Genomic DNA, 137549 nt, shown 5'->3' on the forward strand with positions numbered 1-137549 from the left:
AGTCAGGTGACATTTTCTGGGGGTTTTGCATACAAAAGGTTGTGAGCGAGGGCGTGAGCTCGCGGCCTTTGAGGTCCGGCGAAAAACGGGAGATCCGAGCTTGTCGCGTGAACGCGGCAAGCTCCGCGCGCACGTATTTGCCGCAACGTGGCTCGTGGCGCACTCGTTTTGGCGCATGACAACCTCACAGATGGTGCGACCGCGAGCGATGAATATGCTGACATGAATATACAACAGGAGGAAAAAGGAGGGGCGGCCGCCGGGAAATGTCGGACAGCTGCTCAAACAACCAGACAAACCCGACGAACGTGGAACATGATTAGTAGAGCTCGACACCGCTACAATAGCTTCTTGCGGTCACCGTCGACTGGTGAGCTGCCATCCGCTTGACGCGGCGGACTAATGATGACCATCTCAAACGGCAGCTAGCATGCTGAAACCGACGCTACGCTAAACCCAGTTGAGAATCTGCGGAGCATTCTCAAACGGCGCAAGAGCGCCACCTGTCAACTCTTTGACAGATCCGAGTTCACGTTCATATCGGATTTAAGCGCCGTCTTGAAGCGATTTTCTGCAACCCGCCTAGAAAGTTAGCGCGTCTACAATGGGTGAAATCGATTCGACAGCTAACAGAGCACGACAGCTAGCTTAATTAGTTGGCTAATGTCAGTTCATTACCTCTTTAAAAAAAATGGAGAAGAGCAGCCAAGTGCCTACTTATTTTCTCAGAAATAAACAAATTTACTGGGACTATATTTTATTTTCATCGAGAATAAAGATCGTGTTCAATTGGGGGGGGGGGGGGGGACATCAGAAAAAGATTTCAAAATAATCCGACCAAAATAGCAATGACTTTATGAGCCCTGCCAATAAAGGTTTTAATGAGGCGCCGTAACGCCAACCGTTTCTCCGCGGGATGACGACATCACGATGAAAGAGGCGGCAGACGTTTCCTCCCCTTTAACGACGGCACGCTCGGAATGATTTAAAGGGCCGCTCCACTTCCTGACTGCTTTGCTGCCAAGTCCGAGGCATTAGACAGCTTTTTCCTTTTAAAAGCCATTTTTAGCCGCCGTGACACACATTCAACACGGTTAAAAAAAAAAAAAAACATTAAAAAAATAAATAAATAAAAAAAGGGTTGAGAAAGGCTGCTGACCCAATGGTTCGGAAAAACAAATAAACAGTCATGCGGTGAGGAGGAGGCATAAAAATGAATGAATTCCTGGCAGGGGTCACTTTATGTCTGTTGGCGCCTCGCTTATGCGTGTGTGAGCGTGTCAGTTAATGAACACTCCAGAGTTGAGGCAGAAGGCCCAAATGGTTTTTTTTTTTGTTGTTGTTTTTTTTTTGTTGTTTTTTTTAACGCCATGAATCTCCAAGAAAGCCATCAGTGTGTATAAAAGCATATGTGCACCCGTGGGATGGTGTGCGCACCATTTAGAAGTGTCTGTGTGTGCCTTTTCGTACGAGTGTGTGACAGTTTTTATTGTGCGTGCCCATGCTTCCCAAACAATCTGGGGTGGGGGGGGGGGGGGGTTGAAAGAAATAAAACAACTCCCATCAGCCCTGCTTCCCACTCCCCAAAAAAAAAAAGGGCGTGCTGGCGACAAGCTGAGCTGAAATACGATTAGCGGCGACCGCCGTAACAATGGCGGGAAAGCTGTCGGGGGGTATTTCAAGCTAATTTGCCCAAGCGGAAATGGTGGGCAAAAAAAAAAAATCGTAATTGAAATCGCTGCTTATACCGGCTGAAAGGTGCTTTCCCGTACGTGAGACGCGTAAAACCTAAAAGCCGAGGTTTTCTCGTCCTAACATTAGACAGGGTCGTGTCCGGACAAAATACGGCTCCTCCCTTCACTTCAACTTTGTTCCTTGGCACTAAGCTGCCACAAGATGGCGTCAAAGCGATTACATGATGTCGAGACAACTCAAAACATTTTGGCCAACTATTCGTAGACAAGCTTTTAAAAAGTCATTTGGAACTAATACGTGCCCTTGAAGTTTTGCCTTTATTTCGTTTTGTTTACACACAGAGCAGCTAGGAAAAGTCCTGTTTGCTGTCATTGTTATTTGTGTAATGAAAGTGCTCTTTAGCACAGCACAAAATGACCTTTTTTATTCGTCCGCCATTTCTCCACTAATATCATTTGCGGTCACACATTGCATTAAATCGCACTAGCAAATGAAATCGTAATCACCGCACGAACGCTGTTTGTTGCGCGGCTTTTATGCCGCTGAGCGGCCCACGCAAAGGACTCGAGAAGGTCTTTCACCCGTGAGGGTCTTTGAGCAGGTGGGAAGGAGGGGCTCGCGGAGGCCGGCAAGCGCAAAAGGAGCGCCTCTTAATGATGAAATTTACCCAAGCGTGTCCAAACGAGTGGTCACCGCCTTCGCCAAAATGACTTTGACGTCACCTTTCGAGCACCCGACCGTAATGAGACTCGCCGGCTAACGCGCGCGTTAGCGTGTCTAATTAGCTCGAGTTCCACTCACCGAGGCGCCGTTCAAAATCTGGAATTTATGCTCCACGCCGTCTTTTGACTCGCCGCGGCCACACCGCTCGAACATCCTAAATGCCTGTCGGACGCATTTAAACAAATGTTACGTTTGCGTAGCGATTATTCAGTCGCTAATCGCGCGCTGACCGACGAGAATCAGGAACACAACAAACAGAAGTGAGCCAATTTGATTGACGCCACATGAATTCTTACGCAACAACTAACAAGGGAGGGACACTTTGAAGTTCAACAAAATTATAAAACGTCAAAAAAAATTAATTACGACGATAACCATAGAAGCACAAACTGAACTCACGTGTGAGTCGCAATGAAAGAGCTCAAAGCATTCCAGTTTCCAAACGCACCACTTCCCCTTTGGTGTTGTATAAATCTACTTCTCGCCGCTTTCGATAAACAACTTTATTAAATCTGCGCAATGAGACAGTTAATAAGCGTGACTTTTAATTGTAGCCTCGGCGACGGCGGGCGGGCCCCCGTTTCATCTTACAGCCAGAGATCCCATTGTAATTGCTCGATTAAAATTCCGTCGCCGCGCTACCTTCGGCCCACATTTTCTTGTAAGTGCGTTACGAGCGCACGAGTGTGGCGCCGGGCAGATTTTCAATTTCGAGCGACGCCTTCCCACTGTGAACTGAAAATACCGCTGGCGGTAGCGCGGGGGGGGGGGGGGGGGGGGACGAGGGCAATTACAGAGCGAAATAAAGATGAATGTCTGGAACACGAGAAGGATATTTTACATACGGCCATCACTGGAATGGGGGCGTGGGGGCTTCTGACAACTGCGTGAAGCATGGGCGGATCACCGTCATGGCTACCGATGGCACTTTGGAACAATGTTGCCATAGTTCGCTTGAAGAAAAAAAAAAAAAAAATAAATCATGACTTGAGTGTGAAAGTAACTAAAACGACTTCATGAGTTACTTTCAGCCGAACAACAAACAAAACAAAAATGTTTTTGCCAATTTTCATCCGGCAATACAGGCGCAGGCACGCTCCTTGTGGTCACACTGCAGTTTTCAACAAATATGCTAAAAACTTTTCCAACATTCTAATTTGGATCCAATTGAACCCTTCTGATCACGTCACATAAGTGGACTTGTAATTTACGCCCCAGCCCCCCCTCCCTGAAAATCCATCAATGGCAAGCGGTGCTCCTTTGGTTATTAACCTCCTGCGCAGGGGCGCCGATTCTGGAATAAGCTCACAAACTCATGGACATGGACTTGCATTGTAAATAATCCTTTCACATCAGTCAAATTCAAAGATAAGAATCGGATTCTTATCTGAATCTGAAACACACACACACATTTTTTTTTGTGTGTGTGTGTGTGTGTGTGTCATTGCTGCTCGTTGGATTTGAATGACTCAATCGCAGTGCGCAAAATGCTCTCAGTAGAAATGTGAACTCAAGTGGGCTGGTGCGAGCCATGAAACTCCAGGGCTGAAAGTGGCGACTGGCTAAAGGACGCCGGCTTAGTCGTCGCGGTGCCGGAGGGAAATCCGGCGTCCCATGTGTACCTACGACGGATACCGCGAAACCCTCGCCGGACGCGGCGGCGCGAGATGGAAGATTGGCGTCCATCTTTACTTTTCCATTACACGCTGTCGAACAAATGGGAAATGACTCGGACACAGGAGAGATTAAAAGCTCAAGAGTGAGAAGGAGAAGAAGGAGGAGGAGGAGGAGGAGGAGGAGGACATTGTTTACACTGAGACTGGAGATGTGGCGGAGCGAAGCCGATCTTTATTTACACAGCGGGATTTACGGCGGCCTTGCGGGCGAGCCGCGTGGCGGCGGGGAGCCACATCATTTCAAGCTCGAGTGCCCGCTGTGCCATCATTGGAATGTGGCGTGGCCGAAACTGAAACGGGCAAGAGTGGAATTTGAATGGTTTCCTATGAGCAAACGTGGAGAATTTTAAACACTTTGGCAACACGGCGGGGTCATGCTTTTAGCAAGTTTGCCTCACTGCCAAGAGGGAGCGGGGGGGGGGAATAGGCTGCAGCCAACTCGCAGCCGCTCAATGACCCAGTAAAAAAAAAAAAAACAGTTAAAAGACGCTAACATTTGTGATATGTCGTCGGGGGGGGGGGGGGGGGGTCACTGCCCCGCGCGGCCCCCCCACTGCAAGCGGACTGTAACGGTCTCTATATGACGATAGCAAACTCAAAATCAAGAATTTGACCCAAACTGTGATTCAAATATACATGATAGACATTTTTCATTCATTTTTGAATTTCCTCCAGACAGCCCGGGACACTTTTTCCAGACTTGAATTTTATTTTTTTTTTTAATAGTTCAAGTCTTACAGGATTAAATCAAAATATGATCCAAATAATAAATTTAAACGTCGTATCAAGGATTAAAACCAGCGCAATGCGTTTATTTCTTTATTTTGCAGGGTCTATCAAGGTTTTCTCGCTCGCCAGTAGGCCTGGAACGAATTCCCGGCAACAATTCGGAACGTTTTTTTTTTTTTTTGCATTATCTGGCTAACAGGCTTAGAGGCCTGATCTTGGTGAAGGGCAGCCAACAGACGCTGGCGCGAAGGTTACCGGGAAATAATAGAACGGGAAGGCTGGAATAGAATCTGCGTGTCCTCACGTCCGGTCTGACTTCCTCTAAATAAAAACACGGGATAAAGCGACGGCGGCAAGGGCGCCCGCATCATCCCGTCTGAAAGTCAATTCGGGAGTGGAGAGGATGACGCTGGCGTCAAAATTAAAAGTGCACCGGCAAGACTCATCCCGCGATGGATGCGCGTCCTCAGCAACCCGCCCGGAATGTTGAGGCTGACTGACGCCGCTTGAGACCGTGACGCGGTGGAAAGAGACGGATAGAGCCAGCGCACGGCGGGAGGACGACGCCTGGCGGGACGCCACAAAAACCAAATATAGAGGAGAAAAAAAAATTATTTCCACAAAGGGGGGGAATAAAATGGCACCCGACAATAATAAAACAGCATTCTTCAAAGGAGACGACTTTGAATTATATTCTAAAATTATTCCACATTTTTTGGCACATTTTTCTACATTTTTTTTTTTGTGGGCTCACCTCTCACCTGCAACATTTTGCATCCCTGACATCATTTGGGAGAAATGTCCAAAGTCAATGAGAAGAAAGTGCAAAAAACAACAAAGGATTTGATTGGAATTCAGCAGGAAATGAGAGGAAAAAAAACCCAACTTGGAGGGTTTACTCTCAAGTCTCCAAACGGCCAGCTTTGCAAAAAGCCGCATTCATCGAAGCGGCTATTTTTTTATTTTTTTGTGGATAACGAGAAAGAAAGTCAAAATGTTTGAGGAGGAGGAGGTTGTAAAAATGTGAGTTGGGGCAGAATGAAGCATCCAAGCAGAAGAATAAATACTTGTGTTTTTCGCTCTGTTGTTAGTCTACATGTGCTGCTGGACCATTTGTGTTCAAATCACCTGGCGCAAACATGGCTGTCGGTTCCCTTCGATGGTCACATGTTGACTTTAAGATAGGTTGGCTTTTGAAAGGCAAAGCTATGGCTCAACTACTCTTTGTTTTCTCTTTAGTTTGAAACCGGATCGTGACGTTTTCCGGGTTTACGCATCACGGGCACTCGGAAGTGGAGGCATATTCAAAAAGCCTCCCCCTGACAGGCTTTTCTCAGATATGAATGCACAGGGGGTCCTTTGGGACAGCAGGCAGGTGAAATAATCCCTTATTTTCCACGTGAGCTTTTTTTTTTTTTTAAAGCGGCTAATGCGCGCTACCTGCCAGTAAGAAATAACAAGTGGAACGCCGTCGGATGTCACCGTTAAATCGGCTTAGGGGGAGCTAACACGAGTCGACGTCGGAAGACACGGACGCAGATTCGGAGCACGCCGCACGCTGGAGACTGCCTGGATCAACTCAAACAAAGGCGTCAAGGGACGTTTAAAAAGTATAAAATATAACTTTACCCGTGGCCTTGTAAGGTAAGGTCTTTTTTCTCCCTTTCAAATAAAATCAGATTTTTTTTTTTTAATAGGAAACTAGGACTTCTTTTTCCTGAGATAAAATTTTATTTTAGCGAGTAAAAACGTAGGTGACAAAATCATTGCAAAATGTTATTGAAGGATGACTTTTCTTTCTTTTTTTTTTTTACTATGATCATATTTGACCTTTCTTGTAACATTTTTGATTTAAAAAAAATGCGGGCACTATTTTTTTCCACAAAAATGATTTCCTTTCTGAAAAACTAACTTCTCATTCAATGAGCACTTTTTCCATTTCTTTTATTCTTAGCGAAATCTGTCTTCAATTAAAAAAAAGGCTCTTTGAGAAAAAAAGAAAGACTTCATCCTCCTGGCACACGTTTTTTTTTTCATTTATATCTTGCTGCTTCCCAGAACAGAGGCAACTCTGTTCTGAATATGCAAACCTTGATTTGAATAATATAGCACGGCATATGCATTTGTAATTTTCAAGGATGTTCTTTCGTTTCATTGTAACAAAAAAAAGCCTGCTTTCATTCACCTTGTGTTGTATTTTCCAAATGACAGTTCTACCCTCCCACCTGCGGCAAAAAAATTTGGAGGATTGGGATGACTTGGGTGCGTGCGCTGCACCATTTTTGGGGCATTGTAAATTGTATGGCTGCAAATCGTTTTTTTTTTTTTTGTTTTCCAGAGACGGTGTTTTTCCTTTAGTTAAATTTCGTTCAAAACACCTTCAAAGATATGAGCATTGCATGATTGATGACAAATAACATTCATTCATATTCAGACTACTTACATTCTGAGTCGAGAGTGAGTGTGGAGTCTGTGAGATGTGAAGCTTGAGTTCACGGGCGCGGCCATCTTGGAAATGGGCTTCTTCGTTGCAAAGGTGAATCAGGAAAAGGGCTGAGTGTAAATACTAGACTGCCCCCTATGTGTCAAAATTGGAACTAAACCTCATTTTGACCAGGATTCATCAGCTCCGTCTTCATTTCATCGTTAACTTCAAAATGACAAAATAGAGTTCAGCAGCTCTTGTCAATGGCTCAAATACAACACAAACGAATGTAGATTTTTTTCTTTCAAATTTAAAAGAATTGTCAGGTCTTGAGCTAAAAAAAAAAATATATATAGCCTATGAGCAAGAAGTAAATGGGTCAAAAGGTCCATTTAGGAATCCCCATGGTGTCCTTTTCTCAAATCCTTCCCAAAATTGAATGCATTCTTCTCACATGAATAAATTAATATATCCGAGGCGGCTTCAGTCATTCGGTTAAAATATGACATTTTTGAAGCGGGAGATAACAAGTGTCTGCAGTAATTTGGAGCTAAAATGCAAAACATTTCTCGGGAAGTCAGTGAATACAGTTTGACTAAGTTACGTCCCGCAACGGTCGACCGATAAGACTTATCTCGCTTCGGCGAGCTACTTATGAATGCTAAGTAAGTAGACCCCGTCCCGCCCCCCCTCCATCTTCATTCAGTCTTCATAAACAAAGAGATGATAAGCACTTTTTTTGTTTTTTTAGGGGATTCTAATCTGCTCTGATGCGGAATTCATTAACATGACTTGAACTTTTGGGGGAGGGTTCTTTGAGGGCAAAAGGTTGCAAATGGGAGGATATTAAAAAAAAAAAAAAAAAGAAGTGAGCAAGTATTAAGTATTAAACATATGGATCTGTTTGTGAGTTTGTTCATTAGCGAGAGACTTCCTGGGTAGTATCCAGTGGTGACCGTTAGCTGTTAGCTAGCTAAAATGTTTGACGCGAAGTAAAAGGAAGTTGTGTATTTAATGGCGTCCCACTTTCTTTTTGACTGACCATTAAGAAAAACAGAATTATGCGTTGGAAGTAAACAATCTCCACTTCCTGTCGATCCATCAACGCCGTCCGAAGTAAGTCTCGCCCGCAGCCGCGAACGCACGCAACGCCGCCGCCGCGCTGCTGTCACTCAGCCTGACGAGCTGTCGGCCTCTCTCGGGGTTCGTGGGATTGAAGCCGTGGTAACGAGACGCTGTCTTGTCGCTCGCTCGGGGATTTGAAAAAGCGGCTCTGACGGCTTTGCGGCCTGACACGACTCAGGTGTCAAGGTGTCACCAATGTTTATATTAAAAAAAATAAAAAATCAGATATATTGTATACATTGTGCGCCGTTAGAACAGTAACACTGCACTTGATTATCGGGGGTCAAACTGATTCGATTAAAAAGTATTACAAAACAAAGTTAAATACAACTGAACTGTAGCGATATATTTTTTTTGTCCAAGTGTCATCAGAGCAACTTTACGATTTCACTTTTACAGTTAAAAATGAATAAATGATGGTGAACTTGTGGGAGTGTGCCGCAAAGAATTTTGACATTAAAAAAAAAAAAAAAGGAATACAAATATGTTTTGCAGTAACTTTGGGGAAAATCCCCAAAAAGTTCATTTTTCATTGTTCCCTTGAGAGTAATAACCAATATATTTGACAAATACCTCAAAAATCAAGAAATATTTATACAAATGAACACAAAGAAATGTTGCAATACTACAGCCCCCCCCACCCCTGAAATAAAATAAAATACAGCATCCATTTTTCCAGAGTAAATAAAGGATTAAAGGCGAGCAGGATGTGGCATGCGATTCTCCGGCGAGAAGCCAGAGTGCTCGTAAAAAAGAGAATCAGTATTCAACGCGGACGAGAGCAATAAGAGCATACGATAATAGAAGCCGTGCAAATAAATGAGCCGCTCGCCATTCATCGCCGGCGCCGCGCGGCATGCCGATGACGGATTCCGAGCGCGGCGGCGGCGGCGGCGGCGGGCAGGTGCATGCCGGGAAGCGGCGTTGGAGGACCCTCCGGGGAGAAACAAATTACCGCTGAAGGTGCGACTTTCCCCGCCTCCGTCCCGGATCGCATTTTTTTACAACGCCGTTAAATCATCTGCCGCTGGCTCGCCGCCCGTGATGGAGGGGAAGCTCTTTGCTACAGATTTAGAGCTCGGGACGGTGCCGAGATGTATATTCACTTGATGGTCATTAGCCTCGAGCCCTAGGATAAGTCTGCCTTTAGCTTTCCGGGTCCCCACAGAATGCTAAGGGTTACCAGCTTGTTCGCGCCCTCCCCCGGAAGAAAATAAATCAATAAATAAACAGAATCAGACCCCCGACATTAGTTTCACCAAACCGACACGAAATTCGGGAGTCAGCGATCAAGCGATCAAGCATGAAAAAGTCTCAAGGAATTATGCGCGGAATCGAACGGGAAGTCCGCCATTTTGCTTTTGAGGCGGCCATTTTGGAGTGAATTCAAAGCTCGGCTCGAAAAAAAAAACGTCCCGGACGATGCTTTGGAAAATGGACCCAAAACTTGGTCGCCGTGTTTATCCTTGGGAGACACACGAAAAAAGTGACAAGGACAAGAATAGAACAGAACGGGAAGTCCGCCATTTTGGTTTTGAGGCGGCCATTTTAGAGTGAATTCAAAGCTCGGCTCGAAAAACAATCGTCCCGGATGATGCTTTCGAAAATGGACCCAAAACTTGGTCGCCGTGTTTATCCTTGGGAGACACACGAAAAAAGTGACAAGGAAAAGAATAGAACAGAACGGGAAGTCCGCCATTTTGGTTTCGAGGCGGCCATTTTGGAGTGAATTCAAAGCTCGGATCGAAAAACAATCGTCCCGGACGATGCTTTGGAAAATGGACCCAAAACTTGGTCGCCGTGTTTATCCTCCACACGAAAAAGTGACAAGGACAAGAATAGAACAGAACCTTGGCAATTTGGGCAAAGTTGAGCGCTCGTAACTTTACCGCTACGAGTGAATGGGACCAAGTTGCGAGCAGGCATCCTTGATGCCGCCACGATTTTCGCAATTCGTTTTGCAGAGGCTGTCAAATGTGTGCGGGTGGAGCGCGGTTGTCAACGTTTGATGATCGCTTCAAGGATGCGGCACCGGAAAATGAAATTCGAGGGCCCCGTTGTCAGCGCTTGCGGCTTTAATTATGATTGCTCTCTTTATTTATTTTTATTCAAGCTCCTCATTAGTCACTAATGCGAGTGGCGACAATTTCGCACAAATGAGCAGCGGTTGCATAATTTCAGGCCGGCCTTGCGGCAGAAAATGAGCGCTGAAAAGATGGATTACTGTCGTTTGTTTTATACTGATGAAAACAACACGAGAATGAACAGATGAATTGATTATCGCAGTCGACGGTCCAAAATCCGGTTAAAAATTTCCGTGTTACTCTTCGAGAGCATCTACAACGCTCACCGGCGTAACTCTCGGGGCAATATTTGAAGGCCCGCCCATGACTCGACGGCTCAGCTGGGTGATTCTGTGCTCTTTTCAAGCTATAAGATGGCAAAGTCAAAGCCAAAAGGTAAGCAGAGCTGCATCGTTTTCATACTGTAGCTATGGTATCAAAGCTGCGCAGTGGAGGGGGCACGGTGAGCAGTGATTCATCTGATTTGCCCCGGTTAACGTTAGCTAGCTTGCGAATCAGCTCACGGTTAAAAAGCTTCACAGACTTTTTTTTTTTTTTTTCCTGAGCCGCCGTATGATAATTGGAAGGCGGCGGCCCGAGGAGCCGCCGGGAGACAGAAAGCAGATTTTTCCAAGACTTGACAGCTGAGACCAAAAAAAAAAAAAAAAACAGAAGTCGCAGATGGTTCCAGCAGAACAAGTGAGGGCAACCTATGGGCCCTTGGAATTAATCAGTCTGAATCAAATGATAATCATCACAATAATAAACGGACAAGTAAATTGTTTCATCCACGTAATAGCGCCAATGAATAGTAGCAGCAGGTTTGAGCGATGGAGCGATTCAAGCGGCCATTTTGGGCAAATTCAGAGGCTCATACTAGGAATGTATCCAATTGAGACCCAAAGGAATATTTTTTTTTTGTTTGGGGTGCGGGGGCAGTTTTTGTATCATCATCATCATCATCATCATCGAGGAGTACAAAAAAATGAGCCGAGCTTTGCGGCAAGTGGAGCCCCAGCTAAAGAGAAAACATTGATCTGCTGTAGATATTTGGCTCCATCCGCACGGCACTCCGCCTCGGGTCGTGCGGATTGATATATTCAGCCAGTATCGACAGGCCGGCTCGTCTTGGGAAAGAATACAAATGGAAAGCCAGCGCTGAGCTGCGGACACGGATGCCAGGGTGGGTGGTTTGGAGAAACCCTAACAGGCTACTCCAGAATAGCGTAAAGCAGGATTTTTTTTTTTTTTGGTGGTGGTGGTGTCGCAAATTACCTGAGAAAATCGCCGCCGAAACACAACATGGAATGCTGCTTCATTAGGGACAGCCCATTTTTCGCATTTACAACACGAGAGCATGGCGAGATGCGACGTGAGCTAGCATGCGCGGGTAACGACCAGACGTAGCATATGTTCATAAATTCTGAAATGAAAATATGGGAGCATGAACGTATTGTAAACAAGCCCGAGTTAAATCTTTGTCGGGCTTTACGTGCGAATAGCGAGGCTTAAGTCATCCAAATCGTGGCTCGCGGCTTTTTGCTAAAAGCTCGGAGAGCATCTGAGCGGTGGGCGCCACGAGCGAAATGCGCCGCACTGCTTTCTCTGATGTCAGGGTGAAGAATGGAAAGATTTTTTTAGCCCGACTCACAAAAGGGAAAAGCAACAAAGGTGCCGTTTTGGCTAATGCTACATTTTGTCTAATGGCCAAAAGGATTAGGTAACCTAACCGTAGAAGCACACGATTGTCATTGAAGCCATTTCCTGGCCAAATTACCATTTATAATTTATTTAATGACTAGATGGCTTCAATAGACTGTGAATGTTCGAAATAGTCATTCTTGGCTAATATTATGTTTTGCACGAAAGCCAAAACGATTATGCCACGTAACCGCAAAAGCACATTGGGGCCGTCTGATTGGTCATTAAAGCTATTTCCTGGCCAAATAATGACTTGTAATTTGTTTAATGGGTAGAAAGCAACTCTTAAAATCTGATAAAAGTTTCCGTGATTTTTTTAAATTTTTTTTAAATTTGCGCAACCCAACAAAAGGTTTCCTGATACTTTTTGAAATTCATCATCAAATTGTAATGCTTCCATTATTTTGGGTGACGTTGCCAGTTAGCAAATACTCGTTTAAAAATTTAGAATTTGATGATTAAAATTGGATGAATGAACTCTATGCTAAGTAACGAGTGTAATAGATAAAGAAAATAGCAAATTTCTTTTTCCTACCTACATTCTTGTTGCTGGAGGCTGTAAATTTCCCCAGTGTGGGACAAATAAAGGATATCTTATCTTATATTATCTTAATTAGTCCAAATTGGACATTTTCCCCAAGGGGTGGACTCACTTTTAAGTCGTATGTGCGTGGTGTTACCTGAAGAGGAAATGTACACTTTTATTACGAACTGAACAACTTCATATTGTAGCAAAGTTTCCTTTCTTCAGGGCTGTCCCATTAGAAGATAAAATATTTACCCCCAAAAAATGTGAGGACTGCACTCACAAGATATTCCCGAAGAGCAGTTATTCCGTCGCGACCGTTCAATCATTTCCCTGGAAGCGGCTTCCTCCAGACGGGGGAGTTGAATGAGTGCGTATGCTTGTTAAAAGCTTTTATTCGCCATCCTCTCCCCTTCCTCGGACGCACTAAACTCCCTTAATTGGAGTCCGAGACTTTATATCCGGCCCCGTCGCCCTCCCGTCCCTCCCTCGCTCGTTTAATTCCACGTCCTAAAAATCCAATCAGGGGGCCTTCGGTTCCAAATCAGGTTTTTGTGTTTTCATCGGGATTCTTTTTTTGCTTCTTGCCACCTGGTGCAGGTTACAGGTGCCGGCCGGAGTGACCGCAGGCTGCGGCAGCGGGAAGCGAAGGCTCGGGTGGTTTTAATGAGCTCCGGCCGAGTGCTTCCGCTTGTTGTTTTTGGAGAGGCCAGCTTGAGGCACTTTGGCTTGGAGGAGCGGCGGAGCGAATACTCGCAAATAATCAAATCCTGCTCGCGTTCAGTTTTTTTTTTTTTTTTTTGCTTGAGAGTGTCACACTTTTGGTTCCAGGCCTTGGATTGACCTTGTCATGTGAGCATAAAAGCCAGCCTCCACTCAATTTCACTAGTTTGAATCCACTGAGGGAATGCTAAGTGCTAAGCTAACTCGCTCCGTAGCCGCTCCGGTGCGGGAAGTCAAATGAAGAAGCAGGCGTTTCGTTCAAAGGAAATCCACTTCTGAATGTCGTTCACGAATGTGTTTGCAAATGTGACGGGAAGTCTATCATCTTAGGCTGTCGGGGCCATTTCAGGCTCATTTTGGGGTCATTGCTCATGTTGCTCTAAAATGTCAACCACGCAAAGTCGACGGAGCGTTGCTGCGAGATGGCGAGGGATTTGCATTTTCGGCAGAAGTTGGCGTCGCAGTCGGGACGACTCGCCATTGAACGCCAAATTGGGGTGGGGGGGTCGGGCGGTGATGGAATTTTTGAGAGCGGGGGTGGGAGGGGGGGGGGGTGATGTCGAAAAGGAGAGAGGCTCGCTCACAGCCGCCACCGCGACACATGCTGACAAGCGCAAAAGTCATTTCGCATCTGCTTGTCAAACCCGCGGCTATATCGAGACGAATTCGAGGAGCTCCGAGGTGGCGCGTCCGCATATTGGCTCACTCGCCATTGCTAGCGTGGGGGACATCATGTCCTAATACAGATTGTACATCCATATGCCGTGACTCATCCCGTCCAAAAGTCGACGGATGCATAATTTAAACCGCTTGGCAGGCTCACCCGTGTGCCTCCTGTCGTGTCAAAATGGGACATTAGCAAAAAAAAAAAACAGAAAAAAAACCCTCCCCAAAACAAAACATGACCTTTGCATCCCATTTAATCTCTCCATTTGTTCTCAATCCCCCCCCCCCTCGTGTGTTTTCCAAACATTGATCCGAGACATCCCTCCGTCACAGCTTATTCCCGTCAGGCTGCTTGTTGCTCAGATTAATTGCCTCCCGATGACTAAACGCCACGCGCTCAAACTCTCGGCGCGCGCTTTGCGGTTTGTCAAATTAACCGACTGTGGTGGAGGAAGACGGACGCAGGCCCCAAGAGACTTTGAGAGGGAATCCCATCGATTTTTAATGATGCACGGACAAGGTGGCGGCAGATATAAGACCCCCGAGCCAGCCGCAGGTTACATTCGGATGCGCCTTCACGGGGTGTCAAGATGTCTGGTACAAATGTTCAAAAAAAAAAAATATTTTTTAAACTCAATAAATTGGCATCAATGGGCTCGGAGCAATTTTCCCACAAACAGTACGATTGATTTCGAATGATTTTTGACACGGTGTCTCCATCCTCGGTGCCAAAAGCCAAAAACCAACGGTACAAGGTATATTTGACACAAAATGGCCGACAAAGTGGCTGTGGTTGAACGTGATCCACATTTTAACCAAACCACTTTTGAGTTTCGAGCTGAACATTAAGCCCAGCGGGTCCTACGAGGCTCAAAACCCAACGCATGCTAACATGAGCAGACCCTGTTGCTGCTCGGTGGTATTTTGCGTCACTACTTTCCCCGTTACTCCGCTGAATACGTTTTTGATTCACTGATGCAAGGTTACAGTAGCCCAAATTTTTTCACTTTGTCTTGCGGCGTTTGTAGTTACGACGAGCAGCTGTCGCTAAGCGCTTACGTCGAGATGTTTATTGCAACACGCAGTTAAAATGTACTGTCAAACTAAACATCAAACAAAAGAATGACATGCTGTGTATATAAGCCAGCCGCATTTAAACGGATGAAAACTTGCAAGCTTTATTGGTTGATGATAGAGAGAAACTTTAGCATTATGTAAAGGGCTGAAAAAAAAAAAATGAGACGTGGATTATTTTGTAGACCGCCCCATAACTCTATCCCGAAAAGATACTCACACCAAACCTAGGCGACTTCAGAAAATCAAAAATCCTGCGGTCGTTTGTCAAATCGGCCATCCATCCAGCAGGTCAGTCGTGACCATCCGTCATACGGTCACCTCGCCCGCGCCCGCCGGTCTCTTCGATTCATCGCTGGGTGGGGGGGGGGGGGGGGGGGGGGGGGGGCGAGTCGACACTCTTTTGCGAAGCCGGCAGATAGATCAGCGGCGAGCGATCCGTTCGCTAAACGCACTAAATGACACCGCTTGAGGGAGAGAGCACGTCATCCTAAACAAGTCTCTCGAATGACGTTTGACTCGCGTATCAGGCACGGCAATGATACGCCGGCGTTATTGTGCACACGCGGAGATGGGGAAAATCAAATCATGAATGAATTTTACAATCCCGGCTCGTTTCATTTTCGCCACAGCTCGAGGGAGGTAGTCGACATCTCCGGGACGACGGCGATATAAATACACACGCGCAAAGACACAATAACAGCTCGTAATGTAGTCGCGCGCCGAGCATCTCCCACGTCTGAAGTGGATGTGCTCCGCGCAAGATGGCGTTATTACGGGGATTTATGTGCACGCCAGCGCAAAATCCACAGGAGAGAAAGTGGATGTGTGAGTTTGGCGGCGGTCTCGCAAATGGGATCGAGGACTGAGACCATGTGGTCCTAGTGAGGGCTTAGCGGTTCAGATTCGGGTTCCATGAAAGGGGTTAAGGGCGTTGGGGGTCAAAGCAAGGCTTGGATCCGGCGATTAGCCTGTGGGGTTAGCTTTCGAGGAATTGGTGGCGAGTTTCAGGGTTAAGCGCTTGAAATTTGGCTTTGGGTAGTCACAATTTGGATTATGAAGGTTGACATTGAAGGCTCACCAGGGTTGCCGCGGTGGAGTTCTTAGTTCTTTGTTTTTCCGTGTCACTTTAGGAATTAGCGGTTAAGGTGTTGGGTCAGAGTGCTCAGTTCAAAGGTTAGCGCTAGGGTTGATCTGGACTTAAATTGAAGACCAAGGGTTGACGATGGAAAGTTAAAGGATTTGTTGTTTTGGACCAATCTTAGCGGCCATTTTCATTGAAAGATCCTCTTCAGTCGACTGCCTGAACTGCGTGAAGATAAAAGATTTCCGACTGATTTGCCAGCGCCGAAAACACAAAAAAATGCTGTTGTGATCGTTACGATTGGCCTTGTGCCAGCCAAGAATCTCCAGACAAAACACGACGGCTTCTTCAACGACAACAACAACAAAAACATCCTTTCTGGCAGCTATTAGCCAAAGTGGTCATTTTTCAACGCCTCGTTCCAATAATTACTCATTGCGCAAATTGCTCCGCTACCGCGGGGCTACCCTTAAAGCACCGCCTCCTTGATTTACTTCAAATCGATAGCTCATCAAATCATATTCCCCTTTCGACAAACTCATCGGCGCATGTGAGTTGGGAGCGGCAATCGAACAGCGGCTCGTGCATCAACCCCATCGACCACGGAATGGAATTGCGGGGGTCCTCCGACCAAATTAAATCCTGGCCGTCCTCAATTCCCGCTGAAATCTTATCCAACAATTTGTCTTCTTTTTAAGAAATGTATTTCATGTGTTTTAGTGTGTAAGAGTGAACACATTTGTGGTGAAAAAAAAACAAACAAACAAACTGGCCAGGTGACTTGATTTTCGGAGCTGCAGGAATTGCTAGCACGTAGTGGCTGTACATTCATTCATTCATCTTCCAAGCCGCTTGATCCTCACTAGGGTCGCGGGGGGTGCTGGAGCCTATTCCAGCCGCCTTCGGGCAGTAGGCGGGGGACACCCTGAATCGGTTGCCAGCCAATCGCAGGGCACACAGAAACGAACAACCATTCGCACTCACACTCACACCTAGGGACAAGTTAGAGTGTTCAATCAGCCTGCCATGCATGTTTTTGGAATGTGGGAGGAAACCGGAGCAGGCCCGGGGAGAACATGCAAACTCCACACAGGGAGGCCGGAGCTGGAATCGAACCCGGTACCTCTGCACTGTGAAGCCGACATGCTAACCACGGCTGCCCCGGCTGTACATTTAATGAGCATATTTCACCTGGCGTGTGAGTGTGCTCATGCGGCCACACCCGCCTCTGAAGGGAAGGTACATTTTCGGGTCGCGGGCGTGGCTTGCTAGCCAACTTACACATCGGCAATTATCTCCACACCTTGTATCACGTATTTAGGAACGCATTTCTGAATATAATGAAGGACTAACACGGCCGCTTTGAGTCACTGCTACCAGAATTCTATTTTTTTGTAACTGTAACCCGGCACATAAAAGCGCTTTGGTTTTTAGGCCTTATCAGTCAAAATGAAGTGCAGACATGTTGGACATACCTTCGGCTTCCTGCTTCGATGTAGCTGATCGCATTAGCAAAATAAAGGCTTAGGCGGGAGAAAACACGTTTGTTGGCAGGCAACGCAAGCGCCGACGACAGATCCACTGTTTGGACTCGCCCGCCTGGCTGTTTTTGTTTTCGCCGCCGTGCGTTAAATATTCATGCCAAGCCATTTTTCATTGTTAACGTCCTGGCGGCGGGTTTTACATTCATGCGCTTGTTTTGCTCATCGCGTACGAGCCGCGTAAGAAGCATCTATAGTGGCACCCTATTATCTTGACTCTAATTCTATGACAAACACTTTATCCGTATATCATGTATAATTCATACGATTCTGTACGTGCGCGGCGCTCTCATACACGCTAATGAAACGCTCTCACGTGTTATTGAAACAACCATTGGATGTATTTCAGAGGACTCAAGAACAAGCCCTTGAAGCTTATTCATTAGCTTCCCCAACTAAAGTTAAAAGAAAAAAAAATGCTTCACGACTGACACAAAACCAAAAAAATGGGTGGACTTGACAAGACGCATGAAAAAGTTCCAAGGACGCACGCCAGTTTGGGTGAATTCACAAAACTCCAATTCCAATCCTGATCTTTTGAAAATGTTCAACATTCCAAAAAGTGTAACGCGACTCTACAAGAACATAAAAATAAAAAATTGATTCTATGAATCATGTCACTTTTGGGAGGCATCTTGAAAGCCAGTCGAGCAAAGCTTTAATCCAACTGGAAATATTAATAATTTACATTCATTGCAATTCTGCCACATTTGAGTCAGTCAGTTTTTTTCTAAAAAGAAAAACTCTTCACACAGAGAAGGAAATAAATGGACTGACTGACTGACTGACTGACTGCAGACATGACTACAAAAACCTCAGTTGCCTGGAAAACTAAAGACCTCGTTCCCATACGCCTTGCATCTATTTGCCAGAGGCCAAAATGCAATGCAAACCGGTGCTGGATGCAAAATAATCCACTTCCTTCCTCTGCTGGTCTCCAAAACGAGGTCAAATTTAAAAGGAAAACCATTGAAATATTAAATTGAGTGACTGCAGAAACATCAGATGTCGAATGCAGAAACATTGTGAGTCTCATTCTGTATCTGCAGAATCCGCAGTTCAAAATCACGTGCCGGATGCAGAAAATCAAAACCTTTTTAATGCAACAACTGAAACAAAATTCTCCACCCTTGACTTTTACATAACTGGACCGACTACTGGCCAAACCACAAAAACAGGACAGGTGATGGATGCACAAAAATCAATTTCAACTCAACTTTATCCAGTTAAATTATTTTGACCGACGGTTTAAACATGACTGCAAAAACCTCAGCAGCTGGATGCATCATGCCAAAACTACTAAACTGTAAAAAACAAACAAACAAACAAAAAGACCGCCTGCAGACCAGACCCCACAAAAAACCACCAGGTGCCGGGTGAGGGAAAAAAAAATGATAAAAACAAACACCTCTTTGTACAATGCCAGATTTGAAAAGAAAAATCGTCACACTTGACAACTGGACAACTTGACCACATGCAGACCAGACCCCGCAAAACCTCCGGTGCTGGATGCAGACAAAAAAAAAATCCACTTCTAAACTAAACAACCCCGATTTAAATGCCAAATTTCAACTGAAAGCTCTTTACCCTTGACAACTGAAGAACTTGACCACATGCAGACCAGACCCCACAAAACCTCCGGTGCTGGATGCAGAAAAAACAAAATCCTCTTCTAAACTAAACGGCTCTTATTCAAATGCCGAACTGAAAACTCTCCACACTTGGCTGACCAACTCCAGGCAAAACGACACAAAACTCAGGTGCCGGATGCGGATAAATCCCAGATTAAACCAAACACCTGTTTTTGTAAATGCGTGACTTGAAATGACAAAAACAACTCGACCAACTGTGGGAAAAGGCCACAAAAAAACTTCACAGTAAAAGCAAACATCTCTTTTTTACAATGCCAAATTTTAAACTCCTCACACTTAACCACCTGCCGACCCGCCCCCCGCAAAACCTCAGGAACCGGATACCGAGAAATCCTTTTGCAGCTTCTCCCTGCCCATGTCAGCTGCCTCTCCCTCTCGCTTTCTCTCTCTCGCTGCCGTTTCTCTTTCGAGCAGAGACGACACAGTGATGCTCATTGCTACAAACGCTAAACGATGCATAGCAAGCAGGACGGAGCAAGCCCCAGTCATGACATATCACACGGTGCATCCAGTGATGGTTCACACGCCTCGAGGTCGAGCCAACTTCCCTTTTTTTTTCGGAAAATCCAGCAGGAGAGTCAAATCTGAGTGACTTTGGAGTGAGTCGAAAAGCCTTACCTCCGAGTCAGATGCCAACAACTGGCTGGTGCGACGATGCGTATTTGCGTCGGGTTTTTTTTGTCGTTGTTGTTTTTTGTTTGTCTCGAGTTGACTTGTTGAAAAAGTCCAGGGGGGGGGGGGGGGGGATTTGTTAATTCCCTGACATCCAGTCTTCCTTAAATCTGTTGAAATATTCCTGCTCCGAACTGAGCATCCCTTCAGTGGCGAGAGCGAAAATCATTGCTGCTCAAATCCCAGCCGAATGTTCCCACTCTGGACGGGCGGCAAAAAGCGAGCCGTTCCGGCAACATGGCTTGAGTTTTTCCACCCCCCCTTTTTGTTTTCTAAAAAAAGAAAGAAAAGAGCCGCTCCTTGGGTCGCATCTGCTCTTCTTGACAAGTCTGCACCGGGAAGGCAGAGAGTGGAAGAGAGTGTGAATGCATGCGTGCATATATACGTGTGTGTGTGTGTATGTGGGGAATCGAGGTGGAGTGCAGCGGGAGGCGGCGAGCGCCAAGTGGATCCGGACAGCGATGTGAGTGGCGAGACGAGGATTTTTTTTTTGGGGGGGGGGCGAGGAGAGCGGGAGAGAGAGAGAGAGCAAAGGAGGGAGGCAGGCGCAGGCACGCTCAGGCAGTAACGACAACATTGACAGTGGCGACGATGGAAAACAGTTTGAGCGTTTATTCGATATCCGCCTTCGGGTTTATCTGCCTCACTGTCCTCACTAGTAAGACAATTCAAAGCACTGGTAGAACAACTAGTGGCAGTCACGTGCAATTACATTTTTTTTTTGGGGGGGGGGGGGGGCCGGGGGGCGTAGGATGGCTCTGATTAACACCGAATCATTAAAGGCGGAACGATCGACACGCCTACTTGTTAATTTGAAGGGCGAGCCATAACAAGATCGATACTTGTTTTCAAAGCTCCAACTGATGGAGGACAAATGTGAAAATCGACCGCGGCGAAAATCAAGTCGACTCTCCTGTTATGATGACATTAAAAAAAATGATTATAGGCAAAATGATTATAGGCAAAGCTGTGATGTAACATTTCAAAGGCCCACTTCGTTGGGCGCAGCCGCGGCTATTATTAGCGCCTCACGTCGCGGTTGGCCGTCACCGCGGACAAGAAAGGCATCATTTGCGCCGAGCGGCTGCTTTCGCGCGCGATTGCTTTTGATTGGCGATTCGGTCGTTTTTAAATCGCAGACGATAGTCAGCGTTTCGTTTCGCGTGACGGTGTTAAAGAGGCGGGCCGTTTGAGCGCTCGCTCCCCGGGCGTCGTTACGACCCAACGGGAGCCGATAAAGAGCACTTTGAAACGCGGCTAGCGCAGCGCGCGGGGCGGAAAAAAAAAATTCATTATGCATGCGAGCCGAGCCATTGTCGGAGAAAGTCCTCGTTTAAAGCGGCGGCCGTGAAGACGCTATCGGGGGAACACTTTTGCGGTGGGGGAGGAGGGAAATTACACGTGAGGCGTTCGTTTTTTTTTTTTTCCTGTGGGCAAAGACGTGCATTTTTTTTCGCGCCGCACCTTATCTAGCGACGCCGATTCTTTGACGGCTTTGCGGACGAATGCCAAAACGAATGGCAAAAATAGCCTCAGCGGGAGCTCGTCGAGCTTTTGTGTCGCATCGTACAAAGTAATCCCGTGCTTCTTTTCCCAACATTTTGTGGATAAAACAGTTTGCGCTTTGTCACAATCTCGCTTCTCAATACATGAACGAAGGAATTTCATAGCCGTTGATTGACGCGTGACCGCCGTTGGTCGGACGAATAGTAAAGTCACAAGTCACGCAACTACCTGTCGTCTGTTTCTGCGCTTGAGTTTATTTTTACCTGGACTGTGTGTGTGTGTGTGTTCGAGGGGTGGGGGGGGGGGGGTTAAACTAGCATCCCGAGGTAATCTGACACCACCGTCTGTTCATGCTGCCCTCATCCAATCCGTTTGCTTTATTTGTCTCTCCTGATTGAACTCGCAGCTGGAGGAGATCCTCACCGCGCACTCCTCGAGCGGAATACCAAAAGGCGGGCCTCTGAGGGATATTTTCTTGGTGGGGGGGTTGCGCGTTTTACTTGGCTCCGCCTCGGCTGGGCATCATCAAGCTAATTCATCCGAGGCGATGGGGGGAGGGGGGGGGGGGACTCTCCGGATGATTGAACGTAATGACACGTGACCACATGAGGCGGCTCATCGGAAACGGTAATGAAGCTTGTGATGATGATGAGGAGGAGGAGGAAGAGGAGGAACCCCCCCCCAAATGAAGAGAGGGGGGTTTGCAGCACAGGCTTTTCAAAAGGAATGTTTGCATTTTGTTCAAATTAAACTGTAACCAAATTGTTGTGCAAATAGTCCATTTGAAATAATGTCATAATAATGTGGGTGGGGGGTGGGGGGGGGGTGTCAATAAATTTGATCAATAAGTCCTTTAAAATGTGTTTCTTGCATATTCTACGAAATATTTCTTGCGGGGGTGGCCTGGAACGTAATCGCGGCCATGTTTGGTCAGGTATGCGTACGGCCAAGTCAACCCACGTGAGCGCGCGGCGAGAGTTAGCGCCACGCTTGGCGCCGAGCAGTGCGGCTGCGTGAAATGACTTTGGAGAAGTGCCTCCGCTGCGGATAATCACAAGGAATCAAAATGTAAATGGAACTCATTTCTCTCCCCCTCCCTTCGTGTGGACGTGTATATCAAAAGTTAAGCTAACGCCGTTAACGTGCTCATGAGAGCTTCATTTAAAAACAATATCTGGTTGTCAAAGATTGCGGGCTCATCTGCGTTTTTCGCGAATGACAACAAACGAGACGATGAGTCAAACAGACAGATGCGGAAGGTTCATTCTGTCGCCTCTCTATTTGACTCGAAGCGGGTTTCCCATCTGCCAGATTTGTGAGGCAGAAAGCAAAGGCGAGAGCGACGTTAATCAGAATGCGCGAGGCCGCGACAGAAGAAAGACGCTAGGAAGGAAAAGTCAGATGAACCGCTCGAAAATAAACCGCTCGTTCCAAAGGTGAGCCATCAACGTGGGAAAAGAACGCAATACTATTTTTAGCCAAATTGCTAACATAAAGGGGAAGTCGACTCAAAAGTTTTTAATCATTATTAAAGGTCTAGCCCGGAGCCTGAAAGTCACAGACGGGGTCAAGATAATGATACCAGGGTTAAAGATTTATTAAAGAAATTAAATTGAACACAAGATTAGTTCATGACCTCGCTAGAATTAGCCTTCATCAGCTAACTCGTTAGCTAACCCGCTAATTGCTAGAGAAGTCCAATTGGCTGTTTCTCGCCAAAACTGCCACAAAGAACCGCAAGAAAGAAGGAAGAATTCACTGTCTGTTCTTCTTAGCTAACATTAGCTATCCCGCCTATTGCTATCGAAGTCTAGTTGGCTGTTTCTCGCCAAAACTGCCACAAAGGACCACAGGAAAGAAGGAAGAATTCACTGTCTGTTGTTCTTAGCTAACGTTAGCTAACCAGCCTATTGCTATCGAAGTCTAGTTGGCTGTTTCTCGCCAAAACTGCCACAAAGAACCGCAAGAAAGAAGGAAGAATTCACTGTCTGTTCTTCTTAGCTAACATTAGCTATCCCGCCTATTGCTATCGAAGTCTAGTTGGCTGTTTCTCGCCAAAACTGCCACAAAGGACCACAGGAAAGAAGGAAGAATTCACTGTCTGTTGTTCTTAGCTAACGTTAGCTAACCAGCCTATTGCTATCGAAGTCTAGTTGGCTGTTTCTCGCCAAAACTGCCACAAAGAACCGCAAGAAAGAAGGAAGAATTCACTGTCTGTTGTTCTTAGCTAACATTAGCTAACCCGCCTATTGCTATTGAAGTCTAGTTGGCTGTTTCTCACCAAAACTGCCACAAAGAACCGCAATAAAGAAGGAAGAATTCACTGTCTGTTCTTCTTAGCTAACATTAGCTATCCCGCCTATTGCTATCGAAGTCTAGTTGGCTGTTTCTCGCCAAAACTGCCACAAAGGACCACAGGAAAGAAGGAAGAATTCACTGTCTGTTGTTCTTAGCTAACATTAGCTAACCTGCCTATTGCTATCGAAGTCTAGTTGGCTGTTTCTCGCCAAAACTGCCACAAAGAACCGCAAGAAAGAAGGAAGAATTCACTGTCTGTTGTTCTTAGCTAACATTAGCTAACCCGCCTATTGCTATTGAAGTCTAGTTGGCTGTTTCTCGCCAAAACTGCCACAAAGGACCACAGGAAAGAAGGAAGAATTCACCGTCTGTTGTTCTTAGCTAACGTTAGCTAACCTGCAGAGTCTAATTGGCTGTTTCCGACATTTTAACTGTGGCTACGTCCTTCCATAACGCTTGCTTCCTTTGTGGAACTTTTGCGTCTCGAACGTTGCGGTTATTAACTCTAAAGCATGCGCGCGCACTTGACTGAAGGCCTTTCAATGAAGCTTTGATTGAGTGCAAGCCGCCAGCGCCGTTTCATGTGCAGAAGAGAAAGTGTCATCTTGTCAGGTAACAGCCCCCACCCCCCCACTTACCCCCTATACCACCAATCCCCCGCCTTCCAGCAGCGTGCTCACATCCCGCCACTCTCATCTGAAGAATATTCCAACAAAATACGTCAACAACAAAGGGGATGAGGAAATTGTCAAAGTGTTGCAGCAGAATTGCAGTCAACTTTGCTCAAAGGTTTTCCTTGTCTATAAATGCATCCGGGTCCCCTTCTCTTTTTTTTGTGCAAAAGTTTGACACCAATCACTTTTACAACTTTGCTCGGGCCACCCTGAGTGCAGTTCAGTGACACCTCGATTTCGGAGTTTTGAGATGTGAGCCGTCGCTCGGCCTGAGCAAAAATTTGACACACACACACATACATACACGTTTTTATGTCAAATGATGACTTCGGCCATGATTTTGAAGAGGGTGACGATATGTCAAGTCGCATTCTTTGTCACATTGCTCGCGTTAAAGCGGATAAACGGAGACCAAAATGTTAAGGTGCGTGAGCTTGCGCTTTGGAGTAAAAGCTTCCGTCCAACTGGCGGAATGTCTTCATCGGCCTCCAAACAAAGCGCCGCGTCTTCCCTCCGTCACCCGCAGCACCTCGCAGGGAAGCGGATGACTGGCTGCTTGACCTTGATAGCAAATCGCCGCCGCTGACGCATAAATCGTCGGGAGCGATGGCGCTCGCCTTCGCCGGGCCAGATAACGGCTTATGCGTGAGGCGGGACGCGCTCGCCTCGGCCGGCGGAGACCATCTTGCTCGCGACTTGACTTGAATGATAACCGCCGATGAATTGCGAGCGCCCGCGTCCCAACTGTCATTTGCACTTTTGTGTTCTGGGAATTTGTGGAATTTGCTTTCCATTCGATTAGCTTTTGTTTGACTAGCTTGAGGAAAACGAAATAAATTCCGCTTCCACGTGTCAGTCATATGGAGGCCGAGGCAAAGACTTTTTTGGGATGTGAATAAAAGTGGACTTGACTCCACCCCTGAATTCTCGCTCCGTCGTTGAAATCCACCTGTTCAGGAGTTCAATGACGGAGCTAAAAACCGAGCGAGAGAATTTGTTTTGAAATGAACATTTAGGTGCAAGTGCTTTCCCACATTGAGCTAGGATTTTTGTTGTTTTTTTTACAACAAAAATGGCAAATAAAAAAATAAATGTTCAACTTTGAGCGTCCTCCCTTCATGCCCATCATAACGGGGTGCACAAAAAAAAAAACAAATGGAAAAAAAAACTCAAGCACTGATTACCAAAATAGAACATAAAGTCGGCCATTTTGTTTTGAAGCAGCCATTTTCCTCAACTTGCACTTCTCCAAACTCCGATGAAATAATTTGATCATTTGTCACAGATTCATGACTCCTTTAAAGGCATTTTTTTTTGTTTCCTTGTTTTTTAAATTTCTGGCTTATTCCCTGTACTTTGAGAGCAAACGAAAGTGTTTTGTTTGCTTGTGCCCGAGCAGTATTTTCCGTTTGCGTGACAAATTTCCGGCGAGGGAGCGCAGCCGCCATTCGTCATCTTCGCCGAGCTGACAGTTGAGAATAAGAGTGACACACTCCCATAACTGTGTGTCATGTTACGCCTGAAGGTGATAAGATACGCCCGTGTCATCTTTTTATATCCTACCGTACGGAGGAGTCCCACGCTTGGTTGTCCAAGCCAATGACGGAGGCGTTGGAGCGGGACGGCGAGACTAATGAGGCCTAATTGAAGAACGACTCCGCCGAGAAAGGACGCTCCATCATTCGCTCGTCCGATCGCCGGCGACGGCGGTCAAACTGGACGATTGGACGCCTCTAAAGTAGCGTCGTCCTTTTTTCCGGAGAACCCTTTCAAATGATTTGTCTGCCGCTATAAATGCCTTTATTTGACAGCAGTGAAATTTCCAGATGAATTTCAAGGTCGGCGCGCGAAAACAAGGACAGACTATTTCATCCTGAAGCGTCAAGGAAATAAATAGCGGCGTGATTTGAATGAGTTAAGTTTGACGTTCTCATTGGCTTTCTTGTTTTAAGACTGTGGTTAATGTGGATTGAAAAAAAAAATGTTATTCAATAACGCCACGGTTATTTAATCTGTTTTTAGTGTTTTTAGCCCAAAAAAAAAAAAAAAACAACGAATATTTGATTAAATGTCACTTCCAAGAAGAAAAATGGCACAGTGCACTTTTATTCCAAAGGTATATCTTCATGTCGCATCTCATTAACATTGTTGTCCGGCGGCCATTACTCACGCGGCAGTTCCATGATGAGCCCGAGCCGCTATTAAAAAGGTCTTCGGCTGCCTTATCTTTTGCTCTAAATTAATATGAGGCTCAATCGTTGTGCGACGGGACATTTGTCTTTGCTTTTCCGCTTGCCTTCCTCGTTTTCAGATGACGTTCAAGAGGCAACGTTCAATCCGGGATGGCAGGCGGGAAGCCGCCTACGGTGCTTGCCATTTGTGTGTCGGTAGCCAGTAGGGGTCCCCACACGAGACCTTTGGTGAAGCTTTGACCTTCTGGAACTGGTTTGTTGGAGTTGCGATGGTGAAAACGTACATGTTTTGGGGTTTTGCGGAATCTAACTGCCGAGTGGATATTTTGGAATGCATCGGACAAATTCTTGAAAGGAGTCCTCAAGATGTGCAAAATACCTCTAAAATGATTGCTTCTAAACAAAATGGCAGCCTTTTTTTGTGGGTTGAATCACCAGGGCTCTTTCTACCAAATTTCATGCTGCTAAATGAAACTGGAAGAGCGTTTTGAAAATATTCCAGATGTACACGCCTCAACTGCGAATGACCAAAATAAAAAGTTCTGCTTCAACCCAGATGGGCTGATTTTTTTGTGGGGCTACTCAAGATAGGCGAGCCTACCAAACTTTATAATGTTAGGTGATACCAGTTTCATCAACTGATTTTTTTTTTTAATTCCAGTGTTGTGCTACAGACCTGAAAAAGACTCAAAGGGGTGGCCAATTCTCTCTGCGTTTCCAGGCGAGGGGTTTTGGACGTTTTTGTGGGTCTAACTCACAATAGACATGCCAAGCAAACTTCATGTTGCTGGTTGAAACTCCCTGTCGTCAAAAAGAGACCATATGTCGATATGGCGGGTCGTGTATTAATCAAACTAATGATCCTTGCAGAACCTGTTCAAACTGATTGAAACCCTGATTTTGTTGCCGTTGATGAACCTGATTTAGCATCTTTTCGACTGCGATTGTCTCCAATCGTCGCAGTTTGTGAGCCTGTTTCAGAATATAAAAAAAAAAACATTACATTGTTGAGTGAGTACAGTTTAATTTATGTTCCGGTAAGCCATGCAGAACTGTATTTATTATTCATGGCACTTTTTTTTTGTCCAATCGTCAAATAACCTGCATGATACCGAGTAGGTGGTCCAGCAACTCTTTTCGCGGCAATTAATTCCGATTTGCGTCAGTGCGACCGCCGACGCCGAGAACAATTTTTCATCATGCTGGAACTAATGTTTTAATTATTCACTGGCGAAAGGCCTGCGTTGAAAATGAGAAGAGGAACAAGAAGGGAGGTCATTCATAGGCAAGGCCGTCCGTTGTAATTCAATGCGGTCCAATTTGGGAAAAAAAATAAATGTTAAAAAAGGTTTCATTTCTCTGCGGAGTCTTTTCTCGTAGAAAATCATTACCGTGAGGGGGTGCGGGTTAATTGAAAGTTCAGGGAAATTGCAACGTGGTTACGTGTCGACGGTGAAAAAGAGACAAAGCAATGTTGAGGTTGCCGTTAGGTTGTTAAGAAATCTTGTTAAAAAGGACGGTTATGAAATAGCTGCATGCCCACTGCTGTTTCCATGACAATTCTTTTAAATGGGTTTATGTCCTACTTTGGACCAATCATCTAGTAGGAGTTTGTCAACAAAGTACAAAAATAGTTGGGTTTCAGACATCTTGAGGCCCGCAAAAAAACGGATTCAAATCAGGCTCATTTGGACAAAGTCCCCCGGTAGGCGTCTGTCAAAGTGCCTGACTTTCTTATCAATTCTCGGCATGGGTTCCTGAGCCTTTTTCGTGCGTCTTGTCGCAATGTGTGTGCATCGGTGAAAGTGGGGTGCTGGTGAGTTTTGGTGGGTCCAGTTTGGGACCGCTCATATTGCATTTTTACCGGGATACACAGACTGTGCTTTCAGATCAATACCAGTACGAGTATATTCACTGCTCGAGTACTCGCCGATACCGCTAGCACTTTTGATGTTTGGTAGAAATTTTAATTTGCCTGAAGTTGCAATGTTGCGGTATCGGGAGTCTCCGCGAGTACCCGATACTTGAAAAATAAGGCTGGTATCGGCCTCGTACTGATACGTGGAATAGATATTCGTGGGACGAATAAAGGATATCTTATCTTATCTTATATCTGGTGGTTCGGTTACATGAAACATTTAACAACATTGTGGAGGGACCACTGGCTATCAAGCTACTGCAAATCATTAACTAGGTGGGGGGGGGGGGGGTGGAAAAACAAAACCCAAAACATTCCTGGTTGGTGTGAATACTCCAAATCCATTTTAATTGAATTTCCGATTAATGTGGGAGCATTCCTTGAAGCGGCTGAGTGGTCTTTGCTTTACAAATGGCGGTTGAAAAATCTTCTTGTTTGGGTCTCCGTGAACTCTTCACCCATCTCATGTATGTCAGTAATTGATCTGACCTTCGGTTGAGCAATTAACCTCAACCGTCTGCTCTCCTTTCACGTTTATAACCTCACTCCCCCGACGGGCGCTCAAAAATCCCCCACACACATAATGTTGACTTCTGAATGTTAATATGACAGTGAGGAGAGGGCTAAGGGAGGTGTGTATGTTTGTGTGTGTGTGTTGGGGGGTGGGGGGGGGTCTTTGACCCGCAATCAGCTTGGGCCAAGTGAACTTTACACGGATGCAATTATGAAAGCGTTGATTAGCCTGCTGCGGCTTAGTGTCGCGACGGAGGCGAATTAATCTGAAGGCGGGGGGTTGTCGGCGCATGTTAGCGTGTTAGCACATGTGCGCCTCGCTAACTCATGCATCCATCACAGCGGGACAAACTCCGCCAGCAAAACAGTCAAGCGACATGACAACCGTCTTAAATCGGCAAGTTTCCAACGACACGGACGCTATTCTTCACCCGCGCACTTTAGCAATGAGCCCGGTTTGGCTGTGTTGCCAACCAAAACAGCAGCGCCTAAAAACGGCACATTCCCAGATGAATTAAAGTGCAGAGACTGACGTTCGGCAGAAGGGCAATCCAGTTTTACAAATCAACCCGTCTGTAGTCCAGCACAGATTTAGCTCCACGGTAGATCGTGGGCTAGCGTCAGGAAACTGGATCGCTAACCAAAACAGCAGCACTTATGTAGCATGTTTACGCTACGTTGGAAGATAAGATATTGTTCGGAGCCCCCCCAAAAAAACCCATCAGCCTCCGATACCAGTGTCACTAATTAATATGAATTTTGGTGGACAAGTCTAGGATAACAGTCTTCAGGAGCCGTGGCCTAAATTAAACCGGAAGTCAGCCATTTTGGGCCAATTCCAAGATTTGTCTACACGAAAGAAAATCATCGAAGACACTAGCTTCACTGATTGACCTGAAACTCGGTGAACATGTCAATCATAACAAAAAGCACCAACCCACCCCAATCCCCCCAGTGAGGATTCATATTGGAAATTGAACAGGTGGACCATTTTACTGCGAAGCAGGCATTGTAATTGCATTCTGAGGCTTTCACCTTCTGCCAGGATCGACTCTTTTTCCATGATTGCCGATGGTTTAAAAAAAAACAAAACTGGTTGTTGTTATTGCAAATGCCCCCCCCCCCCAACACAATATTGCCACGAGTGCTATTTGAATGAACGAATGGAGCTCCATGGTTCAAACTTGCCTGCTTCTGTATTTTTTTTATTTTGTTTTTGGCATAATCTTATTTTGCTGCCTCTGAAATGAAAACATCAAAAAAGGACCTTCCCTGACTCTTCAAATCCCATCTCTCGCCCGTCATTGATGTTTTTTTCCCCTCCCAGTCCCAACTCAATATAAAAAATTGTGCATTCATAGTGTTATTTCCTCGCATTCTTTCTATTGCTAGGCCATTTTTTTTTTCCAATCAACCAGGCAATCTGACCTAATTCATATTCCGCCCGTAGTGCAACCCCCCCCCCAAAAAAAGGGTCGGAAATTGCTATTATTGCTTCCCGTGAACAAGAGGGCTGCTATTATAACATCATCCCACGCGCAAACGTCATGTCGGAGGCCGCGCTACCTCAATTAGGCAGACACTTTAATGCTACGAGAGGCTAAAACAATCTTTTTTGCGCAATTGCAGGTTTTGCGTCTCACAAGGGAGCGTGGGCTTTTTTTTTTTCCTCCCCTGAGGCGCCGCTCGCGTCTCGGCAAACAGCGTTTCAGGGCTGAGCAAATGACATTGCAGCTGTCAATCAACAATCGGAAAAAGAAAAATGCACTAAAATGTGTCAAAAAAACAGCAAATAAGGTGCGTCATGTTTCTCTCGGTAAGGATGTATGAATACAGCCCAGCTCGTGACTGGCATTTCCTGTTTTGTTGTAGTAGAATTGGATATCGTTGAGGAATATGTTTTTCACGGGCGCAAAACAGGCCATATACATTCATAAAGTGGGAAAACTGAAGCTAACTGGAGACGGTGGGGTGTGACACGGCAAAGTTAAGCTAACGTTAGCTTACAGACAACACTTGAATTTGTTGAACTTTGTGACAAACAGAAAAAAAGTGTCATAATGATTTTTGAGCAGCTAATAGCGGCCACATTATATACCGAGAGAAGACGCAGGCAAAAAAAATAAATAAATACAGCGGAGTTACGTTTGTTTGTCGGCGCTACGCTAACATGAGCGCACACGTTAATCTTTGCCCTTTCTCATCGAGTGCTTTCAAATGTTACGTGGATTTAAAGGTCGCAGTCTTTGGGCATGATTACCGGTGGATATTGATAATGTTGTTCGTTTTGGGGAGGAAAAAAAAAGGGGATTTGTTGACTGGAAACACAGACTGTTTACTTTTTTTGGGCTCGCTTTTTTTTCTCATCCATTGCTCTCTCCACATATTTGTGTGGATTAAAATATTGATTGAATGTGTTTGTACTATTCTGACGATGCTGTGTTAACCCTTTTACTGCCCCCCTTTTCCAGCGATGATCCGATCTCCCGTCCAATCGTGCTGCAAAACGGCCACGATTAAGACCTGCTAAGTGTCTCGGCGTGCTGATAAGCATCGATGGACCATACCAGGCCCGAAACGGCATTCCGAGGCGCTTGCTAGGTGGAGAAAGACTCATTGGCTCACAGTTTTAGTCCCCTTACATCAGGGGATTTTTTTTTTTAAATGGTGTTGCACGCGTGCATCGGAATGAGTGTGGGATTTAAAATGCAATGGTAGTGTGTATTTTTTCGGGCTGAGGTTAAAAAAATCTTGAATGGCATCGTACCCCATGACTCAAAACACATCAAATCGTCTTTACCCCGCGGCCGTAACATACAAGTGTAAGGAAATAGTGATCTGGAACATTTAGATTTAGTTTTAGTTTTTCCACACCCCAGCTGAGACGTTTCTACAAAATAAAATGTTTCCTACTCAGGCCCGTGTTCATCATCCTGACATAGCGTGACACAGCAGTCATCACGTGGTGTTTCGCTGGTCACCGACAGAACTCGTCTGTTCTCACATGCATGAACCCGCCGGGCTGGCGGCCAAATGAGCTCGCCAGAGGTGGCCGATGGCCTCTGAGGCTCACCGCACGCTATTGGTTGCCCGCTGGACATCGCGCGCAGGTGATTCTTTTTTTTATGCGCATGGCCGAATCTTGCGGCCGAATGCAAAGATGCCGACTGACAGCTAGCGAAGCGTTCGCACGTGACTCGGGCCGGAGTACTTTTTTTTGTTGTTGCAACATGTCAGGTTTAATCTCAAGGTCCTTAAAATGCTGCGATCGCTGATCATTTGTTGTTGTGTGCAGCACCTTCAAACGGGATCATCATTTAGAGTTCTTTTTCAACGCAGTTTTTTTTTTTCAATCAAATTTTCCAGCTTATTGGTGACATAGCGCTTGAAACAAATTTCAACAAAATCCAATGATTTATCTTGTCCTCATAATTTAGACATCAGAGAATTTGACCAGGGGTGTGTGGACTTTTTATAGCCACTGTATTTGAAGGCCGCTTTTTGTTAATTGCATGTCTGTGATCCAACAATCAAACCGTTCGTGTTGTGTTGCGCTCGAAAAAGAAACTAATTAAGCATTAACAGATGGACGCGATAGGATTGCGCCGGATCTCGCAAAGCGCCGTGGATGCTAGGCTAGCTCTCTAAATTAACTTGCAAGTGGCCACAACGGGTTCGCTCATGCTCCGTCTTTGACTACCCTTGTTTTTTTTTTTTTGTTTGTTCTGCTTTTTGTTTTTTTTTAACGCCTGTTGGAGTGAGCACGAGAACTATTTAGAACACGGCCCACTTAGAAGACACATTTGTAATTTTAGCCTCCGGTCTGAGCGCCTGCGGAGAATTTATGAAGGGGCGAATCCACCGTGGTGGCGACACTGAATGAATGTTTGTGGCCTATTTCAACATTTTCTGTGTATGTAAACTATCCGTTGTTGTTTGACAATCATTTTTGCGCTGCTGACTTGGTTCTGGCAAATTCAATAATCAAAATGTGTTGATCTTATTTCTGCCACACCAGAATGTTGACATAATGTACGTTACAGCTTACTTGCGACGTTCTTCTTCTGTTCATTAACTCAACTTGTAATATGTCTGAACATACTATAGTGCCCCCGGTGGACAAGGCGCAATCACCACTGGTATACCGCAGAGTGATATTAAAAATTTGAAAACACCTTCCACTTTTAGGGTGAAAAGAATCAAAATAATGCTCATGTATCTTTGCACTCTTTCCAATTCATGTCCTAAGTGCTGCAAAATACAGAGCAAAGAAACTCCTGGAGTAGTGTCGGGCAGCAGGTAAGACGAAATAGTGCGTCCGCTCCAAAGATTGTCATAATCCCGTCGAGACGGGACTAGGGGAGGCATATGGCCGCCATCATTGTAAATGCAGCCGTCTGGCCACTGCCGAGTGCTTATCTGCCTGTAAAAAGACAAACGCTTAATCAAGTCATTTGGGGAAGCTCCCAGGCGGAAGAAGCCGGCTGAATTATTTGTGGCGTGCAAGTTTCCCGGGCGGTCAAAACTCGTTTGCTGAATTTGATTTTGGAAGGTGAATAATGTCAAACTGTTTTTAACTGTATTTTTTTTTTGTGGGAACTGTTGCTGTGAAAATTTGGAATTTTTTGATCTGGATTTTTTTGCCATGAGAACAACGACTGAAAGTCTCGTCAAATGACAACTTTAGTCACATTTTGAACCACTTTTTTTTTTGGGGGGGGGCTCTGGTCGCAGCAACATCCCATCCGATTTCGGTGGGAAATCTGAAAACGGCAAGTAATCTGCAGATTACAGCACTAAACCCTCAAAACGAGGACGGATGGCAGTGCGGCGACGACTTCTCGCCTGGCGCCGAGCTCATATGCTGTGAAATGCAGCGCGAGATAGAAAGCCCGGAGGTATCACCTCGGCCAACAGCACCGTGACCAAAATAAATGGGGCAGAGATATTTAAAATGTCTCATACGCCGATGACTCCCTCCTGTGAAACTAAAAAAAAAGTAAAAATGAGGGAAAACCCTAACCAGCGAGATGAATCAGTGATGCTTTACCACATCACGACAATTATGTGGGGCCCCTGGTGGACGCCACACGGAATACAAAACGAGGGTGCAAGAGGCAAGAAGACATAAAATTGGGGTAGATGGAGAAGAAATCACATACAGCGGGAATACGAGAATATTTTTAATTTTTGATTGATTATTTAAGAAACAATATCATTTAAAAACATTTTTTTTTCATTCAGAAATGTGTATTTCTTTTTGCTCACTTTAATCATTTTTGACAGGTTTAGTCTACTTTATTGAAATGTTTTTTGTTCAAAACAGATCAAATATTTAATGATTAAAATGAGTACAGATGAATCAAACTTGTTTTTGAAAAAAAAAAAGCAATTACTGAACCGAATATAGTAAAGTATAGTAAAGTAATTATTAAAATATTTACAAAAAAATATTTAAAAGAAATAAATTACAGTAATATTGTCGAAAACGTTTTCTTGAATTAAGGAAATAACAAATGACTCATATTTTATATGATTTATTTTATATGTATTTTATGTATATTGTATTGAATGGTTGATTTTATTTTTCTTTACACAATCAATTACTCCATAAGTGAGAATGAATAACAAATAACTATGACTTTTTTTTTTTTTTTTTGCAAGGCAACACACATTCCAGGACTCCTGTTGATATCAATACTGAGTGGGCCAGATTGAACAATTTGATCGGTGAGCAATCTGGAGTGTATCGCCTTCCTCAGAAATGGATTGAGTGGCTTCTGCTCTACAGTGTGCCCCACTTATGTCGCCAGCGTCGTCTCCATTGTAAAAGCAGCGTTGTAAACGTTGGCCGACTGCCACGTTTCCATTCAGGTGTCGCCTTTCCCTCGAACAAACATCCCTTTTAGCGCAAAAATCAAGACCCCAATTCCTGTGTTTGTTGGCCCCGTAGCTCACTTGGGCGCGGCGCCCATGCGCGGTGTTCAACCAGCAGGGGGGGTCCCCTCAGCGGGGGCTGCCCGCGGTTAGGGGGGTACCGGTGGTGTTATACTTTGATTTGCGGGCACCCGAGCGAAAATGTGAGCAAGAATACACGCTGGCAACCAAAATAGATTCTGCGAACAGGAAATTGCAGCCGTGAAGGAAAATTGAATAATGCATGCCAGCTAACATTGCCCTTCAACTTGAACTCAATGGAACAAATGTTTTTTTTTCAACTCAACTGTGTGCGTGTGTGTGTGTATTAACCTCCACTAAATTCTGTGAACCACACCGAAAAGAGGTCACGCTAACAGATAATTGGCAGCCATACAATAATTGGTCAACCAAACTCCCTGGAAAGAAATGCCCCTTTTCACTCTGCACTGGTTGTAAAATACAAATAACGCGGTTGCAAATTTAATTCCGTTACCGCAGCATGAACTGGAAGACTTTATGATAATGGAAAAGTGACAGGAACGAAACTTAGCTGATGTGTAATTAATGACTTGGATTTTCTAATCTGCAGAATGGCTATGATGGATCAGAGGCGCACACACACACACACGGGAGCGTACATGTGAGCTATGCGAGTAGCAGATCACGTGTTATATCTTTACATCCGAGGCACTGACACAAAAAAAAAAAAGAAAATAAAAATGAAATCAATTTTAGAATAGTCTTTGGTAATCATTCAACTTTTTTTTGTAAAATAATGACAAAATAACTACTTTTTTGTACTTGCTGCACTTTTCAAAACTTATCATGTGTCACGCACACAGTAAGCTGCCGTAAGTCATTGTTTTTCACGGAGGATAAAGAATATATGCGTGTGGGTATCGTCATCTTATGCGTGGCTACGGCTTTTGTTCAAATATACAGCAAAAAGTTGACGGCAACCTTTTTTTTTAATGAACGCATGCTTTAATCACAGCATGTGATCAGCAATAGCGCCTCCTGGTGTGTGATAGATGAACATGAAAAAAAAATACATCAGAAAGGACAGCTTGTCTCATCTTATTTTTTTCCTCTCTCGCTCTCTTTTATGTCGACATGCCAGCTTGTCCGTGCCCCCCCCCCACCCCCCCGCCGCCTCCCGTACGCGCTACATTGATTTTCTTTTACAACCCGTCCCGTAATGTGGTCGTGACACAAGCGCTCTTGTCATCGCAAATGTCAAGCAATCGGCTCGTCTTGTAAAGGTCAGCGTTTTTATGGGCTGTTCAACATGTTTGAAAAAGGATGACGGCTGCGCTGGCAGCGCCAACATATCAGCCGGCGGCGGCACCGTGCCAGGATGCGCGCATCTGTTGAGCGCAAGCGGGGAAAACGGATACACTGCCAGGAATGGACGCAAAACTCAAAAAATCATTTTTGTTGTTGCGCGATAAAGCCATAGAAATTGGCAACTTTTGTCTCACATTCTTGCCTTTGAATTGTTGATTTTTTTTCCTGTAAATTTTGATTGCTTGTAATATTTCTACATTTTCTTAGCAAGATTATGACTATTTTTGTACCGATTCTTCTTGTCAAGTGAGACTTTCTGGCAAGATGATTTTCAAACTGAATTCAAATTTTTTTTTGGTAGGTTACCAAATGTACCGTCAATTTTTTATTTTCTTGGACGACAACTATATCCGTGCCTTCATTCAATGTTTTTCTTGTAATTTTTTCTTTGTGATTGTGTTTCTTTTTTTTCATTATGACTCATGGAAGTTCTGCTTTAATCTAATGTAATGTTTTTTGGGAGGGACCAGCAGGAGCTGATTGGTCCACACGAGTATACCCATACTGACGAAAACAGCCGGAAACAAAAACCGAACGAGCAGATGTGACGTGGAAGAAAAATAAAATAAAATAAAATAAAAAATAAAAAACAATGCATGAGAAAACATGGACCAAAATTACGAGTAAATCTGATGAAAACAAAACCAACAAAAAAATTTTTGCTTCAGATTTCCCCCACCCCTCTATTATATCCTTTAAAATCTCACAAAATGGCGACTTTACACTCTCTTTTTTAAAATTCTTCCTTCCTCCTAGCAATTGGCTAGCTTAGCATATACCCGCAAAAAAACCACAATACATCTTTCCCTTCTCTCCTAACGTCTTGGCACGGCAGTCTTCTTCAAATGTTGGGCCCCAACGCCGCTCGGGAGTACTCCAAGTTGTCGGAGCCTTGCCAATGAAAAATGCACACGGCGCGGCAGGCCCCGAAGAAAACACCGGCTGAACGCGTTGAAAAAAAAAAAAAATGAGCGTCCTCATTTCAAATTTCATTCCCGGAAACAGATGGTGACCTCTTCCCTTTGTTGTGCTACACTCGGATGCGTTTGTGTGCGCTCAAGTGAACGTGGTTTTTTTTTCTTCCAAAAGTACGCCGATTCGAAGAGCGATGATAATTGTAAGCGCATCGACCGTATAAGTTGACTTGTCTTCCGTCGACGGTCAGAGGCGCGAGGCGAGGCGGGGAAGGTCGCTCGTTAGGGCAAAAAAGCTCATTAGCCGACGGCAAAGAGTAAGCAGGAGGGGCGGGCCAGGAGCGATCGCTGTCGCACCAAAGAAAATAACAATTAGGAAATGTCGTCGAGTAAATAACACACTGGGGATGGGGGGGGCTGTCAAAATGGGGGTTAATTGGAGCACACCGCCCGTGGCTTTTATTTTTGAGCCGTTTTTATTTTTTTCGATTCCCCATTCATGTTGGATGCGTTTTCACGATTCCTGACATGGTTCAAAAATGGCAACGCGGCACTCAAAAATGACGTTCTTTATGCGCAACAAAACAAACACTCCCAATTTTTTTTCTTGTTCTATTGCATTTCATATTTTTTTGTGATTTTTTTTTCATACTAAACCTCTTTCTTTTGAACATGTTTTTTTTTTCTCCCGCATCGACTTCTGTCTTCATTCTTGTAATCGCCCCCCCCAACACCTTCCCCCGTAGAATAACTTTGTTATCCTTGTGTCCTTCATATTTCATCGCCTTAGGGCAGCGCGATGACGGCCGACAGGTTGGCGTTTTCATTTGGTGAAAAACGTCACTGATGTCCTTGATTTCAGTTGATAAAGGTGACAACGCAACATACGAGGCTTCAGTCGAAGCCTTGGCGGAGGTTTTGGCCGTCCATCCAAGAGCACTTTTATGGGTTGCATCATTAAAAGGCCGCCCAACGTGCTTCGAATGCGATCGCGAAGCCATCTGAGGAAACCCAGTGGCTGTTGTTGTTGTTTTTCTCTTTTCGCATTCGCATCAAAGAGGTACAACGGCGCAGGGCAAAGGGCTCCCTGCCTCTTTTCCATCACTCTCTGCCCCCGAATTCCCCGGGCAGCTTCACGCAGAGGGGCAAAAAGAGGAGACGCCAACGCATCACGACAGCATCAATGGCGAGAACCCCCGTTTGCCCGTTTGCCTGTCACTAGCTTCCATGCAGGTTTCATTTGCATGCGCGTTAGACGGCGTGCAGCTGTAATTAACTTTCTGCGCACCCCCCATATGTCTGACGTGTCAAACTCAAGGCACGGGGGTCATATTTGGCCTGCCGCATCATTTACATGCTTTATTTTCTCCGTGGCGTCGAAAGAGGAAGGAGGAAAACAGGACGTGGTTTTTGCTCTTGAATCCTGCTTTTTATGCCTACGGAAAGAGCCGAGCGAGCTGTCAGCGAAACACGAACTATGCTGCGCGATTGTTACGTTTTGAATAAAGACAACAAAGTATGTGTTTTTTTTTCAGACGTTTTGTAGGCAGACGAATGAGTGGAATATCATTCAGGCAGGCGAGATGGTTGGTACATCGCACCCCCGAGGCTAGTAGCGAACCGCCCCAAGAAACCCGACATCCCTGCCCAGCGCGTTTACATGCCTTGATGAAAATGACGTTCCGTTGAATCATCGTCAATTTGGGATTTTTTTTTCAGAAAAAAAATAATACGGCCGCAGGACACTATGGAAATAGAAACTCATGCCGTGCAAGGAAATGAGAGTTTGGTGATGCTGAGGAAATAAAAAATAAACAATCCGACGGGTGACTGCGCCGCAATCCGCATGCGGGTTCCCGTCAGCCATTTTGTTTGAAATTCCTTCTGAAAAATCAACTTCAAATACTTGGCTGCTCTTTGATATCGAAGGCTGAATTGGATTGTTGCGGGCCCTCAAGGACCGGAGTTGGACACCTGAGGTCTAGGACTATGTCCACGTCGGGTTTAGGACTGGATTCGTGTCGGTTTTCAAATGAGGTCGAAGTTTGTGTCGCATCTAGGATGAAATATATTAGAAAGCTGCACGAGTAACCCGGTGGCATTTATGTGTTGCCCGGTAGCTTTCGCACTTTAGCACTTAAGCACTCGCTGCGCTTCAATGCTTGAAAGCCTGGGGAGTCTTGCCCCCGAGGTCCTTTAGGCTGTATAAAGACGGTCTACATCCGCACTGTGCGTGTGTGAGTAAATTAAATCACACCACCAGGGGCCACGGCGCGGTCAGACACATGCTCTCTGGCGGTCTCTCTCTCACACACACACCAGCCCACGCGAGCGTGCGTCAAAAAACAAATGTGTTTATTCAATCTAATCCGCAACCAACTTAAGCTTCCGCCGGGCGCAGGGGCGAGAGTTACTCATCAAAAAGTGGATGCGACACATTCTTTAAATTCCGCCGGAGGATTTGTCTGCTCGCCGCTGACCTCTTTGAGGGCGGTGCACGTAACGTGCCGCCGGCTAACGCGGTCGACGTCGGCGACAGTACTGTGCTGAATGTCACGTAATCCGAGGGCCAGGTGCAGAAGAGCGAGGTAGCCAGAGAGGTTAAGGTGGAAACAAATAATAGGATCTTCAAAAGAATGTCGAGGGAGGCAGTGAAGGAATGCAAGAGGCGAGCAGCAGCATTTAGGACCAACTGGAGGTGCTAAGTGGAGGATTGGCTGACTCCAAAGTCAAGGGGCAGGTGCAGAAGAGCGAGCTAGCCAGAGAGGTTAAGGTGGAAACAAATAATAGGATCTTCAAAAGAATGTCGAGGGAGGCAGTGAAGGAATGCAAGAGTCGAGCAGCAGCATTTAGGACCAACTGGAGGTGCTAAGTGGAGGATTGGCTGACTCCAAAGTCAAGGGGCAGGTGCAGAAGAGCGAGATAGCCAGAGAGGTAAGGTGGAAACAAATAATAGGATCTTCAAAAGAATGTAGAGGGAGCCAGTGAAGGAATGCAAAAGGCGAGCAGCAGCATTTAGGACCAACTGGAGGTGCTAAGTGGAGGATTGGCTGACTCCAAAGTCAAGGTGTGCTGCAAGAGGGAAACACTCTAAAAAATGCTGGATGGGGACCCTCGAGGACCGGAGTTGGACACCCCTGAGGTAGAGACTAGGTCTATGTCCATGTTGGGTCAACTGCTTGGTTCGCGTTGGGTTCCAAACTGGCTTCACTTAGGGTCAAGGTTGAGGTCTGGGACTATGTTTATAAAGAGGATCCAAAGTTTTTGTAATGTTCAGCACTGCCCTACCTTCAACCTAGTCAAGAGCTACAGGAACCTAGTCCAAGACTCTTCATTTCACTTGTGCCGGTTTCCACAGAAGCAGAGTTCTACACCTGACACGAGCCTTGACTAGACCCAATAAAAATGTTTTGTTTAAACTACTCTCCGTGAACCATGTTCTAAAACCTTCAAATAAACTCGTCTACAGCCGACATGGCCCTTTGTCTTTGAAGTGTCCTTCCATCCTAAATGTGTCCAATATTCTGTTCTTTCTGACTCTCCGGGCCCCTCGCACAGCGGCAGGCAACTTGGCGAGGTCTCGTGTGGAGAGAACGATAAAGGCCAGCGGTTTGCGGCGGGATTGAAGTGCATATCTGTTAAGGGGTGGATGGAGCAGATAGAAAGTGGAGCCGGGAGGAAGCGGACAATTTTCTGCATGAATCAGCGAGACTTTTCGAGGCCGTCGGCAGGGAAAAATATAGAGCGCGACTCGTGTAGACGTTATACCATCGTTCCGTATCAGAATTGATCGGATACAGTGTTCACGTCGAGAGTATTTGAAGTTTCAAACCAGTTAGTTGCAGAATTCCTCATTTGTAAACCAAAAAACAAATGGTGACGTCGCATCATAAGTATAATTAATTCACCATTAGAATTCATTTTAATAGAATTGCGGTTTTTCACCCCAAAAAAAAATCAGCAATTCAGCATTACTTGTGTCGTTTATTTGCAAAAATTTTCATTCTTATCTTTAAAATTCAAGTTATGATAAGTGATTGAAGAGAAATAATTGTTGTTTTCCGCCAAACTCAAGGCAATTTCACAAAGTCAGTCCATAAATCGTTAGAACATTTTTAGCATGTATTTGGTATCATCTAAGCGGTGAAAGAAGTAACAAAAAAAACAACAACAAAAAAAAGACAATATTGTGTTTTGCATATGTAGCTGCGGAATTTATTTAGCCAACTTTCGCGTGCCATGAGATTCATACTAAAAGTAGTTCTAAATATTTAACCTGATTTTTTTTGTTCAATTTTTGCAAATGTTGAGATTTTTTTTTTTTTTTAACGATTTGTAAATTGAAAACAAAAAAACAGCAGCCGAGTTGAAATCCGTTTCTGCTGCGCGGCTCACTCGGATCTACCCCGCCGCAAGCCGATTTTCTGCCAACCGTCAGATGAATCATGCACTACGGGGCCTCTCGTCACAACGCCCCCCCCCCCCCCCCCCCCCCCCCCCGTTTAAACTTTAATGACCAAACATAGACCTTTACATCACGGTGAAATCACAGCAGAATAAAACGTCCCCGTCCGCAGCCAAACGCAGCACTCCTAACGATCTGTTCATTCATTTTTTTTTATAGCCGATACCACAAACTCAAAAGGCACGAGCCAACTTTTAGAATCTGTCCGGTTTATTACCGCCGAAAGTTTTCACCGTGATGTATAATCTCGGCATACTTTGAGAGCAAGATGTTGAAAATACGTTACGGCGAAGGCGGCGACAGCAGTCATAACTCCGTAGCAGAAAACAAACAAGCGTAAAACAAAGCAAGCGGCACCATCGCTCAAACTAAATGGGTGACTCGTCCCGGGCGGACGAGCTATTAATTTTCCTCAATGCGAGAGCGTAGCGTTTCCCAAACGTCGGACATGTTGTTTGAGCAGATCAAAGGCAAGATAATAAACAGGGCAATAATGTTACAAAAATTGATGGCATGACATTGCCTCAAAGGCACGCGATCACCAAGAAGCATCGCATCACGTTGTCGAGGGTTAAGGGTTTTTAAAAAATGTATTTTGTTCAGTTCCGCAAAACTTGAAACAGATAAAAACAACAACAAAAAAAACAGTAACGTAAGTGGTTTCTCGGAAATTTTAATTTTCTGATACCAGTAATGAGGATATTGTTGTTGTTTTTTTTTAAAAACACAGACATGATTTTTGTCTTTCAACCAATGACTGGACACCACCCAAAATTTGGATGCTAACAATCACATGAAACTATTCGGGTTGGTGGGATACACTATATAAGCAACTGAGGCCTTTTATTATTTTATTTTTTTTCTTGGTTTCCACATGCGCAGCAAAGTCATTACCGTCTGGCGGAGCGCAGTCAGTTTCGCAGTTGGACGCACGGAAAAGTCAGGCCAGGCCACCCGCAGTTTTGATATATGAGGCAATAAACTGTAATGCAGTGAAGTCACCTTCAGACCCCATCGTAGAAATATAACACTTAAAGTAGTATTTGGGTGACTTTGCTTTTTTTTGGTGGTTATTTTACTGAAACATTAGCTCAAGAGTGCAGAGGATTTTAGCGCCGCCGCCGCCACCACCACCGCCAGACTCATAATTCAAAATAATTTACTCAAGGCAAGTGGGTGAGCGTTTAATTCGAATGTTGATCTGTAGAAAAGGATCAATATTCGAAGTCACGTTTGTGAGTCACGGAGCCGCTCGCAGTCACTTAAAAAGATGCGCCGTGACTCTTAGCATTGAGCTAATGCTAGCTCGGTTTCGTTTTCACTTCTGTAGCCTTGCCTCTTTGTCGTCACGTTTCCAGTCACACGTTTCTTTCTGTAATTATTGAGCAAAGTGGCTAATTAAGTAAGGCGAAATACAAGTAGCGCTGTGACTGATATTAAGGTAAAATTAATATCTTATCCTGAGAACGCTAGATTTTTGTTTCACTTTCCCTGCCGTCGCTTGTGTTTTCTGCTCCCTGTATTGGCAAACCGGGCTCAAAATTTCTCACTTTTATCATCTGCTTTGTTGCGCAACGGTATGAAAATGCAGCCGCCTGCTATAAACAAGGCACTAATTAGCCGTCACGTCAGAGCCGCCGCCGGCGGGCTGCCGGTTCGCGGTGTCAAACCGTAACTCAAAACGTTTGTTCCAACAAGGCACAAAACAAAAAGTGAATTGATGAAATGCATTATTCATCGCCGTCGCCACGACCTTGCTGAATGGAAATTACAGAGCACGCAGCTCATCAATATTTGAAACGTTATTTGTGATTAGTGTAAACAATTCATTATGAAGCGGATACGTAGCGCCGGGCTAAGGGCGTGCATGTTTTGCGCTAATTGGGAGAATGTGGCGAAATGACTCCACAAACACGTATCGGTAATCAATCCTAGCTCATTAAAAGTTGATTGGAAGTGGAATTGTGAAAGAAAACAACGTTAGTGTGAGTTGGGAAAGATGGCAAACATTAAACAAGATCTGTAATCGTTTCCAGTTAGCTTGGGAAGTGAGCCAAGCGCTACCTGAGACAATTACATGATGATTTTGTACAAAACGCCTTCTTGAAATGTGCACGATGTGTAAAAAAATGTAGTTGAAGGCCGTCTCATAGGATAATCACATTTCAACAAGCACGCGAGCGCTTTTTCTACTCACACTCGTGAAGAAACCCGTTAAGAAGAGCCGCCGTAATTGCCGTAACTTTATCATGCAAAACCCTATTAGCCGCCGGCTTTTATTACGCCCCCCCCCCCCCAAAAAATAGATAAGGTGTAATGCAAGAAGTGGCCGAGGAAATGAACACCGCTTAACTTTTTTAATAACGGAATCAAATGAGTTGTACAGAACATGAGAGGGAAATGTTACCTTTTGTATCTGGTTTCAGCCGCCGCGTGTTCCCGGCAAAGACGCAATTAGCCGCGACCTACTTCAAGAGCGGGACACGTGATATTTTTTTTTTGTAATTGCGGTATTTTTCGCGGCACGATCCCCAGTCAAACTGCAGGAGAGAAAAAAAAAAAAAGAAGGAAGATGGGGCGTATAATGACACCGCACTTTGTGGGAGGTTAATGAACAATTAGCAAATTGGCTAACGCGTTCATTCATTCGGGCAAATTCATTCAAATGACATTGTAATCAAACTGAAGATTTCTGGGACGCAAAAGTAGAAACAGCGCTTAATCAAGAGTTGTTTTGTTATTGTTTGTTCTCCAGACTTGTCTTAGCAAGTAGCTGGTTGGTTCAAAGCAGCTTCGCGCAAAGTAGTTAGCGCTTAGCTTGTCAGATTTATCCCTCAGCTTGAGACATATCGATATAAAGGTAAATAGCATTAGCATACACGCTTCTAGCATGCATTTTTAATCAGTGTCTCATTTGTGACCACAGCTTCAAAAAAAGTCCCATTTTTGGCCAAAAATTGTCGTCTCTCCAAAACCTCATAAGCCAGGTCAGTCGTTTTTCACGGCAGCGCTTATTTTTCTTGCCTCGCACTCACCGTGTTCATTATTATCCACGCTATTGCTGCCTTCACCTCCTCCTCTTCCCAAAATAAGTTTTCAGCCTGAAGGTCTTTGCTCGCTACCCACCACCGCCCCCCCCCCCTCGCACAAGAGGAGAGAAAAAAATGTTGGCGCCGTAGTGGAGAATGCGGTCGACGAGATGCTGCGCCGCCATACTTACAAACGTACAATTGTTGACCGGGTAAAAGAGGGAGAGCCTTTTTATTACTTCCACTCAAAATAACGCCGGCATTCAGTTTTTTTTTCCTTTGCGCCACCTGCTCAGAGAAACTGAACAATCTGTTTGTATGGCAAGGTTATTTATTCTCAAACGACCCGTTCCAAAGTAAAGGCAACCAATCATACGATGATGAGTCATCGGTCGCCTCATCCTCGGTCCCGGTGACATGCCCGTCAATCAAAGGCTCTCAAAGTGACGCGCCGCATCTGAAGGAGACACGCTGGGTATCATCAAAGCCGTCAAAGAGACGCTTGACCTCTCCGGCTGTCACATGACTGTCATTAATAGAATGATTGCTCAGACGCCATAACGCGAGTGCTGTGACGAGGCGACCGCACCGACGCCCCTCGCCGGCGCTTTTTGATCGAGCGCTCCGGACTGTCGCTCACACCTATTATGTTTGTTCGCAAATGATGCTCGCGTCCTTGCTTTGAACTCGGCATTAGTCAATCAATCGACCGCTTGGGGGGTTGTCTGCGAGTTTGCGTGCGTCTGCGCGGCAAATTCAGGCTTTTAAATCTCTGATTGATGTCCTGTCAAAGGTTCAAGAGCCCGTTTAAAAATGTCAAACTGTTCACTTCAGAAGCAGGAATAATTTTACGTTGAGTCTAAAGGTGTAACCACAAAATCATTTTGGCACATGGGCAAATTTTGCCATTGGCTGGGAAATGGAAAAATACAAAGGAGCACTGGGCAAAACACCAAGGGCTCTATTTTCATGCACGTGCGCTTCAAGTCCGAAATTTGGTAGGCATGTCTAGCATGAGTAGACCCACAAAAAAGTCTCAAGAACACATGCTCAAAAAAGACACAGGAAGTCTTTGAAGCAGACATGTTGGCCATTTCCAAGTTGGTAGCGGCGCAAAATTCTGGGGGGTTCATCCCCTCAGGGTAGTTTCACCCGAACATTTGTCGTTACACCCACATAAAAGTCTCAAGAGCCCGTTTAAAAATGTCAAACTGTTCACTTTGGAAGCAGAAATAATTTTACGTCGAGTCTTAAGGTGTAACCACAAAATAATTTTGGCACATGTGCAATTTTGCCATTGGCTGGGAAAAATACAAAGGAGCACTGGACAAAACACCAAGGCCTCTATTTTCATGCACGTGCGGTTCAAGTCCGAAATTTGGTAGGCGTGTCTAGCATGAGTAGACCCACAAAAAAAAGTCTCAAGAACACATGCTCAAAAAAGACACAGGAAGTCTTTGAAGCAGACATGTTGGCCATTTCCAAGTTGGTAGCGGCGCAAAATTCTGGGTGGTTCATCCCCTCAGGGCAGTTTCACACAAACTTGTGTCATTACACCCACATAAAAGTCTCAAGAAACAATGAATTAACGGGCACACAAAGTCCTTCATTTTGGTTTGATGCTTGTTTGTTACGCAAAGCAAAGAAATGACCAAGAAAGTATAAAAACACCTAAATTGGGGCACGCGTTAGAAGAAAATTTGTGGATAAAGGTTCAAGGTTGAGAATCCATGCCACGTGACCCCAGGATATTTGTATAAAAAAAAATCCCAAATGAGAAAAAACGAAAGCTCATCAACATTTTTAGCAACTTTTGTCCACAACAAAATAGCCATTTCTCCTAGTCGAGCCGATTAGCTATGCACCGGCGCGCCATTCGCCACAGGCGACAAAGATTCCTCGTTCCCGGTTGCCTCGGGCCGCTCTCACATGTTTACATGACGATCAGCAAAATTGTGGCTGAGAAAACGTTCCTAAAACGCTCCACTGGCTTTAGTGCGTTAAAGGCGCCATCGGTGTGGATCATTGCTACGTTTCCCGTAAAGAGTCAAATGGAACATGATCGCCTCTTCCTTTTTCAACCATTTGAGATCCTGACAGGATGGCAGGTTCGGTTTTGGGGCCGCTTTGCCATTCCAGGCATAAGGCGCCTAGAATATTTTCAGGGTATGTGGAAATCTACAAGAATATCAAGACATTCTAGAAGGAAATGTGCCATCCTAGTGTAACAAAGCCTTGGCCTTAACGGTCCTCCGGCGGGATTAACGGCCTCGCCGCTCTTCTGACGTCCATTCCGGCTGATTGGACTGTCGGTGCGACTGTGTCATGACTAATGCAACGGCGACCCCGGAGCTCATTAGGGGCCGGTGCCATCTGTCGACTTCTAAACAGCTCGTGACGAGCCGGAGTCTGGCAACCTCCCGCCGATTGCGCCCTGACAGGCCCGGCGTGAGTAATCGATGATTCTGGAAGTCTGGAAAACGGATCCGATTGTTGTTGGCCGTCAGACGCAATGAGAAGTGACCGCGTGCTAATACAAACTAGCTGCCTGGAACATCCTTTCTTTGTGAACCTTGGAGGAATTTCTAAATGTCACAGCGGCTAACCATCGATTTAAAAGGCTTCACGCACAGCGAGCAAGGAGGCCACGAAACGACTTTGCTCCGTCAGACGTGCTAGAAAACAAGGCTGAAGATACAACCAAGGATGTGGAAATGCCAGGCTTTGAGAGCCGAAACAATCCGAGCGATACATATTCAGATTTATGTATTTTTAACCCGGTTACAAGCGGCCGAAATGAGTTTTCTCCGCAGGGTGTCCGGGCTCTCCCTTAGAGATAAGGTGAGAAGCTCGGTCATCCGGGAGGGGCTCAGAGTCGAGCCGCTTCTCCTCCATATTGAGAGGAGCCAGGTGAGGTGGCTTGGGCATCTGATTCGGATGCCTCCTGAGCGCCTCCCCGGTGAGGTGTTCCGGTCATGCCCCACCGGGAGGAGACCCCGAGGAAGACCCAGGACACGCTTCAGAGACTATGTCACCCAGGTTGCCTAGGAACGACTCGGGATCCCCCGGGGAGAGCTGGACGAAGTAGCTAGGGAGAGGGAAGTCTGGGCTTCCCTGCTAAAGCTGTTGCCCCCGCGACCCGGCCCCGGATAACCGGTAGATGATGGATGGATGGATGGATGGTATTTTTAACCCCATAGGCGCAAATCCACATTCCGGTTGGGGGGTACGGCTTTCTGAAATTTCGAGGTGTCGGATGTCAAATGACTCATGGGAAGGGTGCTAATATTCATGGTATGCCTACTGCGCTAAAGAGTGGACAGCATTCAGTTGTTCAATTGACGGGGGTTCAAATTCAGGTTCAAGGTATGACTCGTAGGACTTCCCGGTCAGATGGCGTCTTCCAAAATAACCGTGGCTTCCAAATGCGGATTGACGGTACTACTTGTAGACTTCTGCAACCGGTTGAGAAAACGGCTGAATGCAAAGCTACTTGACGGCCTCATAAACGTCCTGCGTTTGTGCGCATTGGCAAATTGGTCTTCTCGCTTCTCCGGCAAATGGAGGTCAGGTTGTCAGGCCAGACAAACGAGCGCCCGGCATACCGATCATCGGGGGCAAAAACGTTTCAGAGCGCAGTTCCATTATTGAGATCGGGCTGCGGAGGACTATGACATGATTAAGGCCAGCTGAGATGCGGCGCGGGGTCAGGAGTGAGCGCGCGAAGATGCTTTCCGCGTTCCAGTCTCATTCAGATCAGGGCAAAGTCCAAACTCTGACGATGTGTATTCATCTTCTGTTTTTACCGTCTGGTTTATATCAAGTTTTATTGCCGAAAAAAAAAAAATATATTGCTCAATTGTCCCTGAAGTACCAATTTTGAAGTCGACCATGGAGGTGTACAAGTAGTACCGTCTTCCTAGATGTTTGTGATCCTTTTTGGTTTCGTCTGTAGCACTAGCTAAAAAAAAAAAACAAATACGAAGCCACTGACAAACCGCAAACTCCCCCTCCCTCGTGATTATGCCCGAAAAATGAAGATTTGCATCGCTCTGCCAAGTGCACATAAGCCCCCTCATCACGATCAGCCTTTGACAGACACGAAATCCTCCGAGCAAGCGCCGATATAAGCAATGCTGCGGGTTTACGAGCTTGTCAACGCCCCGCGTCGGAACGTGAATCACCATCGCCGACGTGTCAGTTGAAACAAAAGGAGACAAAAAAAAAAAAAAATCTATCTCAATCCGAGCCCCCTAAAAGTCGTCCGTCAGCGCTCGTTGGTGCCTTTTTTTACGACGGACAGCAGAAAATGGATGGCGAGCCGCCGCCGGCGTGGCCTCCGCGCTTTTACTCGCGCCGCCGGTTCAAAGCGTGGAGTGCTTGGACGTTGCGTTGCGTTAAAAAGGGATGTTTCTCCTTAATTAGCGGGCGGCGTGCAGAACTAGCGAACAACTTTGTGTTTCTCCTGACCTTCAGCTCAGGCTGAAGGGGTTTTGCTTCCGTCACTCGTGTGGTCGCGACTGCCTGGAACAATTTAATTAGTCGCCCATTTGTTGGCAGGAAGTGGTTGTGTGTGGCGTATGTCAAAAAAAAAAAAAAAAAAAAAATCGAGTTACTTAGGTACCATCTGGTGAAATCTTGGCGTTGTTGCTACGTTCGTTTGCAATGACTGAAAAAATGACATTTAAGTATCATGAATTGTGTACATGCTAGATGCTATATATAGATTCGAGACAATTTTGTTTCATCAAATCAAATTCATACTTTAAAAATTTTTTTTTAAATAAAATAAAATTTTATATGTAGTGATCCGAGTCCGAGTCCCTAAACCACGTCACCTAACCACCAAATACGGGCTCACTATTTAGCTGTGTGTATTTTCATTTTTTTTTTCATTTATTTTCTGCTACTGAACTATTATCACGCCTTAAAAACTTTTTTTTCCCAAAAGTATTTGATTCATGATTAAGATATTAGTTAGCTACGGGTGCACTTCTGTTTTTTTGTTTCTTTTCGACTGAACAAAAACTCAAAAGTGTTTCGTTTCGTTGCAATTACGGCAACTTCCCGCTAAAACCGACTAGTGCGCTGCCTATTTCCAAAGCAATTAGGACGGTAATTAATGAAACCGGGCACCTGTAGCACAGGCGCAATCATAGGATTGGGATGGGGGTGGGGGGGGGGGCATGAAAAATGCAACAATCAGATTAATCAAGCAAAAGGCACAGACCAATTACTCACAAAGCACTCCGGCAACAGGTGATGCTTATCATTAAATTGGAGGGAGATCGCAGGCGCCGGCTTCGTTCATCACGCGGGACCTTGACGAAGCGCCGACGCAGGGGGGGGGGGGGGGGGTTTCAGGGCGTGATTAACGAGCGCGCAGGTGACTTTGCCAGGTAACACATCAACATCTGCTCCGACATACTCGGGATCCCAGCCTGCCCGGTTGGAGAAAGTCAAGTTTTTTAACCTTGCTCGTCACTCAGGGCCACGCCGACGAGAGCGTTGGCACGTCGGCGGTTGTTTTTGAAGCTAGATAACATTTTGTCAACAGAATAGAATGTGCAACGTACTTTTTTTTTTTTTTAATCAAAATAGTGTTCATATTTCCATCTCTCTCTCTCTCTTCACTGGAAGGATTCGCCAATCAAAAGTTTTTATCTGTTGTGGCTCTGTTTTGTTTCATATCCCAAGACTTCTCGTTTGTTTTTGTCATCGGAGACGATGAACTTCGGCGGGAACGCAATTGAAAATGATAGATGAGCCGTTTCGGGGCAGACCCACGCGCAACGCGGTGCGGGCGACTTTGATTGATTGATTTTGGGCGTGTTTGTTTTCAGGCACTTTTGCGACTCCGGAGAGTTGCTCGGCATCGCCGGCGAAGGTTGCGGGGCCACAAAAACGCTTGCGTCGGTCGGGATTATTTTCTTATCTGTACTCTCCACGCGGAGATTACGTGCACGTTTTTGGGGTTATGGTTCAAATGCGTTCATTGAATTGAGCTGATGAGCGTGAATGGAATTTAATGGTTTGGTTTATTTACTTACTTGTTGCCTTGCTACTGTTTTACTGAACATCTGGTTTGACAGAGAAAAGTCCTGCTACATTTTGCAAATAAGGGCACCCCCCCACAAAAAAAAAGTACAGATGTCAGTGCAGAACAAGTGCTTTGAAAGCTTTCTGCGCTCTTCCATTACAATCTGCAAGTCAATATTTCATTAAGCCAACAGCGGGGGCTTGTTAACAAAAAAAGGCTTGCTGCCTTGTCAGACGTCTTGTCGGACTTTTGATTGCTTCTGCATTTACTGGTCCTGGTTTACAAGAGAAGCCATGTCCAGAATTTGACCAAAATATCAATATGAGCTCTGATTGGGTCATCACTGGACAGAATGCAAAGTGGCTCGGGAGGCTGTAAATAGACCATAATTAAGTTTTTGGAAACTTCAAAATAAAAGTGAAGCCTGAGCAACTGGCTAGAAACAGTGAAATATTGACCACTTGTTGGAAAATGTGTCCTCCCGCTTTAGGTAAAAGCAGGTCTAAGTTGTGGCGCAGGAGGCAATTTTGAGGGATTTGATCGAAGCGCAGACAGACAGATTCTGCGATCGATGTCATTATATTGCGTGGATAACACAACAGCAGGTGCCGAACCCTACGAGTCCTTCGCTAGAATCAATGCATTATTGTAATCATCAGCTTGATTAGATATACCTGTATTAAAACACCCCCATGGGCCGTGGGACAATTCCGCGGGGCTGGGGGGGGGGGGGGGTGTCACACATACATGAACCGTCACATTAGTGTGTGTTTGCCCTGGTCAACTTTACCGCTTTCACTGGCCAGGAAGTAATTCGGCAGTGTTACCCCCACGACGGCGCAATCGCCTGTTTTTTTCCTGCGCTCAGCTACAAAAATACCTAAAGAAAGAAAATTCCACCCATGCGCAGTTATCAATTAAATTTCACTGAAATGTTGTCTTTAAAAGGTTTTTTCAGTTCTCCTTGACTCAAATAACCTTGCTTCAAAACCAGGCGGAAAGAAGCAAAAGATATTTTCTTCCTTTGTGTTTGACTTCTGTTGTTACAAATTTCAAGAGAACCTGAAATGCAAATACGTGGGGAGAGAATCAGGAGGAAGCAGAGTGAACTGTAACAACACAATCCCCCCCCCCCCCCCCCCGGCCCCCATGCCGCACAATTTCTCCGCGTGGCTGGCTTGCCGCCGCGTGTGACATATTTGAATATTGAAATGATGCTTGATGAATGGAGAGCCATGCAGGTAACACAGTAGGACCCAGAGGCGTGGGTTTCTAATATCGCTGACATCACGCCACGCTAAAAGACGTGCTGTGGGCCCGTGATAGGAGGGTGGCAAAAGCAGGACCGTCGGCAACACAACAGCGACACTCAATGCAAAAAAAAGAATGTAAAATAAGACATGTGGATATTCAAACAAAGCTCCAAAATTCCAGGAGGATGCATCCCAAGTGTTCCGTGCCATCCCACATCTGACACCACGTGTCGCGGAACTCCCCAAAGTAGTCTCTCCAACTAATTACAGTCACTGTAACGCTTCTGTGATTTCTAGAGTGAGTCTGTTGCATAAGTTTGGTCCCACCTCATAGCCCCCATTTTGGCCCCAATTCAAGTGCAAATTGCGAGCGGCGTTTGCACCGTTGTGGGAGTGAACAAAGGTGACTCAGGCCAACCAGACCATTAAAATCCCAGAGAGCCCACTTCCCAGTGCCTTCCTCCTCAAACCTCCACCATCACAAATACGTTGAATGATTTCAATATAAAAGCGCTTTCCATTTCCAGTGTTTTATTCGAACGTACATCAAAACCAGAGTTCATTTTAGTTCCCTGGAGGTTAATTAGCAACAAGAGGGCATTATAACCTCATTCTAATTATTCTAAAACAATCACTAGAATCCACTGCGACAGCCCGTACCAAAATTAGAGAAAAGGAAAAGTAAACGCAACTTGTCTCAGGTGGTGTTTACACCCGAACGTAAATCCCACTTGAACGCTGTCGCTCGCCAAAACACCAGCCTTACATCCAAGTGCACGCATGTGTGTGTGTGTTCAGTGCAGGTGGAGTATTTTCAACTACTCATGAATTTAAAAAAAAAAAAAACGGTAGACTTACTTGGATCTTTCCTCCTGTTGATTTCAGACATTTGCGGCATGTTTTCTTGTCCCACAGTCTGACAGGAGACGAGGAGCAACATGCTTCCTGGGGGTGTTGCAGAGAAGCTTGTCTGTGCTCAATAATTCATATCGGTGTGCGTGTGTGTGTGCGTGTTCTCATGAAAACCACAGTGGACTGGCATAAATGTTTCACCAGCAAGTGCAGCAAGTTCTGTCAAAGGGCATTAAAAAAAAAGTTTGTGTGTCCCTGTAATATTTAACCATGACGGTAACAGCCGGATAAGTCAACCACATTGCAGTCATGCATTTTCCTGAAATATAATATCTACTCACCGCACCACGAGTAGCTATCCGGCACACTCTGCAGCCGAGTCAATAAAATGCACTGCACAGGGAAATACGGGTCATATTTGCAGCCATGTAAAAAAAATATATAAATACACACCTAACTTTAAGAAACTTCCCAAATTGTCACCCAAAACCCCTCGTACGCTTATAACGAGCTTCAAATTGTGTGTTTTCATTTCATTTTAGCGATATAAAAACGCCCCAATACTTACACGCTGAACGGGAAAGTAGATGGGAGTCGAGTCAATAAAAGCCACCATGTGAGCAACTTTTGGTTCACATCCATTTACGTCGCAACTGAAATATCAAACGTCTAAAAGGTGACATTTTAAAACCGAACATCTCACTTGAATAAACTTCTGCCTGCCAAATTAAACAATCTGCCTCAGCCGAGTCTCAAACATCAAGCGTGACCGTGAAAGTACTAATTAACATTCCGTCTAATGGCGGCTGCGTGTGCTTGCACTCCGAGAGGCGAATCATCAAGGGCAGCAGCAGCCTAGTGAATTTTGAGAAGGACTTTATTTGTTTTGTTTTTTTGCACCCCTTATTGAAAGAAACGAGCCTGGCCCGAGACGGCTGGCGCTCGCTCGATGAAACTGCAGCCAGACGGATGGTATTGAATGTGAATGTGTTAGCTCCCAGCTAACGGGTGCAGCGCTAATACACCTGATGGTGATGCGAAAAGAAAGTTTGGAGAGTAAAGCTATGCTATTAAAACAGTGATGTTTGATGTATTGTTTATGTTAGCATATACATAGTAACGTTTTCTCTCTTTTTTTTCGTTTTTAAGGGCGATAAATCAGGACTGTTTTCTTGAATTTCTATCATCTCAATATCACACACGTTCACGTTTGGGGGTGGGTAGGGATCGTATCGGCTCCAAAAAAACGAGGTTCACTGTACTGTACACAAAACGAGAAGTGCTAAGAGTGTCTCTTCAGGCATTTATTGACAAAAAAAACAAACAAATATATTGCCGCACTCACACTCATGATGGCCGTTTGCGCTACAGACTGTGTATGATGGTCCTCCTCTTAAGGCTCTCCACGTACTCGTTGGCCTGGTCTAGGCTTGTCTTCTGCTCGATGGTGGGCGGCGGGCCCTCCACCAGTTTGACAAAATAGTGGCAGTAGACTTTGTCCATGATGCCAAACATGCCTCTGCCGTGGTAGCGGATGCGCTTCAGGTACATGCCTTTACCCGTGTAAGACTCGGCTGCGGCGCGGCCGCCACGAGCAAAGCGAGGAAAAGAGAATGGAGACGAAGAGGAACATTAAGCTCATGTCATGGTACAGAGTCGTAAATTAACGATCCGTTGCGGGCTTGTAAACGTTAAAAACTAACTTAATGATGGCTAAAATGGAAATATGAAAAGAAGGGTGGAGAAAAAAAAAGTACTGTATAGTCGTCGGTGATGTTACAATGCCCTCTAGGGCACTGGAATGGAACTGCAATGTTGGAGTGCCAAGAGTTATGACGTAATAATATAAAAATGAAGTATACATTTTTTATTCTGACAATTTTAATCTGACAATCTGACACTTTTGGTTTATTGTCATAAAAAATTGTCGTTTTCTTTAAAAAAATATTGTAACACGATATTTTTCTCTGACTGCGGGTTCGTTGTTAATTTACTTGTCATTTTATGATTTTACTCTTGCAAAAAAAAATCTCAAACTTATGTGTTTTTTTTTAATACTGCTTTATTTTGTGTGCTTTTTTTGGGGACGGGGGTGATTATTCTTGTAAAAATCTGATTCCGTTTACACATTTGTGCGTCAGCTATGTTCTTCTAAAACATTCTTGTACCGGAAGTTTTACCAAATATTTCTAATTGTATTGTTGTTTTGGCATATTTTTGTAACAATAGTTATTTTCTGATGAAATTGTATCCTTATTCTTGTAATAAAAAAAATCTTTGCCATGTTAAATTATAACTTCATTTATATAATCAGACCTCGTAATATGACTTCACTGAACAGTATTGCTTAATAAGTACAGTTCTAATTCTGTGCCAATTCCTATGTCCTAATCGTATATCCATGTTTCCAAAGTGGATTCACTCACCCACATACAAATTGGACTTGTACTCTACGTTGTGATTCTTCACCGCCATCTCCTGAGCTTCCAAAAGAACCTGGAAGGTAACAATCAGAATTTCAATGATGATTCGGACGTTTGAATGAACAGATTGAGTTTAGATTTAGAAACAAACTTCTCTCATGATCTTGGCCCCTTTTTTGTCGTTGAACTGCAACTGCGCCACAGCCTCGTCGATGCTCATCCCCCTAATCTGTTATGAAAAACAATAAAGGACCGTTTACACACCCCTGTTCAAATGCCAGGATTACCGTAAGTAATATGAAGACACGGAAACCATGATGAATCAATTTGATCAATTTTCCCACTCACAAAATGTTATAGCTCACCATTTTAGCCAGGTACCACATCTTGTCTTTGCTGTACTTGATCTGTCTCCTAGAATGATGAATCTCCTGTGTATGAAAGGGGGACATCACGCTTCATATTTGACATTTACAACACAACTTCAAGGGGGAAAGGACATACTGCTGGTCTGCGGGGCTCGCCAGGCAGCTGAGGCGGATAAACGATCTTGTTCTTCCTCTCCCAGTGTTTTTGTTCTCTTGTAGTGCTGGTGTGGAGGCAAGACATCTGTTGAGGACCGGCGGCGGCTACTGTCGCTAACCTGGAAACACGAATATAAAGAGGGGCTAAAATGAATATCGCTGAGGTCAGGTAAAATGACTTCAGTGCATCAATCCATCCATTTTCTATTGTGCTTTTACCGCTTGACTGTGATTACAGAGATAGATAGATAGATAGATAGATAGATAGATAGATAGATAGATAGATAGATAGATAGATAGATAGATAGATAGATAGATAGATAGATAGATAGATAGATAGATAGATAGATAGATAGATAGATAGATAGATAGATAGATAGATAGATAGATACGTGTGCTACTTGAATAATATCTAAGATAGGGGGTTCAGAATTGATTATCATAGTAACAATGTCGATTCGTCCTTCTGAGAGGCTGTGCATACAGTCATCGCTCCATACCTCGGATAAAAAAGTCCAAACATACTCCTTAGTGACGCAATACCTGTAATTAAAATACAAAAATCTAATATTAAAAAAATGTATAGGCATTGTAAATAATCAAATGTCGTCTGTTCCTTACCGCATCCTGTCATGGTTGCGGCCATTTTGGCTCCCCGTCAACGAATTACTTTACGGCAAAGGTTTGTTTTACATGTGTTGTACCATTAATTGAATTTAAAATATCCCAAAACACACACTTTGATATCAGTTGGAGTTAAAATAAACAGATTTTTAAAAATCTTTGAATTCAAACAAAACTTTTGTAAAACGTATGTGTCGTACTTGGGCTCACCCAACTTCCGTCGCAGCGGGCTTTTACGACACCGTGGTGACATACGGTCGTTGCCGTGACGCTCCACCGGTCTGTGGGAAACATGTGAGAGTTGCTTATTCTGTTTTACTTTCCAACAGTCTTTTTTTATATTCGGGAACCATTTAGACATTTACTATCATCATGCACGAACGGTTCCTTCCCGCCTCTCCCAATTGGTACTGTTCCCGCTGCTGTGACATCAACAGCGGCGGCTTACTCGGCGTTGGAGCCAAAAGCTTCATCTATTTGATTGATGTGTCAGCATCTACCTGCAGTCCTCAAGGTGAGTGGGGGTCACGTAAAAAAGAATAATATTCTACTACAAAATCGATTCCGAGTGTGCCGTAAAGTGTCGTTTTGACTATCGTGTGGCCATTTTCGCAAAAAAGTGGCAAACTGCGTAGATTTCTGAGCACCATGGAATGTTACCCACCACCATGCCCCTACTCATATTTACGTCTACCCCCCTCATCCATTAATCATACTTTTTTCCAATTGATGAAATATTTAACAATAGATACAGGTTTGCTTCCAATAAAAAGCAAACACGTCCAAACAAATGCATGTATCTAAAAAAAACCCTCTTATGTGGTTGCTTGTATCACGAGGCACCACTTTAATGTGACTTTATTCTGGTAATAATTTGATTCGGTTGCTATTGTGGCTTGACCCTGTGGTTCAAAACTTCATTTGAGTCTCTATAAAGATGCTCTCTAAAAAAAACTCTCTATTTCAGGTGTTCTCGTGGGCCACAGAGGCTTGGTGTCGGGCGTTTCCTTCTGCCAGGATGCGACGCAGAGTCACATCTGTGCGAGCTCGTCCGGCGACGGCGTCGTCATTTTTTGGGACACTAACACTCGAACTCTCTTACGGGAGCATGCGACTCATCAGGTCAGTTCTGTCGCTCCAGGTCTGATCGTAGTTCCAGAAAATGAGCGCCATTTCCTCCTCAGAGCGCCGTCTCGGCCTTGCACTGGTCCCCGCTGGACAAGAACCTGGTGGTGTCGGGTGACGAGAAAGGAATCGTGGCTTGTCACTGGTACAACACGGGAGACACGGCCAGCTTCTTCCCCGAAGCCAGAAGCATCGTCTGCCTCACCTGCTCCCCGCACAACTGGAGCACTGTGGCGGTCGGGTAAGACCAGGACACGAACGCTCAACTCAACTTTATTTGGAGAGTACTTAAATGAATAACCGTAGCTGAAACAAAGTGTTGGACGGAAACAAAATGGAACATAAAGATTAAATGATACAATTATAAGAACTATAGTAATAGTATTGAGACTATTTCATCTAGCTCGCTAAATTAAGTAAATAGCAAACGAGCTATTTATTGTATTTCCTATATTAAGCACTTATCAGTTTTTTTTTTTTATTTTAAATCATAAAATATTTTATTCACCCAGGATGTTCCAATGTATTTTTTAATCCACAGAATAATACACTTTGTGACTATTGGGTTACCTGATGACCACGATTCCTCACTTGTGTGTCTCTCGCCTTATTGATTGCACTTCATTCTCTCGCGCAGGTACAAAGACGGCCTGATTTTGCTGATCGACGTGAGCAAGAAGGGCGAGGTGACGCGTCGGCTGCGCGGCCACGACGATGACATCCACTCTCTGGCGTGGTCGCCGCTTGCCGGCGAGGATACCCTCAACTGGAGAGCGGAGGCTGGCGACGATAATGGTCACTTCGGGGGGAGTCACTGTGGGATCGCCTCGTTTTTAATTCCAAATTTTCCTCTAAATCTATAGTCTTGTGCGTGTTCCAGCTTTGAACGCGGTCAGTGCGGGAGAGGAGAAGGGCTGCTACCTGGCGTCGGGAAGCAAAGACCAGACGGTGAGGATCTGGAGCGCGTCCACGGGAAAAGGTGAGATGTACGCCGTCACAAAGTGTCCAAACGGCAGAAATAAAACAAACAACACAAACTATTTAACATAAGGCGGTTGAAACAAAAAGAAGACTACAAGACCAAAAAAAAAAACTAATACAGGTACAGTCTTCAGCTGAATTTGAAGCCAAAGAATGAAAAGCTGTTTACCAAAAATTAATAAAGAATTGGTAAATTGTGTTTTTATAAATTAAAAAAATATATATATATACATTTGCACATTTTCTATATAGCTTTTAGATGTACCTTTCACATTTTTGTATTTGTTTGATGCTAACTTAACCACACCATGATTGCGTTGAATAGAGAATCTAAACTCCAAAAGGAATTTTTTTACTGTTCAAATTCTGCGCCTCATCCCACGCAGGCGTGACCACCTTGAAGCTGCCCTACCTGAAGAGACGAGGCTCCGCAGTCGACCCGACGCTCAAAGAAAGACTCTGGCTCAACATCCACTGGCCCAAATCCCGACCCACGCAGCTCGTTTCCAGCTGCTTCAGGTCCGAGCGTCCGCGTGCCCCGCGTCTCCCGCAGCCCCGACGGTTAACACGCGTGCTTGTGTGCAGCGGCGAACTGCTGATGTGGGACCTGGCCCGGACGGGCAAGCAGAAGTGGATCCTGTTTGGCTCGTCGTTCGAGGGCCAGAACCACAGCAGGATCGTGTTCAACACCGCCGGCTTCACGCTGCCCGACGGCCGCCAGCTGCTCGTCAGCACGTCCTTAGACAGAGAGGTGGGCCTCCGTTCAGTTTACGCCCCATTTTCATGAACTATAGAAAGCGGTGTCAGGAAAAGCCGACTAGAGCATCAGAACTTTATTTCGGGGGAATCACGTCTTACCAAGGTCAGCTAGCTTATTGCTAACAGATAATGGGAAAAGTTATAGACGGGCTAACAAAACTGTCCTTCATCATTTATTTTTACAAATTTTGTTTGAACACAAACTAATCTTCATACCCCTTTTTCTTCCTCCTTTTTTTAATTGATTTATTTTTTCATACAAAAAAATGTCAAGTTTTCTTTTTCCTGATTAAATGTAAAATTTCGTTTTCAACTCCTCTTGTCATTTTTCCGGGCTGTAAAGGTGAAATGTTGGGACCTGTCCGAGCTGGAGTGCCTGTGGACGCTGCCCACGCTGGGCGGCTTTGTGTACAGCCTCAGCTTCTCGCCCGTGGCCACCGGCTGCCTGGCGCTGGGCGTGGGCGACAGCATGATCCGGGTGTGGAACACGCTGTCCGCCCAGAACCGCTACGAAGCCCGCTGCTTCTGGCAGGGCGTCAAGTCCAAAGTCACAGCGGTAAGAAGACACGTTTTCCTCGCGGATGGCATCGGGATTAGTTCAAGCGAATATTTTCATTGATTTCATTTGGAAATGATCATTATTGACTGACGAGGATTTTTTTAAAATTGATGTAGATTCTGGTGATTTGGCAAACGATCAAATCAAAAAATATATATTTTTCACTGTACTTTGTCTTTTTATTATTTGTTCAACTTTACAACAAAGAGAAAATTTGGCAAAATACATATTAAAACACATATTCGTGATTTAATATTCTGATTTTCAAAGCCTATCCTACATTATGTCGTCATTTCGGGGGGGGGGGGGGGGGGGTTTGCAGCTGGCTTGGCATCCAAAACGAGAGGGAACCTTGTCGTTTGGAACAGAAGACGGCAAAGTGGGAATCTACGAAGTCTTCTCCAGCAAGTAAGAAAAAAAACAAACTCGTCTTATTCAACAGGTTTCCATCATCCGCTTGTTGGTAACTTTGTGGTCTCCTCGCAGACCGCCTCAGATTTCGAGCACCTACCACAAAAAGACGGTGTACTCGCTGGCCTGGGGACCGCCGCTCCCTCCGATGTCATTTGGTAAAAGCGTATTTGCCACTTTGACCCGTCAGCATTACAACAATGAAGCTAGTCAGCAGACATGAAGAAAAAAAAAAAAACCGCAAAAATCGTCACCCGGCTCTCTCTCTCTAGCCTCATAATTGACTGTGTAACTGAACGAGCCCAGTTCATTTAAGCAACTGCGGGCAGATGGCGTTTTAATGAGTCCATTCGTCAAACCCTGACTCACGGGCCCTGATTGTTGCCATGCCGACCATCTGCCAATCGGCTTTAATGGGCTGAAATGAAGTTAACGTCAGCCCATGTCATTTGTCTTACTAAGGGTGTTCGTTTTTTGTTTTTTTTTTACTACATTCAAACACCTGTATGCTGAGTGGCCGCTACAAGGCATCTGCTCTTCCGATCACATTTAAACTTGCGCTGCCGATGGAGGGATCACTCTGCAAGGCCCGTCAACTAGTTACGCGAGTGACTTGACTTTGGCATTTGAAACCAAATAATAAAATCTCAAAAAGAAACTTTAAAATGTGTGGGGAGCCAGTCAAGGGATGCCAGGGTAGGAGTTATGTGCTCCCTCTTACGAGTACTGAGCTGCAGCATTATGGACCCACTGGAGACGCTTAAAGGAGGATGTCAAGTCATGGCGGCGCGTGTTTCCCCGCTGAGGTCGTGTGCGTGTGACCCGCAGGCGCGGCGGAGGGCAAGGCGTCTCACAGCCTGTACAGCTGCGCCGGCGAGGGTGTCATCCTTCAGCACGACCCCACCAAGCTGAGCGGCGACGCATGCGACATTGACAAACTCATCCGGCAGACAAATAACATCAAGGTGGGAAGGGGGGGGGCAAAGTGCTGCTGTTCAACCTTTTTGACATTTTGTAATATTCCGTCTATTATGATATGTTGTGACGGAGCAAACGGTGACTTGTGTTTTGCGAACAGCACAAGCTTTCTCCTCACACCGACCTCAGCTGGAAGCCGGACGGCAAAGTCGTGGCTATCGGCAACGAGGACGGGTAACGAAAACCCGGCTGCGCGCTCCATCTGCTGGCGACCCGTCGTCCGATCCCCCTCGTCTTCCCGCAGGTGCATCGACGTCTACCAGGCTCCGTCGCTGAAGCTGCTGTGCAGCATCCAGCAGCACCACAAGGTCATCAACGTGCTACGATGGCACCCTGAACACAACGTGCCCGCGGAGCTGCACGGCCTGCTGGCCTCGGGCTCCTGCAATGCCATCATCTACGTCCACGACCTGCGGCAGGTCGTAGGTACCGTAAAATAATCGAAATTACTCTCTTGGTGGGGATGTTCAAGGAATGTCGGGGGCAAATGTATGTTGTCGCATGCAGAGAAGCCTCCGGAGAGCCCGTTGGTGTTGACGGAGCCGTATCGCAGATTGTGCGGCCACACGGCCAAAATCACCGGCCTGGCTTGGAGTCCGCATCACAGCGGCAGGCTGGCCAGCGTCTCGTACGACGGAACCGCCCAGGTCAGTGTCGGCCAGCCCCAGCCCTAAGATGGCTGACTGTAACGCACTTGACTTTGGAGTCGGCCAATCCTCCATTCAGCGTCCCCAGTTGCTCCAGAATGCTGCCGCTCGCCCCTTGACTTGTACTCGAGAGAGAGAGAGAGAGCACTTATTTTTGTTCTGAAATTGCGTGTCATTCAGGTGTGGGATGTGCAGCAGGAAGCGGCGCTCTCCAACTACCGCGGCCACGTGGGCTCCCTGCTGAGCGTCGACTGGTCCCCCGTGGATCCGGACGTCCTCTGGACCGGAGGGAAGGACTTCACCGTGCAAGAGTGGAGAGTCTCCAAGCAGGAGTTCACCAAGCCGCCCAAAGGTGTGACGCTCCACCCGTTTGGACACCCTTGCGCCTTTAAACCGCCAAAGCTGAAGATCCGCATCTTCTTCGTCCTCTCAGGTAAGAAGATGGTGGACCTGAAGGAGAAGGCCAAGCAGAAGAAGAAGAGCAAAAAGCCATCGGAAGCGGTGTGTCCGCCAGTCAACGGCGAGCACGTGACCGAGGCGGCGGCGGCGGCCAGTAATGGACATGAAGCCTCGGATGAAGCCGAACAGGAAGAGGTCCGCTCTGCCAGCAGTCCTGTGCCTGCGCCAGGTGAAAAGGGAACCTTCTCGCCTTGCGTTGTTCCAACCTTAAAGCTAACATTCATCATCCACCTTAGCGACGCAACGGAAAAGCGCAACTGGAGGCAAGAGCAAAGACCAACAAGGTCAGTTTCCACAACGCGCGTGTGTGTGGGAGGGGGGGGGGGTCACGTGTGCGTGGGTTTTTCATGGTAGCGCTTGTGTCACGAATGTGTCTAAAATCTAGTTCACATGTAACTTGTGTGTGTGTGTGTGTGTAGTGTTTGCAGACTCAAGCGCTCTGAAGAAGAAGAAGTTTCGCTCCATCCTTCCCCTCAGCACGTCCATGGACCATCGGCCCAAAGAGGATCTGCTGCAGGATTGTCTCACCCTGGCCTCCATGACGCACGACACGAGTGCGTGTGCATGTGCGTGTGCGAGTGTGTGTGTGTGTGTGTGGAGACGGTGAAAAGTTGTCATGTATGTATATGGCGGTGTTGACTGTTTTCTTGCTTTGGCACGTCAGCGCCTCCGGCAGGCCAGGGCGAGCACCTCCACCTTGGCCTTTTCTCCGACAGAGCCGCCCTGCGCCGGATGTTCCAAGCGGAAGGTGCCTTTGATTTTCACTTCTTTGCTCATCGAGACCCCCCCCCCCCCCAAAAAAAAAAGACATTGAGAGTTTTTGTTGTTGTCGTTTTTCTTAGAAGAGGCTCACGTGGAGAGCGGCCACGTCGAGTCGGCCGTCTACCTGCGGCTGTGGAGCGGCGACCTGGAGGGGGCGCTGCGACTGGCGGCGGACAGAGGAGAGCTGAGTGACCACCTCATCGCCGTGGCTCCTATGGGTGAGTGCTTTGGGCGTCGTCGTGTGAAACGTCGCCATTACAAGGCAGCGGGGTAACTTTTTTTTTTGGGCGGGGGGGCGGCGTGGGTTTTGCAGCGGGCTACGCGGTGTGGCGCGATGCCGTGGAGCGCTACGTCAAGCAGCTGTGTCTGCAGGAGCAGCACGTGAAGGCGGCCGCTCACCTTCTGTCCATCAATCAAGTGTACCAGGCCGTCCAGTTGTTACACTCGCACAAGCTCTACAGGTACCGTGTTGAGATTCCTCACGTCAGGGGCGACGGTTTTTTATTCTCTATTTGTTGTCCTAGAGAGGCGATCGCTCTGGCCAAAGCGCGGCTGCCGGATGAAGATCCCGTCCTGAAGGAACTCTACGGCAGCTGGGCCCTCGTTTTGGAAAAAGACGGACATTTCTCCGCAGCCGCCAAATGGTGACTTGGCTCAAACGCTAATTGCTATTTAGAAAGTTTTATGTCGTGGCCGACATGCAGAGTAGCAAGATGCCGCCTGTGGCATAATTATGGCCCAAGTCGTGTCCCCCCCCCCTCTACCATCCTAATTTCATCTCTCAGTTACATTGCGGCGGGTGCCAGCTTCGACGCCGCCAAAGTGATTGCCCGGAAGAACGACGCGACCTCACTGAGGACGGCGGCGCTGTTGGCCAGCGTGGCGGGCGAGGTCGCTCTGGCCCAGTCGCTGGCGCTGCGTTGCGCCAAAGATTCGGCGGCGGCGCGGGATTGGGTCGCCGCGCAAGAGGTCCTCGCCTCCCACAAGGGCCTCCTGGTCAGTGCTGACACTTTTTTTTCTTTTTTTTTTAATCTTTAGAATGTCATTGCCAAAACTGGGCTTTGAAAAACTAGAACCAATAAAATGAGGCATAGGTTAGTTACTACTATAAAAATATGTGAACAAATATTGGATGAACTTTATTGTCAAATGTACTGTATGTATTTCTTTTAACTGTACCATATACTGTAAATCGCAAATGCTTATTATGCCTTATCTAAACAGAAAATAGCCGTACAATCAGAAAAACTATTTAAAAATTTTAAGAACTGCCGTATAAGAGAACAGAAGACAAATGTGTTAATTTTTTTTAAATATTAAATGATTAACAGAAAAAAAATCATTTTAAAAGAGCCCATCAGGTTAATTTGAAGGAAAAAATATATAAAATTAAGTTTAAAAAATTATTTATGATTTTTACTCGCTAATACATTATGAACAATTAATAGACTAATAATTAATTGCACGAATTACAACATTAAATTGTGTAATTCATAATAGTAAATGAAACAAATAAGAACATTTGATTGTATAAAAATACAAATCACTTCTGTTTCTTTAAACGTTACAAAGTCATTCAATTCATGAAAAATCCTGCGCAGGTTCACAGGCTTCACCTCAGCGTGGCTGAGCTGCTGTGCGCCTCCCTCGCCGACGTCCTCCCCGAAATGCGCGGCACTGGGCACGCATGGCCGGCCGAGGGCAGCATCCTGGAGCGGGCGCGCAATGTCTGGACGCGACACTTTGGCGTCAACTCGGAAGGCGACAGCGAAGACCTCCGCGCTCTGCTTGTGGAACTCCAGAACATGGAGGGCCCAGCGCTAACCGCTAGCCTCCCACTCACGCAGGTTGTACGCCCGCCACCCAGAAGCCAAGTTTGACCCGTTTCGCTGATATGATGTCTCAATGAGCTGCTCGTTTTTCGTTAGGTGCTGTTGGGTTTGTCCCGTCACGTGGCCAGTGGGATCCTATCGTGGTTACTCGACAAGGACGGTGGCACGCTGGCGAAGGAGCTGTGGCTGGCGGCAGCATGGCTCCGGGAGGCCGCCGACTTTCAGGTCTCGGGTGCCCTCTTTCTAATTCTGGCGGCTGCCTTGACAGAGGTCCATCGCGACGTGGGTGAAGAAGCCCGAGCCGAGGGCGACACCTTACGGGCGTGGGCCACCTACCACCGTCTGTACGAGTTGTGGTGGCGATGCGCGGCTGATGATGTCATCAGCAACGGGCTCCATGCCGAAGGATGCCCGGAAGAAACCAAGACGTCCAGTGAGCTGGACTTTGATGCATCTTTGCTGCTGTCCGACGCTCACGCCGCGTGGCAGGCCGAGCGGCGGGCGATGGAGGAGGTGCAGCAGCGCCTGGCCGCCATGGTGGCGCAGCACGGACGCAACATGGCCGCCAACGGGGAGCAACCTGCCGGGGCTGAACAGTGAGTGCTTGGGATCCTCGGTAAAATACTATTCTAAAAATAACCGTAGGCCCACGACGCTGCACCTTTTGTGAGCTTTGTGGCCATTTTGTAGCCATCTTGTAACTGTGTGGTTTTCTGTTCTGTTCAGGTCTGAAGAAGAGGAGACTTTTCTCTCCTTGAGCGCAAAGATGGCAAAACACCAAACGCAGCTGGCTGACATTCCTGAAACCATCAAGGTACTAACATGGGATGAGTGTAACAAAATGACAAAATATTCGAGCAGTACAATAGGTGATCCATGTCAGAGCCAAACCCCCAATGGCCATATTTGGTCCAATCCCCCCCCCCCCCCCCCCCCACACACAAATCGATACTATTGGGTAGGAGTAAATGGAACAGTCCTAAAATGGTTACGATTCTATTCGGAGGAGTTATTTTTGTGAGTTTGTGACCATCGGCAGTTTGGAATCAGGTTGAATGGCCATGAGGTATGGGGTCCCTCAAGGGTCAGTTCTTGGACCCCCTTTGCTCAGCCTGTACCCTGGGATGAGTGTAATCATTGGATTTCTCAGCTCATTCCTGTTTTAAATAATCGGCATCCTCCTCCTTGGCTCTAGTTGTGTCCTCGTCCCGATGTGGCAGAGTGTTGCCTGGTCCTCCTCCACCTCGGCGCCTCCATTTCCGAATCCCTGCAGAGGGACGCCAAAGACCTGCTGCGGAAACACGGAACATGCCCGATGCTATGCAAGGCCTCCCGGCGATTCTTGAGCTAAGTCGTGGACCCAATTTACTGTACAGCCATTTTGTTGAATTAAAAACAAAAAGTTAGAACGTATGTCAAAGCTTCCTTTTTGCACACACTAAACAAAAAAAGAAGGGAGCGTACGTTGAAAATACAAAACAATTTAATGTACAACAATTTAAAACAAGTCAGAACTTAAAAACAACGGTAACATCTTCACGCCGACAGTAGTTTGGCCCGGACAAAAAACGGACGCATGCGTTTAAAACGTTCTCTCTTGACATATGGAGAAAATTTCTAAAACATTTTTATTTTTCTTTCAAAAAAAAAAAAAGATACATTAGAAATTTACAATGGGTGGAGGGCCCTACCGGCGTTCACTTTAAAACCGAGTGAGCGCAGCTTGGTAAGAAAAACCGCCGCTGGTGTTGTGGTCCCAACGCTCGCCAATGACAACAAGCGAACCCATGACAAACAAAAATGGATTTAAAAGGTTCTTAAAACAAGTGCAACGAGGGCAAGGCCGCCAGTCAGTGCTTGTTGTTGCTCTCCTCCTGGCCCGAGCTGGCGATGCCATTCTGGGGTTGCGTGGAGCCCGAACCCAGGCCGTACAAGCGACCGCAATACTTGGCGTCGTCGATGTTGTCCTCGAAGAACAGCTGGCGGGGAAAGCGAAAGACGCGCCGGTCAGCGGTGTGAGCGACCTCGACGCTCCCTTGCGCGGAAGAGCGCGTGCTACCTCTTTCATCCTGAAGAAGGCCATGCCGGTGAGCAGCGAGTCAGAACCCGCCTGATGCTGCCGCCCGATGCGCTTCAGCTCCAGCTGGTCCGCCACTTCCTGTAAGCCGCCCTGAGTGATGAAAACACAAAAGGCACTGATGGAGGTACAGCACCTTTTTGTTTGGGTCGGTCTAAAATGTCCTCCCTTCATTTCGGCTGATCTGAAATCCTGTTGTTGTGTTTGTTGGTGGTACCTTGAGGTTCTTGCAGCTCTTCATCAGATATTTGACGTCGTAGATAGCGGGGAAGAAGAGGTTGAGGATCTGGAAGAAGTCGTGCTCCTCCTCGGGCAGCCTGGCATCCGTCAGCAGCTTCACAAGGTAGCCAAAGTCGTAGCCGCTGGAGGGGGATGGGGGGGGGGTTGGACGACGGCGACGTTTGTTTTGTCATGACGACCGCCGGCGGTAGAATAAAAGGGGGGGCGGCCGGCACCCACCTGTGGAACGAGAGCCACTTGACGTTGTCGCACAGCACCAGGCCTGACGTCATGAGCAGCTCGGCGAAGTAGAGCGTGTCGATGCCTTCCTCCTCGTGTTTCTTGAACTGAAGGCCTGAGTTCTGCAGGAGGTCGATCGAGTCTTGAGAGTACATGTCTTCTCTGGAGCGAGAGAGAGATTTTTAATTTTCCACACCGCGTGTACAAGTTAAAGGTTTTAACTAGAACACCCTGTTAACTGTGTCAAAAGTTTGAAAGACTGAGAAACCAAGAGAAAAATAAGGAGCGAGAGAGGGAGAAAAGGCAAGCGTGAGAAATTGGAAGGCGGACGTGCATGCGTACGTGAGGTTGAACTTGAAGTTGAACTGCCAGGTGGTGGTGCCGTGCGGGTAGTCGCCGTCCTGATTCATGAATGTGAGGCCCAGCTGGATGATCTTGAGCAAGTCCACGTTGCAGCGCAGCAGCTGGTACTGGTAGTCCACCGTGCTGCGGAACTCGCCGATTGGCCGCACCACCACGCCGGGGAATTCAGTGTCCTTGCCATTCAAAAAAAGTCAATTTAGAAGCGCTCGTATTTATCCTTTTGACGATGTGACCGACGATGACCTTAAACACTTTGTCGGGGTGGGTGTAATCAGTTACCATTGCGATGTAGTTGTAGCTTTGGATGATCTGTCGGATTTTCTTCATCTCGTTGTCCACGTTGCTGGCCCAGACCTCGCAGATGATCTGGCTGGCATCCGTGAGTGCGGCCGGCATGTTGGCGGCGGCTCACGAGACCTTTCGACGATCCCCACCTACAGGTCTGCAGCGCTCTTGGGTTGCAGCTGTTCTGGGAGGAGGGGGCAAATAATATCTGACAATGGGGAAAACCTGCATTCAGGATGAAACTTTTTTAAAAGGTGTATGGGAATTGCACTTTTTGCCAACAACTCAGGCTAAACTTAGCTCCTCTCCCAAATACAAAGCTTGACTCTCCAGTCAAGATACTTCAACGTGCTTCCTGAGATTCCAATTAGTGCTTTGGCACCACTTCGTGACATAATAGGAAACACCAGATAAATGCATTTTGTCTAAATGAAGCTCCTCAACTCATTTCAGCGTTTGTCAATATTAAACTTCATCACATATTTGGAAACAGTTTATTTTCTAGGCAGTAAATTTAAATAAAATGTGCAAAACATTCCTTTCATATAGGTTCAAAATAGGTCATTTCAAAATAAACGCTGACATAAAATTAGAAATAAATGTAAATAGTATGCCTCCAGTTATTTTAGCTTCTAATATTCGTGATTTGATTGGTTTATTTTTTTACTAAGCTTCGCGGGTTGCATGCTGGGTATGGCGAGGAGTTGTTTACAAGAACCGATTCGGAGAGCTAGGATGTTGCTTTCACTTGTCGGAACTTAAAAACAACACAGCAGTAATTCCGCCCCTTTCAGCAATCGTGTGAGCATAAATACTGAGAGTGTCGTGACTTCATAACGGGATAAGTAACGACACCGAAAGTTTAGCACCCAAGCTAATGTTGACTAGCCAACGGCGTGAACGTCGCCGGTCGCTCAACTGCTACGTTTTTGTTTCGTAGACGAAAACGAAGACGCCTGCAACCGTATCAACACCAATAGAATTATGTCGCCGAAATGAAAAAAATTCGAAAGTAGTTTGTACCTCAGAATTTCGTCCACGGAGCCGAGCTAGCAAGTGCCGCACCGGGCTTCTTAGTCGTTTCCGCCAACGACTCTGATTGGTTCTTTCTTTGTGGTGCCAACGACTTCCGGTTCATGTGATTGTCGCCACCTGTCGCCCGGAGGGTGATTGGTAGGAAAATCCTTTTTTCGGGGGTGGGGGGGGGGGGGCGGTGATATTCACAGTATTCATTCATTTATATATTTGTGCGTGTGTGCGTGATATTTCAGTTCAGCAGTGGAATGAAAACACACTTATAACTATAAAATGTTTTATTTTAAAGCACTTCATCTGTTTGTTCTACTGCTCTGCACGTGACCTGACCACAAGACTTCATAGCTGACCACCTGAGCTTTGAGAAGGATTTTTTTTTGGGGGGGGGGGGGGGTCAGAACTTGAACTGATGCTACTTGCAAAGCAGCAGTGGTTAATAGTTCAATAGTGGCTAGTTTGACGGATACAAAACATATCGTTAAAACGAGTTGAAACTGAGGAAGAAGGGAGGAAAAAAAAATCAGTGGTTGGGTGGGTTGGCTCTCCTCTGGATGTGGCAGATCTCCAGGATGGGCATCAGGAGTTGGAAGGCGTCCTGAATGTACGACGCACTGTTGGACGCCTATGTGAGGGGCAAGAGAGTTTAGTGCTGAAGTGCCACTCATCCTGGGCTCTTAAGACTCAAGACACAAACCTCTAAAAAGACTCCCGTTATAAGTGGGTTGAGCACTTCTCCCTTCTCGTTTGACTGAAAAAAAAAGGGATACCAGATAAATCCCTGAATCTTTTCCTGTTTGTTTTTTTTTCTCCACGATTCATGTTTCTACGCACCCCAGCCGCAGTTAGACAGCTGGTGAACTTCTTGGAAAGCAGCGAGACTTCTTTACACAGGACAACCGTCAGCCTGAGGATGCAAAAGGAAGGAAGGTGAGACTTGTCGTCAAACTTGTCAAGCGTGTCGATTTTTGTCTGAACTTGTCATTTCCGATGTGTCAATAAGATATTGTTGACATCGATTAAAAGAACAAAATCAGAATTGGATTTTGCTTGTACCGTTCCCCCCCAAAAATTGCCTCCAACAGGCTGAAACCGTCATAAACTCCCAACAAGGCCTTCAGGTTTTGAAACTTCCAGCGTCTTACTGCGACAAGATGTCCACCTCCGGGACATCTCCGTTGGACAGCAGTAGGCCCTCGCCCAGCTTGTGGAAAAGCTCGATGGAGCGCGCCGTCAGCTCGGCAAGACTCCTGATGGCGGCAGCGTTCACCTCCTGGGGAAGACAAAATGGTATTTCTTTTAATTTTTTTACACCAATGATGCAGCTGCATCCTTTGAACAGATAGCGGCGCTGTTTCACCAAATGCGTCCATACCTCCACTGTGAACTGGCCCCTCTCTTCCTCGTCGTCCTCTGCCCGTTTGCTGAAGTCCACGATCACGTCGCAGGCGTCTTTGCAAGCCTGCTCGGCGGTCACATTCACGCAAAGCGGGTTTTTGACATTTACGTCATATCCTAGCCGTGTGCCGATTCGTCTTACTTGCGAGGACCGAGAGCGTACGAGTAAGAGGACCTTTCTCAAGGATTTGGGATAACTTGTTCAAACGGATTTCCATACGCTTCGCATATCATGGAATTATGGGCACCTTGCTAAGTTTTTCGGCGGTGGTGGAAACACGGAGACCCTCCAGGGCTTGGCCGAGCTCCGCCTCAAACTCGGAGCCATCCTGGTCTGGAATTACACACAGGAAGTAGTGGAAGTGAGGACCACCGGACAGGAAATGGAACTTTAACTCGGGAGGCGTTTCTGGAATTGACGTGGTTTTTGGAAAGAGAACAGCTCGTGTCGGCCTTTGATACCTTTTTTCTCGTCCACGTCTTCGTCGTCAAACTCCATCACGGAGAAGGCGGCCTTGATGAGCCCCAGCTCATCTCTCAGCTTGCTCAGCTCGTCTCCCGACAGGGTCGTCAGCACCGACTTCACCTGTCCAATAAGAAAATAATAATCAAAATGACGGCAAATAAACTGGCCAAAATCCTCGCCTCGCTCTCTCTTCCATCCCGACCTTTGACTCGCTTTCCCGAGAAAGCATCTCCAGAGCCTCAAGGTGAGCCAGGCCCTGGTACTGGTCAAAGAGGACCCCGTAGTGAGCCACCGGCTTCTTCTCAGAGTCCGAAGACTCCTCCGTTTGGAGCTCCTCTCGCTCCTTGGCCTCCCTCAACACCTGAGCCAAAAGACGCAAGCGTCAGTTCTTGGTGCTCCCGCCGCCCAACTGGCTGAAGTTCACCTGAGAGAGGGTGGAAGTCCCGATCATCAGGCCTTTGGTCTTCTTGAAACCGGGGTCGCCTTCCGCAATCGCGTCCATCGTCTTCTTCCCGATGAACTCGAGAGCGTCCAGGCCGCCGCTGATCACCGTCTTCCCCTGCAGGCACGTCGGATGCAACGGCGCCACCTGGCGGCATGCCTCGGAACTGTGCGGTCGCCCCGTCGGGACTTACCGTGTTCTGAACAACGCTGGTGAGCGACGTGAGCATCCCCATGGCGCCGGCCGGCCGTTCCACCTCACCCGCTTCCGGCCGCTGCCGCTCCCCCGCCTTCTCGTCGTCTGCCGCTTCAACCGACAGCTCGGCGGGACTCGGGATGCCCAGCGAGGTCTCGGCCTTCTCGATGACTTGGGTCAGCCCCTGGCCTGAGGGGCGAACGGCGTGATGATGTCATAGCGTGAGGACGTCGGTAGGGCAGCTGGATTGTGTACTCACCCACAGTGGCCACGGTGGCGGTGGCAGTGGACAGGATGGATTTGCCCCAGTCGCCCCAGAAACCCCAACCCCCCTGCATAACTGTAACCTGACTCGGGGGCACCTCAAAAAAAAAAAAAAAAAGGAGCAACGTAATCAATAATTGCAAACAAAGTCCAAAAACCGCAAGTGGAAAAAGAAGTTCATACTTTTTTTTCAGGTTTTTTTTATACAAAAAAATGAAATGATTCAGGAATACAATTATTTTTTAAATAATAATAATTTCAGTTTTTTTTCTGTTTTTTTTGTTTTATACAAAAAAATGAAATGATTCAGGAATACAATTATTTTTTTAATAATAATAATTTAATTTTTTTTTCTTTTTTTTAGGGGGGGTGAATAAACATCACCGGTGAATGATTGTTCTATCGTTTATGAACAAAGCATGAAGCTTTTTTGACTTTTCATGGACAATTTTGATTGATCTTACTGTGTGAACAAAGTCATTCGTTTTCTGTGTCTGACAGCTTACCTTTGCCGGCTCCTCGTCCATTTTGGGTTTCTCCGGCCGTCGGGATTGGGGCTCCGCCCTCCTCCGGGCTTTCCTGGTGGGCGCCACGTCGGGAGAGGTCGGCGGGGAGCTGTCCATGGGCGTCTCGGCGGCCTGAACCTCGGGTGCGCTGGATTCGTTGTCCGACATGGTCGACTCTTAGCGCATGCCTGCCGGGAAAAGACATGGCGTCTGTCAAGCTGACTTGGACTTTCCAAGAGACGGTACCTTCCTCGATCCTTGCTACAGTCCTTCCTTCCTGCTTTTTATAGTACCCTCTTTTCTCTCTGTTCCATCCATTGTTTCTTCCTTCTTCATAAATACTTTCCTTCTTTCCATCCATACATCCTTTCTCCCATTCAGTGCCATCCATTTTAACATCCTGCCGTCATCTTTGCTCGATCCCATCCTTGTTTCATACCATCCTTGGACCCTTCCTTCCCAAGTACCCTCCCATCTTTGCTTCTCAACTTTGATCACACTTGCCCTGCCTCTTGTCTTTACATCAGTCAGTCTAGAAAGTTTGGGCCCATCCGACATATTTCACGCTAAACACTTATTATCTTGCTATATTTGATCTCAACCCAAATCAGAATTCGTGTTTATTTACAAGTATCTGTCTTATTGCGGGCGTAAGGCTAATTCTGTTTATGTGCAATTGCATTTCTTGGACATTTATTTTATCATTTATTTATTATCTATGAGTTACGTGGAGGTACAAAGTTCAAAAGTCCCCGAAAACGATTAATTGTGGATGTTTTAAAACGAGTCAGCCAAGCGAATTAGTAAAACTGCTGTTTTGTTGACAATATTTAATGACATTGCTCGGTAGTTTTGGCCAGAGATACTATTGCGTTGCTTTTAGCAAACTAGCGGTTGTGTAAGAAACCGAATTTGGTCGCTTTTCATGCGCTTCGATTACATTTTAAAGGTTTTAGGAGACACCGCTTTGTAAACAGCTCACCACGTCTCTTCCTCTCCAGCTGGCAGTGTGGAAGCTAGCAGTTACGCTAGCCTCCGTGCAACGTTTCCCGATCAAAAACAACAAAAATACATGTGTCCACAATACGAGGTTATAGTTCGACAGAAGTCTTGTATTTCAGAGCGGATCAAATGCCTATATATTCTGAATATTGTCTTCTGATCTTCCAGATGGTTAGCCACGTCACAAATGTGTCTTTTCTTCCTACGAATTGGTAACAAAAGAAGATCCGATTGATTGTTTCAAAATAAAATGATGGCAAGGTCTGTCGAGGCTAAGGGAAAACGTTAGATCTGCCGCCATTAAGTACAAAGAATATGTTACTGTAAAGTATAATATTTATCTACAAACAAAAATATAGCTACTATTTAATGTTTACTTTTAAGGAGAAAAAAGGAGATACCTGACAACGCACTCGCATCGGCTACCTAAATACGAAGCGAAAAAAACAATTTCCGGTCGTTGTCACGAAATTGCTTAGTCTAGTTCACATCAACGTATGTGTAATTCAAGTAAATGTGTTGTATGGTTTTATACTAGATCTTATCATTGTTATAATTTTAAAAAGGTTCAAATAAAACTACAATGTATACACTTTGAATAAAAAACGGCGAAGTTTGTCCACGCCTTTACCTGACAACAAGCCACGCCTACTCAGTCAATACAAAACTATTTTCTTCCTTAACACGGAAGTACATGACACGACCGAATCGAACTTTTTCTACTTTTAATGCAGTTTTAATGTGAACAAGATGACTTAAGGGTGAAAGACCAATCTTTTTTACACATTTCCACTCCTATTAAGCGTCTAAAATTGGAAGTAGTTTGTGTCGGCGGAGGATTTTAATTTTGCAGTCTGCTTGAGCACAAGTAAGCCCTTATTTACGAACACGTCTTTAACTGTGTGAGAGCGTCTGTTTGTTTTTTTGTTTTTTACTGTACAGTGGAACCTCCATTTCTCCAAATTATAGATTTCTAACCATTATTCCACGTGGAGACGGCATCTCGCGAGACCTTAGCTCAGTGTTAATTGTATTTACTATTTTTATCATGATTATTTTTATGTGTGTGTCTGCGCGCGCTTCAGATGTCAAATGAAATAAATTGTACCACAGTGATGCAAAAGTATTTCTAGCTCTACATTTCACATCTGTCTTTAAATGTGAGAAATTGTTCTTGAGTTCAGAGGAATTGTTCTTGGAGCTTACACTGCACGTGTAACCACAACGGGTGATAACAAGGAGTGTGAAAATGTCACCTGACCTGTTTCTGCAGGTCTTGTCGACATGCCAACGACGAAAAACATGCCCATGCTGCTGCTCCTCTGCACCTGCGTGGTAGATGGCGCCCAGAACCGCTCGGAGGAGGAGACCGCATCCGCCGGCGTCGTGCTCAAGGAAGGAACAGACGCCTTGATCGAGTGCAACGTGACGGGGGTCCACGATGATGTCAGATGGTACGGCCCCGACGGACGTCAGCTGGTCGAGGAACCAGGTAGGAGGAAATGAAGAAATTAATTTAACATCACAAGCGTCTCCATTGTTTCAGTAGGAAGTGACTCGTTTCTTGCAGGTCCACTCAAAAACTTTTGGGGAAATTGCTTATCAAGGAAAAAGGGCAACATTACACTCGTCGTTTTCTACTCGCAGGCGGGAAGTGTCTTATCGAGGAAAAGGGGCGACTCAACATCAGCGGTGTCTCCTTCGAGGACCGCGGGCGCTACATGTGCGTAACCGACGGCGGCAACTATAGCGTGACCGTCCGCGTGGCCTATACCCACAGCGGCCTGGGCGTCTACTTCGTGGGCGTTTGTCTCGCCGCCTTCTCTGTCACCATGGTCCTCAATGTGACCCTGCTGGGCATGGTCCGAAGCCACCTGAAGAAGACCGAGCGGGCCATCAACGAGTTCTTCCGCACCGAGGGCGCCGAGAAGGTCCAGAAGGCGCTGGAGATCGCCCGTCACATTCCCATCATCACCTCGGCCAAGACACAGGAACTGGCCAAGGTCACCCAGTACAGAACCAAGGAGTTTGCGCGGCACATGGAGGAGCTGGCCCGCAGCATCCCCTTGCCGCCACTATTAAGCAACTGCCGCGCCGCCGCCGCGGGCGCCGGCGAGCCCCCGGAGAGCGAGAGGGGAGCGGCCGGGTTGATGGCAGGGAAAGAGCGAGGAAGTCAGGTAGCAGACGTGGAGGTGTCCGTTCACTCGCCATGACGGACGGTGAAGACTGGATTGAAAATATATGACCTTTTTCTAAAGTACTGTCCCCCCCAAAATAACAACTTTTCCCTAATAATAAATAAAGAGCTGCCACTAATTATTATTTTTAGAATATAGTTCTTTTGATTAGTTGAATACAATTGGATTTTGCATTAACGTGTATTATGAAACCATCCCCTCCATTACGGTTTATTTAACAATTGTTGTTTATTTTGTGTGTGTGTGTGTGTGTGTGTAGGTCTGAAAAATGTTTTGAAATTGGAATTAGAATTTGACGTTTATTTGGTCTTCCAAAGGAGAAACTGACGCCCCCCCAAAAAAACAATTCAAGCTGCTCATTTTTTCTCATTGTATGATATTAACACAATCTATAGCAGATGGGTCGATGGATAAAATCCAACAAATAAATAGAATCCCTGAAAATCGTGTTTGAATAATCAAATAAACATCAGATATTCACTGACGTAGAAAAAATGTTTTTTTTTTTTTAAATTTCAGCGATTGTTGTGAAAATAATCGACCACCGAGGGGAGCTGTGCCGTTTTGTATCGAAAAATGCAGCTCCTCGAGTTCGCATATGGCTGCAATTCACATTCACTCCACTGTGCACTTCAGATGGTAATTGACCTTGCAAAATGCCATCCGGGGTCCAAGTATATATTTAAAGAGACTTTTGTCAGTGGATTACTAGCACTGAGCACAGCACCCCTGGATGATCTCCTGCTGTTCTTTTGAGTGAGTTGTAAAAGTGAAACCATTCACTGCCCTGTAAAAGTATTCTCACATTTCCCGTTGTGTCATTAGGCGTCATTTGTGTTTTGGTAAAAGACGTCGTAGAATTTGACCAGACTTTTACGGGCTACATGCCTTTTTGCGGCTTTTGTTTATTTATGTATTTGGTTAGTTATTTATTTAGCACAATATCGAATAAGTTGTCAGGCAGGAGTCACCGACGATACGCTTGTTAGCACCAGGTCACCCCAAGGACCACATGAGTAGCTGATCTATAAATAGCTCACCGATGAATTTCTAGGAATGTTGATGTTTAAAATGACAATATTGATCGAGAAAAAATGAGGAATGTCAATTGTTACTTCCCCGTTTCTAATTACGGTAGCCTTGTGCATTTATCGTCCATACGCAAGAGGTCGCTCTGACTTTCGAGAAGGATGAGGACTACTGTTGCTTTGTTGGCACCAAAATGGGAGTTCCCATACCGGGAGTCGAACCCGGGCCGCCTGGGTGAAAACCAGGAATCCTAACCGCTAGACCATATGGGAGCTATGTACGATGCCAAAATTATTCCATTATATTCTAACTAGTACCGATGACATTTCGGATAAAGAAAAAGAAATGAAAAATAAACATTTATAGACACATAAACGTATCACACTAAATCAATTTATGTCGACACGGTATTGAGAAGCATACAAAGTGGTGACTTGTCTTTCGCTTCCCTTGTTGGCTGACATGAGTTGGCACAAAGCATCATGGGGTATGTGGGCAAATGAATGGGCTGGCCAACAGGTCTTCACCATTCTCTTTTTCTCAGACTGTCGATGTATTTTCACAATTGGTAGTATTTTTTAGTATGACAGTAAATAATGTGACTATGAGCAACCTTTGCCGTTTCGTGTTACTGCTGCAGTACGAACGAAATATTTCAAGGTGACTCATTTGAAGTGCGAAGCTAACCGAGCTAGCCTGTGAAGGAAAACGGCCATGTTAACGGCTGTAGATTCGTCGTAAAATGTGGCTGGACGAGGAAAGGCAAAGAAAGAAAACAACGGTAAATTAAATAATTTTGTTAGGGTACTCTCATATGTTAAAAGTGTTCTTTTTCGCACTCCCCTCTAAAAAAATGACGTGCCTTGTCCCGGCTATTCCAGGTGTATTTTCAATTGTTGTTAACGAATTGTTAATAGCTCGAAAAATCCAATTACAAAAAAAAGTCAAAGCGAGGTCTCGGCCTCGAAGCATTACAGGGATGACTTTCCCACATGGACTAATGCTGCTGCAAAGTACTTCCGTCCATTCTGAAGTTAAAAGCCTACCCTGGCTCTTGAGCAGCCCCCACCAAAATCGCAATAACCTTGGTCCTCCGTGTTGACTTACTCCCCCCCAAATAAATAGATAAATAAATAAAAAAAAGAAAATCCATCCTCCTTTCCCAGACCTGTCGTCTCCGGAGGCGAGCTTATCTAAATAGAATTGATCGGCCTTAGAGATCATTCATCACACCAGGCCTGGCGAGACAGAGGGGAAGGCGAGATTTGAAGGATTTGAATTTTTCCTGCAGATGTCACAGAGGTGAGCGACGCACATTGATTGGATTGGAAATAGCATTTCTTGTGTGTGAGTCTGCTTGAGTGTCTGCGCGTGTGGAAACAAGGAAGCAAAAGTATGCAAATGAGCTATTCGTTTCTTGAAATGACATTTATATGAACTCGTGTTTGTTCTGTTCCGTTTGCTGTGCAGTCGACGCCAAAAGGACGACAGACGATGCGGTTGATGACATTTTCCTCCGTTTGCCGAAAAGCTGTGAGCACGGTATCTCACTCATGCGCGTGTGTTTACTCTCCTAATTTGTTGACCTTAATTTTCGTGTATGTGTGGTCCCATATGTTAAATGTGTAAACAATATTCAAATTTGAGACAGATTAAGACAGATCACATATTTACTTCAATCTTTAATTGTAAAACCTTATACAGGAATTAACATTCATAAACGATGCCTTCTGAGATTGACGAAGAGGCTGCACCACACATACAGTATATGGCTTTTGCCATGCGCATGATGCCACGCTCTATTACGTCCCACGTCAACGAGAGGTGATTGTTCAGCCACACATAGCTTAAAAGACGGCCCAGTGGCAAAGACGCCGACCGACGGATTGACTGAACGGTAGAAGGCATGATAAATGTGCAGTAATGAAACTCATGAAATATTCATTGACCCGCTTCCTCCTCCTCCTCCTCCGCTTCCTCCTCCCACCGTGTGTTCTCTAACACAGGTGAGAAATAACACTTGGATGACACCAATGTAATAACTGTTACTATTCAAGCCTCCATGCAAATGGGGCTGGCAGATCCACTCGTATTTACATAATTCACTGTCAGAGAGCCAGTCTGAGTATGTTTGAGTTTGCCAAAGCGCGGAATGAGCTGTAACATTCGGTCATATCTGGGTCACGGCAACCGGCCGGTAAAGGAAGTATATGAACTGCAGGCATGTTGGATGGAATGATTTCGGGAAAGGGTTGACGGGACCGCCATACTGTAATTCCCCAATAAATACAAATATGCTCAAAGATATGCAATATATTTAAATCCAAACAATCTTGTTTGGAAAAAAAAATGGAAATAAATCATATGCCATCATAAGTATTCACAGCTTTTGTGCAATCGTTTTTGTTGCTGCACCTTTGGCGGATTTTAGAGCCGCGGGTCTTTTTAAAGATGATGCAACAAGCGAGGTCAGTTTCTCGTGTAGATGTGATTTTAGTTAGTTTGTTGCGCACACACACCCCCCCAAAAAAATAGTAAATAGTTCATTTTGCGAATGCCTTGCTACACATATGCTCGTCAGAATAGAATAAAATGGAAATCCTCAACTGTCATTGTCAGGTGCAGAAGTGTCATGTTAGTTATACGCGTTGCATGAATCCATTATTTAAAAAAACAAACAAAAAATCATTGCTTGACTCGAACCATCTGAATTGGAGGAAAATATCCCCCCCCCCCCCCCCTGGAAATCCAAATGTTCCTTGGCGAGGATGCAAAGACCGTCTTCATCTGCCTCGCCGCCTTTGTTTTAGTCACTCGGAGCAGTCGCTGGCAAACACCATCAATGCGCGCTAGCTCATTTGGCAGCAAACGCAACAGATTGACTGGGGAGCCTTTTACAGATGGGCGAAAATGGCAGGCGCGCGGGAGCAACAGCTTGCGCAAACGCAATGGCGCGCAAATTTGCACCCGCGTTCAAACAACCTGATTGAACTTATTGAACCAAAAGCTATTTTCTTTATTAGGCACTCACTCCGCGCGCGCTCTGATGAAGCTTCGACGCCATTAGCGGTTAACTGGAGTTGTCGAGAGAGTCAAATGTTCCTGAGGCCAATTGTGCTATTTCAAATAAAAGACGCCGTTCTGAAAACGGTTTGGTATAATAAAAACGGTATTGATCGGCGTTATAGAAATGCATGAAAAAAAAAATACCGAACGCATATGTTAAGCATTATTGACATTATCACATCATCTTGCCGTCACAATATCGAGATAAAATAGCAACGTGCTTGCTAACAATTTTGTTTCCATCATCCAGATCAAAGTCATTTGCAAAAGTTGAATCAAAACAACCGCACTCTTCTGGTGAGTTGAATTTGCAGTTTCCTTCCCGATAATGTTAAAAAAAAAATGGCACACGCAAATATGACACTAGCGTAAATAATATGAATACAGATCGGAACAGAATGACTAATTAGAGCCTCGTTACTCTTTCAGGGAGAATCTTCAAAAAGGATTCTTCCAACTTTGATGCTATGCTCCACCGGCATTGGACGACGTAGGCAAATAAGCTTGGCAATTTTAGCGAAACGTTTCTCTCTTGGTGGCCTGCTTTCGATTGGGTCTCATCGGGGGGGAAACAATCATACCAAAATGGCTAAAACTTCCTATCGCGTTTCGGGGGATTCGTGCGGCCTTTTTGCGATTGAGATCTCCACCCAATTTTGTGTTGGCACTCCTGGAAAAACAGCATAACAAAAAAAACAGCATTTTTTTCTTGAAAAAAAAATGTCCGTACCTTCTGTGAAAGAACTGCAGGCGTGTCTTATTGTTCGGCTGAGACTTAATCAAAGACTGTGTGGATCCAGCTTTGATTGGAGCGCGTCTTTGTTTGATTTTTTTGTGTTGGACAGCAAGGACAAAATCTTTTCATGTTGTAAAATTGCTTTTTTTTTGGTGAAATTCCCTTTTGACGACACACTCATTTTGTTTTTTTTCAAAGGTGCTGATTGCCAACCAGCCATTTGTGTATTTTAAGTCCATCCATCCATTTTCCGAACCGCTTGATCCTCACTAGGGTCGCGGGGGGGGCACTGGAGCCCATCCCAGCTGTCTTCGGGCAGTAGGCGGGGGACACCCTGAATCGCTTGACAGCCAATCGCAGGGCACACAGAGACGAACAACCATCTACGCTCACACTCACACCTAGGGACAATTTAGAGTGTTCAATCAGCCTGCCACGCATATTTTTGGAATGTGGGAGGAAACCGGAGCACCCGGAGAAAACCCACGCAGGGAGAACATGCAAACTCCACACAGGGAGGCCGGAGCTGGAATCGAACCCGGTACCTCTGCACTGTGAAGTCGACGTGCTAACCACTGGACTACCGGGCCGCCCTGTATCTTAAGTCGTTTTTTTGAAAGTTTATTTTGGCCTTACTCGAATGCAGAACCAAAACATGACACATATCGCACAATATTTTCATTGATTGAAACGTTCGACAACATACGTCCAAGCTCAAATCGCCCCCCCCTGTTGGATTGTGTTTTGTTTCGCTGCTTCCACGGTGCGGATAACCCGTTTGTGCGTGCGCACGTCGTACAAAAACAAATGTAATAACAACGAGGAGCAATCACACGCATCACTTCACGCATTCTCTCTCAATTACAAAAAAAAAAAAAAAAAAAACTTACATTTTTTTTCCGCCCCTCCCATCTGCAGCAAAGAACACATCAGCGTATGAAAGCAAAAGAAGAATTGACGTGATGGATGGCGGCGAGCGAGACGGCGGAAAGACTCTGGAGATCGACAACGTTTCAGGTCCCCCCCGCCTCACCCCCCCTCTCTTTCCAACATCTCATTGTTTGTTTCTCTTTCCAGGTGCTCGCCAGACACATGCCGAGAGATGCCGGCGGCCACGATTTGAACATTAATCACATGAGCGACGCAGCAGCGCAGCGCGCCTCGCGTGCTTGTGGATGGCAGGTGGCGGCAAAAGTAAAGCAGGTGCCACGGCGATACTCTTCATGTGACGTGTTCATTCCTTCGTTTCAAACACAAGGGAGTTTTTTTTTTCGAGGATCTTGAGAGCGGCGCAAAGTTTTTCTTGGGCTTTTTTTGACGCTTTTGAAGGAAAAATCAGTCCAGCATCGACACCTTGTACACAAACACGAAGCCGTGGTACATTGATTTGTGTTTAGTAGTGATTTAATTAGTAAGCACACAACAAATCACGTTTGCAAGTATACTCCTGACTCGTATTATCGAGCATGCTAGACGAAATGAAACGCGAGCACAAACTGACGTGACATCACACAGTGAACAAATCTGCAAAGTGGCACTTTCAAACCATGTCTTGTGATGTATTGTGGTCATCCGTGAGTTAGTGTCAAAGTGGAGTAGTCGCCGGCCAATCTTTCGGCGAGTAAGGGTCAAAAATGTGAATTCACAAATGACGAACTGCAAATATTATTTTTGCAAAATAATAATAATAAAATAATAAATTAAAAAATATATTTTTTAAAGTTGTTTTCTATTCCAATAATAATAATACAGAATTATAAATGAAATTGGTGCACAGCACTGTATTGTATTCTTTTCTATCAATGACTTAAATGAATGTTTTTCAAGTATATAAAAACAGTCGTCATTTTTTTTTTTAATCAAGTGTCTAAAATACAAAAGTAGAAATCGTTCTCTCCTAAAATTTGGCCAATTTATTGAACAAAATGCTGTGAATATTTTTTTAAATATTTTTTTTAATAATCAATCTGTGGAAAGAGATAACTACATTCCGTTGTCATTTCAGAAAAATACAAAAGTAAAAAAAAAAAAAAGAAAAGTTTTCAACAGGATATTGTTTTCACAAAATGACCACATTCTCAATTATTTGAGGTCTATATTTCAACCTAAATTTTAACTTATTCTTTTGTGTTATTTAATGACATTTTCAAAATGATTCAATAATATCAATACTTTGCCTTTTCAAAAAGTCCAATCTGACCTATTACAGATCATTCGTGGCAAGCAGTTCTCAATTATTGTGTGCTCAGGAATGACTTTTTTCTCCCCGAATTTCAACCGAAACTGCATTTTGTTTTTTTTGTAATATAAGATGCAAACATGCACACACACACACACACACACACACATCATCATCATCTCTCGGCGTGTTTGATGTTCTTTCTGTGATTTTTGTTTTTTTCTTTCCTGCAGTTTTGCCGTGGGGGTTTGGGTGGGAAAGCCATCATGCAGAACAGCTGCTGGATCGAATTATCACCTGCCTAATCGGGCCCGCCTGCTGCTTTGTAGTTGCCGCAGCTACCCGGAGGTAAACAATTCCCTGGAAAACAAACTTGCACGCCAACGGGAGTTTCACTTTAATGTCCTTGGAATCCATTTTTACCATCTAAGCAGTCGCGTTGGCAGGAGAACACGTTTTGGGAGCGTCCTTGAAGGAATTCATTTACGACCGAGCTAGACTTCATTTTGATAAAACGTTAAGTAGCCCTTTCTCCCATCAATCAAATTTCTTGACTCCAAACAGTTCTCTGCTTCATATCTATATCTCTCTTATTCTGCCCGAACGGGTGAAAAATAAACCTAATGCACTGATCTTGGTGAAGCAGCATGTGGCTCACTGCCCCAAGCGCATCTGCTCTGCAATTTCTCCTCTTCCTGCCATAAAAGGTCATCATCAAGTATATTCTTATGGCAAAAAAAGGTTTATTTTTCAATTTCATGCCTCCGACAAAAAAAAAAAAAAAAAAATGTAATAACTCAACGCAAATATGCATACCACAGAAGCGTATTCATTCCTCGTGCGCGGCAGGGAAATTGGTTGATATTTTCCTTGCGAAAAAAAAAAATGAGCCCACCTTCTTTGATTCTTGGTGGAATCAATAACCCAGGAAGATTGAAAGCTAATTCCGCGGCTTTTTCATCAAAATTATTGACTGCGCTCGCCATCTGCATTTTATTAGACTCGCCTGCGCCCTTTAGACCGCGATATGCAAATGCGGGAAGGAAGCCGAGTCATGTGACCTGCGGAAGAAAAATGGGGGATGGAAATTTACCAAGAGCGTACATGTCATCAGATAATAACGTCTTTCTTGATGAAGCAGCATGTGGCGCGTTGCCCGAGCATTAGCTTTTGTACGCTACGTTTCGAGTCCTTTAATGAGCCCCGCAGGTGACATGAAGGGCTTAACAGCGGTTCAAATAATCTGAATTATTTTTTTTATTTAAAGCGTATAATATTCAGAGAATAAATGTGTAATTTCGTGCAAAAAAATGTCCTGATATTTAAAGAAGTTGGAACGTGGAAGAACGTGGCGAGTGTTGTCATTTTACGAGAAAAACGCTGCGATAGCCCGACGGCAAACGTCGTATTTCAAATGAGGGAAACCGCTTCATCTAAACTCTCAAACTAAGACTTGATGCACAACTTTTGACTTGACTTTCCTTCCCCCGCATGTAGACATTTTGTCTGTCTGGCCGCCCGTCTGTCTTCCTAAAAGCAGCAGCATCGTCATCCTCCTCCCCCGCCCCCGCCTCCTCCTCACAATATTCTCAACCATCCTCCCAATCTGCCGTGATCGAGGTTTCTGTCGTCATATTCAAACAAATGCGCAGCCCAAGATAAAAAGGGAAAAGGGACCAATTAGCATCTCTGCGCCAGACTCAAACCACAGGAGAGTCGCCAGTCATCTCTCTGTTTTCATTTTATACACACACACACACATACAGAGAACCTCTGCAAATCCCGGAAGTCGCTTAAGATAAATTGAACAAAAAAAAGCATACTTGTCGGAAGAGTTCTCCAAGAAAATGAATGTCGCCCAAACTTTCCTGTCTTGCTCATTTTGCCCTTCATTTAACATTCAAATGGTACGCCGTTGTCAAACTAACTGTGGATAGTTTAAAAATTCATTTGGCAGTATGAAATTTGGCCGGCACGTCTATTATGAGCAGATCCACAAAAAAGTCTCAAGAAGGCACAGTCGTGATCGTTTTCAACTCCGTATCACCCACCCGTCAGTGCAGTCGACATTTCGCAAAATCAAATTTGGTAGGCATGATGAAAATTAATTGACCCATAAAACAAATCCAAGTCCATTTTGCTTAGGAGCAGCCATTCTGGAACATAAATCATGATTGGACCTCCAAAAAAGGGGGCCATATTTGAAAGGGCACCAAACCTGCCATTTGTGTTTGCAGCGGCCATTTTTGCATCATTTTAGCCGTTTCCGAGGCGGTCATTCCCCCAGATTTTTTTTTAGTTATTTATTTTTTGGGCAGCGTGGAGTCGACCCTTTGTGCAATTTGGTCGGGATGTCAATCATGCTTAGACCTACACAAAAAAATCTCAAGAATCCATATTTGAAAAGACACGGAAAGTCTGCCATTTTAAGGTCATTTCCCCCACAAAGCGTTTATACCCGTCACTCGCTAATTGTTCGACATCGCTAATTTCCACAGTACACCGAAGAGAGCCTTTTGTATATCGTAATACAAAAGACAAATCAGTACACACACGCGGGTATTCAGCTCTGTAAGTGCGAGTGAATAATTCGTGTGAACTAATCAAGCCAAATTCACTCGAATAATTTAGCCAGTTGGCGTTGAAAGGCAGCGTGACGCACGCAGGTGCACAAACACAATTATCAGCGGGGGGGAAAGACTCACATTAAACCTGTTGAACTCTGCCGCTTGAATGCGGAAAAATAATGTGCGCAGGCACCGACAGCAATTCATTATTCTCCGATATTTAAAAAAAAAAACAGCATCGGAGCTAAAAATGGGAATGTGATTGACATTTGGGAGCGCGTCTCTTCGTACGCTCGCAAACGCAATTGCAACGTGATCCAAAAAAAAAAATGCAGCAGCTTTGATTCGGGTTTTGTAATTTTAATCGTCGATTAATCTATCAATTAATCGATGATTAAAAAATTTTAATCATCGATTAATTGATAGATTAATCGACGATTAAAATTACAAAACCCGAATGAAATCGGATCTACAAAGAAAAAAAATTCCAGCCCTTTATACCAAAACAGGTTTATGATTTCAAATGATTATTGCAGAAAACATCAATGAATATGATTACGTCACGGCTTTGGACCCTAAATTGTCCGAAAATTGGCATAAATGTCAATCATGGTTTTCCAAAGTAAAAACAAAGCAAAAAAAAAAAACTTGATCAGTCAGCTATCATGGAGGAGAACAGATATTGGCGAATATTGATTGGTCATCGGTTAGTGGTTGCTCCTCTGTTTTGGGATTTGTATATCAAAATAGCGTCTCAAACGCGGTTGAGGGGTTCAAACGGGGCAAATTAAGGCTTCGGGTTTCAAACCTGGGTTAAGGTGCATTGCAAAAGTTTGGTTGCAAACTTTCAAGTTTGGTTGAGCGGCTCGGTCAAGGAAAAGAGTTTAAAAGTAGGGTTGGGACTTGTTTTATCTTAATTCGCATTTCAAAACAGGATTCAAGCCAGGGTTAAGGTTTCATATGGAGGGATTTTACCTTTCTCGGGATTTCCAGTCAGTTAGGGTTGAAAATCAGCATTTCAAATTATAATTTGATCAAATGTGGATCAAATTATGATCCACATTTCAAACGAGGGTTTGTTCGTTAGTTCCTAAAACACAAAAGTGATGTACTCACTATTCAGCTGCTGTTGTTACAGTCACTACCTCGTGTCTTCTATCTCTCTCTAATGATCATTTATTGGAGCGAGGCGTTTATTTGTATTTTTTTTCCTCAGTGTGTTCAATTCGGCCTGGCGGCTGCAGCAATTACAACCTCCCAAAAAAAAAAAAAAAAAAATCAAACACACTAAATACTGTTTTGGCCGAGCTCTGAGCCAACTTCAAGATTTGTCTGGGCTGCGACGGAGCTGATTCCTCTTTTATTGCTCGATTCCTTGCAGCCAGTGTGTGCCAGCGAGCATTACCTTTAATTGCGCCGTCACGGCCAGACGTGTAGGGCGCGTCATTCGCGCGCTGTTGTTTACTGCCACGTAAAACGCTTTATTGAACGAGGTTTTGTACGAGGCTCCGCTCGTCATCGTCTTTCAAGCGCGTTTCGAATTGGATCTGCTCTTTCTACCGTTACAAAGTTCAGCTTTCCAGATGCTACGTCAAGCGTAATGGAATCTCCCCGCTGAGGCCTCGCCACGCCGCTAGGCTAAATGAGACGCTGCATTTATTGATTCAAAGAATAATTAGGGGCGCGGCTGCTGATAATTCTCTCATCAATAACAGAATTTATTTGTTTCATTTCCAAGCTGGTCGATTCCGAGCGACTTTTGGCCCGGTAAAGCAGAGCTCAGGTGAACGCGACCTTTCGCGCATGCGCTACGGGCGCATTATCGGGGTGTTACGCGCACACGTTCCTCCCCGTTATCGGTGCCGCGGTCTATTTATTGGGGTAAATAACGGCACTGTGTCGACAGACTTTCAAAAATAATCACCGGGGATGAGATTTGGACCCGAGATGTCGAGTTTTGCTGTTTTCCGTTTCCAATATTTCCTCCGTGGAAAGTGAGGCATGAAAAGACGCGTGCATCAATATGCTAATACGCACGAAATAGGCTTAGCGGTTTGAGATAGAAAGGGGAGATAAATAAGCTTGCATATTCTCCATGGTTGTTGTTGTTTTTTTTTATATATATATATTTCGAAGCGGAACATTCAATTTGCCGCTTAATCTTCAGCAATGTTTGGTGACATGTTTAGCTAGTTTATCCCGCGATTGTCGGGGTTCGACAAGGGGTTACGTCTCCTTGAGACGTCTGCTAACTCGCTCAGTGAATTGGCGAATAACTGTCACGATTTCTGGGAAACGGAAACACAAACTGTTTGGTCGAGCGGAAGTACACGCGCCGACCGCCCGCGATGCCGACCGCCCCAAGGATTGCGGCAACGGACGGCGGAGATTGCGAACATAAATGAACGCCGGTCGAGACGGCGACGAGCCGAGAGGGTCGAATATGGTGCCGGCCGGTAACCATGGCGACAGCAGTCAACGTGTTTCCCGCCCCATCACTGGGCCACTAACGACCCATCCGTACCACTTTAGATCTTTTTGCCAAAACGCGGGATCAAATTGTGGCGGACCAACAGCTGCAGTCTGCCCACGCACAAAAAAAAGAAAAAAACATTTCTTGGAATGGAATGACTTTCTTTTCTTTTGTTTTTTTTTTTTTTAAGGGCCCACCCGTGTTATTCCTAGCTTCCTGATCGCTGCATTATTAAGGCAGCACGATTTGTTGCCAGAGCTTTCACCCTGGCTTCCAATGCTCACTCATTTATTCTGTCATCTCTCCATCCAGGCGCGGCTTTGCTCCGCCTCCACGTGGCCCAGGTGTGGGGGCAGCTGCTCCGTTCCCACCATGTCCACATTGGTCAGGTCAGACACACACACACACACACACACACACAAAACACGCGCGCGGAAGGACAGTACAGCACGTACCTGGCAACCGGTCAAGAGACGATGAATGCAATCGGAGCGAAAGAACCCAGAGGTGGACTCCATCTCGGGCTGCCTTCAAAATGACCCGTCGGCACACTTTTGTACTTGCGTTCATCGAAACGAATGTGTGGGGGGGTGGGGGGTGGGGGGGGGGGAGAAAAATAGTCATTATTTTGCCTTCAAAAATGTTGTGGGTCTTATTGCCTTTATTTTCAGATGAAGTAAAAAGCAGAATATACTGTATTCCATCCGTTTGTCTTCGGAAAGTCTTGAGTTTGTCAATCCTAATGGCTTTACTTTTGTCTTTAGTGAAATACCGATTGAGATTAGGTGAGCGATTTAGCCAAGGAAGAATATAACACGGGTTTGCTTTCAGAAAGTCCTTCGGTTGGCAGGTCTCGCTGCCTTCACTTTTGTCTTGAGTAAGCGACAAAAAGGCTCGCTTGAGTTAAGATCAGATGGCCGAGTCATCCGTTCCTTCGCCTTTAAAAAGTCAAATGTTTTTCGGGTCAAGTCGGCCAAGTCCAGCGACCGACTTGGCCGCCTTCACTTTTGTCCTCACCGAATGAAAATCCTGCTCGATTGGTTTGAGGTCAGGCAAACGACCTGGCCATAGAAGATTTTCCCATACATTTTCCTTGGCAACATTTCAAGCCGATCAATCTCGCCGCCTTCGCTTTTGTCCGTCGAAAGTGAAAAGCAAGCACGCTCGCATTGCGACGAAGTCGCCATTGTCGAATATTCCATTTCTTGGCATCGAACAGTTTTAATCGCGACTCTGAAAGGCACAAACAGAAAATCGCTGTCCGGTATTTAGCCACACGGCGAAGCCCTTTCAAGGATCGATACGTCTTCCTGGACGCTCTTGTTTTTAGACGATTACAGTCATTCGCCGGCCGACAAATTGGGACCTGAGATATCTTAATGCAAACAACATTTCAAATCAATTTGCTCCTGCTTTTTTTATGGCATTTCGACGCACGTGCTTCTTTTTTAATGGAGCACAATTCCCTCCCGGTAAAAGCATTTTTTTTTTTTTTACCCGAGTGCCACGATTTAGTGCGTCTTACACCTCCGTCGCCTTCACGTCACTTTGACTGAAGCTCATCTGCATGGAAGCCCATTAGGCGGAAAGATGAGGCACTCGGGCACGGGACGATCTGCTCCAAATGAATTCATGAATTTTTTTTCTCCCCGCCGCACACTTCATCTTCCTTTTTATGCATTCATTTCCCCGGCGGTTTTCTTTGGGCCACGAAAGCGATCTTTTTCCAGATTGATCGATGGAGGAGGATACCCCCCCACACCCCCCCCCCCACCCCAACCCCCCGTCATTCCAGTCTCTGTGGCTTTCATGCTAAAGCGGTGGGGTGGGTGGCTAGCGAATAGTTCGAAATGATGATTGTATGCATTTCATTTTGAGGGGTGAGGTACTTCCACCGAGAAGCAATTTAGTCCCTCCATATTGATATCCTGAGAGACGAGAGTCAGAGTGCGTTCTCGCGTGCATCCACACTTGCCTGCCGTTTTGCAAAAAAAATACAGAGGATGAGTGATGGAGTGAGCTAAGTTAGTAGTAGCGCTAGCTCGTAGGATTACGCAAAAGCTTAATTTCCGATTTCCCATAAAACGTAGACATCATGACACTTTTGGAGTCCTCCTCAATTTTTGCCAATGGAGTCAATGGAACCATTTTTTTAATTTTTTCCATTTGGCCTCGACGGAGTTCTAGTTTTATTTTTAACATGACACTTACCGGGCGCCTTGATTGTCCTCCTCCCTGCGTGAACGATTGGCGCATATTCAGCCAGACAGAAAAAAAGGGATAGCAAGTGTCGGATGAGCGCGGAGCCATAAAGCAAATTCTCCTTCCACTCAGCAACAGCGGTCATGGCCGATTTGCCGTGCGAAAGTGTAATTCTTCTGGTGAATTACCACTCGTCGACCTTTCGCGGCATGACGAAAGGGCACTTTCACGCATAAATTTCCCCGCAGAACGGCGGCCAGGCTGCGCTTTATCACCGTCCAAATGGACGCCCCGGTGTTTCCTTTGAGTCTGTATATACGCTGTAATAAACGCTGTGTTGTCGCCGAACCTGTTGACTAATGGTGTCATTTGTGCACCTGTGTGGGTCATTCCAGGACTGGAGGACAATTCGAGCAACATTTTTGAAAAGCAGACCATTTATTTTTGAATTAATATTTTTTTGGGGGGGGGTTGTTTGTTGTTTTGGGTTCATGTTGTCAGGAAAAACAGGTCATCAACCATCACCGTTTGAGTCATCCAGTTCAACCATTAACGGTTTCTATTTCGTTCGTCGTGAGCGTCAAAATTTGCCAAATTGAACCTTTACAATTAAATTTTTTTTTAAAAACGTACATTTTATTTGAACGTTATTCGAGTTCCTGTCACGCGGTTGCAAATCGAATGTTCAGTTTTTGGTCTGCTTGTTTGTTTTTTTCTGCTCAAAAATACAAGCTAGCCGTGTCGGCCGTCATGCTAACTGGTCAAAAACAAAATTAGCTTTGATATAAATGTGTCTTTTTCGGATTTTCGGATATTATGACTAACGGTGACGCCCTCCGGCGCTGCTGAAAACATTGACGTACATACGAAAAGCTTCGCTTGACGATGACATTCCAGCCGAGTCATGTCGCTCCCTTTTTTTTTTTTTTTTTTTTTTGCTGTTGCGTGTATGTGAAGCTGCAACATCGGAGTGTAATCGCTATTGCAATGAAACAAAATGTCTTAACAGTGACATTAATACATGTCAATGAAATCATATTTTTAAAGAAGCAGATTTAAAACTTGTTTTAATATTAAGTTGGCAGTTGGGCGGAGCATGAGGGGGAAAAAAGCCACAATATGGGATGCGCACCAGTTATTTGATATTTTAACTAATATTTCGGAGGTTTTATAATGACACAAGTGTATGTGTCTATAATTTGCACATGGGCTCTTTGAAACTTCATGAAGTGGATAGAAACGTTCCTCCAATTCTGGAATGTACCCATACGCAAACATTGCCATCAGTTTGCAAGCGCGGTTAGCCACACACACACACACACACACACACACACACACACACACACACACACACGAGTGCACGATTCGTTAAGTGTTTGGAGCATTTAGAGCTAAAAGTCATGAGCATAATAACGACGGTAATAAGAGCCCCAGCGCCAGTTGCTGCTCAGGTCGCATTTGGCGCGTAATGAGTCGGAAGCTGGAGGGAAATGCGCAGTACGGCGTCCACTGGCAGGAAGGTGTGTTGGCCGCCGGCTCGTCACGAGGTCCCATTTACCTGCTTTATCCGCGGCGGAAGAGAGCCAGCGGTAATGCTCGGCGAATGGCCATTGGGCTTGATTCAAAAAACACACGGCGGCATCCCAAAGGGTGCTAGGGGCATGTCAGTATTGAGGGTAATCGTTCAATTTTCACCGTGATGTCACGTTCTTCCACTTGTAAACGAACCCTTGATTGCCATTTGACCAATGAAATGACTTCAATTTGGATTTTCGTCTCGTCGTATGAAGGTGTGACGCGGCGTGAGATAATTGGCCTCGAATTTGCATTTCAAACTGGTCAGTTGATGCAAAAAAGAGCCATGTTGGAAATTCAAACATAATTAAATCAACCTTTTTACTCACATTGCCAGGAAAGTAGAGCTGGCAACTGTGGAGCGATTAAAGACGACGCTTTCTGAAAGGCTCTCCAATTAATCCTAAAATACATCCACGGGAATAAATCAACACCTTCCTCGAATAAACGCTGAATTTTTTTTGCCCTGGACATCCTCGCCACCACACACAGTGCCTGGAGAGCATCGGTGGCAATCAAAGGCTCATTAGATGCTGCTCAAACAGTGACCTCCGCTCTAATGGCTACAATTTATCACTGGGTACATTGTTTGCGGAAATAAATCAGCACCTCGTCTCAAGTAAACCCTTTTCCTTTTCCACCGTGTGTCGCTCTGGACATCTTCACCGCAGCGAAGAGTGGAGGTGGTTTCTGTAGAGTTGCCGAACAATTAAGGACTAATCAGGCGCCGCTTAAATAGGGTCTAGTGCTCTTATAAATTACCATTCATTCCATAATCGCACGCCTTGGAGAAAATACTGAATATCATCTAAAGTCGAGGAATGTAAACACTCAGATTGGTGCATTCATTAGAAGTTAAATAATTGGGGTTGTGCCCTACACATTTGTATGGCAAAGCTGAAAACTTGACCTCTTGCCCCCAGTAAACGCCCTGTAATGATCCATCATTGTCGCAAGCGGCAGGCCGTTTGCCCCCTCTGACATGCTTACTTATCTACATTCATAATCGAGGGCCCTTCCAAATCCGAGGCAATCAACCGCTCACGCGCAACACGCACACCGGCCAACACTTCACTCCGGCTAATCCGGACCTCTGCACGGCCAGCGGGGAGAAAAGCTTTATCGCCGGCCGGCCCGGTTGTGACAATTCAATCGGTTCAGTGTCTCCATCGGCATGAATTATGGATAAGTCCGTGAACGGGGCTCTGGGATTTATGACTGCAGGCTTGGGAAGGAAATAATGAAAAAAAAAAAAAAAGAAAAGAGGAAACCATTATTGACTTGATGCGAGAATGACAGATTGATTGACCGTCTTTTGGCTTGAATGAATTCCTCGTTGTATACATAGTACTTGCGCTCAGCCTACTTTAAGTTAATGGCATCAAGCGTGACTGAGCAGCAGAAAACCGGCGGAGGAGCTGTGAAGATGCTTTGCATTAAAATAAAAATAAAAAGTATGGTGAAGCCAGGAAATGAGAGACAGTGGGGGATAATGCATTAATGTTAGTGACTGTTAAAAAAACAATATGAGAAATACCTATTCGAATTTGGTTGCTATTTTATTTCATTTTTTACAATATTATTATGAGTTCTCTCTCTCTCTCTTTGTATATATTTATATACTGTATATATAATGTCTGTATGTATGTATTTACCGAAACCAATGGTGTTTCAAAAAAAAGAAAACAAAGAAATTTCTGCTGTCATGCCACAGCAACAGGTGGCGCTGTAGTTATGTAACCCAAAGGTCATTTTAGCCTTAACTTAAATAAATACATTTTTAACATGATCGTAATAAATCTAAAAATATAATACAACAGATTTGACGTTCAGTAATTAAACGATCCCCACAAATGAAAACAGCGTACGATGTGACGTCATATACAGACGACAAGCGAAAAGTAACGATAGACGTCGTAAGAAAAAATAAAATAAAATAATAAACGATAGACGTCGTACAGTGCACCGGATGCAGTTGTTAGAAAGGTAACAGAACTGTTCGTTTTAAAATAATTCTGCAATATGTGCTGTTATTGTGAAAAGCGCTAAAAGAAGTGACGTTTGCTTCCGAAGTAACATTACTTTGAAATCACTGCGCGTCGGCGTCTGGCTCGCAGTGTGAAAGTTGGCTGCGGAGGAGAAGGAGGAGCGCGAAGGGAGAACAGAAGCCAGCCAGACAGCCGGGGCTTGTTCACTTCCGCACGGCCTCTACCGCCGCGTTCCTTCGGCTTGTTCTTCTTCTCCCGGAGCGATGAGGCGGAAGGAGAAGAGGCTGCTGCAGTTCGCGGGGCTGCTCATTGCGGCTCTCCTCTTCCTCCCCAACGTCGGCCTGTGGTCCTTGTACCGGGACCGGGTGTTCGACAGATCGGCGGCCAACGCGGCGGACGGACCCGGCGGCGGCCAGCAGACGCAGGTGAGTCGGCGGAGGTGGCGCGTGGCGGGGGTATTCTACTTTCTCACCGCCGGGTGACGCTTTGTGTGTTTGGTGTACGGACCCGGGGGTTGGAGGGGGGGGGGGGCGGCTCTCCATGGTTCTGAACCAGGCTCGGGCGATTTGGAAGCTAAACTCTGGCTCAAGTTCGGTAACACCTTTACCCTCTGGTCGAAATATTTAGATACCCCTTAACGTGAGCCAATGCGAGGACCTTGGAGAAAAAGGCCACCTTATTGATTTCCTAATTGACTTGCATTTTGGATACCTGGTTCTGAGCATAGTGTCATTTTGGCAAGCGAAGTGGAGTGTATACCCTGTGCTGTTATCTAGCCATCCATCACGTTTCCCAAGTGGGACGAACAATTTCCGTCTGTCCCGACTGGCATTTGGTGAGAGAAACGGGATATCTGATACTTTCCAGGCCAACTCATTTCCCATGACTGAAGCGAAAGTGATTTGGCGAGAGACATTGTTGTCGATCCATTTTCTATACCACTTGGACTCATAAAGTCTCGCACGTCGAGCCTATCCTGGCTGACTTCTGTCGAGAGAAGTGTGATGTAAAATCTTTGACATCCATTTTTGATGGGGGGCCCCATGCATCCATTTGCCACCAGACTTGAGGGAAAAAAATGGTTGTCTATTCATTTGTGAATTCAAATCAATCCTGGCCGACATCTGCTGAGACAAGTGGAATAGTAAATCATTTCTGTCCATTTTTGATAAGTCGAGCTTATCCCAGATGTCTTTCAAGCGCTTTGGGTGAAATGATGAGGAAAGTGTTCAAAAACTATACATGACATTGCTGTGTGCTGCGCCAAATATTTTGAAATGATTCCCCGTCACGAGAAGCCAGAGACAAAGTATTAGAGTCAGCGGGTTATTTTTGATGTACTTCTTTTTTTTAACACAAAAGCAATCATTCCTTGTGTCATTTACTGACTGCCGTTTAACAGTTGAGTTATTGAGTCCTGTCTGTGTTTAATGACAAACAATGAAAATGGAAATGCCACCCAAAAATTGCCGTTTATTAACGACCTTCCAACCGAGAGTTGCGCGTGACCTTCTCCCTAATAACCTTTTAAACGGCACACATCTCATTTTTATTGAAAGTCGACACATGTGGAACCAATTTCATTAACTTTTTTCATCATCTTCTCCCGCTATAGCTTTGCTTCTCTGGTCATTGGTGACTTTTAACAGCCTTAATAGCTAATTGCGTGATATGCCATCACGGCAGAATTGATTCATTTATCAATTGGCAGCTATTCGTAAATGAGCTTCATTTTTTTTTCTTTCTTAGGGACTTGCAGGGATTCCCAAAGTTAACTGAAATCTGGGCTTTTTAATTATTTTTGCACAATGGCATTTGCTACTTTAATTTAGATCCGGCGGTTACATTTTTATTTTTTTTGTTTAACTCCACAGAAACTTCTCTTTTGTCAAATAATGGCAGACAATCGTTGGATGGGCTTTGTACAGAAAAAAAAATGAAACGCTCCGTCTACACGTTGGACCGGACTGAACTATTTATGTTCCCAAGGCAACGTATCGTAACGTCACCACATAGCAACAGCCTAGCATAGCACCAGTGAAAATACACCAACATATGGAAATGAAATACTTTGAACCAGCGGCAAGGCAACGTAACGATGTAACTATGCAATGTAACCACATAATGTGTTCACCGCAACGTAAAAACACACAATGGAACACGGCGTAATAATGACGTAACGGCGTGACACACCAGTGTGACGTAATAGTGCTCTGTCGCAACTTAACACAACTTGGCGTAGCTAGCGTGATGTAATATGTGTCAACAGAACAACATCATGAAAAAGCGCAATGTAACAACGTAACATAACATCATGGAAAATTGCAATGTAGCGATGCAACGTAACAGCAAAACAGTGCAGCGTAGTTGCACAACGTAACGCGGCGTAACCTAACACTGTGATGTAATAACGCCACAGCAACGTAACGGGCAAACGGAACGTACCGACGTGAAGAAACACTGCAACGTAATGACGTAGCGTAACGACGTGTTGCGACAACGTGATGCGACGAGTCAGCTAACAACACGCATGCGCCAAATTGCCGCGATTTGAAGGTACCGTGGTGGCGTTCACAATCTTTAGAAGCAACGGGCGTGGTTTTGGTTAAGTCTTGGCCGACATCAACACTCCCTCGGTGCTTCTCCTGTTCTGCCGTTAAGATGTTGAACACAAAACACCAAAAAAGAAGTCCAAATTCAGATGGAAGACTGCTGCAGGGAGGGGGAGGGGGGTGTAAGCCCCCCCCCATCCCCTCTTCCCCGGGGGCAACACATTTTATGAATGTAGTTCCTCTGCATTCTATTTCATCTGGCATATCAGGCCTCGTCTCGTCGCATTTAATCCGCTCTGATCTCGCTCGGCTGCTTTCCCGCGCTCGCCGTGTCATCTCCGAGCGAAGCAGACGCAAACCAACAAGGGGAAGCAAATGTGCGCTACAAACGGCTCTAACAAGACTTATGTGTGAAAAGGCTGAATGGGATTAGTGTATTGATTTTTTTTTTTTTTCTTTGCTAGCTACTCCACTGAAGTCGTACCAGCCCATTGGGATCAGCCAAACACAAAGCGGAGACGCGCGTTTTTGTTCTTAATTTGTCTGTGGTGGTGTTGTTTAAGAATCGTCGAGCTGAACAAAACGCGAATGGTGGCGCGTCGCGATGGGAGTCGTCCGTTTATCACAGTGAAGCGTAGCCGAGCAGAGATAAATATTCAAGATATTTTTTTTTTTGTGGGTCGAGATTTGCGAGATTTGAGATTTTCGTGACTTCAAAAGGCTATTCTTTCTCACCCAAGTTTTTTGTGGTATTACTGTTCTCCAATGTCAGTCGTAATGATCAACACCGTCTTATTTTGTTGAGAACATTTTTTGCATAAACATTTGGTCAATTTGCGAAAAATGGATGACCGCTAAAGGTGTTCAAATTGCGAGTTTCCATTGCATGTATTAGTATTACCCGTCAACATCAGCACTATTTTTCTTTGTGGCAAATTGCCTATTGGAAATGTGACGCGATGATTTTTGAAGCAAATTATCCCCCCCCCCAATGTTGTTCTTAGAACCTTTGGTGTAACTTTACATTTGGACCTTTGACGTTATTAATTTTAGCACTAATAACTGATACTGTTACAGTTTTTGCACATGTTTTGCGGCGCATTTTCGCCACCAAAATGTTCATCCTGAATGAGTCCGTTTTTGAGTTTACACTGTAGGGCCGCAACGATGAATCAAACAACAATTCTCCCGTTGAACATGAGGACGTGAACCAAAACGAGACCTGTATCCCGCATACACGTTATTGCGTTTGTGGTTTGATTCAGTGCATCCTTGAAAGACACCCCAAAAAGGTTTCTGATCCTGATTGACTCGCCGGTGCGAGAAGTGGCCGACCAAAAGCGAGCAGAGGTGGCGAGGTAATTGCATCTCTTGAGGAGTGGGAAGGGGGTTGGGGGGGATTCAATGCGGACTTAGCAGCAGACGAGGAAGCGCTGAGAATGTGAGTAGGAGGGGTGGAAGCAACAAGCGACTCCTATCTCTCAGTAGGTGGCGGGAAGTATCGACCCCGGCGGGGTGTTGAGAGAATGAAGGGGGATGCGCTGGTCTTATCGCTCTTTCTGTGGGATTTGGCGATGTCCTCGGCAAAATGCAACGCATGCGAAAGGAGGTTGCTCACCAGAGAGGCGCTTGCCAGCCGGACGCGAGAGTCACGTGAAGGCTAAGGCAAATTGAGCCATGTTGCCACGTTGCGCTCCCCTTGCGCTCCACCGGGGGCAGTAAAAAAAAAAATCAACCGACACATTCAAGCCTAAAGTCACCACGGCAAAGTTTAACCGTTTAAAAAAAAAATGACATTGATTATCACGCTAGCCCCCCAACAAACAAATCGGGTAACCGACCACATCGGCGATGTGTCTTTCCATCCACAGGGGCTCAACCAGATGAGGAAGGTCGGCCATATTGGGCAAGACGGCGTGCGACGGACCGACTGGCACGACTACGATGCCATACGAAGGGACGCCGTTCGAGTTGGTGAGTGTGTGTGTGTGTCGGGGGGCAGGGGGGCACCAAAAATGCACTCTCTGAATGTTCTGAGCTCCTGTTTTGATGCTGATGTTTGTGTAGCTATTCTCTCCAATGCTCAAGACAACCAAAAAATTAAAAAAAAATATTGAGAGACAATGCATCGTGTGTGTCGTGTACCCATCCGGGTCGATTCAAACCACCGGTACCGATGCTGCTTCTTGTCTTAGCGGCGAACGCCACTTTCCCCTTCTTCGTGCCAAATTAAACCGACGGCTGATTTGTTAATGAGATGAAAAGTATTTGGCCGCCGAGCGAGTGGGAGTGCAGTGGAGCTCCTGCAGTTGTTGTAAATGAGAAACCCAACGTCACCCCAGGGACCCAGATGATGGATGATGGATAAACACTGATGCCGAGCAATTGTTGGAGAAAATAGTGGCCGCGCGGGGGGGAGAGGCTTTTATTTATGATCTTACAAAAAAAAAAAAACCTCATTAGCACCTATTTGAAGGCTTGAAGTAATGAGCCTCATGCAGCCGTTTTCCAGCCTGACAAAGAACTCGGCGGAGATGTCGGTTGTAATAAAGAGCTCACCAAAAAGTCTCGCAGACGCAGATCCGGAATTCGGCCATTTTTGGTTTGTAGCACGAATTGCAAGGCGTGTACTTTGGATCAAGTGGCGCCGAAGGAATCTTGCCCTTAAACGAGCCCCGATCGGAAGCGGATGCGCGGCGCTTTTGTGTTTTTGTATTTCTTAGGGATCGTATCGGTCTGAGATCAAGGCGATCCGTGCACGCGGCGCGAAACAAAACGTCAATTAGAGGAGTTGATGGCGCCCGCTTAATTACCAGCGGCAAAGCCGACACATCGCGCCCGCTTAATGGAACACGGCGTCTGCGTGTAATTTGATGAAGTCTTCTGACTGGCTGTGAATTCAACCGCCTTGGCTGTTCTCCCTTTAGGAAACGGCGAACAGGGAAAACCTTTTCCCATATCCGAGGCCGACCAAGTGGACCTGGCCTACAGGGAGAACGGCTTCAACATCTACGTCAGCGACCGCATCTCGCTCAACCGCTCCCTTCCGGACATCCGCCACCCAAAGTAAGTCTTTTCACAACTTCACGGTGCTTTGCGAAAAGTGGCGGCGGGCATTAAGCGCTTCAAAACGCGCGCCCTTCATTGTGTGTCTGTCGGAGTCGCATCTGTGACGAGATGCGTGCTGAACCTGGTATCTATTGATATCATCCGTCTTAAAGCCGAAAGTCTTTGGAGACGTGTGTGTGACGTGCCGTTAACTCATTCACTTTTTTTACCGGGGCGCGGCTCTCCCTTTTTCCCCGCTGAATTCGATGCTGTTAGCCCTTTTCGCGCCGTCGCAAAGCTACCGTTTCCCCACTGAGTCCTTGTAAATCCATTTGTAAACATTTCCGACACGCTCTCAATCTCAAAAGCCCTTCCCTGGACGCTTAACCTTTTCCCGAAAAACAGATTCCAATTCCGCCTCGCCGCCATTTTCTCTCGAAGGGCCGCCGCGCCACGATAGCTGCGCTTACAAAACGCCGGCCAACTTCCACCAACAATTAACTGCAATTAATTGGTCCTGCCGTCTCGTCTGCCTTGTGCGTAGCTGCAAGCGGAAGCTGTACGCCGAGAAGCTGCCCAGCACCAGCATCATCATCCCGTTCCACAACGAGGGCTGGTCGTCGCTGCTGAGGACCGTCCACAGCGTCCTCAACCGCTCGCCTCCGCAGCTCATCGCCGAGGTCATCCTGGTGGACGACTTCAGCGACAAAGGTACGCTGATCTTGCCCAATGACAATACTGCGCTTTGTGTTTTGTGGCAGGGGCTGTAATCTCACACCAAAATATTTTTTTGTGCTATTATCGTCTCGTTTGGAGTCGCCTGCCAGTTTTTCACGAGCCCACATCAAATGCTAATTGGTGCCATGCTAATTGCTAATTGCAATGCTAATGCTAATTGCAAACGCGTGCTTTTCCAATGAAAAGCACGCGTTTGCACAAATGAGACTTTTTTTTCTTTTTAACCAAACCAAAAACTTTTTTTTTTAATTGAAACATACACAATTGCTTTTGTCATGTACTGTTTTAAAAAAAAATGCAATTGTCAAATCTGATTGGACCTTTTGTCGCCGTCCAATGTGATGCTCCGATTTAGATTTTGGGGGTAACAAAGTTGACTAGTTTTTATTGGGGGGGGTGGGGGGGAATCGAGAAACTTGCGTTTCATTCCTGACAATTAAAAAAAAAGAAAATGGAGGCCAGGTGGGGCGCCGCAGCACCAGCGAGCTCCATTGTTGCGACTTGAACCCCCGCGGGCTGTCGGCTGTGATATTCCCTCTCGGGGCCGCTGGCCTTTGATTAGATTTCATTCCAACTGTAATTAAGCCTCAGATACCCAAGCGGAATGCAAGCTTCAATCGATGCTTCTCTGCGCATGAGAGACTGCCTGAGGAATGTCGGCGGTGGTGGCGGTTGGCGGGGGGTGCGGGGGGGGGTGTCGGAATGGAGGAGGAAGGCGGTATAAGGCTGAAGTGTTCCTGCGCGGAATGCCACACAAATCAATGTTCCTTTCTCGTCAAAGACTTCCCGCATAAATAGGCCGGCGCTGCCTGACGGAGGTGAAAAGTGTTTCATCGCGGAGGAGGAATCCACCGCGCGGCCACACGACACGGCAAACGCAACCAATAGGAGCCAATGCGCGAGGAGGTGGAGGAGGAAAAGCCGCGGCGCTCGCTTACTGGTGGCACCGACTCTCCCCCCCCACCCCCCCCCCCCCCACCCCCGAGATTCCGCCTTGATTCGCAACATACTTGAACGTCGGCTTATATGAAAGGAAGTCGGAAAAATTGGCCAGCGGCCGCCTCGCCGCCAAGCCACTCGCTCTGCCAAACTCTCAGACAAAAGATAGAAATTGCCGCGCCTCTTCCACTTTGCAGACGGCGGCGGCGTTGGGGTCCGCATCTCGCCTGTTGCCATGGTGACCTCCCCCGCCAACCGAGCACGGTGGCCCTTTAATGGAGTCGTCAAGTAGGTGCAGTCGCATTTGCACTCGCCTTATCACTTCAGTCAGGTGCTTTTCTCGGAAGCCCCCCCCCCTACCCCCCCCCAATTTTAGTTTTACCTTGAATCCCCACGGCCAGCAAGTGAGACTTGACCGACTCTGATGTGGTTTTCCAGTCAATTTGCATGGGAGGTCGCGCTGGGGAATTTCACAAAGGGGAGTCATCTTGCCCCCCCCCCCCCCCCCCCAAAAAAAAAATATATATATACATATGAAAATGATTCCAGCCAGTATCTAAAACATGTTGCTGTTCGGAATCGATCACAGAATAGTAGCGGCAATCTGCACAAAACATTTTTTTTTGCATGTCTCTAAAAGGTCAAAGAGGCATTCGAGAACGCACGTTTTGAGGCCTGCCAGGCGTCCGACCAACACATCTCAGCCTCAATTAGTGTCATGCGCCTCCCGTGCCGAGCGCGGCGAAAGCGACCGAGTCGTCCGCGTCGAGGGGAAGCGATCGGGCCATCAATCTGCCCGTGGCACGCCTCCGTCAGCTGAATAAAACACGCGCTTGGCTACGGGCGGCGATGAACGACGCGTGAAACGTATCCAAAAAGTTAACCTGGAAACCGCCAGAAAAGACGTGGAAGCTCCCACGACTTCCACGTCTGTGCGGCTTCAGCGACCGCACTTACTTGTCTTGTCTCCATATCTGACCGCTTTCCTTCTCTTGCTTTTCCTTCATGGCGGCGCAACTGCTGTTTGCAGGCAATTGAAAGCTTTCAACTGACAGCGCAAACCGCTAATTACGACCATCATTTCATCGAGGTACTGACCCGGACGGCATAGAAAGGCACGCTCTTCCTCAAGCGCTATAAATGTGACCCAATCATCATTTGATGAACTGATTTCCACCTCCAAGACGCTTTCATTAGGAGTGAGTGTGTGTGTGTGTGTGTGTGTGTGTGTTGCTTAGAGGCCGAGAAGGCTGCTATCAAGAGCCACTCAAACCAGCCCTCAGCCACACTGGCTGCGGTGATCGGAAATGATCATTCAGCGGCGGAACGACGGGCAAAACAGCTGCAGCAGCAAAAAAAAAAAAAAACAAAAAAAAAAAACGACAACAACGCGCATGTTTATTCATCAGCCTGTGCCAGAACATCGTGCGCGCGCGCGTGTGTGTGGCTTAGCTAACGCGCTAACGGCGCTCGACACAGTGCGACGGCAAAGGCGGGAGGTCGGCGCGTCACGCGACGTGACCAAAGCAGGATCATTGAGCGACAGCGCTTCAGGAGAGACGCCGATCGATCGGAATGTCTTTGCGGAGCGGGCGAGCTAATTTACGTGCGCGGGAAGCGACGCCTGCCGCGCAGCCCTCGACGCCGTCGTCGCCGGCTTCGGCGTTGACTTACAGCGGGTCGCTCTTATCTGAGCTGGCGCTCGTGATGTCACACATGCTAGGCCACGCCCCTTACAGGCACTTGTTAACTAACACGGATACGTTGTATCGGGGAATTCAAGGGAGCGACTACAAGCAAGACAAAAATGTATTTCAATTTTTTTTTCCTATTTATTCATTTATTTATTATCATATTTATTATTATAAATTATATTATTTTTATTAAATAATAATTATTTTTTTCTATTTTTTTTTTTTCACTCCGTGCCCGCCCGCCTCCGACGTATCCTTTAATGGCGACACGCTCGTGACGAAATATTCCTTTCAACTGCGCTTGTATTTAGTCCGCATGCCTAAAAGGCTGCTTAGAAGCCTCCGGAGGTGCTGCTGTTTTGGTTATCATGTCATCCAGACGATATTCCACTTGGCCGCTTCGACTCGATTTCCCCCCCAAATGGACTCGTCTACCTTGCGAGCGGCCGCCTTTCCCCCTTCCCTCTGCCATTCGAGACGCCTGGCAGGTCACCCGCCCGCCGCGTCCGGCCCGACCGGCTTTCTAATAGAGACTAATGTGTTTGCCGCCGTTTTCCGCGCGCTCATTAGCGTGATTAATCGTCTCCTTGTGTTGGGTAAACACCGAGCCGTATTCCAATTTATTTCCAAGGGAAAATGAACCAATCACAATTAAAGGCGCCGATCTTGGCGGCCCCTCCCGCCCGCCCTTTCCAAAATCTCGTCTCATGAGAGAATTAATTTGCCACTCAGGCTTTAATGCTTTTTTTTTTGTTCCTGCTTTGATTTATAGGGCTTGCTTTTTTTTTTTTACCCTGCCGAGCCCTCCTGTCCTTCATGGCAATGCCACTTTTTATAGCATGGAAGACTGCTGCCCAAAGTCCGACCCGAAGGCAGTTTTTGCTGAAAAAAATCATTCACTCCCAAAGACTTTTGTATTTAAACGTCTTGGTCCAGAATTGGCTGGTACTGAATAAGTTAAGGATGGCAATATGGCACGTTGAGCTCGCGCTGCGGCGTCCCACCTGGCCTCCAATTTTCTTTTCTACATTTGAATCTCAATTTGAGATCACACTCTACAAAAAATGACCGAAACCGGTCCCAAATGACCTCCATCCTTTCTTTCCTCTACCCGCAGAGCACTTGAAGGCAGCGTTGGAGGAGTACATGGAGCGCCTGCCCAAAGTGCGCATCCTGAGGACCAAGAAGAGGGAGGGTCTTATCCGGACCCGGCTGCTGGGCGCCAGCGCCGCCAAGGCCCAGGTCATCACCTTCCTGGACTCGCACTGCGAGGCCAACGTCAACTGGCTGCCGCCGCTACTCGGTGGGGAACTCTTGAAGACCCCCCCCCCCCAAAAAAAAAGCTCTTTCTTCCACCGTCGACAAATAGCGCAGATGATACTTACTCCGTCGCCTGTGCTTCGGCAGACCGAATCGCCCAGAACCGGAAGACCATCGTGTGCCCGATGATCGACGTGATCGACCACGACAACTTTGGCTACGAGACGCAAGCGGGCGACGCCATGCGCGGGGCCTTCGACTGGGAGATGTACTACAAGCGCATCCCCATCCCCGCCCGCCTGCAGAAGGACGACCCCAGCGAGCCCTTCGAGTGAGTGACGCGTTTCGTATGAAATTGAATGGGAAAACCGCCGGCGCTCGCGATAACCTTGCAAATGTGCTCTTTTGAGGCACTACTTCTGGCTTTTTTTGGGGGGGGGTGATCTGAAGCTGAAAATCAGACAGTGTGGCAGCTTCCGTTGCCCCGGCACAAACGTCGGACGCCGGCTGACAACAAGACAAGGTCACTCTGATAAAAACGTTGCCTTTTCTGTCCTCTTGGCGCCCGGGAAATAAGTCTCGAGGGGGCCGGGGGGTGGGGGGGGGGGGGTGGCCGACATTGCAGCAGCAGGAGCACAGTGCAGCCGCTGTCAGTAAGAGAAAAACGTCGACTTCTGTTTGACGCAATTTGTCCGCACATGGAAAGCACAAAAAAGAAATCTTCCGCTCACTCAATGAATATTTTGCATTTAGTGGACGTATTCCAAACCCTTAAACAGCCTTTATTTAAAAACGGACTTGAAAGCTAAACACCAGCTTGAAAAAAAAAAAAGATTTGGAATGTACGCAGAAATTGCAGACGGAAATGTAAAAACCATACGTCTGGATTCGAAACTTAATTGCTCCGATAGCGAATGGAAATAATGACCACAGTCGTCATCGTGAACGCCGCGCTGTCAGCAGTCAGCCAAATCGAGTTACTACGAGCGCCGCGAGCGGGCTAATCGGAACGTCACTTTGTCATCAGCGCGCGGGGGGAGGAGGGGGGGGCCGCGGGGACCCCGTCGGCCGATTGTCGGCGCCAGCTCGTGCCTTTAAATGAGCCTCCTCGGGGACCACTTTGGCCGGAGCGGAGTACGTGCCGGATGATGCCGATGCCCACCTGATGAAAGGCGCGTAACCATGGCAACCGCCTGCGGGGCTTTGAAGGATCTTCTGCCCGTCTGTGTTTACCGGGGGATGCGCACGATAACCAATCATGAACAACACAGAGACCAGCGAGTGCGAAGCTTGACATTTGGCTTTTTCTGTTTGCGGAAACTCCATTCGGGCGAGCTCGCAATCGGAATTTGAAACCTAATTTGCGGTTTCAAATCCTCATCGAAGAATCCTATTCCAACTTGGAACGCAAACCCAGGTTTCAAATGTTAAAAATTAGGAACGGGCGAGTCTTGATGGAAGGCATCGGGTGCCAGACGTGATTACTTCAGGTAAAATCGGAATCATTTAAAAATCTGACGTCATGCAAGTCCTCCTCGGCAGTAGTTGGCGCTATCCTGCACGGCGAGTCATCATGGCCGTCAGAATGAAATATCTTTTGTTCACAAATGAAGTGTGACATATCAAAAGCATTACAAGTATCGGTACTTGGTATCGGTGAGCACTCAAAAGAGTGAATAAGTCTGCCGAAAGCGGCTATCAAACATCCCGAACGCTAAAATGCTAATTTGAAATCCAAACCCTTCATTCAAGCACTTTGCTGCGCGATTTGAAATCAGGCGCCCAGGCGAAACGCGTCAATTTTTGCGAGGGGCGACCAAGGAAGTTTGCCTGACTTTGAAGTGAAGTCGCGGGAGCACCTGCTTGGCTCGTTTGTGCGTCTCGGGTGTTGCGGCGGGCCAAAACAATAGCGCGCCAGAGAACTTGCGCCGCTAACAAGGTGCGCGACTAGCGAAAGCTGCGGCGGGTTAATTGCTTCTTCAAAGCGGCTTCCTATCTGAATACGACAGTCGCTCCGCCCCCCCCCCCCCCCCCCCCCCCCCCCCCGTAAACAGCGCACTGGCACGCTCAACGCACATTTGTGTGTCGCAGGTCCCCGGTCATGGCGGGCGGGCTGTTCGCCGTGGACAGGAAGTGGTTCTGGGAGCTGGGAGGCTACGACGCGGGGCTGGAGATCTGGGGCGGCGAGCAGTACGAGATCTCTTTCAAGGTAAAATCCCAAGGCGACGCCTCCTCGACGTTAGAGTGATTATCGGCCGGTTCACAGTTAAAACCAAAACCCGCTTTGATCGCCTGGCCCAGGAAAGAATGAGTCACCAATTTGTCACCAAGCGCTAACGCGTGGCTAGCAGCGGCCGCGTAAGTCTTAAATCCGCCCGGCCCAGCGACATTCAATTTGGCTTGCCCTTTTTTTTTTTATGAAGATCCCCATCAGCCGATAGGCTTGGCGCTAACGTTCTCCTGAGGTGAGAAGATTAACAGACTCTCGCGCTAATCCCGACAAACCCCGCGACGCGGTCGCTGGCTCTACGTGCAGCCGCCACCGCTCTTTCATTTTTGCCTGCATGCCGGCGATGAGAACGCCGAGCCTTACACGCTCACACCGCCGGATAACATCACGACTTGAAGCCGGCCGGACAGGCGTGCAGAATACTCGCAATAGCATCCATCGGTACGCGAATGCCATGAATCCATTTCACTGCCCCAAAAACCACTAGCATATTTTTTTTCTAACATGTTTTTGAATCAAAAATAGCACTCGGCTGTATTGTATTGGGCAGTAAAATCGTAATCGAGTAGAATTTAAGGAACTGCGCATCGTGATTCCATGCCTCACTGCCCATTGACATTGTGCTACTCCTTAAGTTGCGCGTGTCTTGTCCACCAGGGGGCAGTGTAGTACTTGTGTCATGTGTGTTGAAATGGCCACTGCTGACGCTCAGTTCCATTAGCACACTTGTGACATTTTTTTTTTTATTGTGGGTTAGCTTTCCGCTTGGGGACTTTTGGAAGGCAAAGTTCTGTTCAGTGTTTTATTTTTGCTTTGACGGTAAACCTCAACCGGAATTCGTTTTGAAGAGTTGTTCACGACGTTTGTAACGGCCCCTGAGGCTCGTCTCCACGGCAACCCAATGAAACGGTCATCTCTCGGCGGAGAAATAGTTTGCAACATTGTTGACTTTATTTTTTTTTTTATTTGATTTTTTTTCATCGCTTGGTGGCGGCCGACATCGCTGTCCTCTGTCCCCACCCAAACGGACGCGTGCGCCTTTGCGGGCGAGGGCACGCGCGGGTGGCCGACAACTGGAGGCGATTGATGGCCGTTGGCGTCCTGCTGCCCAGCTGCCGTGCTATTGTTCTTATTTTTATTGTGAGTCAAATAGCATAGGAAGTGATTGGACATCGCACATACTTGATGTTTTATTTAGACACGCAAGTCAACCAGATACTAGAGACCGAGTCCGCTTTCTGAGCCCAGAGTTTGTCTTCCAGCTACATCTTTTATTTATGCACTAGTGTGTGTGTATGCGTGTGTGTGTGTGTGTGTGTGTGTGTGTGTGTGCGTGTGTGTGCAGTGGCGTGCTAATGTTAACACAGCCACGGCGCAACTGCTCAGGCTGAAATCCCATTTGCACCCTGGCTTGGAAACTCTCATTCAAAATCCAAATGATAACTTGAAATCCAAACCCCCAAACCGTGACCAGAAACCATAAACCAGACTTGAATCCCAAACTATTGCCTGAAACCTTTGCATAGATGGGAACGCTGAAATTTAAAACGACCAAATTCAAATCACGACCCGGGCTAGATTCGCTTAGGCGAAACCCTAATTTCCGTCTTCAGCTGAAATCACCACCCCGGTGCGAAACCCCAAACACATACTCGAAACTGAAACCCGAGCCCGGACCTAAAATCTTAACCCAGGTTTGAAAAGCAAATATCCTTCCCTGGCACGTCCTTCTTCCGACATCCAGGCTTGCGACTCAAATCTGAAATGCAACCCCTTGGCTTGAAAGCGTCATTTGAAACCCTAATCCAGGACTGAACCCAGAAACTGAAATCCCCAAACATCCGTTAACAAGCCAGATGCTCTCTCTGCAGTTGTGGATGTGCGGCGGGCGCATGGAGGACATCCCGTGCTCCAGGGTGGGGCACATCTACAGGAAGTACGTCCCCTACAAGGTCCCCGGCGGGATCAGCTTAGCCAAAGTAAGGCTTGGCGGCGCGCGCACGTTTCGCCGGACAAAGCCGCGCAACCGGCCCCCTTTTGGCCTCCTCTCCCAGAACCTGAAGCGCGTGGCCGAGGTGTGGATGGACGAGTACGCCGAGTACGTGTACCGGCGGCGGCCCGAGTACCGCCACCTGTCGGCTGGCGACATGACGGCGCAGAAGGAGCTGCGCAGCCGCCTGGCGTGCAACGACTTCAAGTGGTTCATGAGCCAGGTGGCCTGGGATCTACCCGAACACTACCCGCCCGTGGAGCCCCCCGCCGCCGCCTGGGGCGAGGTAAACGGTTTGATGCGTTGACGCCTATCCCGCGCGTAAACGACACGATAAGCTAATACGAGGCTTGTCGTTGCCCGTATTACAAAGACAGAGAACCGTCCTCACTGTAGCATTTCTTCCGCTGACTGACTTGGCGCGTTCGGTGGTCCGCAGATCCGCAACGTGGGCAGCGGCATGTGCATGGAGGTCAAACACTTTGTGTCGGGCAGCCCCGTGCGCTTGGAGAACTGCGCCAAAAGCCGCGGCGACGTGGCCCGGAGTCACGGGCAGGTGGGCTCCCGGCGCCGACGCGTCTCTGCTCCGAATCACTTTAGCCGCCGCCGCTTGCCACGTTGGCTTTCGCCGCGCAGGTGCTGACGCTGGGTTGGCGCCAGGACATTCGCCTGGGCGACCCGGTGCACACCAGGAAGGTTTGCCTCGACGCCGTCTCCCACAAAAGCTTCGTCACCCTCTACGACTGCCACGGCATGAAGGGGAACCAGCTGTGGCGCTACCGCAAGGTGCGCGACCGGCAGAACTGCCGTCGTGAGGAACAAGCGCCTACTTATGCACTTTGTCTTCATTGATTGATTGATTGATTGACATGAACGTTCAGGATAAGAGCTTGTACCACCCGGTGAGCAACAGCTGCGTGGACGGCAGCCCCGGCGAGCGCCGCGTCTTCATGAACTCGTGCGACCCGTCTTTGCTCAGTCAGCAGTGGCTCTTCGAGAGGACCAACGCCACCGTGCTGGAGCGCTTCAACCGGGGCGGCGATTGACGACGCCCTCGCAAGGTGCGTCGGCAATACCTCGTCGAGCGAACCCCCGTCGATCTCGCTGGGGAGGGGGGGCTTTCAGACCCGCCCACGGTTTACCGTACAACTTGTATTATTTGGCAGAATCAAAGTCGCCTAGCTTCATGCTAACAAGAACGGAAAGGAGCGTCGAGGTTTAGGGAATGACGGAGAAAAGCGCGCGTACAAAAAAAAGTGGGCTCGGGACGGATCCCCTACGAGAAAGCCTTGCCGCGGCTCAAATTGTTGATGCGGCGATGTGATCGTCTTCCCCGATCTTTGTGCAGATTAAGAAAACGTCGGCCGAATAACGAGCCGTTTGTCCGACAGTCGTGGAAAAGGCGCGGCCAGGGGGCTCCCCGGACCAGCAGACGACCATTTGACCGCGAGCGCTTGAGACCAGGAAGAAGGTACGACACCGGCCCAGAAAGACATTTTCAAAAGTAAAAAAAAATGAATGAATGACCCGTATTGTGTCATCCCATTAGCATAAAATAATTCAACGCGTAATAAACAACCCCCCCCCCTTTCTTTTTTTTTTTTGTTTTCCGTCCAACTTGTTAAAATGTAATTATTAGCTTTAAAAATGAGCAGGGAGGGCCCCCGCGCGGTCCCAAATGCCGGCAATTAACGGCGGCGTCTGTTCCCAGGTGGTCCCGGAGCGGGGCGGCCGGTCCCCGAAGACCCTTCCGAAGACGTTGGCTCTCTTTTCAAGCTCCCGCCCAAATGTTTGGAGAAAAAAAAAAAAACTCTGCGGGATTAGAACGGAAGCTCTTCTTCAGTCGCCGCCTTTGAACTCTCTGGGCCGAGTTTCTCCGAGAAAGACGCGTGGATGGGGACGCGTGGATGGGGACGCTTGCTCTTGCATCGAGGCGAAAAGCTCTCGGAGTGAGACTGAAGCAAGTTGGAGAGGTGCAAAAGAAAGACTCGGCCATGCCGATCGCGTGCCGATCGTCAAGAGCGGGCAAATAGAAAAAATGAGCAGAAAATGGAGCATTTTACGGCGGGCGTGAAAGGGGCTACCGGCTCTGATACTACCTTCAAAGCTGTCACATTCCAACCCACACGCGGAAGAAATTAAAGCCACTCTGGATGTCATCTTGTCTCTGTTGCAGCTTTACTACGACCGTCGGAGGCGGCAAAATTGCCCAGTCGGCTTTGTAGCTCCGACGGAGAACCAGGAGAAATACGAGCATGCGAGCAGATGCCGATCGCCCAAGACGAGGTCTCCGAACTAAAACGGCGGCTGCTTTCACCCACAAACGTCCGCCTGCCTTCATACCATTGCGGAGGCAAGCACGCAATCGTTTGCACGAATACGCCGGTTGACGCCAAGGTACAATCGTACATTTTAACCTGCGCCACCTTTTGGTAGATTTACGGCAGTCTTGTTTCCGCCATGCGGGATTCACAGCCGGTGTGTTTTGTACCAAAAAAGTTCTTTGATCCCAATTTCATGATCCAGTTGCTAACTTGGAACGTGGAATAACTTTGCTCCACGAGACAAATGCCATTTGATCGGATTTTCCACGCCAGCGGGCCCATGCGGTTTTCTTTCGGAGACCTGACCAAATCGCTCCATTTCCATGACGATCAACGATAAATCTCGACAGCGGGAGGATTTCTTTGCGTCCTCCACCTGAGCTCCCAACAAGCTAACCCGCTAACCTGCTAACCCGCTAACAATTAGCGATCAGGGATTCAATTTGGTATTGCGCTTGCAGGACTGCGCCGGGAAATCCCGCATCCATTACGGAAGCTGTCGGCTTCGCTTGATCCAGATTAAATTCCGCCGGCATATTTTTTGCCGCTTTGTACTTAGAGGGAGAGGGGTGGGGGCAGGGGGGGGGGCAAAAAAAAGAAATCCCTAGAAAGCAAACTTTTGAACTGAGTTTCACTGGCGCCCTCGGAGACTCGAGAAGAAAAGTTATTCCAAAAGATTTGGCCTTCCTGACTGGAATCAGAAATACGATAAAGGCCTGACTAGCTTTTGTGATGACGATGATGATGATGATCTGTTTGTTTTAAATGGATGCTTCAGTGGCGTACAAAGAGAGAGGGGGGGGGGGGCGAGTGGGCGCAACCCCAGGCATCCGACTCTGGAGGCTTTGACGTGCAAAAGTTCACCCGCATAATCATCTCACACGTGGAATCAAAAAGAAGTCGGAGGTTGCGTGGGCTCTCCCCGCGACACGTGAGGCGAAACGGCGGCGCCGCGCAGATGGACTCGGAGTCAAAAGTGTCCGATGGATTTGTGCACGTCGACTCCCGCCGAGGGCGATTAGTCCCGCAGCTCCCCCGCGCCATCCCATCTATCGATCGCGCAGTCGTGATGTGTGGGCGTGCGCGCGCTCTGCTCGATACTGCGTGACTTTTGAGAAGATGAGGGGGGGGAAATGCTCGTGTGCAGACAAGGAAACCTGCCAGGCCAAGATTTAATCTGTTTTTTTTTTTTTTGCTACAGTGCCTTTCTGGGGTGAAGGGGGGGGGGGTTCAATTGGCTTAAATTCAGAGCTTTAGGTCAGAAATACATGTTGTTACTCGAAGGCGGTCGATCTATGACATGGGACATGATTTTGTTGTGAAGCGCTGCCCCGAGGAGGCGCCCTCATCTCCGATAGCCCCGCCGGAGAGACGCGGGTTAAAAGAATGGAGTATCTGGCAGCAGGCGCCCCCACAGATCTTCAGCGACGTTGCCCCCCCCCCCCCCCCCCGAGCTAATCGAACAAGCTCGCCCAATTCCCCGGAGCTGCCAAATTAGCATAAGCCAACGTGGTTTAGCAATTCAACCGCGTCATCTCCACTCGCAGTCGAGAAAGGAGCGCGGAGGCCGCCATCGCCGATGACTCGCCAAAACTGTACTTTGGTCAACAATTGAAAAAAAATATATACTCTATATAATAATAATAATAATAATACAAAATTGGGCACGTAATGAAAATGACTGTAAATCCCACAAAAGGTGCACAAGCATCCGTCAGCATCTGCGTTCTTATTTGCCGACGTGAGCCAGCATGACATCATTTTGGATTCACTTCTTTTGATAAGAATAAACATACCAAGATGGAAATATTCCAGTCCAGTCCCCCCCCCGCACCCCCCCCCCCCCAGATTCATACCTGTATGCTCGATCCCAAACCGTATGCCGCATTCCTTCTATCTGCTTTTCCGTGGAGACGCCACACTCCAGAAACAGCGAGAGGCATCGGTGATGCGATGGCTTCTTTTTAAGAAAGTTCAATATTAAGAGGGGTTTTTTTGGGGGGGGGGGGGCGGGGGGTTTATGTACGTACCTTGATCCCCATAACAACTATCCTTCCTAACATTGCGCGGAACATTTATGTCGGCAAGGCAATTGTCGTGGCCCTTTGATTTCCTTCCCTGACTGTTGCCGCCCCCACACCCCGACCCCCTCCTCCCACCGCACATCTGTTTGCACGGATAAGATTGGAGCGACGTTTCGAAGTCTCCTGTCATCGGGCTCATTGGAAAATACGTCGGCGGCGTACGTGCCCGCCGACGTACAAACCCCCCCCCCCCCCACCCCCCTCGCAACGCCCCCCCCCCCCATCCCCCGCCCTTCTTGGAGAAACCTGCAGTCGCCGAGATAGGAAGTGACAGCTGCACAAATGACTCCTGATTTATTTCCCCCCCCCCCCCCCCCACACCCCCTTTTTTTAACGCATTTTGTTTTCTTATTACGCCGCAGCGGCTATAGGAAGTTGACAGCCAACACAAGCACGGAGGAGATCCTGTCAGCTGTACTTGTTGTTTGCCAACATTTGAGTCCTTATTTATTTCACTGGCCGACGTCGCAGAGGCACAGACGTGTCAGTTAGCGGGGAGCGCTTCTTTTATTCCTCTTGGTTTTGGTTTTTGTACAACTCGGCAAGCCGGTTTTGATAATAGGCACAGGATAGAATCTCATAATTTGGTGAGGCTTGTAAGACTGATTCCAGGAGAGATTCTCTTGTCGGTTCCTCGTTGAAGTGAGTTGAGGCGCTTCACTTTGACAAAATTCTGTTCTTTTCATTTCTCATCTTTTCCATACTCACAATGAAATCGTTCAGCTCTACTTGAACACGGAGTTGGCCTCCCAACCTCAATTTTTATTTTTTTTAAACACTCACCGCCTCCATGCCCCGTGGTGGCAGAAAAGTCTAAGGAAGCTATCGAGACAAAAAAAAAAAAGATGAACTAAAAACAACAACAACAAAAAACTCTCCTCTCTACTTGCTGATCTTTGAGTGAGAAGTTTTGATATTTGTGTCATTTTTTTTCCTCTGTGCCGAAAGACTCATTGAACCTACGCCTGCTGCTTCTGCAGCAGCAAAAAAAAAAAAAAAAATGCTGACAGACCAGGACGCTGACTAAAAAGCATGTCGCACTTCCACCCACGTCGAGCACCCCCCACAAAACTTACCCCTTGTTCATTTTTAATCTTGTCGCGTTTGCGCTGTTGCTTGCCACCGGCCCCCTGCTGGTCGGCGCGGTTGCGGCTAATGAGGGACGCTTGACAGGTTTGCGCCAAACCGCCCGCGTACATTTTAAACAGCTTCTTTTTGTGTTTGGAGAATGTTAACCTCCTTCTCACCCGCGTCTTGACGACGCTTCGGGAGATGACTGTGTGTGTGGGGGGGGGGGTGATAGTTCACACATACACGTCGTGTTTTCAGGAAAAGGTTAAAACCGGAGTTTGTTCTTATTTGGCCCGAAGGCTTCGGAGAAGGTGGGCGGATCACACAAAACGTGTTGAAGTTCGACGTGCTGCTGACATTTTAAGTTTGTATGCGCCGTTGAAGCCATACTTGTCTTTCAAGGGAGGATGAAAACACCTATTTGGTGGTAACCAGGCGACGAGCTAATTTGTTAGCTTGGAATGAGCTAATTAAAAAAGTAGCACGTGAGGAAGTGCCGTAGATATCGCCTCTTGTTTATTCAGCCCCAAGTGGGATACGTAGCGCGGCATCCGAACGCTATCGCTAGCCAGCTAGCTAGCTAGCTAGTTGCTGTGACTCAGGGAGAACCTATTTGTGTTCCCCCCATTTTTAGCCTTCCTTTCGCTTGTCAACAAGATATCAAGACAATTTGTACACTTCTTCGCCGGTAGTTTTCCGAGCCGACAAACAGTTTCCATGTGATTGGCTAATTAGCCCTGTTGGTTAAGTGTGGATTCTACTTGTTTGCGAGCGGGATGCTATGCCATTTGCCGTACTCTTGCTTTTGTAGCCTTCACGCTAAAGGAACTTATCTGTACAATCACGACTGAAAAAGAAATGTCTTTGTGACAAAACAAGCCATGTCTTTGTGGACGAATGTGCACTTGGTCGATCAAAGGAGGGGGCAATTTTCAGGAGAAACGGATGTGCTTTCCTCTTATTATTCTCCGAGGCTTTGGGAAGGCAGACTTGGAAGCAGCAGCAGACAGAAAGTAATAAAAGGGGGGGGCCAGGCCCGCCGCACGCTTGAGACACGGTTGAACCCCGGAGAGAAGCGAGCCACCACGCCGGATGATTTTCACCATCTTTTCAAGAAAAAACTAAACCGGCAGAGCTGAGGAGAAACTGATGTCATGGAGACTTTCAGGCATCGGACTACAGTTAAGTGAACCCCGCCGTTTTATCTCCCCGCGTGTGATCGGGGAAAATGTGCAGTACGCAAGACCACATCTGTTCTGACTCTCTCGCCGGTAAGAAATCCGAGATTACAGTATCAGGCTTACTTCAAGCTGTTTATTTATCACTCCCGATTGAAATTTACTTAAAATAAATAAATAAATAGATATATGCCCGACTGTGATGTCACAATCTGGCTCAATCTCCTGTCAAGGATGTTTTGCAAATAAAGTTGTGCCTGGCGAAGCGTCCACGGGGGCTAATCAATCTGCTGTAATTCTGAACCGTCCGCAGGTGAGAGGACGCAACTTCATCTCTTCACGATACGATTTCTCAAGTAAAAAGTGGCATTCAGTCGATCCGTTATCTGTGTTCACAGAGTCTTTGGCCTTTTCGTCTTCTCACCGTTCTGCTGCTGCTGCTGCTGCTTATCTTGGTCCATCTGCTGACCCGCCCTCCTCTCAGCCGGCGTTTCGGGAGAGAAATGGAGGTTTCATTTTATATTCCCTCCCCCAGATCCCCGCCCTTTCCTTCACCATCCCCCTCACCGGATCAATATCCAATTCTGCCGTCTGTCGTGTCCACAAATAACCTTTAACCCCTGTCAACTTTCAACATAAGTAACGTCACTGCATAGCAGCCGGTCAGTGGATTTCGTTTGGGCCGATCCGACGTCGGCCTTTCCACTGGTCACATTTTCAACGGCGACAGCAAATGTTTTCGATCCCGAACGGGAGTCCAAAAGTACATCTTGAGAACTTTCATGAGATAATTCGCACAAATGAGCCCCAAAACAGAAGCAGACATCCTAGACGGCTGGACGACGCAAAATTATGAAGCTCTTGTTGCTGCGCCACGAAATAAGGGCGGAACATGGCATGAAAGTCATTTGGAGGATCCGTTTGTAGAAGCCAATTATGGATTTTTTTTTTTCCCGCATAAAACCAAAATGGAAGCCTCATTTTGAAAGGGCCTGCTGTCAACTCGTACTGGCTAATGACTCATCTTTGCAAAGCTGTACATGCGCGGTACATTTTATACATTTAGCCCCGCGGGCCATGGTGCAGGCCACAGGATGCATCCCCTTTTGCATCTCACATCTGTTGATGAATAAAAGATGCAAGCACATCTCGCGAACGCTTTTTCTATTGGATGTGAAACACTTCTACTTTTACTTATTCTCCGCTCCCGTAAAGATCAGCAGGTCACGTGAGAGTTAGGTCGAGGGGATCTCTCTCAGCAAGCTCTATGCTTTTTTATTTATTTAATTTTTTATTTTTTAGTAGTAGTTGTATTATTATGAGCCCTTCCTTGCCCGCCGGGCATAATTAATCAGCTCAGACTGATGTTTGCGTTGTCTGAGAGCCTGAGGAATTGTCTCGGAAAAAGACAAAGAAAAGTTCATGCCTCAGCACAAAGTCAAAAGAGATGAGAAGTTGAGCTCCAGGGGAGGCATTGCTTCCTATATTTCTTATCCGCTTCAAAGCCCGACAGAAATTTGGCATCGTGAGGCAAGGCTGTGCCGTGTGTCTCTGTGTATTAGTGTGTGCGGAAAAAAACAATCACACCCAGGAGTAAATCCACTGACCTCCACCCGGAATTATGATGCCTCTGGGCCCGCAAACTTGGCCGGCATTGCATTAAACGAGCGGCGGTGCGGTGCGGCTCCTTTTAACGTTGCCGCAGCAAGTGAATTATGTTGAATTCGTTTTGAGTTCGACGGCATCGATTAGCCCCTTGACGCGAACGCGATCCCTTCTCCGTTGTTGTGTGCTTGTACTCGTTTGTACGACCAGTAACTGGCTATTAGCTAGGCAACAGCTAGCTACAATCGATCTATCCATCTAGATCCTGCTAGATAGACAGCTGGTGGATTTGTAAATTTCCCCAGTGTGGGACGAATAAAGGATATCTTATCTTAGCTAGTTAGTTGTCTAGCTAGCTAGCTATCCATGTATAGATATACTGTATAGATAGATAGAGATAGCTACATGGATAGCTAGCTAGCTGGTTAGTTGTCTAGCTAGCTAGTTAGTTGTCTAGCTAGCTAGCTATCCATGTAGCTATCTCTATCTATTCATTCATTCATTCATTCATCTTCCGTACCGCTTGATCCTCACTAGGGTCGCGGGGGGTGCTGGAGCCCATCCCAGCCGTCTCCGGGCAGTAGGCGGGGGACACCCTGAATCGGTTGCCAGCCAATCGCAGGGCACACAGAGACGAACAACCATCCACGCTCACACTCACACCTAGGGACAATTTAGAGTGTTCAATCAGCCTGCCACGCATGTTTTTGGAATGTGGGAGGAAACCGGAGCAGGCCCGGGGAGAACATGCAAACTCCACACAGGGAGGCCGGAGCTGGAATCGAACCCGGTACCTCTGCACTGTGAAGCCGACGTGCTAACCACTGGACTACCGGGCCGCCTCTCTATCTATCTATACAGTATATCTATACATAGATAGCTAGCTAGCTAGACAACTAACTAGCTAGCTAGTTAGTTTTAGTTTTCCAGCTAGCTAGCTAGCTAGACAACTAACTAGCTAGCTAGAAAACTAATTAGCTAGCTAGCTAGCTAGCTATCCATCCATCCACCAGCTGTCTATCTAGCAGGATCTAGATGGATAGATAGATATTCAGATGGATAGATCGATTGTAGCTAGCTGTTGGCTAGCTAATAGCCAGTTACTGGTTACTGGCTAGCTAGCTATCCATGTAGCTATCTCTATCTATCTATATAGTACATATATATATATATATACTTATATACACACACACACACACACATTTATATTTAAAATGCAGAGTTAAAACAAGTCCACTGACATCTCTGATTCAACTTATAGGATAAAAACAGCTGGTGCGAATTTGATGTCGAAAGCCGGATCCGACGGCAGAACGGAGACAGCGTAGCGACTGATCACCATCCTCGCTTGGTCCACAGCCGTGGTTTTCCCAACGGTAAGATGAATACAGCCTTCTATTCCAACCCAGACTTTGATTAGTGGGGTTTTGAACTTGTGTTTCCCCCCGCTTGTGTGTTTATGGCCCAAAGCTTCCCCTCCGTCTTTGTTTCGGACCAGTCCATCTCGCCTCCCCTGTGCCCCTCAAGAGTCTTGTTATCGCTGCTGTTCGGTCATCTGAGGGTGGCGCGAGACAGAATAGATTGCCTATTAGCCTCCTGCTTTCAAAGGAAAAAAAATAAAATAACGAACAAGCAACACAATCACACGTTCATGCCGAGAAAACAGCAGCGGTCTAAGAGTTTTTAATGAGACTTTTAAAATAAAATGTACATAGGCACGATTGATTTTTTTTTTTTTTTCCTCGACAAAGTGTTTGTCAAACATCTTGTCAAAATAACCTTGAGTGTTCCCACAGATGACAGAGGCGCCTTAATTAAAGGTTGCCGTACGCGGGTGCGATCGTTACACGGACGCATTGGAAGAAGCCGGCGAGTAATGAGCACTTTCAAACTCGCCATGTCAAATTTATGGATTACAGGACTTGTTTGCGAGGCAGGCAACCCTACTCGTGTCCTATTTATTCTATTCAAACAAACCAGAAAAATGCTTGCAAATTAATAATGACTTTTTTTCTTTTTTGCGCAAAAAAGTCTTAAGCACCCAAATCAGACCTTGATCAGGAATTCGGCCATTTTGGTTTGAAGCTGCCATTTTGGGTGAGCGAATTTATCGAAATGCGCCCTGAATAAATCCGTTTTTTAGGGGCCCTGTCATGTCGAGAAAACTCAAAAAATTTTGAAAGCCCATCTAGCCTGCTGAAAAACGGATGTTTTATTTTCTTTTTTTTTTTGTATTCTATGTACATTTCCAGGCAAAGCGAGATGGCTGCGTTCGAAATGACCTTGCCTCAGAGGAAATAATCAGAAACGCCTTGGGTGATGTTTGACCTGCCTCCTTGCGTTTGCATTCATCCGTTTCTCTTATTCTTGTCCAAGCGCTTTTCCTTCCCGTCGTCGACTAAACGGTAAACATTTCCCCGCCTGTCAAACGCGCCGTCAAGAGTAGAATCAACACAATTTGTCGCACTTAACTGTAAACGCCGCAGAGTTTGCTCAGTGGCAGCACCGCCGATTGAATTCGGTTATTAACCTTCCCGTGCGCCGCTTTTGTTGGCGTTTCTTTGAATAGCGTTTTAAAATTGAATCTTGCACTCGGCGCCTTATTTACCAATTGAAGCACCGAATGCGGTCGCCCCCTTGACATTTTTATCTCGACGTTTTCCCTCACGGAGATGAACACGTGCGCGGATTTCACTCCGTCGGGGTCGACGCCTCCAACGCGGGCGTCGATTCGAGTCGGATCGCGTCAGATGGCGCAATCGATGCGAAAGTGGCTGCGACGACGCACGCGGTGTTTGCCAGCCCACGTTCTCACGGCTCGTCATATATCCAAAGGTTGGCTCGTTGTGGTCGGATCGTTTTTCGAACTTTTAATTTGAAACTCCACACGGGTTCAAAAAGGCGCCCTTCCGAGAGCCTCGACGGAGCCGGAGATATTCTCATCGTTCTCGTCCAGTTTACATCCTTGAGCACGCGTGCCCTCTAATCCGCAGAGAAATTGAAAATCGGGATTAGCCGACGTTTACGCGTATTAATTCACGCAGCCCCCCCCCCCCCCGAGACTTGTCGAAACGGGCTTTTGACAGCGATCCACTGGAAACGGCCATTCGTCACACGTGTCCTGGCAGGGCCGCCGGCGTGACCAATGCTCACGAGCCCTCCGGCGTTATTAACATTCTCCGAGGAGGAAGCGTAATCAGTCGGAAGTCAAACGCCCGACTCGGCCATCTCGCATCATAAATCAAAAGGACGAGCGTAATATTATCGCCGGGATTGAAGGACGCGGGGATCGATCATAAAGTGCGCCCGCGACCCTGCCGCACTAATTTCCTCTTCGCATTTCCCCGGGTGTATATTCAGAATAGACTTTGAGCGAACGGCGAGGAGAGAAGAAATCGTGGGTGGGGGTGGGGGGGGTGCTTTTTATATGCGGTAGTTGCTGTGTACCTGCGGTGGCCGCCGGCAGTTGTGGCTTCGCTCCGCTCCGGAGTGGTTTGGAAAATATGTTTGCCTGTGAGCCTGCATATTGCTGCGCATGTTTGTGTGTGTGTGTGTGTGTATGAGATCGCTCCATCTGAAAAATGCTTCCCCAAACATATCAGCAATTCCAGAAGGCTCACACGCAGCCTCACAGGATTTGATAATTTCAAGTCTAAATAGGCTTTGCTGACTTTCCCGAGAGGTCTTCTGACATTGCCCGGCATATATTAAGCAAGTTTGGAAGGCTTAAATCCCAAAATAGTGCAACATCCACCAAGATTTAGTTCTTTATATATATGTATATATATTTTTTTTCCCCAGATGGCATTGTTGCAGGCAACACACACACAGAGTCACTCGGGGTTGTTGTCATGTTGTGGGTCTGAATCTCAGCTTTCCAGTGGCTCTTCTTTGATTGCCCGGCATACTGACATAAGGATCAAAATTGAGCACATCTGCCTTCCAGCTGAGAGGTTCGGAGTTCAAAATCTTAGCTGCGACCAGTCAGACATAAAGACATGGAAAAAAAAAAATCGTCCTTGGCATTGAATGAGTAAAAATGCAATTGCATTTAAAAAAAAATCTGTCAACAATCTTCCAAGGTTGATTTTCAAATTGACGCACCATGAAAAAATGATCTGCGCGTTTAAAGGAAAATTAGCATAAGAATCAACTGTTAAGATTTGGTGAGAGTAAACTTAAAAGACGAAATCTTTTATGCTCTTGGCGGCGAAGTAGGAATCCATCCCAGCAGTGACGTAAAAAATAAACGAGTGCAAAATAATTTTGATTTCGGAGCTTTGTAATGTTTTCTCAAACCACGGATGTCTTTATTAGCGATGTGGGACGGCAAAATGAGATGACTTCCGATGACCCAAAAACCTTTTGAAGGGAATAAGCTATTTCACTAAAAAGTGACTTTTGAGTCGGTTTGAGGCGACTGAGGTTTGCTTTTGAAGACAGCAGGACAACTTTGGACTGGAAGCCGCCGTTTTCAGATAGACTAAGATTAAAAAAAAAAAAAAACCCCAAGGAAATAGTACAGAGCCTTGTGGTACACCACCATCATAAAGTCCGCGCAGTTCGCCCTCTATTGTTGCATATTCTGCGTTCATGATGACCTGCGGTTTCGTTGGAGCCTCTTAAAAATGGAAAGATGTCGGCGGGATTTCCAGAAAATCACGTCTGTGCATGCAGTCAAATCCAAACGGAGCCGCTGCTCCGCCGCTGCGCTCAATCCCTGCGGTATGATCGAATTTGTGCTCTTTTGCCCCTTGTTTGAAAGATCGTTTCTCACCGGAAAGACGGTTATGAATTTTTGCAAAGGCGCGAGATAAGACGTCGCAAAGATATAAATACAATTTCTTGCCCTACGGAGTTATTGGCAACCTTGGTGAAGATGAGCCTCGGGAGGGGGGGGGGGGGGAGTAATGAGTTTATCTTCACCGAGGCCGCCAATAATGCTGGGGCGATGGGGGATGGGGGGGGGGGTGGTTAAAATTTTTTTATAAATGATAACACGCTGAATTGAAACTGCTCGAAATTGTCCCTCGGTGTGAGCGTGAACGCGGATGGTTCGTCTGTGTGTGCCCTGTGATTGGCTGGCAAGCGGTTCAGGGTGTCCCCCGCCAAGGAAAAGCCAATAAAGAGCAATAATATGCCTTTACTGGCCGCTTCAAATTTCTCCCGCCAGCGCCTTTGTCAAGCCCTCCTTTATATTTGCCTGCGTGAGAGCGTTGAGAATAATTAAGTCTTTTTAAACATCGTTTGTCGGCTGAGGTTCGTGGGAAATGAGTCGCGCGGACGAGGCAAGAAATCAACGACGTCAATTCGAGAAACCGCGACTCGATTTCTGTCTTCTTCGATTGGCGACGTCAATGTTGCGTCATCGTTGCTGCTGCGAGACGCGACGCTGTCAATACCGCCGCGTTCCGGCGACCTTTCAGTTTATCGTAGACGATAACGAGACGACGTTTCGCCCGGCTCCAAAAATTAAATCCAATTAAAGACAAATGACCACTCGGTGAGATAAAAAAAAAAAAAAAGAAAAACAAAACAAAACTTGACATTTCACCGAGTCTATGATTTGAGAAATGGCGGGCCGCCGTTCATAACGGGGGCCACTTTCGAGAGCAGTAATTACAGGATGCGCGCGGCGGGATCGCGCGGCAGTCATTTGGATTCATTTGCTGCTCGCCGGCGGCGCATACAAATGGCACGCGTGCATAAACGCCACCTTGGACCCGCAAACGTGAAACGGATCCGCGACGCCAGGAGAACAAAAGCGGGCCTTAGCTAGCAGGCGGCGCGCGCTAAACCCGCGGCGCCAGACCCGCGTTAAAGGGCTGAAGTGTTCACGTGATTTGTGCTGCGTTCAAGTTCCACTTTCAGCTCTTAATATGGGCGATTACGAAACCGCGTTAACGTTTTTTTTTTTAGGGGGGGGGTTAGTCGCGGCGGGGCTTAGCCGCGAGCTGAGGGATTTAGCGCTTGGTCGTTAGCATCCACGTTAGCATCTACAAGACCACTATCGCCTTCTTATCACGAGCGTTTCTCTTATTTGGAACCAAGCCGGTGTAGCTCAAGAGGTTTTTTTATCGCTTTTTGTCGTAACATTTATGGGCAAACGGTCACCTTTCGGCCCATCGGTCCCGGCGTCTGAAACCAAAATCTGCTTAAGCTAGCAAAGTCTCGTCTAATGATCTCGACGACGTTGGCTTTTGTTTCTGGGAGCCTGATTCATCCGGCCGTCGTTTTGGGACAAACTTGATTGCATTGCGGATTTGTCTGACAACGGGGAGGGCGAGGCGGGGGGGGGGCCAAAAAAAAAAAAAAGCCCACAGGGCCATTTTCACTCTAATCAGACACGATTGCATTTCAATTTTGCCGTAATGATTCTCCCCCTGCGGAAATCCATCAAGCGAGATTGGGTGCGCTTTCCTGCTTTTAGCGTCTGCCTCTCCGCAGAAGATTTTGACGATAGGAGGAAATGTTGACAAGCCAGTTGAACTTTCTCGCCAGTTTGTACACAAAAAACATCAAACTAGGGAAAGTCAGCCGCAGGGGGGAGGACGGCGGCGTGTAACGAGCCGCCGCCGCCGCCGCCGCCGCCTCCGCGCACCTCACCATTATTTCCTTAAACGCTCGTCATTAGGCACGGCCGGCCAGACATCGGGAAAGGCCAACTTGTTAAGCTCAGCTCACCCCAACCTCCGCTTGGATGCTTTTGCCCGAGCTCTCTTTTCTTTCTTTTCTTTTTCTTTTTTTTCCCCATCACCTAACTAACGCGCCATCATTAGCCTCGGCCAAGCCAGACATCAGAAGCGAGCCTTCCTTAAAACGGGAGATTGGACGCGTTTTATTTATTTATTTATTTTGCCATACGCCGGGCATTTCCTTCTTCTTTCCTCTCAAAGCCGCAGTCTCCCCTAATCAATCCCATCGGAGCGCGGCCAAAAGGTGACGGTACGAACTCTAAAGGTCAAGTCTCAAGCGTATCTTTGAAGTCTGGCGTAGCGGTGACGCACGCCTTCAAGATGCGACGTGTACTTTTTTTTTTTTTCCATGTCCCCGGCTTTGTCCGTCGCTGCCGTCCACACTCCGAATGTGATTTCCGCCACTCCAATAATAACGAACCCCCCCCCCCCCGTGGAGGTCACGCAGATGCAGATGGCGCCGGTGTTTGATAAGGCCTCTCAAAACGCCTGCGCTCCCGCTGACATCAATCAAAGCTGTAGGGAAAGCGACGGCGGGCGCTTACACACAACAACTCATAACTTCCTTGAAAGGCGCTAAACAAAAAGGTCGACTCGCGGCGTCCGTTTATTCCCACCGCCCCAAAAGATGTGACATTTCGCTCGATTCGACGCCATGATAAGAAGTCCCATCAATCACCGGTGAATGTCATTTAATCAGATTGGCAGGCGGCCATCTCGCTTCCGTTCCCCATTTGCGCACAACGTCCAAACCGTTTGGCTCCCCCCCCCCCCCCCCCCCCCCCCCGAAATGCGTTTTGGGACGTCTGTTAGCAGCAAATGACGTTTGAGCCACGCGCGGTCACGCCCGCATTGTTGCGCGTCTCCCGTCTTGTTTATGTTCTATCCGATCCGTCTGTCGTTTGGCTACTCCGTAATCGCCCACTTTTATATCTTCGGAAAGCTCTGCTGTCACTTGACGTTTCAAATGCGGCCAATCGATTGCGCCCACTTTTTCTCACCTTCCCACCCCCTGCCGGAAAAGGGCCGTTGGGGGCGGGGGGGTCTGAAAAGGTGGCACTAAATTGCAAATCGGGGACGAGTGAGTGAAGAGCAACAATTGGGAAAGACTTGGAAGATGATTACATTGCTCATTCTGTTTTTTTGTTTTGTTTTTTTTGGGGGGGGGGACAGGCGTTTTGGGGGTCCCCAACAGTCCGCCTCACTTCCTCCTGTAAAGTTAAAAAAAAAAAAAGGAAATAAATCTGAACCTGATACTAGTTTTACCAAGCGACGCAAAATTTTGTAGACAAGTCTATAATGACAGGACCCACAAAAAAAACAATGCTAATTGAATGGAGTTTTTTGGGGGGACCATGGCATCAGTTTGATGAACTTTTGCCTCGTAAAAAGGGTTGCATGTGCCCACGGGCTTAGAAAAAAAAAAAAAACAAGTAACCCAGTCCGGTAATTTTGTGGGGGGGGCGGGGGGGTTGCACATTTCTTCGGCGAGCGGGGCTTTCTAATCTTAGTCAACTCGTCTCCTAGCCAACCAAGAACAAAAGGTCTCCATCCTCACCCCTCACTGACTCCCGTGTCCTTGTCGATGCTGAAATGAGAGGCGCTACGATGTTTGGCACAGCAGGATTTAAATTTTTTTTTTATTCACGCCACTCAACGCTGCATCGCGGTGTCGCTGGGTTAATTGGTTTTTTGCCCACCACAGACAAAGCATGAACAGAAGTCCGCAAAAAAAAAATCCGGCAGCTCGTAGCTAGCTTCATTTTCTTAACCGGTCAAGCTGATGGCCTCATTATTATGATATTGACCAACAAGTCTGGTCTTTTTTTTTGGGGGGGGGGGGGGGGGGTTGCATCGAGCAGGTGCAGAATCCAGGGCACAAGATGAGGCCTTATTTGAGGGGACCTTGCATGGAGAAAATGCGCATTTTCTAGTTTCCGTCTTGTGGCTAACATGGCAGCCGGTGTCACGTTTATGCGGGCTAACAGATGCATGCCATTGTTTTCTCATTTTAACTGCTTATCTTTATTCCGTAAAAAAAACCCCCACAAAACTCCATCACAAAAAAAATTCCAATTCATCCTTGAAGGATTTGCGTTTTGTGCCCGTGCTGTGATTGGTTGTCTACATTTAGGGGGCGTGGCTTCGGAATGTTTGACAACCGTCTTAGCCTTTTTTTTTTTTGGTTTGTTTTTGACATTTTCAAAGGAGGCTCCTCATTAAGAGCACGTCTCCCCCGCGCAGCTTGATGAGCTTGTTTTTGATATCCGAACCCGGACCAAACTTCCACTTTACCTTCCGACGTGAATTGAACGAGGGGGAAAAAGTCCGCCTCGGTCCACTTCTTCTCTTGCGGATAATGAGCTTGATTCAAAATGCGAGATGTTGGGGGGAATTGGGACGGCGGACTTTTTCCAAAAGTTCCTTTTTTTTAATCTGAGGAGCAACAAAAAAAATAATAAATGAGACGCACTTCAGAAGAAATAAAAAGCCAAAGGGGCCATTAAAAAGCCTAATATTCATAAGATAGAAAGTAGAATAAACTCATGAATGGTATGTTCAATTTTTGTGCTGCGATTTAAAGAAACTGCACTTCATGATTGCGAAGAGGGAATAAAAACTCTACCCGGGCTCATTCTCTTAATTAAAAAGTTGGTGCTGAATTAAAGTTTTAATGAGCACATTAATATTTGGAATGTGCCTTTAGTTGTATTTTCATGTCTTCAATTTGCAAAATACACTGAGCAGAAAAGCAGTACGGCGTATCAATAAAACACGCCGACAAAAGCAAGAAAACAGGGTTTCGTTTTCGTCATCTTCAAGCGTGATGCTAAAACGGCACGGCGGGGCGACCAGCGTGCGAAGCAATAACGCGGCCTAGCTGAGGGCGGCGGACTTTTAAGACGGGGAAAACACTTTAGTTGGCCCGGAAAATCTTTCCCGGCATGCGGCGAGCTCAAAACGACCCGCTGTGCCACAGCCAAAGAGTGAAATTTGCAAGCAGTCGGCGAAGAAAAACCGCCTCGGCGGGGGATGGCAGATTGTTTTGCGCCGACTGAACGAGGAATAGTCGGATTGCGGGAGGACGGGGGTGGGGGGGCGAGTGGGTGAGAATGCAATTAAGATAGGAGAGTCGATTAGAGCGGCGTGATTGAGATGATAAGAGACTGTGGCGGCGTTTTGGAAAGACTTTCAGGTCGTAAATCAAATGACAAATAGGGGCGGGCGCGGGGGCTCGGGGGGGGTTTGATGAACTGTCATGCTCGGGACTTTTGCTGGGAAACGGGGTCGGGAGCTCACATGTTGCGTGTAGTCTTAACGCGGAACATAAATGATTGGGACAATGGATTGTACACACACTCCGCCTTTGTGGGGACGTCATAGAAACCAATCACGGTGTTGATTTGGGGGACCGCGCCGCAAGAACGCATGCCGCCAAACGGCCCGGAGAGACCCCGAGGTCTCCTCCCCGAAAGCACTCGAAGTGTCCCAGCGTGTTTGTGTATCTGCCGCTTTTTGGCCGCGCCTGCGCCTGCGCTCGCAATGTATCTTTCATGCTTTGTTGGCAGCACGCAGCACGTCGGGGCTTGGCAGTCATCAAACATTCATCGCCGCCCGAGCGCATTTCCATATCAAGGGAGCGCCGTCGGAGCCCCCGTCTACTTGGAGCAGGTAAACCTTCCCTCCTCTGCCCCCCCCACCCACCCTCTTTATCACTTTCTCCGTACCTCTCCCTGCCCACTAACACACACACAACGTTTTGCTCTAATCCTGCTGGTTCTAATCCGGTTAAAAGCCTCTTTTGTTTTTGTCCTTTTGTGCTTTTTTTTGTGCTCCCGCTCGATGCCGTACGACATGGGAGGAGGCGGGGCCGACAAAGGATGGGCGGGTCTTGTGAACGCATCCTCATTCACGCTTTTGTTTACCGTCGTAGCAGAGGAATTTGCGGCCGGCTGTGTATTTCGAGAGCATAACGGGGCCTTTGGCTGAATGCCGGCTTCGGGGAGTCCAGCTTTTTTTGGGGGGGGTTGGGGGGGGGGGGAACGGTGAACCCATGACAGACCTTCCTGCTCTGGGTAAAAATCAGTGATACAGAGAGGCCGTATCAAAATATTTTTGCGAGTCTTAATCGCCCCCCCCCCTCCCAAACACACGATTTAAAGACTTTCCAAAGTGTCTGTAAAGATGCGGGCTCGGTCCCATCGAAGAGCTTCATCCACAGACTTGGTTGTCTGGATTGTGGACTCTTCGTATGCGAGGTCCTCCGTCGCTTCCCCAGGCGCTACTTCGGCTCTCGCTGTCAAAAGATGGCCGAGGTCAAAACAACAGTCGTTATTTTCCCAGCGCCAGACTCCAAGCCGGTTCTCCGACGATCCGCTTCACAGCAAAATTCACGGCGTGCGCTTGATCTTTGAATCGACCCCCCCCCCCCAAAAAAAACGTTCTGGTTTCAATCGGCGCCTGCGTTTAAACAGTCCTCGCTATTTGAACACGAGCGAGACTCATCTAATCAGAAGGGTTAATTGGTCGCAATTTCAACACTTTCACTCGGGGGGGGGGCAGGGGGGTGGACTCACTTTTGTCGCCAGCGCTTTTGACATTCACGGCCTTGTGTTATTGGATCAAAGAATCTGTAAGCTATATTTTTTTTCAAAGATTGCCGTATAAAATGGGAGTTGTGAAGTACGAATAGAGGGAAAGTTTTGGGGGTCGGGGTCGGGGGGGCGTCGACCCTTTTTAAAATTTCGTGGAGTTACGGCTGACGTGGCTTCGTATTAATCTGCAAATGCATGCGGGGTGTTGAACGTGTCAAGCCACTTTTTTGACATTTCATTTCAATTGATAAATGTTGCGCGCTAAGCTACTTTTCCTGGAAGCAAAAACTCATTCATAACCTCCCAGCAGCTTTTGGCTTTTTTTGGGGGGGGGGGGGTAATCATTTCCTGCCGACCATTTTGTGTGAAGGTCAGAACAGCTTGACTTCCTGCTGTAACTTCACCCCCCCACCCACCCCATCTTGCCATGAATAATAAAATGACATTAATGAAGTGTGAGCGTGTGCGTTCGAGTCCCGTCGCCTTCACATTACGAGGACAAAACACACACACACACACACACACACACACACACAAATAATGAACGGATAATCAGCAAGACAAGTTGACCTTATAGTGTCACGTTCGCCAACTTGTCCCCATTTCTGACATTTGGTTTTGTGTGTATGTGTGTGTGTATAATTTTCACACTCCAACCCCCCCCCTCAGCAATTTCACCACCTCACACAGACACCTGAACATATTTTTTTCCCCTCAGCGCCGTAAATAAGGATAAAAAAAAAATGAAATAGAACGCGCGTCGTCAAAACCGTCACCTCGGCAAATGTCAGACAGCATCCGTGCTAGCGCTTTGCTTTGCTTTGCGCGTCGCTAATGAATTTGCCAGAAGGACGACTAGAACAAGACCAACGCGGCCCCGGTGTTGATCTTGCGAGTAAATATCAGACGTGTGGCGGATGATCATTCGTAGCCCGAGCGGGGTTTGAGGCAACGCGGCCTAGTCGATAGAAGAGGACGCGGTGTGAGAGGCGGCGGGGGCAGGATTGAATGGCTGCCGCGGATTATCAGCGTTCTGTCACCCCGAGATGCATGGATGCCATTTTTCTCAAGGGAGGGAGGAAAGGGGTGCGGGGGGGAGGGGGGGGGTGACTGGATGAAGAGGAAAAACAAACGCCTTCGCTTCAGCGTGAGTGTCAATCACCCGGCAAAGGAGGAAAAATGGCGTCCGGGAGCTGAAAAGTGACAAGCCGAGTTGGACTCGCACACTCCGATAATTTAAAGAGCAGTCGTTGAGAACTCTGTTAGCGTACGTCGGCCGACGACTATCATTTGTTAGCGTCGCCATATGTTTACGGATGATTTCTTAATTTCTTCACGCTCAGGAGATCAATCCGAGTCGATCTCTCCGCCCCACGTCGGAGGTGCGCGCAACAGGGCGTTAAAACTGAGGGGGAGGGGGGGGGGGATTCCACTTGACAATAATCACAGGGGTCCCATCAAGTCCATGACAGCATTCACAGCAAGTGTCTGTCACCGGGACAGCGGGCAATTTTCTTCCTCCCGCAACCTATTTCGCAGCCATGGGGGGGGGGGTAAAATTGGTGGCGAGCGAAAGGGAAATTTCCCAGGAGGGCGACGACGTTTTGTGCAAGGCTCCCGTATTGGAACGTATCCATCGGATTGTCACTTAGCAGCATTCGGGAACAATCCGACGTTAGCTTCTGTTAAGTGCTGCTGGTCAACCTCCAGTTGATATTTCCCCAGTGTGGGACTAATAAAGGATATCTTATCTTATATTTGGGGGGGTGGGGTGGGTCACAAAGTGGAACGGTTTGTCCCGAAAATGTACGATTTTCCACTTTGGTTGCGTATCGGTAAGGCAACGTAGCCGCCATTTCCCAGGCGGCTAGCGGCTGGAAGCATCCATTCGTTTTCATTTAATGAGATCTCGCCTAATTCATGCACGCAAAAAAAGCAAAAGTGGCAGTCACGGCCGAGCGCTGGGACGGCGCACCGCCAGCCGTTTGAGCGCTTCAAATGATTCAAGATGGAATTAAAAACGTGTCTCTTTTGGAATGACGCGGCATGTTCATTTACTCATTTGGCTGAAGAGTTCCAATGTGGACACTCGGATCTGCTCGTTTGTCCTCTCAGTAGCGATTGTAGCGCGGCGACAACACATATTGTACGGTATATCATCATCATCCCCCTCCCCCCCAAAAAAAATAGTATCTGAAAATTCTGTGATTTAATCTTCATGTGAAATACAACCAAAATCTTTGAAGCTAGTCGGAGCTACGAGCTAGCTGGACTGCGTTGACATTTGAAATTGTGGAAATTTGCTGTTGAAAATGCGCGTTGACATCAAGTTTCGATTTTGTCCAAAAATATTTTGCCGCACAAATACAAAAAAAAAAACCCCACAAAATGCTTTATTTTTTTTTGACTTATGAATAATTTGCCACAACGATGCCTTCGGGCTCGCGTAGCGAACGTCGCGTGACTACACCCAGAAAATTGGCAACCCTCCAAATGCGTGAAAATGCATGCATTCATCTTATTCCCTAGACACAAAATATTTTGCAAAGAAAAGTTTTGTGTATTTGAAAAAAAAATAAATCCCCTTGAGCTGGTCCCTTGAAATCCCTTTCAATGATTTTTAAGATTTTAAGAATGACGAGCTCGTGGTGCACAAGAGCTTCAATGGCCTCCAAAGCAAAAGTGGATGTCAAAAAAGTCTACACACCCCGAGCTAATTCATTTTCAAAAAATTCCACCTGTGACCTCTAATCTGTTCAACTGTTCTACAATCAGGGGAGAAGAAAAAAAAAAAAACTTCCAGAGGGGGTGTCAAACTAATCAAGTGAGCTAATGTGGCTCCACAAAGCGTGCACGCCCTCGTAATGGATTGGCCGCATCCAGATTGAACCGATCACAATCAAATTCATGTTCAGCGGGAGTCGGCAGCATTTGGAGTGCCACCAGTTAAAGTTCACATGTGTCTTAGAAGTTTTTTGCCTCTCCTTCTTCTTCCTCAAACTTGCAGCGCTTATCAATAATGAGATCTTTTATCTGGAGCCCGCCAAAAAGAAAAAAAAAAATCTTTCCTCGCTAATCTCTTTTCCATATCGTGCCTTTTAGTTTCTGTGTGTTTTGGCTGATACTGCCAGACGATTACTTTTAATCAGATGTTGCTGGCAAGGCTGGCTCATTTGCATTTACCTCCGCCACTTACAGACCCCCCCCCCCCCCCCCACGCAATCCAGCCTTTTAGTCCTGCTCTTTTCTGACTGGCGTGAGAGCGTGCAGAATAAAAGCGCGTGCCATTAGCGGGACGAAGCGACATCCCAAAAGCGTGCTGCTTTCATTCAGTGACGATCATCTGCTTGTGACCACCGGGTAGATAAAAACAAAAAATTAAAAATTGAGCGCGGAAAAAAAAAAAAAGACAAGTTACTGATGTTGCACTTTCCTAAAAAGAAGATAATTGATTGAAAATTAGCAAATATCTGTCGATTTGAACTGTTGTACTTTTTTTTTTTTAATATTTTGTTTAATCCCAACAAAACTCCCCCCAAAACATGGAAAACTACCCCCGTCGCCCCCCCCCCAAAAAAAAAAATCAAACGTGTGAATTAGTTGACAATTTGCACAATTTAATGATTGCTTGCTCTTTTACTCTGGTTTGTTTTTAAAAGTTAGCTCGCCCACGCGTCGCCAAAGTTTACGTAAGCGCATCCATCATCAACGAGAGCAAAATCGTTGAGTATGAAAATAATAAGACCGATCGGGAGAATGGTCTCGGGTGCCACTAATGGACGCCCGGACCCGGGCCGTGAGCAAACGGCCGCCGCTGTCCTCGTTAGCATTCATCTCGCGGGGTCGCGGGGGGGAGACAGAGAAGCTAATCAAAGACGAGTGACTGGGCAGATTGCGGGCCCGACGAGTCGGGCAAATGAGCCGATGACGAGCCTTTCCTTCCTCAAAGCGGCCTGGGGGGTGCGTGGGGGGGGGTTGCTCAAAACCAATGCGGACGTGAAGTCAAGCGACGCGACGACAGGCTTTTGGCACAAAATTGTCTACCAAAAACAAACGCTTATTAACTTGATCAATTTGATGGTCCATTTTTTTTCTCCCTCGACAATCTCTAGTTCGACTTTGTTTTAAAATAATGACAAAATAAATGTCGATGTGTAATATGGGCTTGGGACAGTTTTTCAGCAGCAGATCGTTTTTCATCATATTCCAGCGGCAAGTCCAACAAACGTGACTAAAATCTTTTTTTTTTTAAACGATATCTTCGAACTGCAACGCTGACTCGTCAGAATGAAACAATTCCGTCCATAATTCACAGAAGTGATGAAGCGAATATCTGCAGCCGTATGCTCGATGTCTGTCATAACAAACCCGACTCACCCAAATGGCAAAATTGACATCATTTGTCCGCAATTGTACATCGTACATGCCCGAAATGCCAATTGTGCAAATGGAAGCTGTACAGTCGTATCTCAAAATGGCAAAAAAACATCCAACAAAGCCATTACATTTGGCAACGATTGGAAACATTTCAACATGGTGAGTCAGGATCGAACAACGAGACTAGATTTGCGTCCCCGCTTTTCGGGGACACGGAAAAATAAACAATTTCATCCTCGGGCAAGGTAAAAATGTCTTTTAAAGCTGCCGTCATTTGCGGAGAAAAGGTCAGCCGGCCTTTTTCTTTTGATGCGTCCGTCATTTCGATTGTATGTTTTGATCAATCGCTCGGGTTCAAGTGGAAAAGTGCCTTGGCGGCACTCGAATGTCAGAAATGGTCAAAACAAAAGCTTTCACTCTGATAACCTTGACGTGAAGACGCCGCAGCTGCGGTCTTCGCCCCCCCCCCCCCAAAAAAAACCTTGAAACTTCCACAAAAAAATTAAAAAATAAATGTGCGTGTTTGTTCCAAGACCCTGTACATGTAACGGTAATTGTCGGTTTGTGATCCAGACAACAATCTCCATCTTTGGCCTTGGCCCGAGCGTGTCATTATTCTTATTGCGACATTCAGCACGCTCGCACCTGAGCACAGCCTTGGTTAGCCGCGCGCTAAACAATCGCCTCGTACCCCCCCCCCCCCTCCCCTCCGCGCCGCATGGGATCTTATTGAGTCCAAAAGGGGGGAACGCTCTCATTAGGCGCTATTAAGCATTCATTGTTTCTCATCATGCCTTTTCCTCCGGCCTGAACCCGGCAGGCCAAATGCCGAGGTCCATTATCGCTCATTAGCATCTCACGCTAGCGGCGCTCATCGTTGCCGCTCGTTTAATCCGTCGTCGACGCGGACAGCGGGAGTTCGACGTAAATGGCTCGCTAGGCAACGAGGCAGTCGCTAGTACACACGGGTGTCAAACGCGGGTCCAGAAAGTAAATACCCCGCCGCGGTTTAGCTTTAGCCGCAGTTGCTCAAGAGCTCGTTTACTTCCTGGTGGAGTAGAAGCGCATGTGGCTCAAGCCAAAGTGTGGCTAAAGTTGAAATGGTTTTTAAGTTACTGGACCTGCGTTTGACACCTCTGGCTACGCTTGTAGCATGTGGCTAACGGCTCGAGGTTATTTTCTTCGCAATGTTGCGGTTAACTGTGAACACTTGTACACTTGTAAACCCGAGTTTTGGCTCCCCGGACAGTTGCTGTCACAACTCGCTGGCGGCAAATAATGGAGTTGTTTTCGATCGCGTTAGCTTCGATGACTAAGCTAGCCATTTTCCGCCTTTGGAAATTCCCAAATTCGACCTCGCAAGACTCGTACAGTAATGCTAGATTCACCGATCAACATTATATTAGGTGGACACGTGAAAAATTCACGAGGACCCAAGGTCCGAAATGTGACAGGAAGTCGGCCATCTTGAATTGAAGGAATTGGCCCAAAGTCGGCCGGATCGGAATTAAAACCCTGAAAGTGCGGCTCAGTTCATTTCACCAAAAGACAAAACAAACACAAATGAGTTGTATACGTACATGAAGAGCTTTTGTACGAAATAAACCAACACACTTTGTTTGTCCCACTTCCCCTTCCCTTCCCCAAAGACCGCGGGGAAACATTCGCAAGGCTTAAGATGATGTAAACGGCGTTTTTTTGATCCGGTCGCGTGCGCGTGCGAGTCGGCTCGATGCGGCGGACCATGATTAATGCATGATCCCCTTTCAGGCGCTTCCCCTCTTTCCTTAATGCGAAGCGCGGCATTAATATGGGAGTGTTTATATGTTTACGTTCCCTGCGCGACTTCTCGCGGCCTTGAAATATGCTGGCGGAAAGAGACCAAAAAAAAGATCAATATCGGTAACGTGCATCGTCGGTTCGCAAGACGTCTAAAGCCGAGCATTTCTTGCTTTAACACACGCGACAATTTTGGCTTTGAAGTCCCAATGGAAATGGGGTAAGTTTAGGCTACAAAAATGGCCGACTGCCCGGGTCTGGCCAATCATGGCTTTTTGAGATTTTTTTTTTTTTTTTCATGGGACTACTCATGATAGGGAAGCGTACCGATTTTTCTATCGTTAAATAAAATTAACTTCAGGGGCAACAAGGTTTTCCCCTGCAACTGACTTGGAAATGGTTTGCTTCAAACCAAAATGGCCGTCTTCCTGTGTCTTTTCAGGCGTGGCTTCTTGAGATTTTATTTATTTTTTTGGGCGCTCCTCGTGATAGACGGCACGATTAAATTCCCGGTCGCTAAATGAAACCGTCCAAATCTGCGCCTCATCCATAAGCGTCACCCGCCGTAAAAACAGCAATAACACAGCCCACTGCTAATACCAGCGCACGCCTACCGTCGTGTGCTTTCTTTATGGCACATCTCGGACTTGGAGGGGAGATGGGGGGGGGGGGGAGGGATAAAAATCTATGAAGTTAAATGAGGATGGACGAGGAAGGTGAGAGTCACGGCGGCGCTAATCGACCCTGGCGGCGACGTATCGATCGCCATGGCAACACCGAGCGACGGGGGCGATAAGGACTCTCCGCTTTCCCCCGCCATCTCGCCGCACTCCCGTGTTCGGTCCCGTGCCATTGACGGCCACCGATGGCGTCATCCGGACTCGCCGCCCTCAAAACGCATCGAACGCCTGAAACTTGGTGGATTAGCTTCACTTGTTGAAATATGTGCTTCGGCTAACTTCTAGCTAGGTTAGCCTACCTAGGTTAGCCTACCTAGCTAGAGCGTAGGGTACCTACCTAGCTTCCTGCCTACCTAATGACCCCGCCAAGCCAATTACTTTTGACCACTTCCTGGCTCCTGAAGATTAGGCGCGAATAACTAAGGCCCTTTCGGGCGGTGTGGCTGACTAACCTCGAGCTAACCGCACGATGAGTTTCAGTTGTTAAACGTGGATCGGATGTTTTGGAGTCGCTCTCACACCGAGCTCTTTTTCCATTAGCCAGATTGGCGTTTGGAGTACATCTGCGTTTATGGGATCACGCCAGGTTTAATGGGCGGGCGAACGCCGGGTAGAGCATCTGTGAGGCTCTCACACACACACACACACACACACACACACACATATGTAACGTCCCACCAAAGAACAAGCCTTCAAGGGAGGGCTCGTGGGGAGCGAGATGAGATGGCGAGCAGATGTCGCGGAGTGTAAACGTCGCCCGAGACGCCCAATCTAGGTCAGGAATGTCATCCGATGATACGTCCATTATGATTTTATGAGGCGATTTGGGACAAAAACGTCCATGGCTCATCATTGGACGGCGAGTAAGTAGCGAGTGCGTCCCCTCCAGTGGCAAGGGCGCGCAACGTTCGTGACGTGGCTTTTTTTTTTCTTGTCACGGCACAGCGTTTTTCTCGCAACTTTTTTCGTCGCATCTTTTCCAACCATCACATTACAGCTATCATCTTGGAAGCATTTTTTTTCTCTCGTTAACGATCACATTTTCCTCGAAACGACCATTTTTTTTTCGGGATTCCAACATTTTTCTCGCAATTGATTTTTTTTTTTCACCTCGCAACAGTACACCTGCGCTTCTCATGTTTTTTTTTTTGTTTTTTTCCGTCCCAATTTCGAAATATGCAGGACTACGTAGTCGAAAGCCCTCCCCTTGTGAAAGTTATTTATTTGCGATTCACGGCTCTAATCTGTTCCTGATTAGGACGGCTCACGCTCTGTCTCGGCGGCCTGCCATCTACCAGTGTGAGTTGTGGCAATTCAATCTCTTCCGCGTCCTTCGGCATGAATTATAGATGTACCCCCCCCCCCCAAAAAAAAAAAATCTGACAATGAGGTGAGGGATTTACGTTGATCGAGCAGCCCTTCACTTTATAACCCGTGTCACTAGGCTTGAGGCATGGAATCGCGATGACACACAAAATAAAAACAAAAAAAAAACAAGGTGAGTAGCCTTGTGGGCTTGCTGGTGATTGACGGCTTAGCGCTGGAAGCCATTAGCCGCTCTGCGTAATCAACATTCAATTAATGGCGCAGCTCGTTGAACAAAACAATAGGGCCACAAATAGAGGGCGGAATTATCGTCTGAATGCTAATGGCTAATTCGCATTCAACCTTTGGCTCGCGCTCATAAAAATGACAAGGCGGCAAAAGAAATTCAATAAAATTGTCGTGCAACCCATATTTTGCTGACACGCTTTGACTGGCCCGGTGGGGCCTGCTCCTGATTGGCATCTTGGCACACGTTAGCGCGTTCCGCGAGGCGCCCCGTGATCAACAATTAGTCAGCGTCGGTTCCACTCCGACACACAATGTCGGGTAAATCAAGCCTATCGATTGGCCGAAAGGTATCTTCTTGTACAATCTCTCCGAGTGTATCGAGGAAACGTCTTCAGAGGATGCGTACCAGCAACAAAATTGCTCATTGAGTGAATTTTTAATAGCGACCCCGTTACCTGGAAAATGCTACTCTTATGTAAGCCACAAATTTCAGTGATGAAATTAAATCCATGTCTGAAAAGTTATTTTCCTTCATGTTTTTCGGAATGAAAAACAACCAAAAAAATGATGTAACAACATAGGAACTTGGTAAATATTCTGCTACCAATCAGACCTCAAAGACTTGACCCGGCGAACATTGTAATTTCTCCTCTTTGCTCCGCGACTTCACGTCTCATTTGATGCTCGGGCGGCAAACCGGCGAAACAAGAGGCCGGAGCAGAAAAATGACAACGGCCCAGCAAGCAGAATGAAAACTGTAAGAGTAGAGACGGGTAGAGGGTGAATACAAATGAGGCAGATCCCGGTTGCTCGGTTGCCGGAGAGGCAGCTCCAGAGTGCTCGCCATTGATTTAGCCGTTCCTTCCATTTCAAGTACGGCGGTGTCGACGCTCGCTGACACAATCTTCGCAACCAAGCACGTTGCAATGCTTCACACTTATACCTTCCCATATTTTATTTGCAATGCGCCTTGCGTTGTTTTTTTCTCCCCACTTTCCTCCCAACCACTTGTTGCATTTGTTTACTAAAGACAATTAACAGTAGCTTAGCCCTGGATGAACTTGAAAGTAGATGTAGCATCATTGCTGCGATTTATGATGTCATACTATGCAATCACAATATTGTTGTATTTGATTAGAATCCTTAATTTGGAGTATTTCTTTGAATCGGCATTATAGATAATTTGAACGTGACCGTGACATTTTTGAACCATAGAAATGAACTCGAGTTCATTCTCATGGTGTATTACACCGTCAGTGGATTTTCCACTGTGAGGAATTTTTCAAAATATATAATAACATCATTTGTTCATAAATCATTCATTTTTTTATAAATAATTTCACTGCCAGGTTATGATTCTTAAAGCCCGCGTGCCATAGGTTTCCCAACGCCTTGAATGCTTTATTTCCAAGGTGCTTTTGAATGCAACAGATGGTGGCATCATCCCCCCCCCCCCTACTTTATCTTTTCGAAGTCGGTATATATTTTTTTACATCACTGTTTTGACGTATCGATGTTATATTGATTACAAAACATTTTAAAAAGTAAAATACAATACATGCTGTAACAAGGTGC

The 137549-nt window shown here is 46.6% G+C and overlaps 7 protein-coding genes and 1 non-coding gene across 13 annotated transcripts in view; 3 read left to right on the plus strand and 5 right to left on the minus strand.

The window, feature by feature from the left end:
- LOC127588757 (delta-sarcoglycan-like) overlaps window positions 1-20573 on the minus strand; it is an 81736-nt gene extending 61163 nt beyond the window's left edge. Inside the window, exon 1 of one of the 3 annotated variants that reach the window (XM_052047610.1) lies at window positions 20022-20571. The gene's annotated coding sequence lies outside the window, so the exon portion shown is untranslated. Of the gene's footprint in view, window positions 1-7266; window positions 7387-20021 lie in introns of those variants that run through there. The other 2 variants (XM_052047611.1, XM_052047613.1) reach the window with 2 other exon arrangements.
- Window positions 20574-54284: 33711 nt separating this feature from the next.
- LOC127587972 (39S ribosomal protein L22, mitochondrial-like) lies at window positions 54285-56610 on the minus strand. Its single transcript, XM_052046455.1, has 7 exons — window positions 56564-56610; window positions 56443-56485; window positions 55923-56061; window positions 55784-55849; window positions 55570-55647; window positions 55422-55491; window positions 54285-54569 (listed from the first exon to the last, which is right to left on the minus strand). The coding sequence occupies exons 1-7, from the start codon at window positions 56586-56588 to the stop codon at window positions 54361-54363; spliced, it is 630 nt and encodes a 209-aa protein (XP_051902415.1). The 5' UTR covers window positions 56589-56610; the 3' UTR covers window positions 54285-54360.
- A 206-nt stretch (window positions 56611-56816) lies between these two features.
- Window positions 56817-66488, plus strand: LOC127587870 (gem-associated protein 5-like). Of its 2 annotated transcripts, none has more exons than XM_052046338.1 (27): window positions 56817-57080; window positions 57534-57688; window positions 57751-57932; window positions 58329-58486; window positions 58572-58670; window positions 59059-59191; window positions 59258-59423; window positions 59775-59987; window positions 60313-60398; window positions 60477-60559; window positions 61230-61366; window positions 61480-61553; window positions 61624-61805; window positions 61887-62026; window positions 62207-62378; window positions 62460-62654; window positions 62722-62769; window positions 62905-63051; window positions 63150-63233; window positions 63328-63465; window positions 63561-63708; window positions 63772-63891; window positions 64033-64243; window positions 64849-65094; window positions 65176-65675; window positions 65806-65893; window positions 66275-66488. In XM_052046338.1, exons 1-27 carry the CDS (start codon window positions 56939-56941, stop codon window positions 66428-66430), a joined length of 4203 nt encoding a protein of 1400 aa, XP_051902298.1. In that variant the 5' UTR covers window positions 56817-56938; the 3' UTR covers window positions 66431-66488. The 2 variants fall into 2 exon arrangements, with proteins under 2 accessions (XP_051902298.1, XP_051902299.1); XM_052046339.1 differs by having other exon boundaries at window positions 56818-57080; window positions 62905-63039.
- A 56-nt stretch (window positions 66489-66544) lies between these two features.
- LOC127587872 (CCR4-NOT transcription complex subunit 8-like) lies at window positions 66545-69433 on the minus strand. Its single transcript, XM_052046341.1, has 7 exons — window positions 69287-69433; window positions 68258-68447; window positions 67958-68151; window positions 67616-67777; window positions 67374-67518; window positions 67139-67249; window positions 66545-67058 (listed from the first exon to the last, which is right to left on the minus strand). The coding sequence occupies exons 2-7, from the start codon at window positions 68372-68374 to the stop codon at window positions 66930-66932; spliced, it is 858 nt and encodes a 285-aa protein (XP_051902301.1). The 5' UTR covers window positions 68375-68447; window positions 69287-69433; the 3' UTR covers window positions 66545-66929.
- Window positions 69434-69558: 125 nt separating this feature from the next.
- LOC127587871 (protein FAM114A2-like) lies at window positions 69559-73802 on the minus strand. The gene is made up of 13 exons (XM_052046340.1): window positions 73549-73802; window positions 72567-72754; window positions 72056-72158; window positions 71795-71985; window positions 71584-71718; window positions 71362-71520; window positions 71156-71279; window positions 70942-71027; window positions 70671-70757; window positions 70441-70568; window positions 70130-70202; window positions 69993-70046; window positions 69559-69920 (listed from the first exon to the last, which is right to left on the minus strand). Exons 2-13 carry the CDS (start codon window positions 72732-72734, stop codon window positions 69819-69821), a joined length of 1410 nt encoding a protein of 469 aa, XP_051902300.1. The 5' UTR covers window positions 72735-72754; window positions 73549-73802; the 3' UTR covers window positions 69559-69818.
- A 418-nt stretch (window positions 73803-74220) lies between these two features.
- Window positions 74221-75828, plus strand: LOC127587974 (microfibrillar-associated protein 3-like). Its single transcript, XM_052046456.1, has 3 exons — window positions 74221-74436; window positions 74842-75060; window positions 75216-75828. The coding sequence occupies exons 2-3, from the start codon at window positions 74853-74855 to the stop codon at window positions 75779-75781; spliced, it is 774 nt and encodes a 257-aa protein (XP_051902416.1). The 5' UTR covers window positions 74221-74436; window positions 74842-74852; the 3' UTR covers window positions 75782-75828.
- A 1167-nt stretch (window positions 75829-76995) lies between these two features.
- On the minus strand, window positions 76996-77067 carry trnae-uuc (transfer RNA glutamic acid (anticodon UUC)). The gene has a single exon. It is a non-coding gene; the product is annotated as a tRNA-Glu (tRNA).
- Window positions 77068-81517: 4450 nt separating this feature from the next.
- On the plus strand, window positions 81518-110768 carry LOC127587763 (polypeptide N-acetylgalactosaminyltransferase 10-like). 3 transcript variants are annotated; one of them, XM_052046192.1, is made up of 16 exons: window positions 81518-81614; window positions 81675-81800; window positions 83010-83124; window positions 88129-88205; window positions 93711-94006; window positions 98005-98107; window positions 99061-99199; window positions 99726-99892; window positions 103670-103855; window positions 103960-104143; window positions 105904-106021; window positions 107914-108021; window positions 108097-108318; window positions 108472-108588; window positions 108669-108818; window positions 108914-109096. In XM_052046192.1, the coding sequence occupies exons 4-16, from the start codon at window positions 88189-88191 to the stop codon at window positions 108916-108918; spliced, it is 1812 nt and encodes a 603-aa protein (XP_051902152.1). In that variant the 5' UTR covers window positions 81518-81614; window positions 81675-81800; window positions 83010-83124; window positions 88129-88188; the 3' UTR covers window positions 108919-109096. The 3 variants fall into 3 exon arrangements, 2 of the variants coding, with proteins under 2 accessions (XP_051902152.1, XP_051902151.1); XR_007958845.1 differs by lacking the exons at window positions 81518-81614; window positions 81675-81800; window positions 83010-83124; window positions 88129-88205 and adding exons at window positions 109381-109503; window positions 109744-110768 and having other exon boundaries at window positions 93717-94006; window positions 108914-109093; XM_052046191.1 differs by lacking the exons at window positions 81518-81614; window positions 81675-81800; window positions 83010-83124; window positions 88129-88205 and having other exon boundaries at window positions 93717-94006.
- Window positions 110769-137549: the final 26781 nt, after the last annotated feature.

Source organism: Hippocampus zosterae, chromosome 16 (assembly GCF_025434085.1).
Source record: "Hippocampus zosterae strain Florida chromosome 16, ASM2543408v3, whole genome shotgun sequence".
In the NCBI taxonomy this organism is placed as follows: Eukaryota; Metazoa; Chordata; class Actinopteri; order Syngnathiformes; family Syngnathidae; genus Hippocampus; species Hippocampus zosterae.

What these genes read in the sequence shown, in the direction of transcription:
- LOC127587972 (XM_052046455.1), bottom strand. Translation starts at nt 56,588, where the DNA reads ATGGCCGCAACCATGACAGGATGCG. An exon ending in GCGAGCCCCGCAGACCAGCA is followed by an intron (nt 55,850 to 55,922) that starts GTATGTCCTTTC and finishes TTTCATACACAG; the next exon opens with GAGATTCATCATTCTAGGAG. An exon ending in TGTGGTACCTGGCTAAAATG is followed by an intron (nt 55,648 to 55,783) that starts GTGAGCTATAAC and finishes TTTTCATAACAG; the next exon opens with ATTAGGGGGATGAGCATCGA.
- LOC127587870 (XM_052046338.1), top strand. Translation starts at nt 56,939, where the DNA reads ATGCACGAACGGTTCCTTCCCGCCTCTCCCAATTGGTACTGTTCCCGC. An exon ending in CACTCGCACAAGCTCTACAG is followed by an intron (nt 63,709 to 63,771) that starts GTACCGTGTTGA and finishes TTGTTGTCCTAG; the next exon opens with AGAGGCGATCGCTCTGGCCA. An exon ending in CTAGCCTCCCACTCACGCAG is followed by an intron (nt 65,095 to 65,175) that starts GTTGTACGCCCG and finishes GTTTTTCGTTAG; the next exon opens with GTGCTGTTGGGTTTGTCCCG.
- LOC127587872 (XM_052046341.1), bottom strand. Translation starts at nt 68,374, where the DNA reads ATGCCGGCCGCACTCACGGATGCCAGCCAGATCATCTGCGAGGTCTGG. An exon ending in GCTACAACTACATCGCAATG is followed by an intron (nt 68,152 to 68,257) that starts GTAACTGATTAC and finishes TTGAATGGCAAG; the next exon opens with GACACTGAATTCCCCGGCGT. An exon ending in AAGTGGCTCTCGTTCCACAG is followed by an intron (nt 67,519 to 67,615) that starts GTGGGTGCCGGC and finishes ATCCCCCTCCAG; the next exon opens with CGGCTACGACTTTGGCTACC.
- LOC127587871 (XM_052046340.1), bottom strand. Translation starts at nt 72,734, where the DNA reads ATGTCGGACAACGAATCCAGCGCACCCGAGGTTCAGGCCGCCGAGACG. An exon ending in CGCCACCGTGGCCACTGTGG is followed by an intron (nt 71,986 to 72,055) that starts GTGAGTACACAA and finishes TTCGCCCCTCAG; the next exon opens with GCCAGGGGCTGACCCAAGTC. An exon ending in GAGGTGGACATCTTGTCGCA is followed by an intron (nt 70,203 to 70,440) that starts GTAAGACGCTGG and finishes TTGCATCCTCAG; the next exon opens with GCTGACGGTTGTCCTGTGTA.
- LOC127587974 (XM_052046456.1), top strand. Translation starts at nt 74,853, where the DNA reads ATGCCAACGACGAAAAACATGCCCATGCTGCTGCTCCTCTGCACCTGC. An exon ending in TCAGCTGGTCGAGGAACCAG is followed by an intron (nt 75,061 to 75,215) that starts GTAGGAGGAAAT and finishes TTCTACTCGCAG; the next exon opens with GCGGGAAGTGTCTTATCGAG.
- LOC127587763 (XM_052046191.1), top strand. Translation starts at nt 93,845, where the DNA reads ATGAGGCGGAAGGAGAAGAGGCTGCTGCAGTTCGCGGGGCTGCTCATT. An exon ending in AAGGGACGCCGTTCGAGTTG is followed by an intron (nt 98,108 to 99,060) that starts GTGAGTGTGTGT and finishes TTCTCCCTTTAG; the next exon opens with GAAACGGCGAACAGGGAAAA. An exon ending in CCGCCGCCGCCTGGGGCGAG is followed by an intron (nt 108,319 to 108,471) that starts GTAAACGGTTTG and finishes GGTGGTCCGCAG; the next exon opens with ATCCGCAACGTGGGCAGCGG.